This window comes from Miscanthus floridulus, chromosome 1 (genome assembly GCF_019320115.1).
Source record: "Miscanthus floridulus cultivar M001 chromosome 1, ASM1932011v1, whole genome shotgun sequence".
Lineage (NCBI taxonomy): Eukaryota > Viridiplantae > Streptophyta > Magnoliopsida > Poales > Poaceae > Miscanthus > Miscanthus floridulus.
In genome coordinates this window covers 41,190,754-41,327,634 of record NC_089580.1, presented here as the reverse complement: position 1 = coordinate 41,327,634, position 136,881 = coordinate 41,190,754, and the positions used below count along the sequence as shown (strand labels likewise).

General features: G+C 46.1%; 12 protein-coding genes and 2 pseudogenes across 19 annotated transcripts in view; 11 read left to right on the top strand and 3 right to left on the bottom strand.

Annotated features, from left to right (window-relative positions):
- Positions 1 to 32,578: 32,578 nt before the first annotated feature.
- LOC136497002 (uncharacterized) lies at positions 32,579 to 37,360 on the top strand. Of its 2 annotated transcripts, none has more exons than XM_066492869.1 (6): positions 32,579 to 33,277; positions 34,605 to 34,819; positions 35,501 to 35,684; positions 35,770 to 35,855; positions 36,428 to 36,519; positions 36,652 to 37,360. In XM_066492869.1, the coding sequence occupies exons 1-6, from the start codon at positions 32,873 to 32,875 to the stop codon at positions 36,903 to 36,905; spliced, it is 1,236 nt and encodes a 411-aa protein (XP_066348966.1). In that variant the 5' UTR covers positions 32,579 to 32,872; the 3' UTR covers positions 36,906 to 37,360. The 2 variants fall into 2 exon arrangements, with proteins under 2 accessions (XP_066348966.1, XP_066348916.1); XM_066492819.1 differs by having other exon boundaries at positions 32,583 to 33,277; positions 35,456 to 35,684.
- A 99-nt stretch (positions 37,361 to 37,459) lies between these two features.
- Positions 37,460 to 38,408, top strand: LOC136497140 (uncharacterized). The gene has a single exon (XM_066492959.1). The coding sequence runs from the start codon at positions 37,460 to 37,462 to the stop codon at positions 38,048 to 38,050; it is 591 nt and encodes a 196-aa protein (XP_066349056.1). The 3' UTR covers positions 38,051 to 38,408.
- Positions 38,409 to 38,881: 473 nt separating this feature from the next.
- LOC136480600 (uncharacterized) lies at positions 38,882 to 42,184 on the top strand. 2 transcript variants are annotated; one of them, XR_010764621.1, is made up of 6 exons: positions 38,882 to 39,008; positions 40,439 to 40,614; positions 40,701 to 40,799; positions 40,900 to 41,051; positions 41,161 to 41,614; positions 42,021 to 42,184. XR_010764621.1 is itself a non-coding variant. In XM_066478098.1 (5 exons), exons 2-5 carry the CDS (start codon positions 40,453 to 40,455, stop codon positions 41,540 to 41,542), a joined length of 795 nt encoding a protein of 264 aa, XP_066334195.1. In that variant the 5' UTR covers positions 38,882 to 39,008; positions 40,439 to 40,452; the 3' UTR covers positions 41,543 to 41,880. The 2 variants fall into 2 exon arrangements, 1 of the variants encoding a protein (XP_066334195.1); XM_066478098.1 differs by lacking the exon at positions 42,021 to 42,184 and having other exon boundaries at positions 41,161 to 41,880.
- Positions 42,185 to 66,571: 24,387 nt separating this feature from the next.
- Positions 66,572 to 71,354, top strand: LOC136480584 (uncharacterized). Of its 2 annotated transcripts, none has more exons than XM_066478092.1 (6): positions 66,572 to 66,896; positions 67,271 to 67,408; positions 67,507 to 67,565; positions 67,660 to 69,297; positions 70,228 to 70,369; positions 70,448 to 71,354. In XM_066478092.1, exons 2-6 carry the CDS (start codon positions 67,294 to 67,296, stop codon positions 71,122 to 71,124), a joined length of 2,631 nt encoding a protein of 876 aa, XP_066334189.1. In that variant the 5' UTR covers positions 66,572 to 66,896; positions 67,271 to 67,293; the 3' UTR covers positions 71,125 to 71,354. The 2 variants fall into 2 exon arrangements, with proteins under 2 accessions (XP_066334189.1, XP_066334183.1); XM_066478086.1 differs by having other exon boundaries at positions 66,572 to 66,958.
- A 772-nt stretch (positions 71,355 to 72,126) lies between these two features.
- Positions 72,127 to 77,858, top strand: LOC136496911 (translocase of chloroplast 101, chloroplastic-like; annotated as a pseudogene).
- Positions 77,859 to 78,392: 534 nt separating this feature from the next.
- On the top strand, positions 78,393 to 79,213 carry LOC136480575 (uncharacterized; annotated as a pseudogene).
- A 7,801-nt stretch (positions 79,214 to 87,014) lies between these two features.
- LOC136480565 (electron transfer flavoprotein subunit alpha, mitochondrial) lies at positions 87,015 to 90,053 on the top strand. The gene is made up of 8 exons (XM_066478073.1): positions 87,015 to 87,231; positions 87,506 to 87,688; positions 87,869 to 88,080; positions 88,574 to 88,734; positions 89,009 to 89,158; positions 89,288 to 89,340; positions 89,574 to 89,714; positions 89,809 to 90,053. Exons 1-8 carry the CDS (start codon positions 87,145 to 87,147, stop codon positions 89,884 to 89,886), a joined length of 1,065 nt encoding a protein of 354 aa, XP_066334170.1. The 5' UTR covers positions 87,015 to 87,144; the 3' UTR covers positions 89,887 to 90,053.
- A 491-nt stretch (positions 90,054 to 90,544) lies between these two features.
- LOC136496833 (acyl-CoA-binding domain-containing protein 6-like) lies at positions 90,545 to 97,088 on the bottom strand. The gene is made up of 18 exons (XM_066492622.1): positions 96,725 to 97,088; positions 96,458 to 96,528; positions 95,799 to 95,862; positions 95,620 to 95,691; positions 95,260 to 95,460; positions 95,101 to 95,178; positions 94,392 to 94,502; positions 94,237 to 94,303; positions 94,076 to 94,137; positions 93,646 to 93,785; positions 92,738 to 92,864; positions 92,543 to 92,657; positions 92,217 to 92,305; positions 92,057 to 92,140; positions 91,825 to 91,983; positions 91,429 to 91,584; positions 90,976 to 91,035; positions 90,545 to 90,804 (listed from the first exon to the last, which is right to left on the bottom strand). Exons 1-18 carry the CDS (start codon positions 96,869 to 96,871, stop codon positions 90,628 to 90,630), a joined length of 1,980 nt encoding a protein of 659 aa, XP_066348719.1. The 5' UTR covers positions 96,872 to 97,088; the 3' UTR covers positions 90,545 to 90,627.
- Positions 97,089 to 97,899: 811 nt separating this feature from the next.
- LOC136496685 (protein GLUTELIN PRECURSOR ACCUMULATION 3) lies at positions 97,900 to 108,031 on the top strand. Of its 2 annotated transcripts, none has more exons than XM_066492457.1 (18): positions 97,900 to 98,237; positions 98,343 to 98,440; positions 98,666 to 98,804; positions 98,898 to 98,926; positions 99,030 to 99,126; positions 99,205 to 99,260; positions 99,356 to 99,463; positions 99,739 to 99,795; positions 100,272 to 100,363; positions 101,063 to 101,147; positions 102,116 to 102,268; positions 102,889 to 102,983; positions 103,066 to 103,242; positions 103,329 to 103,432; positions 103,971 to 104,040; positions 104,176 to 104,268; positions 104,382 to 104,709; positions 107,894 to 108,031. In XM_066492457.1, the coding sequence occupies exons 1-16, from the start codon at positions 98,155 to 98,157 to the stop codon at positions 104,233 to 104,235; spliced, it is 1,503 nt and encodes a 500-aa protein (XP_066348554.1). In that variant the 5' UTR covers positions 97,900 to 98,154; the 3' UTR covers positions 104,236 to 104,268; positions 104,382 to 104,709; positions 107,894 to 108,031. The 2 variants fall into 2 exon arrangements, with proteins under 2 accessions (XP_066348554.1, XP_066348627.1); XM_066492530.1 differs by having other exon boundaries at positions 98,208 to 98,237; positions 98,343 to 98,436.
- On the top strand, positions 107,903 to 108,358 carry LOC136455322 (ferredoxin-3, chloroplastic-like). Its single transcript, XM_066455402.1, has one exon. The coding sequence runs from the start codon at positions 107,903 to 107,905 to the stop codon at positions 108,356 to 108,358; it is 456 nt and encodes a 151-aa protein (XP_066311499.1).
- An 869-nt stretch (positions 108,359 to 109,227) lies between these two features.
- LOC136496603 (actin-3) lies at positions 109,228 to 112,697 on the bottom strand. Its single transcript, XM_066492361.1, has 5 exons — positions 112,492 to 112,697; positions 111,083 to 111,146; positions 110,594 to 110,987; positions 109,867 to 110,480; positions 109,228 to 109,581 (listed from the first exon to the last, which is right to left on the bottom strand). The coding sequence occupies exons 2-5, from the start codon at positions 111,140 to 111,142 to the stop codon at positions 109,516 to 109,518; spliced, it is 1,134 nt and encodes a 377-aa protein (XP_066348458.1). The 5' UTR covers positions 111,143 to 111,146; positions 112,492 to 112,697; the 3' UTR covers positions 109,228 to 109,515.
- A 15,338-nt stretch (positions 112,698 to 128,035) lies between these two features.
- Positions 128,036 to 130,443, top strand: LOC136496170 (abscisic acid 8'-hydroxylase 3-like). The gene is made up of 7 exons (XM_066491884.1): positions 128,036 to 128,917; positions 129,021 to 129,428; positions 129,517 to 129,603; positions 129,719 to 129,797; positions 129,878 to 129,984; positions 130,067 to 130,185; positions 130,294 to 130,443. Exons 1-7 carry the CDS (start codon positions 128,333 to 128,335, stop codon positions 130,382 to 130,384), a joined length of 1,476 nt encoding a protein of 491 aa, XP_066347981.1. The 5' UTR covers positions 128,036 to 128,332; the 3' UTR covers positions 130,385 to 130,443.
- A 145-nt stretch (positions 130,444 to 130,588) lies between these two features.
- On the bottom strand, positions 130,589 to 133,875 carry LOC136496264 (glycine-rich RNA-binding protein RZ1A-like). 4 transcript variants are annotated; one of them, XM_066492081.1, is made up of 4 exons: positions 133,641 to 133,875; positions 132,790 to 132,902; positions 131,811 to 132,350; positions 130,589 to 131,286 (listed from the first exon to the last, which is right to left on the bottom strand). In XM_066492081.1, exons 1-3 carry the CDS (start codon positions 133,858 to 133,860, stop codon positions 131,844 to 131,846), a joined length of 840 nt encoding a protein of 279 aa, XP_066348178.1. In that variant the 5' UTR covers positions 133,861 to 133,875; the 3' UTR covers positions 130,589 to 131,286; positions 131,811 to 131,843. The 4 variants fall into 4 exon arrangements, with proteins under 4 accessions (XP_066348178.1, XP_066348109.1, XP_066348042.1 ...); XM_066492012.1 differs by lacking the exon at positions 130,589 to 131,286 and adding an exon at positions 131,568 to 131,661; XM_066491945.1 differs by lacking the exon at positions 130,589 to 131,286 and having other exon boundaries at positions 131,568 to 132,350.
- A 109-nt stretch (positions 133,876 to 133,984) lies between these two features.
- The window catches only part of LOC136455312 (lysine--tRNA ligase, chloroplastic/mitochondrial-like), a 10,830-nt gene continuing 7,933 nt past the window's right edge, over positions 133,985 to 136,881 (top strand). Inside the window, exons 1-5 of the mRNA XM_066455398.1 lie at positions 133,985 to 134,172; positions 134,277 to 134,496; positions 134,605 to 134,817; positions 135,060 to 135,171; positions 135,601 to 135,709. Of these exons, the coding sequence (XP_066311495.1) occupies positions 133,985 to 134,172; positions 134,277 to 134,496; positions 134,605 to 134,817; positions 135,060 to 135,171; positions 135,601 to 135,709 (842 nt within the window). The remainder of the gene's footprint in view (positions 134,173 to 134,276; positions 134,497 to 134,604; positions 134,818 to 135,059; positions 135,172 to 135,600; positions 135,710 to 136,881) is intronic.

Sequence of the window (136,881 nt, the reverse complement as noted above, 5' to 3'; positions counted from 1 at the left end):
TGCAAAATCGTCCCCCATTCGTAGGAGATAGCGAAGTCGCCGCGTCGTGAGACGACAGCGAGCGCTCGTGCTCCCAGGCGGACTCGACGGCTGGCTTCGCGTTGTACGGAGCCGTCGTCTTGAGTCGACGCGTGGATCCAACTGCGCGGAAGTGAGGTGAAAAAATCGTGCTAAAAATCAAAGCCGTCTTCTCCGTCCCTTCGTCCTCACCGGCGTGCACACGGAGGGCGAGCAGCGAGCAGGCGGCGCCAACACTGGGGCAGGGCGGGGTGAGCAGGGCGCATGCACTGGGGCGGAGCAGAGCCGCATAGCGAGGACAAGGGCATGGCGGACCACAGCCGCACCGGCGACGAAGAGCGGGCGCGCGCCAGCGAGGAAGAGCTAGGCCGCACGGCGGGGCAAGGCGAGCAGGGCACATCCCGACGATGCAAGCACGTCCAGGGCTAGCGGAGCTGCGCTTCGCAGGCGGCATCCGTGGAAACTGAATGTTTCTATTCGGCTTCTGAAAACTGGTAACTGAATGCACACATTCTGTCAGTTACCTGTATGTTCACTTGATTTTGATTCTGGTCGGTTACCTTTTGGGTGTGAACTAATTAAACATGCCAAGATGTGAAACTATCTGTGCATTCTTGTCCACTGTCTGCGCATGACTGCATGTTTCCTATGTGAAATTGTCCGATAGTGGCACCTGTCTGCATATCTTCTATGTGAATTTGCATTCAGTCTGCATGTCTTCTATGTGAACTTGTATTCAGTCGTATGTTGCAGCTATAAAAAATGTGGCTTTCCTATATTCAGTCGGCATAGGATCTCTTCAGTAGTTATTTTTACCAGTATTATGGAACCACATCCATCAAACGATGATGAAGATGATCTACCAGAAGCCGATGACTTTGATCCTATTGATGATAGTGGAGGATGAGAAGGAATTGGTTAGAGTTTCTTTGGATTTGAATGAAAATGCAAGTGCGACAATAGTGCTCCCGCCTGAAGTGCATACAATTGAATTCATGCTTTGCGGAGGTGCTTAGAAGGAATTCCGCTATCCAAGCACAGACAACATATAGATAACCTAGGAATGATATTGTTGAGCATATATGGCAACGCTACGGAAACAAAAAAAAATAGACATAAATGTTTAAATCATATTTGATTTATGGTGAAGAAGATCGTGTGTTATATTTGAGTTATGAAATCTATTATATTACATTATATATAATATATGATTTACTGTGAATGATTTGTTTTGCATCAATTAGCAATACTATGGTATATAGAAATGTTATTCACGATCGATCATGGCTACATGCAAGCATTAAACGATTTATAGACAGTGTGGGGGTATTAACCCCTATACCCTTACGGCTAGGCTTGGGCCGGCCCGGATCAGGGGGTCTGGTCCACTGGAAGACGACGCGTGGCCCGGCCAACTTGTTTGGAGTCCCGCGCAAGGAGTCAAGGCAGATTTGGAGATCAAGCAAGATCCTGGTCGGTTAGAATAGGAATCATTGTCCGGCCACCTATGGCAATTGTAACTGGCTAGGATTAGTTTCTAGATCTGTAACCTTGCCCCCCGGACTATATAAGGCGGGTAAGGGACCCCTCTAAAAAACATCTCTCATTAACATACAACAATACAATCAGGCACAAGACGTAGGTATTACGCCTTCTTGGCGGTCGAACCTGGATAAAACCTCATGTCTGTCTTGCGTCACCGTCTTGTTTGTGGCTTGCGCATCTGTCTGCCGATAATCTACTACCTTGGGCATACCCCTAGATAGACTACCGACCATATTTCGTCGACAGTGGCGCGCCAGGTAGGGGGTGTGCGTACTGCTCTCCAAGCAAACAAGATGGTCATCATCTTCGGCTCCGTGGCTACGCCAAACGGCCTCACGTTCACCGTCGGCCAGATCACCTGGACCACCGGCTCCGACGACTTCATCGCCATGACCACGAAGGAGGCGTAGATTCAATCTGCGTCGACCGCTGCTTCACCTGCATCGGCTACGGCTCCGACCACGGTGGATACGGCTCCGACCACGGTGGATCTGGCTCCGACCACGGTACATCTGGCTCCGACCACGCCCGCATCATCTTTAGCCACGCCGACAACCCGTCGTCCGCTTCCCCGCTACAAAGGGAAGCAGATCGACAACACCGACCTGCTCGACTCCATCGATCGGGTCAGCACCAAACTCGCTAAAACCCTAGCTCTGGTAAGTTCAATTCAAAGTCAACCTAATGAGCAGATAACCGCTCCCCACAACAGATCTACCCGACCAGCTCGGGTCAGTCGTCCTGCACGACTTGGTACAGATCTCGTGGTCATATCTACTCCTGAAGGGCGCTCCACTCGTCGCCGGCCAGCCTCCGCGACGGGTCTCTAGCTCTCCGAGTACGAAGCCTCAACGGAGAACTACCAGGCCTAGCCCTATGGCCTGCGAAACGCTGCCTCCAACTACGCGTATAATATACAACACCGCTCGGATCTGTGTTTTATACATCGACCTTGGCTGAAGCCACGCAACTTCGTCAATATGATCCGGATTGAGGATTATCAAGAAGGATCCGTCCACACAGTCCAAGAGGGTGACTCTAGCTCCTCGTCTGGCATCGCATCTAATGCCTTTGTCCACACCGAGCTCCAGCATCACGATGATCAAGGCATCGAATACGATCTGGATATCCCAGACCACACCCCGGGGTTTCCACAATTCCCGTCTTTCCCACCAAGGCAAGGGGATTTGATCAATGTTGTCAGTAATGATGAACCACCAGCAGTCGGCGAAACAGAACAAGAAAGGATTGCACGCGAAGCACGCAATATTGACCAGTTTAATCGCCGATAAATCAAAGCCGAAGCAGAAGAGGAGGCACGACGCATAAGGGTCCAGCCACGCGACCTCAACAATGCCTTCGACAGGGTGGGGGACAAACAGGTCTTCAGAACTCCAAGCACCAACGTAGCCGTTGCTATGGCGACAATGCAACGGCTACCCAATACCCCGAAAACCTAGGCAGCTCGCGATGATATACAAGCTTATCTGACGGCTGCTATGGCCCAGACCGTAGAGATTGTAAATCAAGCCCGGGCTCCATCCATCTTAGTCGAGTCAAGCCACAGCCACCCAACCAACGTGGCTCGCGCAACAACGACCCATTAGACAACCGTCAAGGCAGAAACGGTGGCCATGATGGTGGTCGAGATGACAACCGCCGTCGGGAGGACAACCACCGTGATGTTCGGGACGACAACCGCCAAGACCACCGTGATAATCACCGCGATAACCATGGTCGCAGGGCTAATCTAGATGGCAACCAAGATCGCCGCGATGACAATAACGATCTCCGCCATTACCTCGGAGGACGTGATCTGCGCAATCGCATCAACCAGAGAGCCAATGATCGTGCATCCCACGAAAGCTATCGCCATGTGGAATATGATAAATTTCAAGCTATCTGTGGCATTAGTCGAAGGAGATCCAATGGCGTGTCGCAGCATAATACATGGTGCTCGGGGACTAGCTATGGGGGTATTAACCCCTATACCCTTATGGCTAGGCTTGGGCCGGCTCGGATCAGGGGGTCCGGTCCACTGGAAGATGATGCACGGCCCGGCCAACTTGTTTGGAGTCCCACGCAAGGAGTCAAGGCAGATTTGGAGATCAAGCAAGATCCTGGTCGGTTAGAATAGGAATCCTTATCCGGCCACCTATGGCAATTGTAACTGGCTAGGGTTTGTTTCCAGATCTGTAACCCTACCCCCGGACTATATAAGGCGGGCAGGGGACCCCTCTAAAAAACATCTCTCATTGATATACAGCAATACAATCAGGTGTAGGACGTAGGTATTACGCCTTCTTGGTGGCCGAACCTGGATAAAACCTCGTGTCTGTCTTGCGTCACCGTCTTGTTTGTGGCTTGCGCATCTGTCTGCTGACAATCTACTACCTTGGGCATACCCCTAGGTAGACTGCCGACCAGATAGATGCGCAAGCCACAAACAAGACGGTGACGTAAGATAGACACGAGGTTTTATCCAGGTTCGGCCACCAAAAAGGCGTAATACCTACGTCCTGCGCCTGATTATATTGCTGTATGTCAATGAAAGATACGACTGTCTATGGCTTGTACGAGCTATCTGCTTAGCCATCTATATTATAAATTTCAAGAACTTATAGAGAGCAGTTGTCTCTCTGTTGTACAAGACCTTAGTGTTAGCACATTCCAAGCGGCGCGATGACGACGACGATGATAGCGTGGTGCATGATTTGGTGATGCTTTCCTGGTTTCGGGAAGCGAAGCAAGCAACCGAGCTAGACACTGCTGCTTTATTTCGTTCTTTGGGTTGCTGTCACGCCTATACTCATAGAAAGGAGTGAGGTGAGGTTTTTGCCCGACTGCCGGGCTGGGCTGCTGGGCGGCTGGGCTAATAAAAAAAGGGGTACTAGGACTCTGGGAGCGGGAGCTGGGCTAGGCCATGGGGCGGCTGGGCTAATAAAAAAAGGGGTACTGGGACTCTCAAGCTTGATATGATGAAAACCTATGACCGTGTGGAATGGGAATATTTGGAAGCTATCATGGCTAAGTTGGGTTTTGCCCAACAATAGATCTCGGTAGTAATGGGAATGGTCAGATCTGTATCTTTCTCGGTTCTTTTTAATGAAAACAAACTGGAGAGTTTCAAACCTACAAGAGGTATAAGACAAGGTGATCCTATCTCACCCTATCTTTTCTTGTTAGCAGCGGAGGGCCTTTTGTGTCTTTTAAAGGATAATGACGAGTCATCGCACCTCGGAGGAATCAAAGTGGCGCCATCGGCTCCGCTGGTAAACCACTTGTTATTCGCGGATGACAGCCTGCTGTTCTTCAAGGGGAGTAGAGAGGGAGCAGAAGAACTATCTAATCTTTTGGAGGTCTACTGCCAGGCATCTGGGCAGTGGATCAATAGGGAGAAATCTTCTATATTTTTTACCAAGGGTTGTCCTCAAGCTACACGTGACACTGTTAAAGGTATCCTTCATGTTGACAATGAGTCCTTGAATGAGCGTTATTTGGGCATGCCCACGGATGTTGGCAACTCGTTTAATGGAACGTTTAAATTCTTGAGAGACCGTGTGTGGAGCAAGATCAAAGAATGGCTTGAGAAGATCCTTTCAGCTGGTGGTAAAGAGGTACTAATAAAATCAATTGCACAAGCTATACCGGTCTACTCAATGGCATGATTTAGACTTCCACGGGGTTTATGCAACCACATCAACTCTCTAATCAGACAATTCTGGTGGGGTAGCAAACAAGGGCAGCACAAAGTGAGCTGGGTATCTTGGGAAGTGAGGACCAGACCGAAATACCTTGGTGGTCTTGGTTTTTGGGACATTGAGATTTTCAGCTTGTGTTTGTTGGCAAGACAGTTGTGGAGGATCTTGCAAAACCCTGCCTCTTTGAGTGCCTGCCTACTCAAGGTCATATACTTTCCCAACACTTCAATCTTGGAAGCTGAACTAGGGACCCATCCATCTCAAATTTGGCGTTCAATTCTTGTTGGTAGGGATGTCTTGACCTAGGGTCTTATACGCCGCATCGGTGATGGCAGAACAACCAAAATTTGGGATGTTAACTAGCTGCCACGTGATTGTAATATGAAGCCCATAATTTCTCTGAAGGTTAATCCTCCACGGCTTGTTAGTGAGCTTATTGATGAAACTACAGCAACATGGAAAGAGGAGTTGATTCGAGAGTTCTTTCTCCCTATGGATGTTTCGACTATTTTGAGCATACCTTTGTGCACTCGCAGATAGCATGATTTCTGGTCTAGGCATTTTCATCGCAAGGGGCTCTTCATAGTTAATTTAGCCTATAGGATGATGGTGACAACAAAAATTAACCGAGAGAATTATTTTGAAGGAAATGCAGGATCATCAAACACTGAGTCTGATAGTAAAGGGTGGTGTTCATTATGGAAAACGACTGTACCTTCCAAGGTTAGGGTCTTCCTGTGGTGACTTGCTCAGCAGTCGTTGCCCACTGCAGATGTTTTGGAGCACCAAAATATGGCAAACTCCTATGTTTGCTCATTATGTGGAGTTGTGGATTCATGGAAACACTCTCTTGTTGAATGCAACATGGCAGCTAGTGTCTAGGGCACTCTCGGATGAGGTAATGGTGGAGCATATGATGTCGATCGGAGAACCAAATGCCAAGAACTGACTGTTCAGCCTCATTGAATCTCTACCTCATGAGCAGTTCACCTAGCTAACAATAACCTTATGGGCCATATGGACAGCTCGTCGCAAGGCTATCCACGAGGAAATCTTTCAAAGTCCTTTATCCACCCATGGTTTCATTAACTCATATTTGGACGACCTGAAATCTATTGCTAAGCCACCTAGTGGGACACCAGTTCATGCGGTTCCAATACCAAGGCAAGCTCGTTGGATCCCTCCCCCAAGAGCTATACCTAAAATTAATGTTGATGCAGCTATGTCAAAAAATGAGAATCAAGGGGCAACAACAGCCTTCTACCGAGACCATTGAAAGCTCTAGTTTGGTTTTGGTGAATTGATGAAATCCTAAGTGCTAACCTAGTTTATCAAGTGATCATGATATAGGTAGTACATTCCAAGTGGTGAAGCAAATCAAGATCATGACATGATGATGATCAAGTGCTTGGACTTGAAAAGAAGAAAGAAAAAAACAAAAGGCTCAAGGCAAAGGTATAAATGATAGGAGCCATTTTATTTTGGTGATCGAGACACTTAGTGAGTGTGCTCACATTTAGGATCGATAGTCGTACTATTAAAAGAGGTGAAACTCGTATCGGAATACGGTTATCAAAGTGCCACTAGATGCTCTAACTCATTGCATATGCATTTAGGATCTAGTGGAGTGCTAACACCCTTGAAAATGTTTGTGAAAATATGCTAACATATGTGCACAAGGTGATACACTTGGTGGTTGGCACATTTGATGTAACACCCTCGGTGTTACACCTTAATCAAAACACTAAACTATATCATGAGCATCATGTTTATGTATTATTGCGTGTGGTAAATGAGAAATTAAATTTTATTGCACTAATTCTCAAATTGAGCTCTATTTTATTCCTTGTCCAAATACTCTCCAGCACAGCTCCATTCACTATTGTCATCCTGATCCAACTCCATCTCTCATTATTCATCTTCTTCCTAATCCCCGTAGCACGCATAAGGCATATGCTTTGCTTAGCCCACGCAGCACGCGCACAGCGACGACCGACCATAGCAACAGTATCGCACACGCTACACATTAATCTCACTCACAAGCTCGGCCCACTAAGCACGTCGCTCGCGCACTGCTCTGCAAACGCAGCGCCCTTTCCACACGCAACACTGTAGCGGTGACGAAACACTGTTCACCATTCCTGATATTTTGATCATATCATGGAAGCACGAAGAATCATTGTTCCAGTACAGGAGTGTAAGCACATGCACCATTTTTTTCCAAGTTAAATGATCATATATGACATGAGCCCTGATATTATGATCAAATCCACACCATACCTGTGAATGGTTGAAATCATTGGATCATGTAAAGCTGTTCACGTTCTGAAAAGAACATGGTAGTTCTACGAGTCATAAAGTCTACTAGTCATAAAGCAAGTCAAGTCTTCGGCTAGCCAAGGAGACAAGGACTAGGGCACTAGGCTCTCTTTTTCCACTGCAGGAGAAAGATAACCACTGACTTGAAGAAGGAACCTGCACAGATCACCGCAGAAACACTGTTCACCCATAGAAAACACTGTTCACCCGTGCCACCTTCTGGCTTTTGAAAGTTGCCAGCCACGCACCAGTGACCAGTAATTAGATGCAGGCTCTTGTCAGGTGACAGGCAATGTAATAGATGACCCCTCTCACGTGGCTGGCCGCTTCAACACGGTATGCGACAGACGACCCGAGCAGCTCGCTCCGGCCAGCAGCAGCTGGAGGCCACACCACCGCACACGGCACGGAGCTAGAGGGCAACACGGCCTAGCTCGTCGTGACCACCCATGACCAGTGCTATATATGGCTTTGCTCCACTCCGCGTAGGGCAAGCAATTACTAAGCTCTCCGGTGTCTCTTCTCTTGCATTGCCCCCACACATCGATCACCGTAGGCGGCACTTTGTTCAATTCCGAGGTTGCTAGCCTACAAGAATTCCTTCATCCTCCTTCTCTATTATTTCCTTGACCCATGGTCTCATTCAGTATTTCTAGACTCACAGTCACATGCTGGTCAACAAGTCCAATAGCATGATTAGCCTCCTCCAATAATATCATTTTCTTCATCTCTAGAGCTCATTTGAATTTATTTATTTATTGTGAAATAAATTTTGTTAGATTCCTAAATTCAGGATCTATCTGTTAGTGTAATTAGTTCGTATAGTTCCGTGATACCTTTAGGGCTACTTTATTATTTCAAAATGCGTATTATTATTATGGTTATTTAGAGAATGAATTTTTGTGATGCATGGTAGCTAGTGCACCTTGTTTTATTATATATATAGTAAATTGATATTAACAATAAGGATGCCTTTAGTTGCTAAGATAATACATGAAATGTTTCATACCTGTTTAGTGGGAATAATAGGTAACTTTGTGTATTAGTCATTAGAGTGAGCTTAGTAGCTTGGTAGATATATTCTTATTTTAAGAGTTGATGTTGCCGTATTACTAAGCATTGCATCATCATTTCTTTCATGTAGATAACGAGTTGGTAGAGTTCACGACTGCGGGCGAGCAGGAGTACGACGAAGTCGTCAAAGAGTACGAGGAGGAGATCCTCATGCAGGAGGACGTTCTGGAGCCGCTCGTCACTGACTTTGCTGACACCGCGCCTGCCCAAGGCAAGCCCCGGTGCATAACCCCTATTTTTACTAATCACTGAATATGTGTATGATGTGCATTACGTTACAGGTATTTTATGAAAACTACATGCATAAATATATCTACCCATGAGTCCTACTAGTACAGGTCGAGTAGCTGCTATGCTCAGGATCTCGGTAGTGTGAGTAACCTGCCGTTACTCGCAAATAGGTAATAAAATATGATCACTCATGATAAAATGGTGGAAAGGAAAGTGGTGACCAGGCAGGGATATGGTTTGGGTACTGGTGGGTGTGAGGGGTTGTGTCCTGCGGCCAACAGGGCATAGCTCGGTTACACTTTTTCTCTGTCTGTGTCGATTAAGGACCGGTCGTTGCATATGGCTCTAAACAAGTCACAGATCTATTGCCCCGAGCACATACTTGGGTATGAGCGCAGGGAAGGCTTGTTGCTCACTTGTCGTGGATCTGACTCTTTCCAGACCGATTGATTGGAGGCGGAGATGGTGTAGGTCCTTGCATCGCACTAAGTCCGGGACTCAGGAGTGGGGGCTTAGAGTCCAAGTTTGGACGGGAACCTAGACACCCAGGACAGGAGAGTGATGGGTTGGTCTTGCTTGTGCCTAGGGTACAAGTGGGACATGTGTCTTCGGGGCACCCAGCTGGGCACATTGATTCGGGAATAGCCGGGAAATCTGGTACGGCTTATCTGCGGTTTAGCACCATAGTAAGAACTGAAAGTTCAAAGGAGAAGAAATGAAACTGATTGCTCAACTCTTGCTTATAAGTAGAATAGGTGCTTATATAGACTGGCTAGATTATAACTTAATACGGCTGACAATAATAATACATAAATAAATAAGGACTCACTATTAGTATTGTTTTCTGCTAAAGAAAACCAGCAAACCATAAAGCCTATCATATTCCTTGGAGTCGGGAAATTATTCCCACGAGTCAGGTAAGTCTTGCGAGTACATTATGTACTCAGGGTTTATTTACCCCTATTGCAGGTGATGCTTGAAGAGTACTTTTGTGTGGAGGATCCTTCTAGTGGGCTCAGACAGAATCCTCGCCCCTTACCGCTAGATGTTATTTTTAAATTCCGCTGTTATCATTCCGCACTCTGGTATTTGGTATTATAACAACGTACTTTTTAAGAAACTCTAATGTATAAAATGGACTTGTGTTGTAACTCATTCTCATTATTGGATCCTTGAGAAAAATATGAATCTTTCGGGTTCTCCCTCGGGGTGTGCTCAATGGATACCACCCGCTGTAGCCTGCTTCTGGGGTGCTTAGTGTCTGGTGGAAGATGAGCGCCTCTGTAAGTGTGCTATTTTGGGTGGTTCTGCCACATTTGAGTAAGGGTTAGAAACTTCACCTGTGCCCTAGACAGAAAAGATGGAGGTCACTATAAGTGACCAGACGTTGGCCTCAGTTGGACCGACGCATCCGGTCTATAGAAGCTGCAAAGACGCTGGCGTCGGTCTCTGACCGGACGCTGAGTCACTTAGTGACTGGACGCTGAAGGGCTACGTCCGGTCCTGCTGATGTGGCAGTGCACAGAAGAGTCACCGTGTAACCAGACGCTGGGTGTGTCTGGTCAAGCTTGATCGGACACGTCTGGTCGTGAAAAGTCATCTCTGGATGCTTATTGCGAACAACCAGACGCTGAGGTCCAGCATCCGATCACTTCACAGCAACGCGTCCGATCATCACTTGACCGTTGAGATTGGGCGATCAACATTTGAAGAGAGGGGACACGTGGCACGCATTGCGTGATCGGACGCTGAGGTCCAGCGTTCGGTCAATATGACCGGAGCGTCCGGTCACCCTACGTTGTGCCCAATGAAGGGGTACAACGGCTCTATTTCGTGGGGGCTTCTATTTAAGCCCCATAGCTGGCTCTAGCTCACTCTCTTGGCCATTTACATTGACATAGCAACCTTGTGAGCTTAGCCAAAGCCCTCCCACTCATCTCTCTCATTGATTTATCATCTTTGTGGGATTGGGAGAGAATCCAAGTGCATTGCTTGAATATTTACATCTAGAGGCACTTGGTGTTTGTGTTTCGCTGCGGGACTCACTTTGTTACTCTTGATGGTTGCCACCACCTAGATGGCTTGGAGCAGCAAGGATCGTCGAGCGGAGGTTGGTGATTGTCTCTGGCTCCGATCATGGTGATTGTGAGGGATTCTTGACATTTTCTCGGTGGAGAGTCAAAAGTTACTCTAGTGGATTGCTCGTGGCTTGTGTGATCCTCATATTATGTTGGTTGTGCGGCACCCTATTGAGGGTTTAGCGTGTGATGCCAATTAGCGCGTGAACCTCCAAGTGAGTGAATCGTCACAACGAGGAGTAGCTTGCCGGCAAGCAAGTGAACCTCGGTAAAAGCTCCTTGTGTTCATCATTTGATTCTGAGGTGATTGGTCTTCATTGGTATTCATTCTTGTAATTGATTGGCTCCTTCCTCGACACGGCGGTATAAACAAATTGCTCGCTCTCTTTACATTACCATAAACTAGTTGTCAAACTCTTTATTGTAGCTAGTTGTAAGAGCTAGTTAGTTTTGTTAGTATGGCTCTTTAGTTAGCCTTTGAGAGCACACAAACTTAGCATAGTGACATAGCTATTATATGGATAGAAACATTATCAACTAGAATTGTGGTAGGTGGCTTGCATTTTTTGTAGGCTAGCGCAACACTTGCTTCACCTCATAATTGTCTAACCGGTTTGCTAAGTGTTGCTGTAGAAATTTTATTAGGCTATTCACCCCCCTCTAGCCATTAGGACCTTTCAACCATGATAGTACTTATCTTGGAGCTTCTGTGGTGGTCTTTGTTGGCATCACAGATACTGCAACTTTGGAAGCCTTCCGTATTGTGAAGCTCTTGCTCTTGCTGAAGATCTTGCTTTGGAGAGATTATTTGTTGTTTCAGACTACAGACAGTTGTCTCGGAGATTGGTGAAGGAACTCTAGGTAGCTATGGCTCGATCATTGCTGAGATAAATTCCCATACTGCACTCTTCAAGGAGTGTAGTTTTGCCCAAGAAGGAAGAGCTTCAAATTTTGAAGCACACAATCTAGCTAGGCATACAATTTTATATGGGACTTGCCGCCATCTGTGGCTTGGTGTACCATATTATGATATTATTCCTATAAACATTGTTATTGAGTAATAAAGCCTAGTTGATTGTCTAAAAAAAGGGAGCCAGGAGGCAAGGACAGGGCAGGTGGCCACGTGGCAGGAGGGTGCCGCTACGTGGCCACACACCGTGAGCACGACAGGGGCAGTCATGGCTCATGGCATGGGTGAACTCAGCAATGCAGCCTCCCCATGCTCCATCCGTGATCCAGCAGTCTCGGTTTTGCTTCTGCCTATGCCTCCGTGGGCCCCCAAAAGGCCACAGATCATGGACATGATAGCCATGGGTTGATGAGAAAGAGAGAAACAAAGCTCATGTTACTTCTTCTACCCAAACATTTATAGCCCACTGTGATGGTGAACTCAGCATGGTCCACCCAGCCTAAATCTCAGCATGTGTCTCCTGGACTGGCTCCCTCTCTAGCTGGGCCATAGCTTGTGTTAAGGGCATGTTTGGGACTACTCTACTCCACCTTTTCTAGCTCTTCTCCACCAACTCCACCACAGAGCAGCTCCACTATGGAGTTTCTGGAGCAAGTGGACATGTTTGGCACGCAGTTTAGCTCTAGCTCTATGTCGACAAAATATGGTCGGTAGTCTACCTAGGGGTATACCCAAGGTAGTAGATTGTCGGCAGACAGATGCACAAGCCATAAACAAGACGGTGACGCAAGACAGACACAAGGTTTTATCTAGGTTTGGCCGCCAAGAAGGCGTAATACCTACGTCCTGCGTCTGATTTGTATTGCTGTATGTCAATGAGAGATGATTTTTAGAGGGATCCCCTGCCCACCTTATATAGTCCAGGGGGAAGGGTTATAGATCTGAAAACCAATCTTAGTCAGTTACAATTGCCATATGTGGTCAGATAAGGATTCTTATTCTAACCGACCAGGATCCTGCTTGATCGCCAAATCCGCCTTGACTCCTTGTGCGGGACTCCGATCAGGTTGGCTAGGCCGCACGTCGTCTTTCGGGTGGACCGGACCCGTCGATCCGGGCTGGTCCAAGCTTAGTCGTAAGGGTATAGGGGTTAATACCCCCACAGCTAGTCCCCGAGCACCATGTATTATGCTGAGACACGTCATTTTAACCTTCTCCGACAAGTAAGGCTTGAGTTCTTGACATTTCTGACCACCGTCATCGCCGGAGAAGTAAGTTGTCCGAAGAATGTATGGTGCTCTTAAGAAAAAAGAAAAAGATTTCCGTCCTTAGAAGTGTGCCCACTTGTATTTCTGGAAAGAAATGTAAGTGGTCTTGAAGCATAGCGTCCTTGAATCGTCAGAGGTGTAGGGGTCGAAAAAAACAACACATTCACCGCAAGGTGAAGTGTGCCCACTTAGTCCCCGAGCCTGGTAGTAGGTAACGTAGGCACGTGGTGCCAGGGTCCAAAAAGAATTCCCAGTTAAGTTGAGAACCCAATTGTCGTACAAACAAAAACGAGATGCACCGGCAGGTGCATTATACCGACGTAGTCCCCGAGCTTGCTTGAAGGCGATGTATGAACCTTGTAGCAAGGTCTAAATAAATGTCTCTCAATTGTATGTGAGTACAACTCACATGTAGCCAAGGAGAACCATTCTCCGAGCAGTGGTCAGGACAGTCCCCGAGCACATTGATAATCCTTACAATCATTCAAAGCATAGGGGTCAGTTAAAACACATTCACCGCAAGGTAAAGTGTGCCCACTTAGTCCCCGAGCCTGGTAGTAGGTGACGCAGGCACGTGGTGCTAGGGTCTAAAAAAGAATTACCATCAAAGTTAAAAATCCAATCGTTGTACAAGCGATACAAGATGCACCGGCAGGTGCATCATATCGACGTAGTCCCCGAGCTTGCTGAAAGGCGTAATATCAGCCTTGTAGCAAGGTCTAAATAAATGTCTCTCAACTGTATGTGAGTACAAATCACATGTAGCCGAGGAGAACCATTCTTCGAGTAGTGGTCGGGACAGTCCCCGAGCACATCAGTTATCGGAGTAGTCCCCGAGCATGGCAGTGGTCGGAGCAATCCCCGAGCACGGTAGTGGTCGGAGAAGTCCTCGAGCACGTCAGTGGTCGGAGCGACCCCCGAGCATGGTAGTGGTCTTAGCAATCCACGAGCACGGCAGTGGTCTGAGCAGTCCCCGAGCACGGCAGTGGTCTAGGCGGTCTCCGAGCATTGTAGGAGTCTGATCTATCCTTGAGCACAAAACAAGCATCGAAAATACGAACGCCATTGATGTATTTATTTGGTGTATTTATTTATCTCCCTTCTCTGCCAAGTCCAGTCTGACACGCCTGGTCAAAAAAGCAGATGGGTATAGTGCGTCATTCTATCTTCTTACTCTTTTTTGGTAAATAGTCGCTTGGCACTTGTATGGAGGTGCATCAGCGTGGGCCCTCTTACACTATCCACGAAAAGGCACGTACATTGGTAACGAAGGGGCGCATTTATTGGCGTAAATCTCGAGGTTGTGTGAACAACCGTCTGCGGCGCGTGCACACGTCTCCCAATAAGCTCGGGTGGATGAAACGACGGAGCTCTTTGTTATTTATAATGTAGATCTGGTAAGTTACTCATACCATTCCCCATTGTCATTCGCCGCTGTGACCTTCTTCTTCCTCTTGCCGAACCCTATTCCTCCGAAAATCATCGCCAACCCCCTCACCACCGCATCCACCCCCTTAGTAAAGACAGACTAATGGTGAAGAGAGACGCCCAGAAGAAAGGCGGAGTCATGGCGAAAGAGTGGTGGAAATCGCAGAGCAATGAGCAGACCATCGAAGACCTCGTTGCCATGGGAGTGCTCCACAACAAGGCACTTGTGGGATGGCGTGTGTCGGAAGGAGAAAGCTTCCCTGATCCACAACCAGGTGAGATTGTGGTGTTCAAGGATTTCTTCAAACGGGGTTTCGGGGTTCCAGTGCACCCTTTCCTTCAGGGTCTCTGCTTATACTACGAGATTGGGATTTGCAATCTACATCCCAACTCGATTCTTCTTGTCTCCACCTTCATCCATCTCTGCGAGGCTTATGGTGGCTTCTAGCCCCATTTCGACCTCTTTCGCCACCTATTTTGTCTGCGAAAGAAAGGGAGCGGCGGCTCGAAGATAGTCGGGGGCGTCTACCTCAATCTTCATGACGGCATGAAGACCCAGTACCTGCACTGCCCCTGGAACACCTCGCTAGACGAATAGTACAAGAAGTGGTTCTACATCCATGAAGAGCCGAACACAATCACCCTCTGCGACGTGGGGTTGATTCCGGAGAGGAAGAACAACTGGTCGGAGAAGCCCGAGAACTTGGAGCAGATTGCAGAACTGCTCGGGATGATCCCGTGGAGAAAACTGGATGGTCCAAGCATGGTCGGGAACTTTGTCAGCCGAAGGATCCAACCCTGCCAGAAGAGGGTACATCCTAACTTTGAGTACCAGGGAAGCACAAACCCACCAAGGACCAGGAAAGAGGCGCTCGATAAGATAGAAGTCAAGGCCAGGATTGGGGAGCTATTCAACCTGGCCGATCCCAATTACGTCAGGTTGAACGACATCGAGCACGCCTTCAAGCTGGCCCGACCTCCCCCAAAGGTAAATGATGCTTCCTTTTAACTGTAGAATCATGTTGTAACAAGAAATTGACTATTGTCTCCGTTATGTGTCTCAGAGTAATGGTCGTGACCGGGCAGCGGTGTTTGTGTCTCCACCCCCCGATGTGGATTGGCCACAAGTTGCCGGCCTAGCTGCCCCGACCAGCGCCAGGACCGACGACGTCCACTAGGCGGCACTCGAGGCTATGGAGGATGCGTCGACTAGAGCCGCTGGCAAGCGTCCGGCTACCAACAAACGATGCCAAGCCATCTTCCTCCTTTCGGACAATGAAGCAGAGGATGCGGACATCTTCCGGCTCGTCCCTCGAAAGAGAAGGAGACAAATGGGGTCGACGGAGCAGGGTACCTCCTCTGTGCCAGCAGTGATCGCATCACCGACCATTGCAACACAGAGGACAAGTGAAGGAAATGTCGAGCATCAAGCCCCGACGCCTATACCGGTGGTGGAAAGAGTTCCGGTGGAACCTACCGAGCATGCGGAGCAGGGGCGGTCGAGGAGACGCTCCTTCGCCACATCATTCCACACTTCGAAGCTGTAAGTATCTATAACTTTGATGTAAGCTTGTAATTTGTATTGAATACTATTATCTTCTAAACTTTTCTCTGATAAATTAGGTCGGCGTCCACCGAGAACCCCGACCAGCTAGCCGGGTGCGGCACAACTTCGCCAGCAATAGCGAAAAAAACTGCTCGGCAGCCAGCCGTGGAGGAGCCTGTAGAAGGAACTCCACCAAGACCTTAGCAGGCGGACGACCAGACATTAGTCCCCGAGCGGTTGGTCGAGAAGACAGCCAAGTAGAGTACAAATACTCCGAGCACAAAACCTACTGAGGCGGATACCTTGGCGCCAAGGGAGCCGGATCAAGCCAAGGAGCAGCAGCCAGAAGTGGCACAGAGCACTCTTGCAGATGCAACGGCTCGTGGAAAAGCCCTAGTGGTCACGGAGACTACAGACTCCAGACCGGCGCCGCCCCCTGAACAGAAGGCTGAAGAGGACAAAGTAGAAGAGGTCCTGGGCCGTCCCCAAGATAAGTGACAACATGTATATGTGTCGCGCTGGCGGAATGACGAATGGGTTATGCATGAAGAAATCCCAGAGGTCAAGGAGACCCTAAGAGTTGAACGGGCGGCAAAGCGTCTGGTGACAGAAGTCCAGGTATGTTTGGCTTGACCACTTGACCCTGTTATGTAGTCGATCTGTCTTATTTATGTGCAGGACTTGATGAAGACTACGAAGTACCGAAAGAGGTGCTTCGACCAGATTGAGGGGATCACGGCGAATAATAAAGAACTAGTGGCCGAGGTGGAACACTTGCGCCGCCAACTTGAAGCTGCCGACCAGAAGAGGGCAGAGCTAGAGGCACAAAACGAGAACCTGGTCGGCCAGCTTAATAACAAAGAGCGGGAAAGAATAAGTAAGTTGTCACTTTATCACAGCAAGTGTGTAACACGTATTGTTGTGTTGTTGGTAGTGACTGCTGTAATGCAGGCTTAGAAGCTGAAGTAACCCGCCTCCAAGAGGGGAATAGCCACGTGACCGCAGAGTGTGGTCGTCTGAAGGAAGACAATGAGAAACTAGCACGCAGCCAGTCTCAACTCTAGGACCACACCACCAAAATGAAGGAGGAACTAAAAAGTAAGTATTCCATACCACCTTTCTCATCTTGTTGCCCGCCTTGTCTTGTCGTGCAATAACATTTTGATATATCATATGGTGTTCAGTTTTAAAAGTCAATGCCAAGAGGCATTTGGAGGCCGTGATCAAAGAGCGTGATGGCTAGAAAGCATGATGCCTCGAGGCCATCGAGGAGTGGGACACGTGGAAGAACCGGTGCTAAGAAGTGGCAACTAGCATTGTCCCCGTCCTCGAGCTTATCGACCCGGCGCTCGCAGAGGAAGAGCCAAAGATGCCCTAGCTCGGACTGGTCGAGAGATGCCGACAAGCGTGGGGATAGTTCCAAGAGTTCGTGAAGGAGGCAGGTGAGTACACAGGTGCCCATGTACTAAGCATGGTACGTGCTCACTACCCCCTGATCGGTCTCAAGCACCTGGAGGCTGGGTACCCAAAGGAGGTAGACCCAGATAAGGCGGAGGAGCTTCGGACGGCCTAGCTAGACTTGTCGTCAAAGATAATTGGCGACATTAACCAATGTGGAGGTGGGACGGCACCTGTACAGGGTACGCCATTGACAAGTCAGCTAGAAATGCCATCAGTTGCAAACCAACCAACGAAGCCTGCGGTCTCGACCAGCTAGGCATCGGCAGGGCCATCCCCTTCAGCTCGACCAGCACAAGAGTCCCCGAGACTCGAGTAGGATGTCGGAATCGGTGAGCAGTAAGTGCCACGCGCCCCGATCAGCTAATGTAATAGGCTTAGAGCTATAGAAGGAGGACATAGTTGACTTGAGCCTCTTTAGGCAAGCTTGTAATAACGTAACTGGATATCATTATAAGCTTGTTTGCTTTGTATAAAACGTATTTAAGCTTGAAACTTTATGTTGGTGTAACTAAGTGAGAACATGTTAACGTTCTGTTTAGTTGTACCATTTTGCTCGACACATCATCCTGGAAGGTTTGTGCGGCCTTAATTTGCCATGTGGTCGGAGTGTGAGCTACGATGACCTGTGCACACGTAGACGTGGACAAGTCAAACCAAGGGGGACTTGCCGATCACCCGTAACGTAGAGAGCGGATCCTATGCACGTGTTGGGAGAAACCGAAGACAAGGCCTGCTCCAAAAACCGTAGAAGGAGTGGTGGTCGGCTTGTATTGGCTAAGTTAGAATAACCATAAAATTTAGAGTGACACATTAGAGTGGTCGGAGAAATCATAATTGCTTTATTGAAGTAAATCGAAAGTACAAGAGGAGTACATATATCAGTAGTTAAGCATAGAAACGTCTAAGCTTGTCGATGTGCCACGAGTTTGGTACGTCCATACCGTCCAGGTGAGCTAACCTGTAAGACGTTGGTCGTGTGACTTTCTTGATCATGAAGGGTCCCTCCCATGGGGTTGCGAGTTTGTGGACACCAGCCTAGTTCGTCTTCCACTTCAGGACTAAGTCCCCGACCACGAAGGACCGCTCTTTAACATTCTTGTTGTAGTACCTGCGCAAAACAGCAAGGTATTTGGCCGTGCGTACACAAGAATCGAGCCTTTTCTCTTCTGCGTTGTTCACTTCTAGCTCCCATACTTCATTGACCTTGCCTTTGTCAAAGTTCTCTACTCGTGCTGATCGGAAAGCTATATCTAGTGGGAGGACTGCCTCAGCACCGTAAATCATAAAGTATGGTGAGACGCCGGTGTTACGACTGGGCAGCGTCCTAAGGCCCCAGACCATAGCTGGTAACTCTTTGAGCCATCTTCTAGGAGCTTTGTCATTTTTTTGTACATCCTCTTCGCTCGCTTGACTTGTCCATTAGCACTAGGGTGCGCCACCGAGACGTATTTTACTACTATGCTTCTTTCGTCGCAGAAGTCCCAAAAAGCGTTCCCGATGAACTGAGTACCTAGATTGGTGATGATGCTGTTGGGTACGCCAAAACGGTGGATGACCTGGTCGAGGAACGTGACAGCCTTCTCTGAGGATGCCTGTACCAGAGGCATGTATTCTATCCACTTAGAAAATTTGTCAATCAGCACGAAGACGCATGTAAATTTCCTAGGAGCCGGTTTGAAAGGCCCGATCATATCCAGTCCCTAGCATGCAAAGGGCTAAGAGGCTGGAATTGTCTATATCTCATGTGCTAGTATGTGGATTCTCTTGGTGAAGAACTGACAACCCTCACAGTGGCGGACTAGCTTCTCTGCGTCGGGTACTGCTGACGGCCAATAGAACCCCGCTCGGAAAGCCTTACCGACCAGTGTTCTTGAGGCCATGTGGTTGCCGCAGGAGCCAGAGTGGATTTGGTCTAGGAGATGTTCGCCTTCCTCCTGGGTTATACACTTCATCAAGATTTCCTCCTTTGCGTTTTTGCGCCATAACTTACCATCGACAAGCAGATACTACTTACTACGATGCATCAGGCGCTCGTTTTCTGTCCGATCAATATAACCGCTGCCATCTATTAAGTACTTGATGAAAGGTGTTCTCCAGTTTGGCTCATGAGTGGTCGGAGGCGGCTCGGTTGTGCTCGGCGCCGGAACCGTAGCCACCAATTGCTGGTCTAGAGCTTTGTCGACCGTGGAATCTTCCTCTTTGATAGAAGGCGTGAGCAGGTCTTGGACGAATACGCCATGTGGGATTTTGGCTCGGGATGATCCTAACTTTGACAGCGCATCCGCTGCTTGGTTCTTGTCCCGGATCACGTGTATGTACTCAATGCCATAGAACCTGCCTTCCAACTTTCTTATCGATTTGTAGTATGCGTCCATCTTTTCACTGGTCGTATCCCAGTCCTTGTTGAGTTGGTTGATGACCAGAGCCAAGTCTCCATAGACATAGAGATGTTTAACACTAAGCTCAACCGCAATGCATAAACCATGCAGGCATGCTTCATATTCAGCGGCGTTATTAGATGCCCGGAAATAAATCCTGAGGACGTACCGGAGCTACTCCTTGGATGGTGATACGAAAAGAACCCCTGCTCCCGCACCATCAATGTTGAGAGAGCCGTCGAAGTACATCGTCCAATATTCGTTGGATCCCGGAGAGGTAGGCGTGCTTAAGTCTGTCCACTCGACGATGAAATCGACGAGTGCCTGAGACTTGATTGTAGTACGGCTTGCAAATTCCAAGGAGAAGGGGCATAGCTCCATTGCCCATTTGACAATGCGCCCGTTCGCATCCTTATTGCGAATGATGTCTCCCAAAGGGTACTCTATCATGACCACCACACGATATTCATCGAAGTAATGTCTCAACTTTCAAGATGTTGTCAGTATGGCGTAGAGCAATTTCTGAATCTATAGGTACCTGGTCTTGGATTCGTTGAGTACCTCACTGATGAAATAAATTGGCTGCTGTACCTTATAGGCGTGGCCTGGCTCGTCGCGCTCGACCACCATGGTAGTGGAGACCACCTGATTGGTTGCTGCAATGTAAAGTAGGAGAGTTTCGTCTTCTCTAGGAGCATTGAGGACCGGAGGTGATGTAAGGTATTGTTTTAGCTGCATGAAGGCAGCGTCTGCTTCCTTCGACCACTCAAACTTCTTAGATGCTTTGAGCAGTTTGAAAAACGGTAGCCCTTTTTCTCCTAATCTTGATATGAAACAGCTGAGAGCAGCCATGCATCCGGTAAGCTTCTGGACATCCTTCATCTTTTTGGGGGGCTTCATGTCTAAGACAGCTTTGACTTTCTCTGGATTAGGGCGTATGCCGTCGTAACTGACGACGTTGCCTAGCAATGTACCAGAAGGAACACCAAAGATGCACTTCTTTGGGTTTAACTTCCATTGGAATGTATTGAGGGCCGCAAAGGTGCGTTTTAGGTTGTCAACAAGGGTATGTGCTTCCTTGGTTTTGACAACTACATCATCCACATAGGCCTCTACCAGGTCGTCTTTTATCTCGTCTGCGAGGCAGGCCTGAATGGCGCGTTGGTATGTAGCCCCGGTGTTTTTGAGCCCGAACGACATAGTCGTGTAGCAGTAGGCACCGAAAGGCGTGATGAAAGATGTCTTGATCTGGTCGTCCTTTTTGAGAGCGATCTGATGATAACCAGAGTAGCAATCGAGAAAGGAAAGGAGCTCACAACCGGTGGTTGAATCTACGACCTCGTCTATGCGAGGTAAGCCGAAGGGGTCCTTAGGGCAGTGTTTGTTAAGATCAGTGTAATCAACGCACATTCTCCATTCATTATTCTTTTTGCGTACAAGAACTGGGTTGGCTAACCACTCCGGATGATACACTTCTTTGATAAATCCGGCTGCCAAAAGCCGTGTCACTTCTACCCTAATCGCCTCCTTTTTGTTGCGAGCGAACCGTCGTAGCTTCTGCTTGATAGGTTTGGCCTTGCTGTTGACATTCAAGGAGTGCTCGATCAAATTCCGAGGTACACCGGGCATGTCGGTAGGTTTCCATGCGAACACATCCACGTTGCTCCTCAGGAACCTGACGAGCACGTCTTCCTATTTAGGATCCAGGTTGGCCCCGATAAGGGCCGTTTTGCTGGAGTCACCGTCGACCAGCTGGATCACCTTGTGCTCCTTTGACTTGATGTTCTTGCATGGAGTCTCGAGGTCTGGGATCTCTAGGTGGTCAGCTGAGGTCTTCTTAGCGTCGAGCATGGTCTCGGCCATGCGAATAGAGAGGTCGTGGGCCTCTGCTATTTTGAAACTGTTGTCTTCATAGGTGTAAGCGGCGTACACGTTACCTCAGAGGGTTAGGACTCCTTTCTCGGTAGGCATCTTGAACACCAGATACCTGTAATGAGGTATGGCCATAAACTTGGTGAGCGATGGTCGACCAAGAATAGCATGGTAGGTGTCATCGAAGTCAGCGACCACAAAGTTGACGTAGTCGGTGCGGAAGTGGTCCGGGGTCCCAAACTGCACAGGTAACGTGATCTGCCCAAGAGGTGTAGAGCTCTGTCCAGGGAGAACACCCTAGAACTGTGCCTCGTATGGCTTAAGATCCGCCTGAGCTATCTTCAGGGCGGGCAGACTGTTCTTGAACAGTATATCGATGGAGCTACCGCCGTCGATTAGTACTCTGTCGAACTAGACCTTGTTGATACAAGGATCGAGGACCAAGGGAAAACGTCCTGGCTCTGGTATTGCGTCCCATTGGTCCTTCCTGCTGAAAGAGATTTCACGGTGAGACCACGGAGGGAGCCGTGGATCGGCGAGGAGGTTATCGGCGTTGGCCACGTTCAAGCAAGCACGGGCGAGCAGCTTGCGTTCCCGCTTAGTCTCGATGGACACTTTGCCTTCGATGATGGTGTGCATGCGATCGGTTGGCTTGACGTACTTGTGACGAGGGTCTGCATTGTCGTCGTCGTTATCCTCGTTGCGCTGTTCCCCTGCATCGTTAGGCTTATCGGATGTGTCCGGAGCCTATTGACGCGTATAGATAGACTTGAGAATGCGACAATTTTCCATGGTATGGTTTGACTTAGGATGGAGCTGGCAGGGCCCTTTCAATGCTTTGGCGTAGTTGTCTTCGTAATTACGACGTCCGCCACCCTTTTTAATGGTATTGACCTCGCTGTCGTCTTCCCAAGCACGCTTGCTCCTGTAATCATCATGGCGGTTACGCCGCTGATTACGTTGGTCGCGGTGGTCGTGGGAGTCGTTGCGCTGGTTGCGGCGGTCAAAATTGTCGTTCCGACCATGGTTGTCGCGGTAGTCATCGCGGTGTGGAGGGTGGTCGGAGCGTGGAACCCTTGCTGCTTCTTCAATAATTATCTTCTTAGCGTCGTCGGCGTCCGCATATTTCTTAGTGGTGGCTAGGAGCGCTGTGACCGATTTAGGTCTCTTCCAGAGGAGCTTGTCTCTTAGGGTGTCGTCGAAGTGGAGGCCAGTGATGAAAGCCTCGATTGCCTCATTGTCGGAGATTGATGGGACCTTGATGCGCATCTCTGAGAAACGCCGGACGTACTCGCGTAGTGGCTCATCTTTCTGATCTCGGATCCGTTGTAGATCGTACTTGTTGCCCGGTTGTTCACAAGTAGCAATGAAATTGTCGATGAAGGCTTGCTTAAGCTCCTGCCAAGAATCAAAGTAGTTTGCCAGCAAGCTGACCAACCATTGGTGACCTGCATGGCCAACAACGACTGGGAAGTAGTTAGACATGACGTGCTCATCAGCCATGGCTGATCTGCACGCAGTTTTGTAGAGCATGACCCATAATTTGGGGTTTTCCTTGCCGTCGTACTTCTGAAATTTCTTGAGCTTGAAATTCTTAGGCCATATGACTTGGCGAAGGTGTGGAGTAAACTGCTTCAAACCCGGTGGGCCGTGGGCAGTGTCATACTCCATACGGCGATAGCTTTCATAGGATGCTCGATCATCGGCTCTCTGGTTAATGCGAGCGCGCAGATCGTGTCCACCGAGGTAATGGCGAAGATCGTTATTGCCATCGCGGCGATCTCGATTGCCATTCGGATTAGCCCTGTGACCGTAGTTATCGCAACGATTGTCGCGGTTGTCTCGGTGATTATCGTCCCGAACGTCGCGACGATTGTCCTCCCGATGGCGGTTGTCATCCCGACCATTGTCATGGCCACCGTTTCTGCCTTGATGGTTGTCTGGTGGGTCGTTGTTGCGCAAGCCACGTGGGTTGAGTGGCTGTGAGCGACTTGGAAGCTGGCGGCTATGGCTTGACTCGACTGAGACGGATGGAGCCCAGACTTGATTTACAATCTCTGCGGTCTGGGCCATGGCAGCCGTCAGATAGGCTTGTATTTCATCGTGAACCGCTTAGGTTTCTGGGGTGTTAGGTAGCCATTGCATTGTCGCCATGGCGACAACTACATTGGCACTTGGAGTCCTGAAGACCTATTTGTCCCCCACCCTATCAAAAGCATCATTGAGGTCACGTGGCTGGACCCTTATGCGTCGCACCTCCTGGTCTGCTTCAGCTTTGATTTGTCGATGATTGAATCAGTCAATATTGCGTGCTTTGCGCGTGGTCCTTTCTTGTTTTGTTTCACCGACCGCTGGTGGTTCGTCATTGCTGACAACATGGATCAAATCCCCTCGTCTTGGCGGGAAAGGCGGAAATTGTGAAAACCCCGGGGCGTGGTCTGGCAGATCCAGATCGTACTTGGTGCCATCGTCTTCGTGATGCTGAAGCTCGGTGTGTATAAATGCTTTAGATGCGATGCTAGACGAGGAGCTGAAGTCGCCCTCTTGGACTATGTGGACAGATCCTTCTTGATAATCTTCACTCCGGATCATGTTGACGAAGTCGCGCGGCTTCGGCCGAGGTCGGTGCATAAAACACAGATCCAAGCGGCATTGTAGGTTATACATGTAGCTGGAGGTAGCGTTTCGCAGGCCGTAGGGCTGGACCTAGTGGTTCTCCATCAAGGCTTCGTACTCGGAGAGCCGGAGACCCATTGCGGGGGCTAGCTGGCGACGAGCGGAGCGCCCTTTGGGAGTAGATATGACCACAAGATCTGTACCGAGTCGTGCAGGACGACTGGTCCGAGCTGGTCGGGTAGATCTATTGTGGGGAGCAGTTACCTGCTCGTTAGGTTGACTTTGAATCGTACTTACCAGAGCTACGGTTTCAGCGAGTTTGGCGCCGACCCGATCGATGGAGTTGAGCAGGTCGGTGTTGTCGATCTGCTTCCCTTTGTAGCGGGGAAGCGGACGACGAGTCGTTGGCGTGGCTGAAGATGATGTAGGCATGGTTGGAGCTAGATGTACCATGGTCGGAGCCAGATCCATCGTGGTCGGAGCCATACCCGTTGTGGTCGGAGCCGTAGCCGATGTAGGCGAAGCAGTGGTCAGCGCAGATTGAATCCACGCCTCCTCCGTGGTCATGGCGATGAAGTCGTCGGAGCCAGTGGTCCAGGTAATCTGGCCGACAGTGAACGTGAGGCCGTTCGGTGTAGCCATGGAGGCGGAGACAATGACCATCTTGTTTGCTTGGAGAGCAGTACTGAAAGCTCTAGTTTGGTTTTGGTGAATTGATGAAACCCTAAGTGCTAACCTAGTTTATCAAGTGATCATGACATAGGTAGCACACTTCAAGTAGAAGAAGCTAATGAAGATCATAGCATGACAATGGTGATGGCATGGCGATGATCAAGGGCTTAAACTTGAAATGAAGAAAGAGAAAAACAAAAAGCTCAAGGCAAAGGTATAAACCATAGGAGCTATTTTGTTTTGGTGATCAAGACACTTAGAGAGTGTGATCACATTTAGGTTTGATAGCCGTACTATTAAGAGGGGTGAAACTCATATCTGAATGCGATTATCAAAGTGCCACTAGATGCTCTAACTCATTGCATATGCATTTAGGATCTAGTGGAGTGCTAACACCCTTGAAAATATTTGTGAAAATATGCTAACACATGTGCACAAGGTGTTTGTAGGGTTGAGATGGGTTTGGCGCTTTCGGGAAAATGAAATGTCTATTTTCTATTGCGCCGGATGCAAAATTCTTGGTGGTTGGCACATTGGAGCAAGGGTGAAGAAGTTAGAGTTGAAATGGAGTTGATCGAATTGATGTTGGCGTCGGTCTACTGATCGGACGCTGGGTCACTCAGCGACCGGACGCTGAAGGGCTGTGTCCGGTCAAGCTGTCAGATGGCACAGTGGGTAGGGTTGAGCACCGGACGCTGGTCTATATCCGGTCAAGGTGGACCGGACGCGTCCAGTCGAAAAAACATGCCTCGGGGAGCTTACTGGAAACAACCAGACGCTGGGGCTTCAGCGTCCGGTCAGTTTTGACCGGAGCGTCAGGTCAGCTTCGTAGCCGTTGGAATCTGACGAACAGCGTTTGAAGCTGGTGACGCGTGGCGTCCATCGGGTGACCGGAGCGTCCGGTCAGAGCGCGTTTTGCCCAGTGAAGGGGTATAACGGCTCTATTTGATTGGGGCTCTATTTATAGCCCCATGGCCGGCTCAAGGGAGCACTCTTGCACATTTTCATTGACATAGCAACCTTGTGAGCCTAGCCAAAGGACTCCCACTCATCTACATCATTGATTCATCATCATAGTGAGATTGGGAGTGATCCAAGTGCATTGCTTGAGTGATTGCATCTAGAGGCACTTAGTGATCGTGGTTCGCTGCGGATTTCGCTTGTTACTCTTGGTGGCTGCCGCCACCTAGACGGCTTGGAGCAGCGAGGATCGTCGAGCGGAGGTGGTGATTGTCTCTGGCTCCAATCGTGGTGATTGTGAGGGGTTCTTGACCTTTCCCCGGCGGAGCGCCAAAAGGTACTCTAGTGGATTGCTCGTGGCTTGTGTGATCCTCATCTTGTGTTGGTTGTGCGGCACCCTATTGAGGGTTTGGCGTGTGAAGCTAATTAGCGCGTGAACCTCCAAGTGAGTGAATCGCCACAACGAGGACTAGCTTGCCGGCAAGCAAGTGAACCTCGGTAAAAATCATTGTGTTCATCATTGATTCCGAGGTGATTGGTCATCATTGTTATTCATCTTCGTGATTGATTGGTTCATTCATCTACACGGCGGTATAACCCTCTTGATCACTCTCTTTACTTTACCGCAAACTAGTTGACAAGCTCTTTAGTATAGCTAGTTGTGAGAGCTTGCATGCTTGGTTGGTGTGGCTCTTTAGTTAGCCTTTGAGAGCACACTAACATAAGGTAGTGTCATTGCTCTTGTGTGAATTGACACTATCTAAACTAGAATTATGGTAGGTGGCTTGCATTTTGAGTAGGCTAACGCAACACTCGCTTCGCCTCTTAATTGACTAACCATTTGGTTAAGTGTTGTTGTAGAAATTTTTGTTAGGCTATTCACCCACCCTCTAGCCATTAGGACCTTTCAAGTACGCACACCCCCTACCTGGCGCGCCACTATCGATGAAATATGGTCGGCAGTCTACCTAGGGGTATGCCCAAGGTAGTAGATTATCGGCAGACAGATGCGCAAGCCACAAACAAGACGGTGACGCAAGACAGACACGAGGTTTTATCCAGGTTCGGCCATCAAGAAGGCGTAATACCTACGTCCTGCGTCTGATTTGTATTGCTGTATGTCAATGAGAGATGATTTTTAGAGGGATCCGTTGCCCGCCTTATATAGTCTGGGGGGCAGGGTTACAGATCTGGAAACCAATCCTAGTCAGTTACAATTGCCATATGTGGCCAGATAAGGATTCTTATTCTAACCGACCAGGATCCTGCTTGATCGCCAAATCCGCCTTGACTCCTTGTGCGGGACTCTGATCAGGTTGGCTGGGCCGCACGTCGTCTTTCGGGTGGACCGGACCCGTCAATCCGGGCCGGCCCAAGCTTAGCCGTAAGGGTATAGGGGTTAATACCCCCACACTCTAGAAACATGAGGTTTCTATAGAAAAGGTCTACTATGCCCCTGATCGATGTTTGGTGTATGTTCTGTTGTATGCAGAGCATGTGTAATTGAATATTTTTTTACCAATTCAAATATGGTGTAAATATTATAATCTCATTTAATTTATTGGAGAAAAGTAAAAACAAATATTTCGGCCAAATAATTCCATACTTTTGTCACGTAAATTTCAAAGCGCTTGATGGATAATTGACAAAGTTCATATTTTGGATACAAATAATTGTCCATACATGACTAATGATAAATAAGATAACAAAGTCCATCATTCTAATAGAAATAGTTGTCCATAGATAACTAGAGAATAGTGACTAATACATAATTCTAGTTCCAAGCTAGAGAAAGAGCGGTGGCCAAGTCATCACAGAATTTGTCCATAGTAGGAGCATTCGGTGCATCAGTAGAGCCATTTGATCTAGCCACATATTTTAGGTACCTTTCTGGAATCTCTGAAACATAATTTGGATCACGGTCGCACCGAGCGAAGTCCAAGTCTTCACTTGCCATGCTCACGAATGAAGTTGTGAAGGACCTTAGTAGCCACAACAATCATTTTTTGCTTGAACATCGGGTAGGACGCCATTTTATATAGAATCTGCCATTTCATTTTTAGCACTCCAAATGATCGCTCAATAACATTGCGGATGGATAAGTGAACACGATTGAACCTTTCTTTAGGAGTCTTTGGTTCCATTCCTCTATGCCACTCTAGCATATGATACCTCTCACCTTTATAAGGACAAAGGTATCCCGGATGATTAGGATATCCCGCATCGAACAACATAATATTTGCCTATAATTATTAGACACAAAATATCAGATCACATTTGTAAGCATTTGATCAAACAATAAAGTGCATGGTCATATTTTTAATACCTTTTGGAGGGTGTGGAAAAAAGCTCTCGTCCACTCTAATTGCATTGTACAGGACACTAGTATCATGCATAGAGCCCGGCTGTCCCAGTCGACACATAAGTGAACCTCAGTATCAAAGTCACAACTTGCTAGAACAGTTTTGAGTAGGTATACCAGACTTTCCAATATATCTTACTTGATCGTCAGGTGGCAACGAAACTCGGATATGAGTACCATCTAGAGCACCAATGCAATCTTTGAAATGTGGATATGCTCTACGGTCATCTCTTATCCTCCTATGAATAGTTCAGAAGTTGGGGTCCTTTGGTCCAATAAAATCTCTAGACATATCCATGAAAGCATTCAGTACCTTATCAAATTTCCTATGAATAGTTTCACCCGAGTGCTTGAACCGGTTTTGTGCTTTTCTATTAGATTCATTTCTAGATAACACAAATAAGAACACTGCCAACATCTTCTGAGTGTTTATATGTAGGGATGGTTTCAGACCATACCTTCCAACCAATAAATCATGAAGGTCGTAGAACATCTGTGTGCTCATCCGAAGCTGCGAATGACATTCTCCCGGTGTGTTTAGCGTCGCTAGCAACCAGCCCATACCACTAAGGAGTGATGTCCTGAGTGGATTTTTGTCAAAATATAATTCAACATAAGCTGCAGCAAGTTTAGCACAAGCCAATACAAGATTCCAAAATGTCATGCTCTCATTGTCAGAGGTATCAGTTTCATCATCACTCTGCATAGAGGTAAAAAAAGGCCATGCAGGATGCCAATTAGAGACAAAACAACAACACAGAGAGGAAAAAAGGACATACACAGAGAAAAAAGGATGTACATGCACCAATACATAGCTAAATACTATCTATTCAAGGCATCATGAAGCTCATTTTAAAGTTTTACAGCAAGGAGCAATACCTGTTCATCTTTCTTCTTCGCTGGTAGTGGCCGTTTGCGTGAAGCACATGCCAGAGGGCGTTGGTCGGCCGTGGCTTGTGGGGCGGCTTGCCCTGATCGGCCAGCAGCTGGTCCTGGACGGCCACACCCGTCCCGGCCTAGAGGGAGGCCACCAGCGGCGCCGCCGGAGGAGGCCGCGCCAGCCCCACCCTAGGCGCCGGCGAGCTTCCTCGACCCACGGACACGCCGGCAGCAGCTTCATGCGAAGTTGGGGGAGGGAAGATGGAGGGGATTTGGGGGTAAGAAAAGAGAGGATCCAGTTCAGGATCAACGGATCTATCTTCTCCGTCCATCACCTGGCCGGATGTCTTGCCGTGGCGGCTGGAATGAGCGGCGGCGTTGCTAGGGTTTGGGGAGGACGGGCTGGAGCCTAGAGGAGAGAGGCGACGGGAGTAGAGGATGAGGGCATCGGGTGGGGGGCAACGGGAGGAAACAGGAATAGAATGAAACGGTATTTGCGTACCAAGTGGCAATTGTGGGTAATTACCTCCAACTCCACGAGGACATACGAAACGCTGGTTCGTGGAGTACCCTTTGAGGAGCTCCGGGAAAAATATGGAGTTGGACCAAAACTCCATCTTTTTTGGGAGCAGAGTTTATGGAGTTGGACCTGTTTGACAGAAAAGTTTAGAAGCAGAGCTACAAAAGGTAGAGCAGTGTTCGTGTAGGAGAGCTGTGCTACACAAACACAGCTCCTGGCTGCTGCTTGCGTCAACTACTACTAGATTGCTGCTGCTGTGCCCGAAAAAAGAAGCTTTTTTCAGGAGTTAAAGCTCGACAAAATAAGTGATGCAACATGTGTGTTTGGCCTTGTTTCTTTTCCCCCCTTTTGTATGTGTAGAGGTACAACAGTAGAAGAAGAAACTGAGACATTATTGCCTTTGCTTCGATGCGTGCTCAGAAGCATTACGCATTGATATGAAAAAAAAGGTTTGCTTTCCGGAGGAGTTGCTCGTTTCGCAGCGTGACGTTCTTTTTCTGCTGGGCTGTGTTGGCGATTCTAGATTGTTATTAGCATCTGACGTGGCCCATGTACTAAATTGAGCCCCGTACCAGATTGTTCACGTCTTGATTAAATTGGGGGTAAATGCTAGGTACACTTGGCCACCTCCCACGTCCCACCAGACATAAAAAAACAGCAGCCATGGACAGTGGACACACACATGAGGAGGATGAAGGTGGATGAATGTGGAATCAAAGCCATCATGTACGCAAGTCGGGGAAGATGAGATGCAAATGCTGAGTACGGTAAGCATTAATTCCTTTCAATATAAGCTCTTGTTTAGTTGCATTAACTTTGCACCTCCAAAGTTTACACAGTGCAAGATTCTATCACATCACATCACATCAAATCTTTAGACACATGCATAAAGTATTAAATATAGGTAAAAAATAACTAATTACACAGTTTGGTTGTACTTTGCGAGACGAACGTTTTAAGTCTAATTAGTCAACGGTTGGACAATTATTATAAAATACAAACAAAATACTACAGTACCGCTCGCTACAGTACGCGATGCTTTTTAGATGTGCAAAGTTTGAGCAACTAAACGCACCCTAAGATAAGATGTTGGACTCAAAACTTCAAAAGCTGCCGTGTCACGTAACTCCGGAGCAGGAAAAAAGCATAAAAAACGACATGCTAGGTCAACTCAATCCATTCGTTTTGAAGCTACAAGACATACGTACCACGGTCTACTTGATCCCGTCTTAGAACATCAGCAAAACCGATGCATCAATAGCAAAAGAGAAGAAATGAAGCATCGATTTTGCCACCGTGATTACCCATGTTTGGACAAGACTCCTGTCGTTGATGCTCCTACGAGCTTCGGTGTTTATTGGGTAAACAACTGTAAAAAAAATGACGCGCCAACTAATGGGTGCGTTCGCTGGTCTCACTAGCCAGTTTCAGCCGGCTGCTGCTTCTTACAACAATCAGCTAGTTTCAACCACTATATAGTTTTTCTCTCACAACAACTAGCCAATTTTAACTAAGTTTCAGACCAGCGAATGGGGTCAATGAATAGAAGGACACGGCCTAAGCAGGTGAGAAAGGACATGACATTGTTGTTCGTTCGCTAATGCATCGTAGATGTTCCTATCGGAATGCTAGAACATCAATACCGATTTGACACTCCAAGTAATAGGATCGGATTGAGGATAAACGCTGCGACCCCTCTTCTTGCAAAAATGCTTATATTATTTTAATATACACGTCTTCTTGTTTCTTTAGGTATTCCTCTATGACCTAATAGCCTTTTCCACTGTATCAATCATGACAGGTGTTGTTCTCAATTACACACAAACATTACATATATTTTCTCTCTTTTTTGTTTACAAAAATGAGTAATGATTATATATTTTTGTAGTGTATCATGTTGACATCTTATACACATTCATCGAATCATGCACTATTGCATATACACGTATCTTCTTTTGATTGTACGTTGCTAACACGATCAACAAAAAAGTGCTCGTGAACCGACAATCGGCGTTTCCCAACTTCCCCATTGGCCCATAGAAAATGCGCCTGTTGCTTCTATTCAAGCTAAACTTTGGGATGAGGCTTATCTCACCTGACTTAGTAGGAAGTTAAGCACCATTTGGTAGGGCTCCTATTTAGTTTTGGCTCTTGCTCTTACTTCTGCAGAGAAGCTCTACGAAATGATTTAGTAGGATGATCTGTTTTTTTAGTGAAAAAGGGAGCTAGAGTTGTTTTTGGAGGAGTCACATGACTCCTCCAAAACGGCTTCTCCTTGAGAAGAAGCCTTACAAACAAGCCCTTAGAGAAATATGTATTATTTTGGTTGCACGATCCCATTTGATTGCGTGCACTTAAGGTTGTTATGCTCTCAAGTTTAATTTCACAAGGCCAGCTTGGTACTTATGCTTTCAGTATAATTTTATATATATGGCCTAGATGCATTAGCACAATGTTGTACCCACGACGTTAAGTAGATGCACGCAATAGCATGTGCATATGTTCGTGCGACGTGCACCCACACGACGTACGATAACGTTTTCTCAAGCTCTTGCGTTCCACACAACCATGTTGGCACATTATGCTTGCGATACGAATGTAGATGCATATTAGCCTAATAATGTTGCGAGAGCCAAATCTGCTCATCCACGTTGGCATGGATAATCTTGCTTGGTCAGGCTAGGCAAAACAAACCAAGCTGATGGCCCGAAAGTCGCAAAAAATGTGCGTGCCGCGTGCCGACGCGAAGAAAATCCAGCCGGAGGAGGTTTTCCACACGCTCCCGTCGTGCCGACGGAATTGAGTTTGAGCCACGGGAGGCGCGAGCGCGGAGAACAACCAGCGCGACGCGACGTCCCACCAAGCTCTCGCTCTGCCAGCTGCCTGCCTGTGCTTCTCCTCTCCTCGTCCTCGCCCCGCTCGCGCAGTCGCTTCGCCGCCTCAGATCCAAACCCCGTGTATTAAAAAGCGCTCAACGAAGCGGCCAAAACCCTAGCCCAGCCCCACCTGCCCGTCCCCTCTCGCCGCCGCCGCCATGGCAGGCTCATCCGGCGGCGCAGCCTCCTCCTCCTCGTCCCGTGGCGTGCCGGAGAACAGGTTCTACAACCCTCCCCACGTACGGCGCCAGCAGCAGCAGCAGGAGCAACAGCGGTTGCGGTCCGCGTCCCCGTCGCTGTCCCCGTCGCCGTCGCCGCGGTCGGCGAGGCAGAAGCCTCCGCCGCCGCCTGGGGCCGGGGCCGCGTCGGTGGATGTGGACAGCCGGTCCGACGACTCCTCGTCGACGACCTCGTCCAAGCCGTCGGTGGCGTCCACGGCGACCACGGCGGCCACTGCGGCGGCGGGTGATGTGAATGTGGCCGCGGCGGCGGAGGAGGCTGGGAATTTGGAGAGGTTTCTCACCTCCACGACGCCCTCCGTGACCGCGCAGTACTTGCCCAAGGTATTCTCGGGATTGTTCTTTGCTGCTTTCAGTAGTCTGCTGTGTAACCTGTGTTGTTGTTTTACTTCTTAGATGTATCTGCTGTGGTTGATAGGAAGGGGATCCGATGGATAGAATTGTAGTCTCTGTGCCATTTTGTACTGCATTTGCATAGTCAAAGATGAGTCTGTAGAAACGCTACAGTTAACGATTAGAGAATGAATCGTGACTTGGAATTTAGTCTGAAGCAATCATTTAGCTCTGGTTGATAGTCATGTATTCAAAGCCACAATCATTCTTGATATCAAAAGAAGACAACAAAGCCTTTAAGTCCCAAACAAGTTGGGGTAGGCTAGAGTTGAAACCCAGCAGAAGCAATCAAGGTTCAGGCACGTGAATAGCTGTTTTCCACGCACTCCTATCTAAGGCTAAGTCTTTGGGTATATTCCATCCTTTCAAGTCTCCTTTTATTGCCTCTACCCAAGTCAACTTCGGTCTTCCTCTGCCTCTCTTCACGTTACTATCCTGGCTTAGGATTCCACTACGCACCGGTGCCTCTGCAGGTCTCCGTTGGACATGTCCAAACCATCTCAACCGGTGTTGGACAAGCTTTTCTTCAATTGGTGCTACCCCTAATCTATCACGTATATCATCGTTCCGAACTCGATCCCTTCTTGTATGACCGCAAAACCAACGCAACATACGCATTTCCGCGACACTTATCTGTTGAACATGTCGTCTTTTCGTAGGCCAACATTCTGCACCATACAACATAGCAGGTCTAATCTCCGTCCTATAAAACTTGCCTTTTAACTTCTGTGGTACCCTTTTGTCACAGAAGATGACCATAAGTGCCGATGAAAACTTGAAATGGGCTGATATTTGCAAAAATGTTCACCACTGCTTGGTTCGTATGAAACTTGAGGTCTATGTTTTGTACTTCACATGTTGTTAGTCACCATAATGGTGGAATGGGATAGGCACGCCTTGTTATAAGATCACTGCAGTTCCATGTAATGCACTTGACTGCTTAGGTCTATGTTTCTGAATTGTTGCACTTGACCGCTTGTTATAACTTCACTGCAGTTCCATGTAATACGTTTATGAGTATGCATATCTGTTGCTATATCTGGATTTTGCAGTTGTGTGAAGTGAACTCTGACAAGTAAATACACTGCAATTTGGATGACGCTGTTTATTTCTATATCATGTATGTAGTAATAATGTTTGTACTATATTCTTGATCCATGACAAATTTCAGTTCTTTGGTTGAATTACCACTCCCCATTTAAGAATCGTCTCACTTTTCTGCTGCTGACTAGCTCCAAAATTTTTTTTTCCACTGCAGACAAGCCTAAGGATGCGGCGAGGTGGTGATGCTATGGATTCACGGCCTTATTTCCTCCTGGGAGATCTTTGGGAATCTTTTAGGGAATGGAGTGCTTATGGGGCTGGTGTTCCACTGGTGTTAAATGGCAGTGACTCGGTGATTCAGTATTATGTGCCATATCTTTCTGCTATCCAACTATTTGCGGATCCATCTAGACCAGCTTCAAGAAACAGGTACAACCTATTCTGTCACAAAGAGTCGTGATGTCTAGAAAATTTCCATTGAACTTAAACCTTAAGAGGGCCAATGTGTGTACCAAAACGGGTTCCTTGTTTGTCTCTGTTATGCTTAGTTAATTTGACCTTTGGTATTAAGTTGAATACTGATGGGATTGTGCTCCATGCTTTTCAAATTTTTGTACATCTATGTCAATCTGTATGAAAGTAAATAACTATGCTTGAATGCTATTGAACTAGAGCTTAAGGCAGATTAAGCATTCCCAACTTTTCTTTTTAGTTATATTCCCTTTCGAGGAAAATTATGTTATGCGTTGCTGAGATTTACTAACATGATTTTATCAAGAAATTCTATATGTGACAACGTTTTGTAGATTTGTTCTCTGTTAACTTGCAAGAACACTGAGATGAGAGTTGATATCTTTTGCATTCACCTGATGTTCACTAGGCATTGCTACATGTGACTTTAATTTGGTGGACATATATGGAAATAAATTAAATGAAGTAACAAATGGGAGAGAGAAGTTATGAGTAGATAGCTACAACCAGCACGCTGTTCAGTATTGTTGCTTTTATCACCTTGGTGATGTATTTGATAGTGTATAACTTTTCTAGTTAATTTTCTCGCTTAAGGCGTCCTGGGGATGAAAGTGATGGGGAATCTATGGATACTAGCAGTGAGAGCAGCATTGAGAATGATGTTGAGCGGCTAAGAGTCTCATCATCACTGGAAGGTACACATCGACTGGAAAATGGTGGCGTACGAAGTGATGATGGTGAGGGCGATGCATCTCCAAGTTTTCCAATATTCGAGTATATGGAGAGGGATCCTCCATATGGTAGAGAGCCTCTGACAGACAAGGCAAGTTTTTTTCTTTTTTCTTTTTTTGAACTAATGCTTATTGAAGATGGCCTGTTTATAGAATCTAACTATGCATGGGTTTCAGGTATCAACTCTTGCACATAGATTTCCAGCTCTGAAGACATTCAAAAGTTGTGATCTACTGCCATCGAGCTGGATGTCTGTTGCATGGTATGTTTCAATTACTATTGGTTTTTGTTCACTCAATTTTTACTTCCATTTTCTCAATGGCATGGCCGTGATGAAATATGGTCCTCTATTGCTGGACTCACTATGATGTATGATATGTTTTGTGCGATTGCTCTAGTTCTAAGGTCAATGTTGTCTTCTAACTTCCACTTAAAATGTGTCGACTAATTTGTTAAGGTCAGTGTTTTCTTGGTATTTAGCTGTGGTCTGAGCTGCTTGATGTTTCTATAAGATATCTGCATTAAGTTGATCTCATGTATTTATAATCAGCCAACATGTAGTTTCATTGCCTTAATGCTGTGCCTTTTTTTTGTGTACTACATTTTGATTTGTAGAATCTAGAATGATGCTGTTGCACTGGTCAGAGTTATGACATTTGCCAACTGTGCTGGCCCATGCAGAGGATGCCTACCAGTTGCAATGCCTAACAATGGCTTGCCTACTGTGCTGAATTTCAGCATAAGATACAACCTGTGTAGAAGAGCAATGCTGCTAGCCTGGTGTTGCTATGATTCTATACGTTACTGGTTTCATCCTCATGCTTCCGATTGCAGGTACCCCATATATAGAATTCCAACAGGGCCAACATTGAAGGATCTTGATGCCTGTTTTTTGACATTCCATTGTCTAGCAACACCTTGCAAGGGTAAATACTAGTGACTTGTAGTGCCATAGGGATTTTACTTTGCCACGGACAGATGGCAATGGCACCTGTGTGACATTTTGCCCCTGATTGCATCTGTTGCATATAGAGTTCTTACTCCATTTGTTCTTGCAGATTGTGACCCTCCTACGTCAGCATGCCCTGGCTTTGGGGGAATCAACCGCTGCACAACTGCAACTGGGAAACTATCGTTGCCAATCTTTGGGCTGGTACCTTACAAATTCCGTGCCTCCATTTGGACATCTGACGGAACCCAAGAGCGGGTCACCTCACTGATGCAGGAGGCCGACAGCTGGCTCCGCAGAATACAAGTAGACCACCCAGATTTCCGGTTCTTCGTCTCCCATTTCAGTACAACGTGGAGATGACTCATGGCTGTAAATGGTTTTATAGTATGATTACTGCCTCGCCGTCCAAACTGAACCGCCTTCAGCACATCACTGGCAGAGACCGAGTGCCCTCTTGTAACGGGGGTTGTATGAGTTATAAGCCTGCGCGCTAACATTTTTCCTGTCTCCAATAAGTTATATCTGTTGTAGGTTGGTTTGTTTTGTGGGAAAGTAAAGCTGGATGCTGGAAAAAGCAGAATTGGAGACAATGTAGAACTGAAAGAAACAAAAGAGGAAAAAAAATAAAGAATTTCAATTAGAGTTTAGGAGCACCGGTGTATGCTGATTATCTGATTTGCTGTTCATTCACCAGAGGTGGCACAATGTTTATTTATTCATAATAGGATGCTGTTACCAGATGTATCTTCTCTCATATTAAATGTGCACAAGTCCGTCACTCACCTGTTCATCAATGAGAAGTACAGATGTTTCAATAGAGGGTTTCTTCTGCTATATGCTTATTTTATAAATGGAGGGTTTGTTAAAGTATATGCTGCGAAAACAACAAGAGGCAAATCTGTATTCTGCAGGAGATGGATGGTTTCTCCAGCCCGCGACTGGTTCCACTTGCAGGCAGCCCGGCCACGGGCAGCCCAGCTGTGAACGAGTCGCAGCTGCGGGACGGACGGGGCGTCCACCGCTCCTCCACTCCCGCTACCGCTAAAACAATTCGCGAGAGAGACACAGGCGTCGCTCGGCCTCAGTGCAGCGTGCCGCCCTCACCTGCTCGATTTCCTTTTCATTTCTGCAGCCCCAGCGGCATGCCATGCCAAGCACAAACGACGGAGCAGCTTTCACGTCTCTCCGCTACATATACATACGTGCAGGCGCCGCGGGGCCTCCCACCCACGTCCGTCCAGAGCCAACCACTTACGCTTGGCGTGATGAGGGGCCTGCAGGAGGAGTTCCGGGGCGGCGTGCAGGTGCAGCCGTCGGCGTCGGCGTCGCACGGCGGCAGCGACGGGCGCGCGCTGTCGTGGTGGTCGGGCGACCCCGAGGCGAAGCGCCGGCGGAGGGTGGCCGGGTACAAGTCCTACGCCATGGAGGCCAGGGTCAAGGCGTCGATCCGCAAGGGCTTCCGCTGGATCAAGGACCGCTGCACCGGCCTCGTGCGCCGCTACTGACCCGAAGACGGAGACGCCTGACGACGTCCTCGATCCGGCGAGCTGCTGTGTCGTCGTGTTGTTAACCTTTTCGTGACCGTCCGTTGTCTTTGTACTATAAATTTAAAGGCCCGTGCTTCGTCTCTTTCGTTCTCCCCTCCCTTGTTTTCCTCGCATGTTACCTGACATTTTTTTGGGTGCACGTGTAACTCTGTTGTTGTTCTTATTATTGCGGATGCAAGTAATACATACACAAACGGGAATGAATCCTCCCAATCGTTTTGACGCATCCATGTGTGTAGTGTAAGAAGGGGTGTGTATAGCAACTTACAACTTAATAGTAGAATCTAGGTGAGATTGAGAAGAAAATCGCGCAAGGAATAATTATAGATATATACACTTCAAAAGAATTCATCGATTCATCAGTGAACTTCAGTTTTCACATCTTCTCTCTAAGCAACCCATATGCTCCTCAAATCAAAGGTGAAAACGTGCGGTTTAAATGTGGAACAAATTACGGAGAACTTGTAGCACAAAAAAAAACTGTATACAACAACAACGAAACTGTATACATGGAACAAAATCTTTGTATAGCCAGAACAAACCTTATACAATGTAAATAACACAACTATATATCATACATACTGGTGGAACACGATTAAGCCAATACCCTATTCAATCTGAGCTCAAATCAAAATGAAGAAAAAAAAAACTGAAAAAAAAGAAACAAAATAACAACAAGAAATGGAGCCAACACAAGAAGCGGGACAACCAGTTGTTGGGCCGTGGGCTGTGGGCCTGTGGCCGTGGAGGTGGCAAGTGGGTGACTCGCTTTCCGACTGGTCGGAACGAAGATTGTCGCAGCGTTCAGGCAGGCCTCGCAGGCAACCTTGTAGGTGTTCGATCCGCCGTCGCCGTCGCGGCCGCGCTACGCCAGGTGCCCAGGTCTTCGTCGGTGCCTTCGCCGGCGGCAAGCCAGGTATGCGCCCCCCTTCTCATCATCCTTCCCGCTGTGCGAAACCGAGCAGACGAACCCCAACTTAGGCTATTTGTTCCTGGATCTGATCTGATCTAATTACTGGTGTGTACGTGTATTATGCCTACTAAGTACTAACTTCGACTTTTTTGGGGAAAAAAAAACTTATCGGGTGTACATTTAGTTGGGGTACATTTACAGGATTCAGTCTCTTTATCACTCAATATTCATAAATCGACTAAGGTTTAGGAATATGATTTATCAGAGAGAAGCTAATTTAGTGGTAGCACAACGAGAAAATATAGCAAACGCATACGGAGTATTGGTTATTAGGAGTCCACAAGCCTAAAGCATCAAAGGAAAGGATCAGTCCGAGCAGTATTTGATGGTGGTCGGGCTAAGAAAGGAGCAAGTTAGAGAGGCAGAGATGCAGGATTAGAAATTTTCTCTCGATGTGACTGGGACTGGAAAACAATGCCAGATTCTAGTTCTGGTTCTTGTGTCGATGAATCTTGAAGTGTGTGCTGTCACCAAAAGGCTGCAAAGTGGCCTACTGGCTACTCTGGTCACAACAGAACTTTGTGATTTCTGCAAATCTGGCTAGGCTCTAGATTTTTATTGTTTTAATTGCATCTCTAGTTACAATGCGTTCCTCGGTATATTTTCATAATGTGCCAGTAATAATTCACACTTGCATTAAACAATGTTTAATTTGTTATTCGTATAGACCATTCCGGATTACGCAATCTCAAAAGCAAGGCTCTTGTAGTTTGATGTTGGTCCAGATTATCCTCTTTGGCCAACAGAAGTCTGATTGTCACAGAACCACAGATAATGCTATTTCAGCAGCACTTCTATCACAATATGGTTGTGTTCCTGGAGACAGTAGGTTACATGATTTCAGATGAGATGCAATGATGTGGAGCGTACTTTAGGCCTTGTTTGGATCTCAAGTTTTATAAAAGCTAGATTTCTTAAAATAAGTTTTTGTTTGTTATTTAGAAAACCTTGTCTGTTTCCTACAGCTAACTTTGAGATAAGCAAATCTGGTTTCTAGTAAACTCAAGATTCCGTGTTTTTAGTAAAATCTACTCTGAGTCATTTTTAACAAAACCAGTTTACCCTATTCCTGTGTCTGTGGCTGGAAATCTTTCATTCACATAACTAACTCAGCTTTGATGATGAGGATAGTTTGCATGGTGACTAACAACGTGCCATTCATCTAACACGAAACACATTGAGCACTTGCAAGACAAATACAGAAATTTATAAACCAAAAATGGCAGAATAACTACTTAAACCTTGTTTTTTTTGTCTAAATGTTCCTAATAAAAGCCTTCTCTAAGAACTGATTTCTAATCTTGAGATCCAGACAACTACTTATTGTGCATGTATCCTTCAATTACTTGTTGTCTGACTCCAATTTTATTCAGTTACTGTGGCAGTGATGAATAGTGATTTGGGAGGCTTAGGTGGCAGGCCTACAAATCCACAAGCAAATCCTTTTGGAAGTGCCTTGCATGGTGCTGGACCAGGATTGATCCGTACTGGACTAGAAGCATATGGGGGGAGGTTCTTAGATTCAAGTTCTGAGTTTATGCAGAGCAATGTAAATTTGTACACAGGTTCCTTGTTTAGAGATTAGTATAACTATCCTGAAACTGTAAAGGCTAAACCTCATTCTGTTTTTGCCAGATAACACAATATTTATCCAACCCTCAGTACTACTTTCAAGTCAACAGCCAGTATGTGAGGAACAAACTGAAGGTCATCTTGTTCCCTTTCTTGCACAGGGTAAGAGCTGTCAACCTTCTATCTGCCTCAGCGGGATTTTTCATATTGTCATTTTGTGAAGTCTCATATGACGTGTCTTGCCTTTATTGCCTTCATTAAGGGTCACTGGACAAGAATAACTGAACCAGTAGGAGGAAGGCTGTCCTACAAACCTCCAGTCCAGGATATCAATGCACCAGACTTGTACATCCCTTTGATGGCATTTGGCACCTACATTATAGTTGCTGGGTATGCTTTGGGTGTTCTTGGAAGGTAAACACGCTGTGAACAACCTGTTGTGTTTCATCTAGAATTAGAGAGGAACATTGCACACGAGAAAGGCAAATAAATATATGAACCGCTGCATTGCTTGGCGATGCAGGTTTACCCCTGAGGCGCTGACCCTACAGTTCTCTAAAGGGATACTTGGCTGGTTTCTGCAAGTCATCCTCATCAAGGGTCTGCTGTACTCCCTGGGCAGCGGTGAGGCTCCGTTGCTGGACGTCGTGGCGTACGCTGGATATGGTTTCGCTGGCACTTCCGTTGCGATGCTAGCCCGCATCTTCTGGAGCTACCTGTACTACTTCATCATGCCATGGTTCTGCATCTGCACGGGAGTCTTCCTTGTGAAGACCATGAAGAGGGTTCTTCTGGGCGGGCCAAGGAGCTACGAGAGGCACCCCAGCCGGAACCACTACTTCCTGCTCTTCTTGGCGGTTGTGCAGTTCCCTATGCTGTTCTGGCTCAGCAGCATCAGCGGCTGATCTTTAATCCTATGGACTATGGTCTGGCCGTACGTCATTTCTGAGAGGCTGTTGAGCAGAATAGACCTTGTGGTACTTCTTGCTTGCTGATGAATCCTAGGTTATCGTGGAGTTGGTACAGAACTATCGGTTATAGATATCTGGCAAGAAAATGAAGGGACTTGTGAGTACCTCTTTTTGTTTCTGTTGGAGACGAAAGTAACCATGATCATTTGGGATAGGATGAAGATGAGCTGCTTCGTGTATGCTGTTTGGATCCTACTTACCATGTTATGCCTTGTGTACGCTCAAATCTGAATTGGTTTTTATCTGATCATAATACTACTAGATTTTTATGACCACACTTCTCACCCAACCAGTTGAGTCAGGCTCACTTCATATATTTGTTTCGATATATATGTTTACACCAGGTATGCTTTGTGATGAGATGTGTGAGCTGCGTGTTTTTTGGATGATCTCTAATTGTTTTGCTTTCCAGAGTTGGAACTTGGAGGCAGGCAGGGAGGGAGGGAGTTCAAACTTCGTGGATGATCTCTAATTGTGATCAATAGAAGTGGGTTCACATACTTGAAGAGCATATGTACCAAGATTTTTGTTCCTTTACTGTAACTCCAAAGAAATATATTTTTTAAAAATTTCCCGTGTCGAAAATGCACATTCCTCAAGAATACATACATGATCATATGATCTGCTCGAGATCCTTTTGTTACTTTTGTTTAATAAGCCTTCTTTTTTTACCAGAACGACAGGATCATAGTTTTTCTTCAGAATTTCTTTTGTACGCGTAAATAGCATGCAACGTTACGGCATCTACGAAGCTGCTAAGAATTTTTTTTTTTTGAATCACGTTGCTAAGAATTTGTTTGAAGTAGTAGTATTCAAAAGCAAAGCTGCGGCAGACTGCACCGGGTGGCTGCAGCCTTTAGCGGATCGACAGGTGAACAGAGTGTGTGCATCGAGATACTTTAACGTCGTCGTCGTCGTGGCCCCCTCAGACCTGGGCCCTTCTTCCCCGTACACCAACCATCCATTCCAATTTCCAAGTGCTTGCAATTCCAAGCACCAATTCGGCAACAACTCTTGAAGCGACTGCGACAGCTTGTGCACATGAGGCTGGACAGGACACAGGATGGGTGGCAGATTGGCAACGCCTTTCACCACCTTTGGGCTTTGGAAACGTCCGTGGCCCGTCCGTTCGTTCTCGACCTGAAAACTCCTGGCGCTGGCAGTGGCACGCAACACACACCACAATCCACAAGTCCGGCACGCGGCCGCGGCGGCGCCATTACCATCCCACCCCGAGATGGAAATGTGGAGCAAGAGAAAGAGGAAGAAGAAGGAGGCAGGCAGGCAGGGCACCTGCGACTCACCCGCCGCTGATCCGGAGGATGCTCGCCCCATGCTGCGCTGTCGGTCCCTGTGCTGCGTCGTGCTCGACTGCTCGTGCGTACCATACCAAACTTATCAAGTGTGGTTGCCTGACATCATCACACCATCGACACCGTTGTCCGTCTCTGTGTTTCGTACTCGTGTCGAGGTGGGGCGGGCAGGTTCGTGCGTGCGTGCGAAACCGCATGGTGTACCTGAGGTCCTGAACCCAGGAATGGCAGCAGGAGTGAGTGACACAGTGCCATATAGGGATCCCTAGTGCCATACTGCCATTGCCCACTGGACAGATCTCACAGCACAGCATTGGCTCCTCAACTTCAGTAGAGACTGTAGTTGCACTTGCACACCTTCACTTCAGCCACAAACACATACTGCATTGGCTCAGGAAAATAAATGGCGCGAAAGGGTGAAGCACTCTCCACCACCACCACCCTCCCCCCCCCCCCCCCCCCCCCCCCCCAAAAAAAAAATCTCACTTTTCAATAAGTTAAACAGTTTTATTTAACCTGATCAAAGCTATACAAAAAAATAACCATCATTATGTTTATCATGAAATATTTTTTTTCATACGATCGCTATTGAGAGTTTTTTTTAAAAAAATTGAGAGCTATACATGCTAATAGTATTTTCTATAAACTTAGTCAAATTCGAGAAAGTTTGATTCCGATATAAGTAAACCTAGAATTGCATCTTTTGATGGAGTTAGTATACTGTTAGAAGATAGTGCAGGGTCAAAAGCTAATCGGGGATAGAATAGATGTCCCTGATTTGAAACTTTAACAACAACAGTAAAAACCACATCGTCATCGCATTGCGCGCTCTGTGATCTCCCGGCGTTTCTGTTCCCCCACATCACATTACAGTATAGTAGTAGTGTATTGCACTTTGCGCGTCTCTCTATAATATCTGCGCCGCGCATGCATGCATGGTGTCATCTTTTTTCCAGAGTGCCGCGCACGCATTGCCCCCCTGCACTGCACTGCATGCGTTGGCATGAAAAAGGCGGTAATTTTGCAGGATCATTCATCGACGTACATAGAAAGCAAACAAAGGTTCTGCCGTGCCTTTGTTCCATGGACACGGTCACGGAGGAGGGAAAAGTAGGTTTGGGGAAGGGTGAAAACTTGAAAAACACAACTCTCATCGTCACCGTTGTAAACTAATCTGCTGCTCTCCCTTGTGTGGACGCGCGGCAGTGACATGCGTTGCGCTGTGGCCGTGGCAGAGACAGGTGCTGAAAGCCTCTCCTGCCGCGCTATAGCCACAACAAGGACAGTCGTCAAAGTCAGTCCTCTGTCACATTTAGTCATTGTAGCAGCATGGCAGCCTGATATGTCTGTGTAATAGAATTAGATGGATAGAGTTGTATATATAGTTTCCCACTGCAACTCAGTAAAGAGAGCGAATTCAGTTTTGCCATCCCCTCTGCAGAGCTCCGGCCAACGCTCGTGCTTGTGCTGCGTGTGTGCTCTGTTCTTTCTCTCTTCTTCTACCTCTATCCATAGTGTGTGGTCGGTAATGTCGATGAGCGGTCGGCTCACCCGTGTGGAAGATCCAGGAGCCAACAACCGTCACCGTCCCTTCTTCTCCGCGGACCAATTACGCCAGCCACAAACGGTGGTCGGCGGTACTTTCTCCTGCTCGTGGATGATTGCAGTCGCTATATGTGGCTGTAACTCCTAACGAGTAAGGACGAGGCGGCGGAGGCGATCAAGAAGTTCAATATGCGCGCAGAGGTGGAGAGCGGCAAGAAGTTGCGCATGATGCGGACTGATCGCGGCGGCGAATTCACTTCGGTGCAGTTCGCTGCGTACTGTGCGGATCAGGGTGTGGTGCGACACCACACCGCGCCGTACTCGCCACAACAGAATGTCGTGGTGGAGCGGCGGAACCAGACGGTGGTCGGCATGGCTCGATCCATAATGAAGGCCAAGAGCATGCCGGCAAGGTTCTGAGGTAAGGCGGTGACCACGGCGGTGTTCATCCTCAACTGCGCGTCCACCAAGGCCTCGAAGGGCAAGACGCCGTTCGAAGCTTGGTATGGGCACAAGCCGAGCGTGTCCTTCCTCCGGACATTCAGCTGCATCGGCCACGTCAGGAAGACAAAAGTCAGTCCTCACCAAGTTGGAGGACAGGAGCACACCGATGGTGCTCCTGGGCTACGAGGAAGGTACCAAGGCGTACCGGCTCAACGACCCACGCGAAGGCAAGGTGGTTGTCTTGTGCGACGTCGTGTTCGACGAGAAGGCGGCCTAGGACTAGGACAGTCCGGGCATAGGGGAAGCTAGCGGCTTCACCAGCACCTTCGTTGTTGAGCACTTAGTCATCCACGGTGGTGGAGACGCTGCAGAGGAGGTGCCGACCACTCCAGCAAAAAGAGCCGAGCATGCCATCCCCTCTGCAGAGCTCCGGCCAACGCTCGTGCTTGTGCTGCGTGTGTGCTCTGTTCTTTCTCTCTTCTTCTACCTCTATCCATAGTGTGTGGTCGGTAATGTCGATGAGCGGTCGGCTCACCCGTGTGGAAGATCCAGGAGCCAACAACCGTCACCGTCCCTTCTTCTCCGCGGACCAATTACGCCAGCCACAAACGGTGGTCGGCGGTACTTTCTCCTGCTCGTGGATGATTGCAGTCGCTATATGTGGCTGTAACTCCTAACGAGTAAGGACGAGGCGGCGGAGGCGATCAAGAAGTTCAATATGCGCGCAGAGGTGGAGAGCGGCAAGAAGTTGCGCATGATGCGGACTGATCGCGGCGGCGAATTCACTTCGGTGCAGTTCGCTGCGTACTGTGCGGATCAGGGTGTGGTGCGACACCACACCGCGCCGTACTCGCCACAACAGAATGTCGTGGTGGAGCGGCGGAACCAGACGGTGGTCGGCATGGCTCGATCCATAATGAAGGCCAAGAGCATGCCGGCAAGGTTCTGAGGTAAGGCGGTGACCACGGCGGTGTTCATCCTCAACTGCGCGTCCACCAAGGCCTCGAAGGGCAAGACGCCGTTCGAAGCTTGGTATGGGCACAAGCCGAGCGTGTCCTTCCTCCGGACATTCAGCTGCATCGGCCACGTCAGGAAGACAAAAGTCAGTCCTCACCAAGTTGGAGGACAGGAGCACACCGATGGTGCTCCTGGGCTACGAGGAAGGTACCAAGGCGTACCGGCTCAACGACCCACGCGAAGGCAAGGTGGTTGTCTTGTGCGACGTCGTGTTCGACGAGAAGGCGGCCTAGGACTAGGACAGTCCGGGCATAGGGGAAGCTAGCGGCTTCACCAGCACCTTCGTTGTTGAGCACTTAGTCATCCACGGTGGTGGAGACGCTGCAGAGGAGGTGCCGACCACTCCAGCAAAAAGAGCCGAGCACTCCTGGGGCGGTACCGAGCACTCCGGGGGTGCCGAGCACTCCAAGAGTGGTGCCGAGCGATCCTATAGTAGTGCCGACCACTCCAGGACAGATGCTGAACGCTCTCATAGCGGAGCCGAGAGGTCTTGCAGTGGTGCCGACCACTCCAATACTGGTGACGAGCACTCTGGGAGGTGTGCCGACCATTCCAGGAGTGGTGGCGAGGGGTTCATGAGTAGTACCGAGCACTGCAGCCAGGGTGCTGAGCACTCTAGGTGCTGTGCCGACCACTCCTACGGAACAGGGGACTCCATCAACGTGATCGAGTTCACCTCACCTCCAAGCGACATCACTGAGTTCATGGATGCCTTCCACGACGATGAGGAGGTGCGGTTCCACAGGCTGAACGACATCGTTGGCGGCACAGGGTCCTTAGGCCTAGCGGGTCAGCTGCTCAATGACCCAGAGCTGCTTCTCAGCAGTGTAGAGGAACCACCCACATTTGCACTAGGCAAGGGCGATGCAAATTGGCGACGGGCGATGCTGGAGGAGATGAAGGCGATCGAGGAAAACGAGACTTGGGAGCTCGTCGATCCACCTCTAGGATGTCGTCCGATTGGCCTGAAGTGGGTGTATAAGGTAAAGCAGGACGAGCGTAGCGCCATTGTGAAGCACAAGGCGTGTCTCATCGCCTGAGGCTTTGTCCAACGTGAGGGCATCGACTTCGAGAAAGTCTTTGCACCGGTAGCGCGCATGGAGTCTATCCGACTGCTGTTGGCTTTGGTAGCAGCGAAGGACTGGCGTGTCCATCGCCTGGACGTAAAATGGGCTTTCCTCAACGACGAGCAGGCAGAGACGGTCTTCGTCGGGCAACCTTCGGGTTTCGCCGTAAAGGGAGCAGAGCATAGGGTGCTTCGACTGCACAAAGGCGCTCTACGGGCTGCGGTAGGCCCCGTGAGCGTGGAACGCCAAGCTGGACGCCGCGCTAGGTGAGCTTGGGTTCATGCGGTGCACAACCGAGCACACGCTCTACACGTGGCGATGGGAGAGGGAGGAGCTCGTCGTCGACGTGTATGTGGACGACTTGATCGTCACCGGCGCGCGTGCGGAGGACATCGATAGTTCCAAGCATGAGATGGTGGCTTGTTTTTGAATAAGCGATCTCAACGTGCTCTCCTACTACCTTGACATCGAGGTGAGACAAGGGAAGGAGGCGCTCACGCTCGGTCAGAGCACGTACGTCTCAAAGCTGTTGGAGCAGAGTGGCATGGCTGAGTGCAAGCTGTGTGTGACTCCGATAGAGGAGCGGCTGAAGCTAACGAAGGCCAGTACCGCGGCAAAGGTAGATGCAACACTCTACCAGAGCATTGTTAGCGGTTTGCGCTACCTAGTCCACACGAGGCCAGACATTGCATTCGTCATGGGCTACGTCAGCCACTTCATGGAGGATCCCCGAGAGGATCACTGGGCCACGGTGAAGCGGCTGCTGCGCTATGTCAAGGGGACGATAGATCAGGGGATCGTCTTCCCCAAGATCGGCAAAAGTAGGTTGCAGCTCATTGTGTTTAGCGATGCAGATATGGTGAGGGATATCGACGGACGGCAGAGCACCTCTGGCGTGCTCGTCTTTCTCGGGTCGGCTCCAATCTCATGGCTGTCGCTGAAACAGAAGGTGGTGATGCTGTCCACATGCGAGATAGAGTATGTGGCGACGACCACAACATCGTGCCAAGCTGTGTGGCTGCGCCGGCTGCTAGGTGAGCTAACCGGTGTGGAAGCTCACCCACCAGCACTGATGGTGGACAACCAGCCCGCCATCATCCTCGCAAAAAATTCGGTTCTCCACAACCAGAGCAAGTACATCGACATTAAGTTCTACTTCCTCAGGGACTGTGTTGATGGAGGGTAGATTGTCATTGAGTTTTTCAAAACTAGTCGGCAACTCGCGAACGTCCTCACCAAGCCACTCGTCCGTCTTCATTTCACGGAGCTGAAGAAGATGATCGGTATGGTAAAGGTTCTAGTGTTAGCAGCAGGATTAGGGGAAGAATTATAAAGTAATATGCTACACTCCCCTGTTTGAACGCGCGACAGGGGCGGGCGCCAAAAGGGCTCCCTGCTGCTGTAGTGTAGCCGCGGCAGGGGCAGGCGCCGAAAGGTTCTCCTGCCACGCTGTAGCCACAGCAGGGGCAGACGCCAAAGTCAACCCTGCTATCACATCTAGTCACTGTAGCAGTGAAAGGATCAAGATGCCCAAGAGAGGGGGTGAATTAGGCTAATTCTAAATTTTCTTGCAATAATCAAATCCTACGGATAGCCCAATTAACCCCTTGTGCCTAGAAAAGTGTTTCTATCAAATTAACGCATAAAAGACTTGCAACCTATGTTCCAAACTTATTCTAGCATGACAATTCTATGAATGTAAAGACAAGTATTGAATTACTCAAAGTAAATACTTAAAGTAAATGCTCAAAGTAAATGGAGAAAGGAACACGACGATGTTTTGCCGAGGTATCGGAGAGTCGCCACTCCCCACTAGTCCTCGTTGGAGCACCCGCGCAAGGGTGTAGCTCCCCCTTGATCCGTGCAAGGATCAAGTGCTCTCTACGGGTTGATTCTTCGACACTTCGTCGCGGCGAATCACCCAAAGCCGCTCACAACTTGAGTTGGGTCACCCACAAGCTCCGCCGGGTGAACACCAAGCTCCCAATCACCACCAAGCCATCTAGGTGATGGCGATCACTAAGAGTAACAAGCACGAACTCTTACTTGACCACGTGAAGCCTAATGAGAAGATGGATGCACACTTGTCTACTCTTGATTCACTAATGAGGTTTCACTCTTAGATTCTCAAATCACAAACACCTCACTAGGACCTTGCTCTTCTTGGCACTCACAAACGTGTTTCTCAGCTATTGAAATGAGCAAAAGTAACTCCACACACGAGTGGAGCTTCTATTTATAAGACAACCTAAAAAATGAACCGTTATGAGCTTCTGCGGGGTGACCGGACGCTCCAGTCAGTTCAACCCATGCAACAGTTTTTAAGTGATGACCGGACGCTGTCAGGGTCCGGTCAGTAATGACCGGACGTGTCCGGTCGCTCTTGGATGCTTACTATACTCGACCGGACACTAGATACTTAGGGTCCGATCAGTATTGACCGGACGCGTCTGGTCACACTTTCTCAAGTCTGGACTCTTACTGGAGTCGACCGGACGCTAGCCCTCAACGTCCGGTCACATTGACCTTCTAGCGTCCGGTCACACCAGACTTGTTCTCCTTGGTCAAATGAACTGACCGGACCCTGCGGCCAGCGTCCGGTCGCACCGGAGTGAGCGTCCGGTCAGTATTTGACCGTCCATTCACTTCCAACTCTTGATCATTTGTGAATGAAGTTTGCTCTATGGAATCAAAGGGCTTCGTAGGAGCTACCTAGAGCTAGTTTTAACAAGTGTGAACCACACCTAACTCACTAGACTCAACTAGGTCAAGCTACCCGTCCATACCCCCCTTAATAGTACGGCCAATGGAAAAATAAAGTCCTAAACTACTCTAAGTGTCTCTCTAACTCCAATCGACACTTAGAACTAGTCATCCTTAACCTTGTCGTCCATTCTTTAAAAACTGAAACGATTTCCATCGAGGGGGCATGACAACTTTGATTGCCCAATCGATCTTCATTACCATGACCTAACTTAATTGCCTCTGCAAAACACATGTTAGTCATAGTAATCTTGTATTGTCATTAATCACCAAAACCCAACTAGGGGCCTAGATGCTTTCAATCTCCCCCTTTTTGGTGATTGATGACAATACCACCTCGAGTATGTGAAAGAGTGAGGTTTTTGACGGGCTTGGTTCATATAAGCTTTTGTCGATAAGAACAAAAGTGTTAGTCAAGCTTATATGACCCAAGCCAACACAATGTACTCAAAGGATGTGAATTAAGCATGAGTACGATTAACAAAGCTCATTTGCATCGGAGTATAAACGCAGAAGCAAAGGCAAATGAGCAATAACACAAGTGATATGACATATAAATAATGTAAAGTAGAGAGCACACATGTCATATATCACAATCACGAAAATATCACTATCACATAGATATAATAATATGCATGAAAGTTAAACACACGAATGCATAAAAGTAATAGTGTATCACACAAAAGAAACTCCAAATGTATATAATAAGCTAATACTAGATAACTAGCTCCCTCTAAATGTCGCTCCCCCTGAGTCTACATACTCGAACCCTCTCCCCCTTTGGCATAAAACACCAAAACCTAGGGGTCGATCGGTGAGGCTACAGCGGACGAGCCGGGCACTAAGGTGCGAGGACCAAGCTGGAACTGGGTGCCATCATCATCTGACCCTGAGCTCTGAACTGACTGACCCTCTATGGTAGGAAGTATTGCTGAAGCGGTCTGGGTCTGAGCTAGGACAGGTGCTGCCTGTGAAGCTGCTGGTACATCTGTAGGATCTGATGATGCGATTGAGCTAGGAAGCCTCTGAGTAGTCACTACAACTAGGGCTGCTGTAGAAGGACCAGCGGCATGCATATGAGGTGGTGTGGGTATGCCAGTCAGCTCGCTGAAAGATGCTCCAAGACTCCTAAAGACTGACGTGTCAGGCACAAATAGCGAGGGTGACTGCTCCGGTGTGAAGCCCATCTAAAGTGGAGTGAACTGTGGGGCTACCACGGGTGAGGCTAACCACTGGGACACCTATACAAGAGGTGAAACAAACTGAGCTAGAGGCTATCCCTAACTCTGGAGCCCACTGGGCTATACTACTGGAGTTCTCGAAGTGGTAGTAGGCTGAGCAAGCTGGGGCAAAGGCTATGGCTATGGGGCCCCAAGAGCTATCACTACATGCTGCATGAAAACCACAAGCTGCTGCTGCAAGAGTATCTACTGCTGATGCATCTGCTGCTGCATGACCTACTGCTGCCTCTAGAACTCATCCTATCGAGCCTAAAACTGGGCAAAAGTAGCAGCTGTCTCCTGTGCCTGTCTATCCTATGTCCGCTGCATCCGCTCAAGAATAGCAATGAGAGCGGGGTCTATTTGCGGAGCAGGTGGAGCAGAACTAGAGCTACCGGCCTCTGCATCGTGTCTACGTAGAGGCATTTGAGGAATAGGCTGGTAGTCATCATCAAAATTGTCACTATACTCGCTCACCTCCTGCTGTGCCTCTAGCTCCTCCTCCTCAGTGGCTGCAATCCCTCTAATAATCTCATCCTGCTGAGCTGTGGACTCTGACACGTCGGGACGACGGCTAGGCTATCTGGATGCCTAAGGAGTGCTGTGTCTGATCCTCTATGACAAGTTGTAAGTTGGGAACTTTGTGGTGGCACCTGTATACTCATCCATCATACCTGGGGGCTTATCAAGCACTACTCTGCAGATGAGAAACGTGATCCAGTGAGCATAGGGAAGCTACCTGCGACCCTTGAATCCCTCAGCTATTGTATCCTCTATCTCTGAAAGAAGGAGGTCCCAGATATCAAATACTGTCTGCTGCATTAGGGCATTGAGAAGCTAGAGCTGTAAGCGAGTCAGGCCCTCCCTATATCCCAACCTGGGAAGCAGTGTCCTCCTGATAATGGCCTCTAGCACTCTCGCTATAGGAGTCAAGTCACTGGGGTTCCTCCTCGACCCCTCACCAAAGGGCTCCTTGAAGCAATGTCGCACTAAATCTGTAGGGGCATCAACCCTCCATGAGGACGCCTAGGAGGCTCCTGCTATCCATAACAAACCTCATGCATCCTGACAGGCTGATCCTATAGCCTCAGTATCTCTTTGGCCCTCCCACTCGTCACTCTGTAGTCTCTGCCTCTGAAAACAAAGTGAATAAATCTGTGATGTGGATCGATGAAGAGTGAAGCATAAAACTTACGAACCCAAGATGGTACATATATTCCCATCCATCCAATCAAATCTATCAACCCTGGCAAATATGATAAGTAAGGCCGAATGTGCTCTCCGGCTGCTGCCACAATAGACTCTATGCGGCAGACTCTCTGAGATCTGAACACTGCCCTACTGTTGAGATAAGCATTGTAGAAATCTTCCTGCAGTGGGGTGTAGAAACCCTCAGCTGCTCTCTCATCCCTCCTCGGAGGAAACCAAACCTCAAACTCTACAAATCGCAGCTGCTGAACCTGTCTGGCCGTGGCAGCCCTCAAGTCGAGATGCACCACTGGAGGTGGACCCTGTGGTCTAGGTGGTGGACATGATCCCCTCCACTATGTCGGCGGCCTCAGCAAGACTAGTACACGGGTCCGTCCAGAGCGGCGAAGCTGGGGTGCCAGCTCTGTCCCCTTGGCCTCCTGGGTCTGCTATACCTGCTCGCCCTCCTGAGTCTGCTGAACTGGCTCCTGCTCTGCTGATTGACCCTCCTCAATGGCAACCCATCATCCTGCAAACATGGTAGTCCTAGCTGGACTACCGTGATGACGCTCAACCTCCTCAAGCACAGCTCTTAGTGCTGGTGAAACCGGCTGATCTGCAATGACAACTCCGCTGCAGGCACCACCTCTCTCGGCATGGTCTGCTGCCTCTGCAACTGCTGCTGCTCTAGCTATCTCTCTATCTGGGTACTTCCTCTTCTTGGATGCAGTCTTCTTTGTTGCCTTACCTTTTGGATCTATAGGCTAGCAAGGCAGGGGCCTCCGATCATCATCGCCTGGACCATCTCTGACATTCTTGGTGCAAGCCATTTGATCTGATAAGATGATGAGCTGTCACTGACCAAGATTAACTGTCAAACTGCCGCTTTTGAGGCTTGGCCTCGGTCCATACTCATGAGCTTGGCCCCAAGTTATCTGACAACTATCACATGAAACTCAGCGACACGACACGCTGCACGATAGAATAGATGGATATACAAATAAATACAATATATCTAATAGATGCGAAACCCTAATAGAGAAAGCAATGTAGATACGAACTTAAATCGAATGGCTTTCTACCTGATGAACGGTGATCTGAGAAAAGATGAGACGTCACGCGGGGGATCCTCGGAACCGAGCTAGGGTAAGGGTAAGCAGTGAATCAATGGCCCTGACATAATGTGAAATCAATGCTTGATGAACTCAATCTAGGTCACGGGCAACTTAATGCGGGTTCAAAGGCACATCCTTACCAAAGAAAACGACGGCGAGGAAGGCACTGCCTGGTGGTGACCTGGAGAGGTGGCGCTCTACGTGGGCTAGGGCATGATGACTCCGGCAAAAGGTGGAGCAGGGGCGCGGATAGGACAGTGTGACGGCACGACGAGCTCGGGCGAGGGAGCGGCGGCGCTGGCACGGCACGGCAGGATTCGGCGACAGGAAGGCATGGCGACGCGGCGAGCTATGGTGGCGTGCGGCTGGCGAGGGCACAATGGTGCTTGGCGGCGCGCGACGGCAGGGGCAGGCGGCATCTAGGGTTAGGCGACGAAACGAGTATGGCCGAGTTGATTATAAGGTACCCCCAACGTAACTAATAAGGAAACAGAAAAAGAGTCCCGATGCTGCGCGAGATCCACTGACCGGACGCTCCGGTGGTAGCGACCGGACGCTACCACCCAGCGTCCGGTCGATTCTAGAGAGGTCCAATTCCTCTAAAATCGGGACCGGACGTGTCCGGTGGTCCATGACCGGACACATGCAGGGTCCGGTTAGTACAGCTTATTCTTCCTTCGATCGACCGGACGCTGGATCCCCTCCTGACCAGACGCATAGACACAGCGTCCGGTCACTCCTTCGGCAGTAGTTCACCACCTGTGAACTGACCGGACGCTGGACAGCAGCGGCCGGTGCAACGTCCGGTGCACCTTTTCCAGCAAATCTTCAAGGTTCCTTTGCGCTGCCTATTCTCAATCAAGTCCCAACTTGAATAAGATCTAAATAAGCACCAATTGAGACTGATGTGAGTGACCTCTCTCAAACCCTTATATTTTTCAAAATATTTTGCCTTAGGCTATAATTCTTTTTAAGAAAATAGGCAACAAGAGGGCAAATGGAACAAAACGACAGAACAACATTCATGCATATGCAATACTTGTAAGTAAATCTAGTTGCTTATCAAGTTTGATCCAAGGTTAAGCTTCTTCACACGCTTTTCAGCGGTTATCTTAACTATGTTAGACAAGCCCTATATGCATTGCGACAAATTTAAAAATGTTGTATATTACAATGAATGCAAGGGACAATACAAGCTCAATTTTTAGTGAAGTTGCTAAAATCAAGTACATTGAGCTCATTCTATAATCTACAAAAAGTAGCCTCATCTAGCGATTTAGTAAAGATATCTGCTAATTGATCTTCGGATCTTACACCTTCTAGTGATATATCATTTTTAGCAACATGATCTCTTAGAAAGTGATGGCGGATATCTATGTGCTTGGTGCGAGAGTGTTGAACCGGATTATTTGCAAGTTTTATCGCACTTTCATTATCGCACAAAAGAGGTACTTTCTCTAGTACTACTCCATAGTCTAGCAAAGTTTGTTTTATATATAATATTTGTGCACAACAAGCACTCGTGGCAATGTATTCCGCTTTGGCGGTGGACAAAGCCACACTATTTTGTTTCTTGGAGGACCAAGACACAAGTGATCTACCAAGCAAATGGCACCCTCCGGATGTGCTCTTTCTATCAACTTTGCATCCGGCGTAATCCGAATCAGAATAGCCAATCAATTCAAATAAAGCTCCTTTGGGATACCAAAGGCCAATGCTTGGTGTGTGCTTAAGATACCTAAGGATTCTTTCTATGGTAATTAAATGTATTTCCTTAGGACTAGCTTGAAATCTAGCACACATACACACACTAAACATGATGTTGGGCCTAGATGCGGTTAAATATAACAAGCTACCAATCATAAAATAGTAGATAGTTTGATCAACCGGGTTACCTCCCTCATCTAGGTTGAGATGTCCATTTATAGGCATTGGTGTCTTGATTGGTTTACATTCATCCATCTTGAATCTCTTCAGAAGATCTTTTGTATATTTCTCTTGAGAGATGAAGATACCTTCTTTCATTTGCTTGACTTGAAAACCAAGAAAGAATGTAAGCTCACCAATAATTGGCATCTCGAACTCCTTCGATATCAATTCACCAAATTCTTTGCATGAGTCTTCATTTGATGATCCAAAGATAATATCGTCAATATATACTTGACAAATGAAGATATGCCCATCAAGCTTCTTGGTGAATAGTGTGGTGTCGACCTTTCTAATGGTAAAGCCCTTCTCAATAAGAAAGTCCCAAAGGCGCTCATATCAAGCTCTTGGGGCTTGCATAAGCCCATATAGTGCCTTACAACCTATAAACATGATTAGGGTATCTAGGGTCTTCAAACCCGGGATGTTGATCAACATAGACTAGTTCATTAATAAAGCCATTTAAAAAAGCACTTTTCATATCCATTTGATATAGTTTCATTTCATGATGTGATGCATATGTAAGAAGGATACGGATAGCTTCTAATCTTGCAACCAGTGCAAAAGTCTCTCCAAAATCCAAATCTTCAACTTGAGAGAACCCCTTTGCAACTAGTCTTGCCTTGTTTCTCACAACAACACCTTGATCATCTTGCTTGTTGTGGAACACCCACTTCATTCCAATGACTCTTGCACCTTTTGGTCGCTCTTCAAGAGTCCAAACTTCATTGCGAGTGAAGTTGTTCAACTCTTCATGCATGGCATTGATCCAATTTGGATCTTTAAGAGCTTCTTCTACCTTGGTAGGCTCATAGCAAGAGACAAAAAAGTGATGAGCAATAAATGAAGTAAGTTTTTGAGATCGATTCATTACATCCTTTGATGGACTCCCTATGATGAGATCTTGTAGATGATCTTATAGGAGAGGTGTGTTTCTTCTATTGACCACTCGAGGAGGAGGTTGTGGAGCATCAACATCTTGTGCTTATACCACCATTTGCTCATAGGAGATATGAGTATCTTCATTTTCTACTCTCCTATCTTTTTCACCATCTTGTGGCACACTTGATGAAGAAGATTGGTTGATAACTTATACATCATCTTAATCATCTTTTGGCTTGATGTCTCCTACTAGAATATTCTTCATAGCCTCCCTCAATGGTTCATCACCTACATCATCAAGATTCTCATGTGCTCCTTGGGAGCCATTAGATTCATCAAATTACATATCATATGTTTCTTCAACCAAGCCGGTGGCATGATTAAATACTCTATATGCTTTGGACTTCAATGAGTAACCAATAAGAAAACCTATATCACAACATCTTTGAAACTTCCCTAGGTGTTGCCGCTTCTTGTAGATGTAGCACTTGCAACCAAACACCCTAAAGAAGGAGACGTCCGGCTTCTTCCCATTGAGCAACTCATACGGTGTCTTGACAAGGAACTTTTGAAGAAATAGGTGGTTGGATGCATAACATGCGGTGTTGATTGCTTCCACCCATAGAGCTTCGGAGGTGTTGTACTCATCTAGCATTGTCTTTGCAAGAGTGATCAAAGTCCGGTTCTTCCTCTCAACTACACCATTTTGTTGAGGAGTATAGGTAGCGGAGACTTCATGTTTGATTCCAACTTCATCACAATAGGATTTAATATTTGTGTTGTCAAATTCTTTTCTATTGTTACTTCTAATCTTCTTGAGCTTCACTTCAAATTCATTTTGAGCTCTCTTGGCAAACTTCTTGAAGCAAGATGCAACTTCGGATTTGTCATGAAGAAAGAACACACATGTATACCTTGAATAGTCATCCACAATCACAAGACAATAGAGATTTCTTCTCAAACTCTTGTATGTTGTTGGTCTAAATAAATCCATATGTAGGAGTTCTAGTACTCTTGTGGTTGACATGAAAGCTTTGATTGGATGAGTGTTTGCAACTTGCTTGCCGGCTTGACATGCACTACAAAGCTTGTCCTTCTCAAACTTCACATCCTTCAACCCTCTCACCAAATCATTCTTCATAAGATTCTTGAGTGAGCTCATCCCAACATAAGCAAGTCTTCTATGCTATAGCCACCCAAGTGTTGTTTTGGTGAATAGGCAAGTTTTCAAGTTTGCATCTTCGGAGGTGAAGTCAACTAGATATAAGTTGTTATATCTAAATCCATTGAATATCACTTAATTGTCATCTACCTTGGATACAACAACCTTCTTCTTGGTGAATAAGCATTGAAAGCCAAGATCACACAACTGCCCAACAGATAGCAAGTTAAAGCTTAATGAAGCAACATAAAGCACATTAGAGATGGAATGATCATTTGATATTGCCACTTTACCCAATCCTTTAACATTGCCCTTTGAATTATCTCCAAATGTTATTTTTCTCTTGTCCATCTACCTCTTCATCTAGTGAGGTGAACATACGAGGATCACCGGTCATATGTTGAGTGCAACCACTATTAATAACCCAATGACTTCCATCGGTCTTGTAGTTCACCTACACACATGAGATTCAAACTTTAGGAATCCAAACTTGTTGAGGGCCCTTCACCTTCTCAACAAGTGACTTAGCCATCCAAATCTTCTTAGGCCTACTTTTGTTGGGGGTCCTAAGAACATGACTTTCATCTTTCCACTAGAATCTTTTCTAAGCATGTAGTGAGCATTGAAAGCAAAGGGTCTAGCATGCTTGGACAAGGGTTGTGGTGATGGAGTTTGACACTCATGAGCAAAGTGGCCTTCTTGTCCACACTCAAAACATCTCTTTGGCTTTGATTGTTGGTGTTGAGCTTGGGCCTTCTTCTTCTCTACACTTGCCATATATCCAATGCCACTTCTATCCATCTTCATGACGGTATTCATGAGTAGCTCACTTTGAAGATGCTTGCCTCTAGCAAACTTGCTCAATCCCACTTTGAGATGCTCTTTCTCCATCTTGAGCTTCTTGTTCTCTTCCTTAAGAATATCATTGTTCTTCTCTTTCTTGAGTTTCTTGTTTTCTTCTTTGAGCTTCTTATTCTCAAGGATCAACTCTTTGTCATGATCAAGAATTTCTAGCACAATGGTGTTGTGACTTTTCATCTCTTCAAGATCTTTTATGAGCTTCTCATTGTCACTCTTGAGCTTGACATACTCATCATAGTCATTGCACTCAACCACTTGCTTGCCTTTGCTACTAGATCCATGCTCAATGCTTTCATCAATTAAATCATCATATGAAGTAGCTATATCAATCTTGACAACATGGTTAGTAGCATCATGTGGCCTATTTGGTAAAAATTCTTGAACAATAACAAGAGTATCATGATTAATCTTAAGAGTAGTATATTCATCTTTTAGCTTGTTGTGGCTAGTGATGAGTTCATTGTGCACCCACTCAAGTTTATCATGTTTATCTTTAAGCTCTTTCTTGGAGGATTTGAGCTCTTTGAGTTTGGATGATATAGCATCATTAGTTTCTCGAAGCTCATCATTAGCCTTTTCTAATGTATCACACTTAGCTAAGAGTAAATCATTTTTAGCATTAAGCTTTTCATTTGTAGCTCTACTCTTTCTAATGATCTTAGTGTATTTTTTTAATATTTTAACAAGATCATCGTATGTAGGTGAGTCATCATCATCGCTATCACTATCATCATCACTAGCATGTTCATCATCACTACTATCATCACTCTTAGTTACCTTGCGTTCACCTTTGGCCATAAGACATAGGTGTGTAGAGGATGATGGCAATGATGGCGGTGAAGATGCAAGATCAATAGCAATGGCGGTCACCTTTTCATCGTCACTATCATTATGGGATGATCCATTTGATGAATCAATGTCCGTGAGCCAATCACCGACAATGTAGACCTTTCCACCTTTCTTCTTCTTGTAGAAGTCTCTCTTTTTGCCATCTCTCTTCTTGTATGGCTTGTTCTTTTTCTTCTCATCTTCATCTTCATTGCTTGAGTCATCTTTCTTGCCCTTGTTCTTGTTCTTGAACTTGTCTTTCTTGGGCTTTGTACATTGATGAGCTAGATGGCCAAGTTCGCCACAATTGTAGCAATCCATCTCGGAGATTGGCTTTCTTCTTGAGCCAGTGAAGAACTTCTTCTTCTTGCCGTCAAACTTGATGCCACTCTTGTTTAGCCTTTTTAGCATCTTGGCAGTCTTCTTCACCATGAGAGCAAGGCTTTCTTCATCATCTTCATCACTTGAGCTCTCATACTCAAGTCTTGTTTTGCCCTTATCTTGGCTAGCTTTGAATGCTAAGTCCTTTTCTTTCTTCTTTGTAGAGGATGAGCCATCTTGTGGGGTGATGTGCATGTACATCTCATGAGCATTGATCTTTCCCAAGATTTGTGTCGATGTAGCGGTGGAGAGATCACCTTGGTGTAGCACGGTCATAATATGGCCATATTTGTCAATGGGAAGGACACTCAAGATCTTTCTCACAACGTCGGATGGCGACATTTGAGTAAGTCCAAGCCCATTGACTTTCTCTACAAGAACATTCAAACGTGAATACATCTCATTAGCACATTCTTTGGGAAGCATCTCAAATGAATTTAGCTTTTTAATCACAAGATGATAGCGTTCCTCACGCTCACTCTTAGTTCCCTTATGGAGTGCACAAACATCTGACCATAGTGCATGGGCGTCTTTGTGGTTCCTTACGCGGTTGAACATATCTTTGCAAAGACCTCTAAAGATGGTGTTGCGAGCCTTTGCATTCCATTTTTCATAGTTCACTTTATTGCCTTGAAGTTGTGCAGGATTCTTAGGTGTTGGGAACCCTTGAGAGGCGGCTCTAAGTATTCCAACGTCTAGAGCTTCTAGGTATGCCTCCATGCGAATTTTCCAATATGGAAAATCATCCCCCTCGAAGATAGGAGGAGGTCTATCCCCGTGAGACATCTTACTCTAAGCGGTTAAGCTTAAAAACATGAGCACAAGGCTCTGATACCAATTGAAAGGATCAAGATGCCCAAGAGGGGGGTGAATTGGGCTAATTCTAAATTTTCTTGCAATAATCAAATCCTACGGATAGCCCAATTAACCCCTTGTGCCTAGAAAAGTGTTTCTATCAAATTAACGCATAAAAGACTTGCAACCTATGTTCCAAACTTACTCTAGCATGACAATTCTATGAATGTAAAGACAAGTATTGAATTGCTCAAAGTAAATACTTAAATTAAATGCTCAAAGTAAATGGAGAGAGGAATACGGCGATGTTTTGCCGAGGTATCAGAGAGTCGCCACTCCCCACTAGTCCTCGTTGGAGCACCCGCGCAAGGGTGTAGCTCCCCCTTGATCCACACAAGGATCAAGTGCTCTCTACGGGTTGATTCTTCGACACTCCGTCGCGGTGAATCACCCAAAGCCGCTCACAACTTGAGTTGGGTCACCCACAAGCTCCGCCGGGTGAACACCAAGCTCCCAATCACCACCAAGCCGTCTAGGTGATGGTGATCACCAAGAGTAACAAGCATGAACTCTCACTTGACCACGCGAAGCCTAATGAGAAGATAGATGCACACTTGTCTACTCTTGATTCACTAATGAGGTTTTACTCTTGGATTCTCAAATCACAAACACCTCACTAGGACCTTGCTCTTCTTGGCACTCACAAACATGTTTCTCAGCTGTTGAAATGAGCAAAAGTAACTCCACATACGAGTGGAGCTTCTATTTATAAGACAGCCTGAAAAATGAACCGTTATGAGCTTCTGCGGGGTGACCGGACGCTCTGGTCATGCTGACCGAACGCTCCGGTCAGTTCAACCCGCGCAACAGTTTTTAAGTGATGACCGGACGCTGTCAGGGTCCGGTCAGTAATGACCGGACGTGTCTGGTCGCTCTTGGATGCTTACTGTACTCGACTGGACGCTGGATACTCAGGGTTCGGTCAGTATTGACCGGACGCGTCCGGTCACACTTTCTCAAGTCTGGACCCTTACTAGAGTCGACCGGACGCTGGCTCTCAGTGTTTGGTCACATTGACCTTCCAGCGTTCGGTCACACCAGACTTGTTCTCCTTGGTCAAATGAACTGACCGGACCCTGCGGCCAGCGTTCGGTCGCACCGGAGCCAGCGTCCGGTCAGTATTTGACCCTCCATTCACTTCCAACTCTCGATCATTTATGAATGAAGTTTGCTCCATGGGATCAAAGGGCTTCGTAGGAGCTACCTAGAGCTAGTTTTAACAAGTGTGCACCACACCTAACTTACTAGACTCAACTAGGTCAAGCTACCCGTCCATACCCCCTTTAATAGTACGGTCAATGGAAAACAAAGTCCTAAACTACTCTAAGTGTCTCTCCAACTACAATCGACACTTAGAACTAGTCATCCTTAACCTTGTCGTCCATCCTTTGAAAATCGAAACGATTTCCATCGAGGGGGCATGACAACTTTGATTGCCCAATCAATCTTCATTACCATGACCTAACTTAATTGCCTCTGCAAAACACACGTTAGTTATAGTAATTTTGTATTGTCATTAATCACCGAAACCCAACTAGGGGCCTAGATGCTTTCAAGCAGCATGGCAGCCTAACATATCTGTGTACTAGGATTAGATGGGTAGAGTTGTATATATAGTTTCCCACTACAACTCAGTAAAAAGAGCGAGTTCAGTTTTACCATCTCCTCTGCAGAGCTCCGACCAACACTGGCGCTGGTGCTATATGTGTGCGCTCTGTTCTTTCTCTCTTCTTCTACCTCTAGCCATAGTATGTGGTCGATAACACCGATGAACGATTGGCTCACCCGTGTGGAAGATCCAGGGGCCAACAACCGTCACCGTCCCTTCTGGCCTTCTCTACGCCACCAGCTCTCGCACTACTGCTCCGATCGAACGTGCATGGCACCACCTCGAGCAAGCATAAACCTTTGCTTTGCTTAATTACCACGGGCAGAAGGAACGAGCTGTTGCAGCATCTCTAGATGGACTACACATCTTCTGCCATGGCGACAGTGTACCAACAAAATGACACCTCTTAGACGGTCTCCAACAAGGAGTACCCAAACACAGCACCCATTCGCTTGTTTGGGTCCTGCACAGTAAAAATGATCCGCACCCAAAGTTCAGCTTCCCCAACAGACGACCTAAATCATTGTACACCGGTAAAATATCCCGTCTCCTCTCTCCCTCCCCTCGTCACTTCTCTTCCCCTCCCTCCCTCTTCCTCCTGATCTCCCCTTGCCTTCTCTCTCTCTTCCTCGCTCCTCGCCGTCGCTGGATCTCGCCGTGGGAGGGGGAGGGTGCCTGCCATCGCCGGATCTCGCCATGGGAGGGGGAGGGAGCCCGCCGCTGCCGGATCTCACCATGGGAGGGGGGAGGGAGCCTGCTGCCGTCGGATCTCGCCGTAGGAGAGGGGAGGGAGCTCGCCGCCGCTGGATCTCGCGCTGGGAGAGGGGAGGGAGCTCGCCGCCGTCGGATCTCGCCGTGGGAGCGCTGCCGGAGGAGGGAGGAGGGAGGAGGAGGGACCGCCGGATGCTCGGTCAGAGGGGGGGGGGGGGGGAGGGGCCGCGCCTCGCCATGGGAGGGGGAGGGAGCCCGCCGCTGCCGGATCTCGCCGTGGGAGGGGGGAGGGAGCCCGCCGCCACCGGTTCTCGCCGCACGAGAGGGGAGGGAGCCCGCCGCTGCCGGATCTCGCGCTGGGAGAGGGGAGGGATCTCGCCGTGGGACCGCCAGATGCTGCTGCGGCTGGAGGGGAGGGAGCTCACGTGCTGTTGCGCGGCCGAGGCAAAGGGACAGAGAGGAGACGCAAAGGGACGGAGAGAGGATGCAAGTTTGCCTACCGTGTTGCCTCCGACGCAAAATGCCTCCCGTGTTTGGATACTCCGTTGGAGGATGGTTTTTTGCCGAAAATCACTGTGCACTATGCATTTTGGAGATGGGTCACGGTTTGTCAACACTGTTGAAGACAATCTTACCTCTACATACATGTGCCCTAGCTAGCTTGTTCCTTACTGTATCTTCTAGGCTTCCAGGCGCCAGCAGCGACAAGAGCAAGGAACGAATCAGCTAGCTTTTTCGGTCCCAGATGGCCAGATGGACGACATGTGTATGGATCCTCCACCGCACTCGTGCTGCTGCGCGTGCCTGAGAAAACCCAACCCAACCCAACCCAACCAGCACCAGCAGAATATATTCGATCCTCCGGCAGTGGAATGGAACCAGGGTAGGCGTAGGCTCGTTCGACGCCTCCGTCCGATGAGCCTGACGGTGGATGACGTACGACAGTGAACCTTCCGTCGGCGAGAGCAAGACGACGCCATTGTACCTGTGGGATGGGTACGTCAGCACTGAGTAATGAGCAGATGAATTCGACCAGCTCAAGATTAGTCCATCAGTTCATGCATAGCGTACGCTAATCCTAATAATTAACAATCCGGCCCGTGGTTGTTGAGACATCGGTGGCGCGCTGATGGAGCTAGTATTACTACTTTTCCTTTTGTATTTGCATTGGATGGAAGGAAGGAAGAAAACGATGATGGAGTATCACTGGTTACTGAACGAGACGAGAGATCTCTGTGTCCCTGACCGTGTGTCTTGTGTCTATCTATATCCTTAGCAGAGAAGGCAGGGAGCAGGTGCGGTGTGCCCTGGGCGCGAGGAAACCTGCTGACACTGATCTGCTGTCTCTACTCTAAGCGCGTGATTCACCTCGTCGTGTAAACGAGTTGCGATGATGGCCACTGGATCGAATTGCAGATGCAGGTGGCTTGTAGACAAGAGAAAGAGGAGACCTCTGCATCCCGCCTCCGCTGAAATGTAAAGCAACAGCTAGCTACGGGCTACGGTAGGTGAGACGTTCAGTCAGGTTCAAGCATACGATATACTGACCGTCGTGCAGGGTCCAATCCGAGTGGGCATGATCATCTAGTCCATGGCAACACGGCATTGTTGGCATGGCATCATCCCAGCCGCGAGCGCGGCTTTGGCGTCATTAGGAGGATGAGTGCGTCGTGAGTGATGATGCTTATTCCCGTTCGCCGTGGTATGATGGCGCACCGCCACCAACCATGCGCGGCGCCGTCCGTCCGTGTCTGTGTCCGTGTGTGCGCTCTGCGTCGTCCGCGGCCCGCTCGGCAGCTAGCTTATTCGTCCTCCTTCACCCCTTGCCCTGGCCCCTCAGTCCCTCGCCGTCGCCGGCGCTTCGGCTACCGCGACCGCACGGGGCCGGCAGCCCGGCACGGCAGGGTACTCAATCGCAAACAACCGTCCTCCACGCAGAGCCTTGGTAGTCGACGGCTAGTGAGGTTGTTGCCCACTATATAATAAGGAAAATACATGCTGTTTGGTTCTCTAAAATGTAACATAACCTCCCCACCCACACACACACACACAAAATTAGCTTTACACAGGTTTAATCGGTGTTATTTGCTCCGATTTTCAGTTCCATGCACAGAGCGTTATCTGATTCCATTTCCACTTACATTACTGCTCCTTAAACCAAACGGTACCTTAATATTTTCTTTGGCCTTGTTTAGATTGCAAGTTTTTTAACCCTCTCTCCATCACATCAAATCTTTGGATACATGCATGGAGTATTAAATATAGATAAAAAAATAACTAATTACACAGTTTGATTGTAAATTACGAGACGAATCTTTTGAGCCTAGTTAGGCTATGATTGGACAATAATTGTCAAATACAAACGAAAACGCTACAGTGCCAAATACTGATTCCTAACATCAATCTAAACAAGGCATATGTTCAAAATTATAAGTCAATTTGACTTCTCCAAGTATTGTTTTTGCTAAACACCTAAATATACCTTATATCTAGATACATAATAAAAGCTATGCATCTTGGTTACCATAACAACTTACATTTGGAACAGAGGGTGTACAACTAAAAATTACATTTGGCCAAATTTTTTGGACAAGTAGTCAAATTCTAGCTTGCCAAGTTCGATGTAACAAACACAATAAGCATACTGTTATATTGGGGTGGTACCATATCATAATAACATAGGTATAGTAGTAGATTACACTGCAGTTTTCTTCTTTAGAATTTGGCAAATGACAAGCAATAGTTTTCTTCTTTAGAATTTGGCAAATGACAAGCAAATAATATTGCCAAACGTACTACTATTCATAGACTGCCAAAAACAGCGCGCTTTCTTTGTCAGAGAAATGCTCCTCTACTAAACAAGTTCTGAATGAAATCCCAAAAACTGAAAAAAAAAATCCAACCAAACCTATTGCAAAATGCTACAATAACCTCACAAAGGTAATAAAATCCAGCCATCTCAAGACACTTCCGGGGGATTGCCAATTCGCCATGCATGGTTCACAGCAGCCAAAATGCTGGCTCTGGCCAGTAGCCACCGCTTCATCCGACATCGTGGACGGCACAGCTAACTAACGCGGTACGCCATTGCACTGTGCACCAGTTAATGCCTGGAGGCTGGAGAAGAAGATGCAGTAGACCGAAGCAGCCATTAATCTCTCTCCTTTTGTTATTTTATTTAAAAAGAAATTCTCTCTCCTTTTCCTTTCTACTAAATCCGTTCTAAATTATAGTTCATTTTACTTTTTTTTTACTCTAAGTTTGACCACTTGTCTTATTCAAAAATTTATGCAAAATATTATTATTTTTATTATGGCTTGTTTTATTAACAAAAGTTCTTCAAGAATGACTTAAATTTAACTATGCTTGTATATTTTTTAAATAAGACGAGTGGTCAAATTTAGAGTTAAAAAAGTCAAACGAATTGTAAATTAGAACGGAGGGTATCTGCAAATCCAGTGTGCTCCCCACATGAGCACACACAAAAAAAAACATTCTTTTGCCCCGGACTTAGTAATAACAGCTAACCGCCCCAGAAAACTCCAAAAATCTGGCGCCAAATCATCCAGCCCCAAACGCCCAAATCTCGTTACTTTACATTACATCACGAAAACGACCAAAATTGTTCTTTTTTTTTATAAGAGCAAAAACAACCACGAGCAGAGCAGCAGAAGTACTACGAGTGAGAGAGAGAGAGATTGAGGGAGAAAGCGAGGCTCTGTTCGGCATAAGCCGGCTGATAAAGTCAGCTGAAACTATCTTAGGTCAGGTTTAGTTTACAAAAATTTTGGCGCAATATCCATCACATCAAATCTTGCGGCACATGCATAGAGTACTAAATATAGACGAAAAAAAACTAATTACACAGTTGGGTGAGAGATCACGAGACGAAACTTTCGAACCTAATTAGTCCATAATTAAACACTAATTGCAAAATACAAACAAAACTGCTACAGTAGCCAAAAACTCAAAAAAAAATTTTGCATCTAAACGCGCCAAAAAATTTGCATCTAAACGCGTCCGAGAGAAAAAACACTGTACATTGATAAGCCGGCTGATAAGCGTCATCCTCTCTCCCCTCCCTCCAATCCGGCAACCCCGTCTCCTCTCTCTCTCTCTCCCACCCCACCTCACGCAGGCGGCATTAATGGATTCCGCAGCCGCGGCCACCTCCCTCCACCCCCGCATCCTCCCGGCCGCAGCGAGAACCCTAACGTGACGCGCTCCCCCCGCACGGATCCTCCTCTTTCCACGGCGCCGTTCGCTCCGGGTGCTCGTCGGGGGAGAAAAGAAAAGGTCGCTGCTTGGGGAGCTTCCACGGCGAGGGTGGCGCGGCGGCCCAATGCGGCTCGATCCAGATTGCTCTGCGCCGCGATTTGCCTCGGGTTGGGCTCCGGCTCCGTGAGTCCCCGCGCCGTTGACCCCGCTGCTGCTGGTGCCGTTGCCGCCGCAGCCTCGGAAAGGTTGCTTCTTTATGGCGTTCTGTGTCTTTTGTGTGGGCGGCCTGTGGATTCTTGGAGTGGTTTGTGCTTGGGACTACCTACATTCTGGTTAAATTCGTACAAGGTCGCTGGTAGGATAGGACGCGGGAGTCAGCTCTTGGTCGGAATCTTTTGGTTTTCTGCGGGTTTTCCTGGGTCAAATTCGGGATGAAGATTTGGTTCTGGGAGCAGAGCTGTCTTGATTAGCTACCTTTACCTGCATTTGGGCGAAATGGTTTAGTTCTCTTGTATTCTGTTGATTCTTTGTGTTTACACGAGGTGTTGTATTCGCAGGTTTGTTTAGGTGGTGAGGAGAAATGGATGTGGAGAAACCTGCTTCCAAGGGGCATGGTTTCTTTTCCCTCTTCGATTGGGGAAATAAGTCTAAGAAGCGCATGTTCGTCGGGAGCACGAGCAGTTCTCCAATTCTGAGTAAGAATTTTTGCAATAGGAGTCCAGTGATTGCTGTGCACAAGGTACATTTTTTACAAGGGGTCGGGCTAAATTTGTATCCTGATTTTTCTTTGCAGAGAATGCTGGAGATGGGAAGGATATTGATGATAGTACACCAAGTACACGGTCAAATTCAGTGCGTTCTTTTGCCCCTATTTATTTCCCTGTGCCGTCCAGTGTGTTGCTTATCTCAGAGTCCTGAATATACTATGATTTTGTGTATTCCACAGATCCTTGAAGACGCCCCAAGCTTGAAGGAAAGCAGTGAACATAGCTGCTCATCTTCAGTAATTGATGAAGAAGCTCAGTCAAGAAGGAGTCCGACGGTCGTTGCTAGGCTTATGGGTTTGGATTCTATGCCTGCGGCAAGCTCACCTGAATCCAATCACGTGCCATTAACCGTGCAACCACCTTTGCAAACCAACATCCATGAGGATTTGATTGGCAGAAGTTATGCTGGTAGTCCCCTTAAGATGCCGGGTAGTCCTATTGATCGGTATAAAATGGAAGCACTGCCTCCAAGACTTGCCAAGAGGACACTATCTGTTGCACAGTATAAGTTGTTGTCTCCCATGAAAAACCCTAACCATATATCCAGCAGGAATGCTGCTGATATAATGGAAGCAGCATCGAGGATCATCAGGCCTGGAGTAGAAAATATCAGTTCTTTCAGAGTTCATGATGTTGGGAGTCCAAATGCTGCACGTGCCTACAATCCAGGAGAGATCATAGGAATCCAACAAAGGTCACAGAAGCTTAATGAAGCAATGAGGAAACATGATGGTCCTGCATCTTTTAGGCCGCCAAGTGGAAAACCTTCAGATGGAAGATTAAGAGGTTCAGAGGGTGCCTTGTCTTCCAGGATCTCACAGTCAAATGGATGTGCTCCAGTTGGTCCAAAGGTCAAACCCGGTAATAGATTAGACACTGCTCGAGCTATGCATCTCCAAGAAAAAGGGGGCATGAGAAAAGGTGGTAGAAAGCTTGAAACTCGCAAGAACCCTGAAAATAGCATGGCTGAAAGAACTAGGTTGAACCGGCAAAAGGATAGTAACCAAATGGGCACAAGTTCGTCCAGTGTGCCTGTGCCAAACAACAGAAAACAGAATGCTACGGGCACCAAACATAAGGTGAATTCAAACCCAGCAACCCCTAGCAGACAACGGAGCAATATTCACCAAATAAATGCCAATCCCAGAAAGGTGAGGGCGGCCAGCACATTTGCTGAAAACAGTAGTCAAGGTAGCAGAAAGGTGGACTTGCAGCCAAATGCTCATGCAAATGTAAGAAATAGTTCTATACCCAAAGCAATACCGAAGCCAAGAAGATTACAAGACAGGAGAGTGTACTCTGATACAAGCCAGTCAAGTGATAGTATTCATTCTGACAGAAGCCAGAGGCGGGTTCGACACAATATTGTGATTGATGAGCAATCATCTTTTTCAACAAACAAAAAGAAAATCAGCACTGAGATTGTTTCATTCACATTTACCTCACCAGTTGATAAGTCACTACATGGCATCCACTTCCCCAATCATTCATTGGAAAAACAATTTATGTGGAATCTGAGCGCTGTGTCAACTTCAAGCAATACATCAAACACTAAACTTGATGTCATTGATGGTGATTTTTTGGGACTCCTATTGGAGCAGAAATTGAGAGAGTTGACGTCTGGTGTAAGATCGCCCTACACTAAGCCAGCCAAAGGTGTCCAAGTGCACCACACTTCAACAGCTTTGGAAGATATGGCATCAGCATGTGAAACATCTAGCATTGCTTCTACTGATTATGATAGGGAGTCATTACAGTCTTTCAGTGATGGAAAAGCTACTCTCCCCCAGACAGATCTTTCTACTAGAAGTGTCCAGGTATGGCATGACAGAGACTCTGGTGCACGTCTTTCAGTCAGATCCTTTTGTCAGCACCATCTCTTGCATATTAAGTTGCTAGTTCTGAGCATATGATGTTTGCTAGTTGTTACTATATCAGATCAGAGTAAACTTGAAAGGGAATTACTTTATGTTAGTTTAGGCATGGGAATTTCTCTCCATATAAGGTACACATTTTATAACACACGTGTTTAGTTTTCTTGTATTGGAAGTTTGGAAAGACTTTTTTTTTGTGTGAACGAAGTTTGGAAAGGTTTTGACTATACAGTAGGCAGTTGCTCATAATACATCAAAATATACATATATTTTATTCCTGCACTAAAGAGAGGCCCATCCCCCGTATTGCTCATCAGAAAGAAGAGATATGGAGTGATAGTTTGTTCCTGACTTGTGCGCCAGATAATGGCAAATGACTTTTGCTCATAGTCATAAGCAGTTCACATGGTAAATCCTTCATTTTTCACTAAAATTAGGTGCATACTCCATATATTCTATTTTCAGTATAATCAGGTGCATGTCTTACTTTTTCTTATAATTAGATCCCTTTTTCCATCTATTCTAACTGAGGATGCAAATAATGAGATCAGAGTGAAGTTAGAAGCAGTGACTTAATGCCATAGATCCTTATATTTGAAGGGAACTCCTTTATCAGTCTGTTCGGGAGGCCGTATCGTATCGTGGATTATTTACTATTGGCTGGTTTGGTGTGAGAGAAAAACACTGTTCCCGGCTGGAAATTTACGATCGTTTACGAGCAAGCGAACAGGCTTGGATTAAGAGTTGAACAGTCTTATTTTGTTGCTAAAAAACTGTAGATTGACACCGATATAAAGAGGACTTTGTCGGTATTAATGTATACATAACAGGTTAAACATTAATCTTTATGCTAACATATCTACCTTTGATCAGTCATCTCAGCCTGTGAAGTATGATCATGATGTCACGGATCGAGCAGAGGTTGAGCATCTTGGCCGAAGTCCCCTTTTCGCATGGGAGGCTTCTATTTCAACGGAAACCTGCAGCTCATCAGAGAGCTGGAGGAGTGCAAATGGTAAATAGAGTAGCTTGGAATTTGCCATAACAGTAGACATGGACCTTTCTCAAAATCTTTCCTGTTTTACTCTTGCAGGAACAAGATTGTTTAGTTCAACTGAAGGAGCAACAACTTCTGACTCGACACACTTCAACAAATTCCTAGAAGCGGATGCCTCTTCAGAATATTCTGACACAGCCTCATCAATCACAGTGGCTACAGCAGAAATCCCTCGATCAGAAAGTAGCAGCTCATGTCATATGGATAATAGACAAGAGGTGGAGTTTATAAGAGAGATACTGAATGCTAGCTCTCCTGCCCGGCACATTTTCTCTTATTGGGAGTGGTTTGGAAATTCAGGTATTCTGGATCCACATCTGTTGGAGGAATTAAATGGCAATATTAGGTTGTTGGCTGGTGAAGAGGGCAAAGGTTATAGACTGAGGCGGAGGCTGCTCTTTGATTGTGTCAATGAATTATTGAGTGTGAAATGCGCTTACTACTTCAACGCTGGCTACAGCTTATGGTTTATGGGGATGGCAGTTCTGCAGAACTTGTCAGCGGAAGAAATCCATCGAGAGATGACCAGCCTGAAGGTTGCCGAGGAGTGGATGGTGGATGAGCTTGTGTACAGGGAAATGAGTAGTCCTCTGGGGAGCTGGGTTGATTTCAAGATGGAATCATACCAAGCTGGCGGAGACATAGCGGCGGAGTTGTTAGGTTCCTTGATCGATGAAGTGGTTGCTGATCTTCTGACTGGCTCGTCTTCCTAGCAGATGTTGGATCCCCTCACTAACGATACCAGTTGACAGCCACAAGGTTTTTGTTCCATGTGTTGTCCTATATCTGTATATCGGTAGCTCGCTCGAGAAATTGTGTAGTATTCCTAAGATGAAATGTCACTAACGAAACATTCTATGTTTGTGTCCTCAGTTAGAATAGAAGGAAGAATGGATTTAATTCTACAGAGGAGGAAAATATTAAATATGCACCTAATTTAAGTGAAAAATGGAAGGAAAGACTTACTTATCATTAAAACTGGTCCCTGCTGTCCATGTAAACGTTGCGGTTGAAACGTGAGTACTAAGCCTGGGCGTTCGGGTTACTCGATTTTTTCGGGTCGGGTAATTTGGGTAATTTAAAATTCGGGTAATAAAAATTGCTACCCGATATTACCCCGAAAAAACACTACCCGCAAATTCGGGTACCCGATAATTCGGGTTCGGGTATTACCCGATATACCCAAATTTACAGAAAACAACAAACTGCACTAAATTTCAGTAGCGATCTATACATAATTTCAGCAGCAATTTCTATAGAATTTCAATAGCAATTTGTAGTGAATAATATATTACAGTCACTTATTCAAATAGAGAGAATTATATTCTAATAAAGTGATAAGTTAAATGGTTCAGCTAACAACACATGATAAATACAAAGACAAAAATAAATCTTTGGGTAGTTTGGGTATCGGGGGATATTACCCGAATTACCCAAACTAATTTCGGGTAATCAAAATCGCAATCCGAATTTGGTATCGGGTACCTCGGGTTCGGGTAATTCGGGTCCGGATTCGGGTAATTCGGGTACAGGTAATGGGTATCGGGTATTTTGCCCAGAGCAGTAGAGTCCAGTCCAATCCAAACCCTAACTCCGTCGCCCGCTGCTTTGACCCTCCACCTCACCCACCCCCAACCCAACCGAATCGGAATCCAACCCTCCTCAAGCCTCGCTACTTCGGGACCCTTCCAGCTCCCGCAAAAAATAAACAAAAAAAAATTGGTTAACCAGAAACCAGAGGGCGGAGCCGACGCCTTCGAATCCAAATTTTACTGGGACTCTCCTCGGCGAGCTCGCCTACCGCGCCGCCATGGCGCTGCTGGTGCGCGCGCGGCTCTCCTCGCTAGACGACGACGACGACGCGTCGTCGCTCTCCTCGGCCTCCTCCTCCCCGCCGCCGCCTCCTCCACGCCGCCGACGCCGCGCGCGCGCGCAGCGGTGCTCGCCGCCCCGCGGGTCGCGGCGCAGCTCTCGTCCACGGAGGAGGACGTCAGCGAGTCCTTCGACGACACCACCGCCAGCTCCGGCGACGACGCCGACCTGGCTGAGGAGGTGTCCAACGGCTTCTTCTTCATCGTGGCCAGGGTGCCGCCGACGTCCGAGGACCCCAGCCCGGTCCCCGGCAGCGAGGCGGCGGCGGGGGTTGCCGCTGCGGCGGCGCCCGAGGGCGGGGACAGCTTGGGCGACGCGGAGGAGCCGCTGGAGGACAGCTCCGAGAGCGTCTTCGAAGTGCTCGATGCTGGCGCGAGGAACGGGTTGGATGGCGGCGTCATTGCGGATGGCGACGGTACGGACGCCGAGGGTTCGCTGGGTGGTAGCTTGCAAACTTCCGGGAGCTTCATTGGCGCACAGGATGGCGGGGAGCCCGCCGCATCAGCTGATTTCGTGACCGTTTCAGATGGTACCGTGCTGAAGGATGATGATAAGCAGGGGGAGCAGGCTGTCAATGGCGCGGAGCCTGAGCCTTTACTGATGCCTGTTGCTGGGGTCAATGACCTGGGCACCGTGGATGCTTTGGAAGGGAAGGGCGTGCCTGATCGTGAGGTTGCTGAATCACTTCCTATTCCGGGTGCTACAGAAGGAGAGGATGCTGGTGCTGAACTTTGCAGCGGCGAGTCCGATGCAAAAGGTAGTACAGCCAAGCTTGATACTAGTCCTGAATATGCTGCCACAGGAGAGGTCACATCCGACGGCGCACAAGTTCGTGATAATGTTGATAACCCAGACTCCATTGCAGATGGTGGCCATAATAAGGTAGATGAGGAAGGTGACGGTTACCACGATGCTTCTGATGATCTTACATCCATCCCAATCTCTTCAAGCGACGATGCTGTGGAACTTCTTGCAAAAGAATTGGAGGACAATGTGCCTACTTCCAAAGGCACACTCTTTGGTTTGGATGATTCGGATGATGCAGAGATCAATGGCGATGATGACTATGAAGAGGAGATGAATGGAAAGGAGGTTGAGCTTATAGCTTTGATCGAGCTTCTAAGGGCTGCAAGCAGCTCACCTGAACAAGGCAAGGCTAAGGTTTTCCCAGTTGAATCTTCTGAACCCAGGCAGCTGCCTCCTACTGTAGCCAGCAATGCTAGGACGAGCATGGCTTCTGCTCCTGTGCCAGAAGTAACTGCTGACCCTGAGAAAGAGATGACCGACGAGGAAAAGAAGATATACAGAAAGGTGGACATGGCACGAATCAAGTACATGCGTCTTGTTCATAGATTGGGGTATGATACTAACCATCAGGTACCAGTACAAGTGTTGTATCGGCTTAGTCTTGTTGAAGGTTTCAGGCGCGTAAGGATGACAAACCATTCCTCAGAGATCGAGAATGCCTGGAAGAGGGCTTTGCAGCATGAGGCAGAGGGAACTGAGGACCTTGAATTCTCCTGCAATGTATTAGTCCTTGGGAAGACTGGAGTCGGGAAGAGCGCAACAATAAATTCCATCTTCGGGGAAGATAAATCCAAAACAAATGCTTTTCTACCGGCAACATCATCTGTGAAGGAGATTACTGGAGTTGTTGATGGTGTTAAGTTTCGTGTCATTGACACCCCTGGGCTTGGGACTTCGGCCAAAGATGACAAATCAAATAGGAAAGTGCTCAAAGCTGTTAAGAAGTATATGAAGAGATGCCCTCCAGATATTATTCTGTATGTTGATAGGCTTGATACACAGCGAGAGGAGGCAAATAGCCTATCTCTCTTGCGAGGCATTACCAGTGTGCTAGGCCTGTCAATATGGCCCAGAACAATTATTACTCTCACTCACTCAGGAGCAGATCCCCCTGAAGGCCCTAATGGTTCCGCGGTGAACTATGATATGATTGTGACCCATCGAACTCGTGCAATTCAGCAAAGCATCCGGCAGATAACTAATGATCCTCGAATTCAAAATCCAGTGGCCCTTGTGGAGAACCATCATGAATGTCAGAGGAACGCAGAAGGTGAAAAGGTGCTTCCTGATGGCCTTATCTGGAGGCGGCTCCTCCTTCTCCTATGCTACTCACTGAAGATGATTGCTGAGATTGACAGTCTCTCAAACCGTCGTGCGTCTTCTACAAGTTTTTTAGGTCGCTTTTTCCAGGTGCCTCCAATTCCTTACTTCTTATCATCTTTGTTGCAATCTAGAGAGCACCCTAGGCGTTCCAATGAACATAATGTTGGGAGTGTGGACTCAGATTTTGACCTAGATGAATTGTTGAACGGGGACCAAGAGGATGAAGAAGATGACTATGATCAGCTTCCTCCCTTCAAGCCACTAAGTAAATCCCAGGTTGCAAAGCTCTCTAAGGAGCAACAAAAGTTGTATTTTGATGAATATGATTACCGAACTAAGCTTCTTCAGAAGAAGCAGTTGAAGGAACAGCTCGAAAGATTTAAGGAAATGAAGAAGAAAGAGGGCGATGATAATGATGTACCTTCTGATGATGATCATCCCGATGATGGATATGATACAGATAGATATCCTATGCCAGAATGGACCTTGCCATCTTCATTTGATTCTGATGATCCTGTGTACCGCTATCGGAGCCTTGTGTCTACACCAAACCTCCTGGTGCGCGCTGTTAACAATCCTGATGGATGGGATCATGATTATGGATTTGACGGTGTGAGTGTCCAACATAGCCATGATGTTGCTAACAAATATCCAGCTTCTCTGTGGGTTCAAGTTAACAAGGACAAGAGAGAGTTCACCATCCATTTGGATTCCTTGATGTCAGTTAAGCATGGAGACTATGCCTCAAGCCTGGCTGGCTTTGACATCCAAACAATGATGAACCAGCTTGCTTACACCCTCAGAGGGGAGACCAAATTCAAAAACTTCAAGAAAAACGTCACTACCGGTGGTTTATCCATGACTTTTTTGGGAAATACCATGGTGGCTGGAGCAAAGTTTGAAGACAAGCTTTTAGTTGGTAACAGGTTAACACTATCAGGCAACACTGGTGCTGTGTCCATGAGAGGTGATGCTGCATATGGAGTGAATATGGAGGCAACTCTTCGTGAAAAAAGCTATCCTGTAGGTCAAGGCCTTGCCACTTTGGGTGCATCCTTAGTGAAATGGCGTAAAGAGTGGACCATGGCTGCAAATTTGGATTCCCAAGTCTCTGTTGGAAGGTCTTCAAACATGGCAGTTCATGTTGATGTAAACAACAAACTAACTGGACGGGTCAGCATCAAGGCCAACACTTCAGAACAGCTGAACATTGCCCTTTTAGGTACCTGTTCAGTGATAATGTATTTGTGGAACAAGATGCACCCTGGTGCAGATCCTAATGCTGAGTAGCACTGGTTAGTGTGACAATTTTGAACCCTAATATTTTGTATCCTCTCCTTGTTCCTTCTGTTTTTCTACTTGTTGGTTATAACTACTGTTGAAGCTTGTTAGTCATTCCTCCATTCAGTCTCTTCCCTGTGCCTTCCACACTAATGTTTGGCTATTGCAAATTGCAATTCATGTATACTTTGTTATAGTATGTAGACTTGTTTACTTGTTGGATATCAGTCATATGGTCGTCCTTGTTCTTTAAATCTGTTTGTATTTATTTACAAAAAAAATGCATTATACATTGCAAAGATCCAGAGGCACTAGTGCATTGTTGAGGTGGTTTGGCCATGTTCAAAGGAGACCTTCAGAGGCACCAGTGCATTGTGGAGTCCTAAGCCAAGCTAATAATGTGAGGAGAGGTAGAGGTAGACTAAAATTGACATGGGGGGAGGCAATAAAAAGAGATTTGAATGCTTGGGATATACCTAGAGATCTATGTTTGAATAGGAGTGCTTGGAAAGCAGCTATTGATATGCTTGAACCGTGACTTGGGGCTCTTGGTGGGTTTCAACTCTAGCCTACCCCAACTTGTTTGGGACTGACAGGCTTTGTTGTTGTTGTTGTTGTTGTTGTTGTATACATTGCAAACATCCAAGAACAAATATTAGATCTCTCATATATGAGCCTGAATTGCTTCCAGTGAAGTGGCTAAGGATCTTTGTTTGGCTAAGTGACTAAGGAACTGTGTTGGGCTTAATGGATAAAGAACTGTGTTGGGCTTATAATGGATAAAGAACTCTGTTGGGCTCAGCTGGCTAAGGAAATGTGTTGGGCTAAATATCTACTTAAGAAACAAATACTAAGTATATTGGGCAAATGGCTTCCAGAGTACCAGACTAATAAATGATCTAGGTTCTTTTTTTGGTCACGACTCATGGCACATACAACTCTTTTCTGAATCCACTTTGTTCTCTTCAGACTTCAGACTGTATTGTATTTCTGTTAATAGATTGCAGTTGTATCTGGTATCTTTATCTTTTCTGTTTGAGAACTGTTACAATTAGTGTTGCATGAGTCCTTGTTCTACAGTAAGCAAAGCCATATAAAGAAATGTTACATCCTTGTCAGTATGCTTATAGTATTAGTAGCAATCGCCAGTGATATGTATTTTGACCTTTGAAAACTTTCAGTAAAGACTGGGTAAAAAATGTCAAACTTGATTAGAATTGAAAACTTTAAGTAAAGACTGGGTAAAAAATGTCAAACTTGATTAGAATTGCCTTGGCATTTACGCCATGGAAATTTTGACTGGGGTGTCTGCTTATCGAACAAACCACTGGAATAGTTTGCTCAGTTCAATAGTTTTATCCATATTTCATTGAATTGTTGTTCAAAGGAGTTCTCAAAGCTTTTACTTTGATCTGTCTTAAGAAATCCTTTGAATTTTCTGACATACTTAATGTTGCTGTATTCAGAACTCCCAAGATCCAAGCAGTCACAGGTTGGCAAGCACATCATTTGTGCACCCAGCTGAAAACTGCACACTCTGGCAACTTGCTAGGAATGGAAGTTGAACCATCGCTTTCTGTCAAGATTCGAGATAAGTGTAGCTGTGCTGGCATTTCTTTTTTTTTTCCATCCAGTGCGCAGTTGGTGGCCAACTTCATGACTGTGATGAGTGACTCAACTTATTATGTCAAAAATTGTAATTAGTAACACGTTTGATGAATCATAATGCCCCAAAAAAAATTGCTGTCTTTTTTGGCCTCCCTTTCATTAAGCAGTTTCATCCCTTCTAATCAGAAGACACAAAAAGTGTGGCCCCTGAAAATTTAGTTTCTGATAGCTTGTCTTTAGGCAGGCAATACAAAAAGTGTGGTCCCTGAAAATTTAGTTTCTGATAGCTTGTCTAATTGTCTTTAGGTGGCAACATATTGTCATGATTTACACGCTAAATTTGCAGCATATCATATTGGTGAAGTCCTTTGTTTCTGCTAATATCCTTGGCAATTTCTTTGTGGATATCTGGAGATAAGATAAGGTGCTCGAGAAAGCAAGCAAGAGGATTGGCCCACTGGGTTTGGCTTGCCCTTGCAAGTGGGAGGCAGTCTTTTTCATTATTGTTTAGAATAGGATTCGTATTCCATTAATCCATAGGAAAAGTGGAGTCCAATTCAAAGGTGCTTTCTTTTAGCTATATAAAAAAGGGCCTCCTTTTATTCTTCTTTTTCTGGGTGACTTCTGTGTGTTCTGTCCAAGTTATAATAATGATATGATATTGCACATATAACAAACGATATGATACTGCAAAAATATATCCCGAAAAAGAAGCTTTCAGCTTCCTTGCAAGATGCAGCTTTGTTGAATAGGTAGTCTTTGATCTCTCATTGAACTCCTAGATCTGTTGAGGTTCGTTGCTTGAAATTTGCAAGTGTTCAAATCATTAGTCTTTCATGGGCACGTAGCTGGATCCATGGTTCCTAAAAAAATCCCAGCAGCGCTCCCCAGATCATAAGGAAGGAAATGAATGGCCTTTCCTCACAACCAAATGAATCACCTTGACATGCAAAGGGGGAAGCCTTCTGTCAACCATATCAGTTTCTAGACGCTTCTTTGCAAGAAAACAATGAATTCAACATTTCAACTCATGAACATGGTCGCCTCTCGGCTAGGATTAAAGCATCCAACAACTGAACAGATCAATAAGGCAGTGAAGAAGTGATAGTTTCAGACAAGAGCATATAGATAATAAAAAGATCACCACTAGAAGAAGAATTTTCTGAACCAAACCAGATGAGATGGAAGCAAAGGTGGACACGCAAAGCAGGAAGATTATTGTTTTCTCATAGCTATTCACAGGTTCCCCTTATTACAAGATTTCTGGAAAACAAGTTCATGGCTACAAAAGTTTCAGATCTCCCTCTTGAACCCACACCCATGACCCATGCCATGCATGAACTTCCTAAGATCTCAGACTCTCCAAAGACCAGAGACATGGACTACACGTACCTCGTTTTTTTTCCATTCACACCATCATACCCATATCTACCTAGCTAACCAGCCCTCCATGCGTTCATGTTCATGGTGCAAGCAGCAAGCTCCATAATTTACAAGACAAGCTCCAGTTCTTTTTATGGTTCAGTTCTTTGCAGATCTGACCAAGACATGGCCACACAAGCGGCCATGCTCTTGCAAACCCAGATCTCGGTTTGTGTTTTATGTGTGACCCCAGGGAGCCAAGAACATGACTCTCCTTATGGGGTCCTCGGCAGCCGAGCCACGGCAGTCAGCGCCACGGCTCGGTTCGCTGGCCGGCCTGGGCACCGGTGTGGCGGCGGCGGCGCCGTAGGAGCGCCGGAGTTTCTCACGGAGGGCCTGCTTGACCTCGTGAGCCCAGGAGCCTTCCCCGGCCGGCAGTTGAGGGGGTTTCATGGCTGGCTGGCTGCCTTGCCAAAAGACCAAAAAATCCTACAGCAGTGGTATGGCCGAGGCTGAGCAAGCAGAGTGTGTGTGCAGAGAAATGGGAGTAGATTCATCAGACGCTTCGTGGTGTGGGGTTATTTATAGGCGGGGGGAGGGGCAAAAAGGGTATTCCACCTGCGTGCTGGTGTGCGCCCGGTATCGGGTTCCAAAGGGCAAAGGGGTCCCCTTTTTTCCAAAAAAAAAAAAAAAGGCAAAGGGGATGCGAAGTGGAACCCGGCTAGCTGGCCGGGTAGTGTTGTTTAGTTGGGGTTCCTTGATGGCTTTGCATTGTCATTATCATGGCGTTGATTAAAATTTTAAAACAGTGGTGATCAAATGGCCTTTGGTAACAGGCTGCTCAACAAAGTCTAGAAAAATCTTGCAAGAGTTCAAGTCAGACTGGTCGAATCTGATTTAGTAAGGAGTGGTTTTGTTTTGGCCCTGTTCGCTGGGAGAAATTTGGAGGAATCTGGATGAATCAGGAGGATTTTGTAAGAGAGTGAAATCCGGCTGTTTTTTCAACCAGCCGAACGAGCCCTTTGGATGATTGGATGATTTGGTTTCAAATGTCGCTAGCAGAATCTCAAACTAGTTGCTCCGTTGATCTATTATTCCTAAGTTTTTGGAGTTGAAGAAGGATCCGAGACTGGATGGGACACACATAAGGCTTGTTTAGTACTCACCCTGTTCTAAATTATAAGTTGCTCTATCTTTTTAAAAAATATTGTCTCGTACATAATATATATCTTGGTCACTTAGCAAAAAGCTGCTATTGCTCTTATAAAAAGACAGAAGTGACCAATGGCGGAGGCCGGGCTCGTCGCAGACGTTCAAAAGGAAAATTTCTTTATATTAAAGTAGAACCCTGTAATTTTCTAGCTAAATATTTTGCATAATAAGAATTGCCCGGGTTCCTAAAAGTTTCTGACTCCTCTAATGGAACTGACTTATAAAAGGAGTACAAATTAATTATAAGTTGAAAAACCAAACGATGCGTTTTTCATCTTTTTTCCGACCGTATTTCTCCCCATAGCCACTCTGCACTAAAACGTATAAACCTGGTTAGACTAGCTTTTCTGATCATGTTTTTCTCCATTTATATAGCTTCTCAGAAAAGCTATACCACACACCTTATCATTATCAATCTTCTTGAACGACACTACTATTATATATCGATTCTCTTTTTACTCTGAATCGTAGTACAGGTACAGACGCTCACATACATTCATACACACGCTCAACCCCTATTAACAAGCACACATCCTATCTCACTATAAACACCTCCAAAATACTAAGCTGGTAGGTTTCAAGATTCATGAGTCGCCACATACGCTTGTCTGTCGACAAACACGATCACCTACCACATGATGAATAATATTGTTAAATCACCAAATACTAAAATAAATCCAGAAAAATAGGAGTACCTCCATTAATGACTAACTCGGGTGGTCAAATTCCACTACAGAACTTAAATAGATGAACTACACTTAGTATATATTAAAACATTTTGACCCACCGCCCCTGTGTATAATTTCTAGCTGCACCACTAGATGACCGGGTAGAGGTGTGCCGGCAGCACCAGCGAGGTGCCATGAAGGTGTCGTTCTTGGACTCACTGAGGTCCACAGCCTCCACCCCCTGGTCAAATTGCTCTAGGGGAACCCCTGCAGCTGCAGGAGCCTGCCGAAGAGCATGACGCTTATGGCGGTGCCGAGCGATGTCATGATGCAGGCGCGACAGCCGATGCTTAAGGAAATGAATCGTAGGTCGTTCTCAGTGAGCACAATGTCGAACCAAGGGCAAAGCCAAGGGGAGGGGGGAGGGGCCATGCCCCCCCTGCCCTCTAACATCACAACATTTTTTACTTAGTATATAATTTAATAATCTATATTTATATTGGAAAAACATAATAAAAACTTCTTATCATATATATTTTTATATCTTCTGGACAACAAAATAACATAAAATACAATTAGAATAGAATATTTAGATTTATCTAAACTTATTTGCCTACCATATTAGGACACATTTAATAAAATTTTAGGTTTTATGCTAAATGTATACTTACACTCTATTATATCTACATTTTACTGAACGTGTACTTAACTATTAATGACAATTCGATCGGTGGCTATCAATACTTTATCATTATCAAGCGGCACTATTATTATATGTCGACTCTCTTTTTACTCTAAATCACAGTGCAGAAACAAACATGGTGTTCGGATGGTGAGTTGAACAGTACATTTTGGATTGTTTTGGATGATTGAATAGTATTCTATGAGAGAGAATAAGCTGAAACAAACTGAAACAAGCCGGGACCTTACCAGCCGAACGCCTTGAAACTCTCACATACATGCACACACATGCTCACCCCTATATTAACAAGCACACATTCTATCCTACTGTAAATACCTCCAAAATACTATGCTAGTATGTTTCGAGATTCATGAGTCACCACATGAGCCTCGCTGTCGACACAGACACAATCAAACTATGCTCGGTTCATATATATCGAAACTTTTTGACTGACCCTCCAATATATAATTTCTGGCTCCGCCATTGCTCAGAACATAGACAAGCATGCTTGGTCATTACCTTCCATAATTGTTTTTAAGCAAAACTTAATACATAGTTGATGAGGTGAAGGACAAATCCCGTAGGCTGTACTATTTTCCATGCGCAACAATGTCTTCATATAATTTTGTGTGTGATAGTAATCAAAGTTTTCAATGTCTAACCGTACAAACACATCTTGTGAACCACAACTTTCTGCTAGTAGTTTTCCTGTAAAAAGAACTGCATGCATGCGGCTAGAATTATTTTCCTATTTAGACGATTTAGAGAAAATGTAATAAACTAAAGTAGGCGAAAGTGTAATAAAGTAAAAGAGACATAAGGGTTGGCATCAGATTTTCGCTGAGCTATAGAAAAAGAGAGAGAAAAGAGAAGAATAGTAGGCTGCACACTTGTAGGCAGCTAATGCACATGCTCTAAGAAAATTTGTGAGTGATCAAGATGGATTAGATGTTAATGATCTAATATGTGGTTCACAAGCTACTATATGAAAAGGCTATTAGTTGGTTGTATATGCCCTTACTTGAGTGAACCTATATCCTGATGATATTCCACCGCTCATTTCTGGGTGAAATGAAGTCCAAGATTATGGATTCCATTCGAGTAAAATAAAGATGCAGGTTGTAACATCCCACCCTAGGCCTGACACACGACACAAGCCCACTCACCTGAGGGGTGGGCCCACCTACATAGCAACCCGCTTGCGCTTTCGTCCTCGCTTCGTACAAACGGTTAACCGAAGGTTACTACGCGTTATTGGCCTGGCTATTTAAGCTGGTCTGGCCGTCCCTCAGTTCCCAGTACGGCACTAAACCTTGGGCGAACAATGCCCACGATGCTACAATACCCACATGTACATTATCTGAGCTACAGTACCCCCGATGGTGACCCGACCCAACTCGGCGCCACAGTGCTCACGACTACAGTACCCCCGCAGCTACAGCCACACGGCCCAGCACTATTTTATTCGCCCCATGAGCTGGGTCTCGCACAGGTCGAGCGACCTCGGTTGGCTAGGTTCCTCAACCTAACACGAGTGTTCATTTTTTTTTTCAAATTTATTGTATGATTTAATGGCATTGGTTTTTTTTCTCTTGGTAACGAGTTGACAACGATACACTTACAGTGAATTGATCAATCTCGATATTTGTTAGCTCAGTCTCAATTTTTGGAGAGTACTTAGGCGTAGAGTGTGTTCCGGAGTGAGTGCGTGTTGTACGAGTGTTTATGCATCTCTACTAACATTAGAGCAAGACTACTAATAGAACATGTTGTTTGCTGTATGAAAATTTACAACTCACCTACCAGTAGTACTTAACTTACTAGTAGTATGCCCGTGCTAACGCTATGGTGACTTTTCAGTTGCGGTAACGCATCAGGGGCGATACAACAAAAACAAGCATAATAAGAAACTAAAGATAAGAAGATAACAAGTGCAAACTATGGAGTCTAACTGGGATAAAGCATGAGGCAATCATTTAGCGACAAAAATAGATAACCTGAAATAATGAAAGTGTATGACAATGAAAGTCATTGATCTTTGATAGATTAATTTGCATACCAATCACCAAAAAATGGGTACGTTTCCTCCATGATGACTGCATGATTATTTGCGCATTTCGCTTTCCCTATCCTTAAATATTCACACAATATATAAATATAGGAATAGTGCTAAAGATCTAACTGGCAGCTGAATATGCTAAATTGGATCCACGCATGCTCAGTAGCATGCTAATTTGCGGTCATGGTACAATCTTGATGAGTTCCTCATTTTTCCTCACTTATAGCTTCTCTATATGGCCATGTTCTTTTCTCAGAGTGGCTATCTGTATTGATACACAAATAGATATATGCTGCATTGGAGTTGTCCTGGATGAGAATTTTAGATATCATTGTGACTATGAAAGAAGTTACTCATAAAACATGAATAGAATATACTTAGATATGTGTACATGATTTCCTATTTTGCTTCCATCAGAACTGTGAAAGGAGATGGCTCCTCCTTAGGACATTTCCTAAGATCTTTCGTTGGTATTTTACAACCACATTTTATTTTCCACCTGACTAGGCCAACTAATACAAGCTGGAATTCTATAAAGCCTTCTTCTTAGTGTGTGCTTTCTACAAAATTTACAGCTAAAATAACTGCAGCATGGTTACCATATATCACTATAAAGACTTCATTTAACCATTAGAAATATCTTCCATGACCTGCACTATAACCTTTGTCCTCAAGGTTGAAACTATATATCACTAAATTAAACTTTTATAGAAAGAGGACGCTCAACACAACCATTAGCACCAGGCCGCCTTCGCAACCAGCCTGGTGCACATCATCAAGCATACTTTTCCTTTTACTCATTCTTTTTATTGTTGTATTTTTGGAGATAGAGCAGTTATTTTGTAGGCTATGTTGTACCGCTCTTTGCTTATGAAAACTACCGCAAGAGCGCATGTAATATATACTTATGTACTGCTCTTTTCCTTTTCCAATGTAAAACAACATATGTAATATATATACACCTATGTATGTATATATTTGCGTACTATTCTTAATTATTTTTGAACCCATAAATTTAACATATATTTCATATATATATACATCGTCTACCCTCTGCTAACCCACGCGCACGAGGGCGCGTGCCATGTACTTCTAAGCTGAAAATTGTAGCCTTTGCTGCTTTACAAGTTATCTGTCGGGGTGCAGCCAGCACGCACAATACATGGGCAGTTATCAAGCATGAGGTAAGTTGCTCATACATGCACATTCCATATCCTTATCTTACACTTAACATACCAGATAGAGATAGACCTAACAAAATCAAATCCATAACCATATATGCAGCTTGATCTCCATGGACAATGGCCTTTCTGACTATGAACCAAAATACTAAGAAGCTCATCAGCGCCATCTCAATCCAGATGTTTAGTTACTCCTGCAACCACTTTGTGTAGAAAATATGTATAATTATGTCCAACCCAGCATTGCTACTAATCAAGTCGCCTAGTATACGAGGCCACTTTGTGCTATACACTGTCATGCAATGTATAAAGTACCATGAGATCAGAATATTGCTAGAATTATGTATTATGTAATATATATAGCTATCATGCTTGTAATACGCTATCAAATATGTGTCATGTATGTGCTCTAGGTAAAAAAAAAAACGAATATTTCAGGCTCCCTATATGACATACTTACATTTAACTCATTGCATGTATTTCTGCCTAACTTACGTCGCGCGCAAAGGCGCGCGCAACGTACTAGTGTGCCTTCAAGCGAGTTTGAAGCCCGCGTGCGTGGGATGGAGGGCGCGGGGGGTGAGAAGCCTAGCATCACACATCAAACATCCGCCGTCGGATACATTATGATGTTTTATTAGCTCTTGATTTCAATAGAGACAAATTCATGTGTGTATTTTTCTATGTGCACAATAGTTGGAGGCTAAAGAGAAGGTGATGTTTTCTGGAAAAACTTAGTATAATTTTGATTGGTCCATTATAGTAGAGATCTGTAACCTATTATTTTCTATTATTTTTATTTCTTTTTATGATAGAAATTTATTTTTTTTTGTTTCTTGTGCATAAGATATCTGTAAATATACCTTCCGTTTCTCTTTTCTCTTTTTTTTTCTTCGCCTCTATATAAAATCTATCTATAACCCTTTACTGTACTCGTATTTTAAAAAAAAGATTCAGGCACTGATGCTGTGGTGCACTGCTGGCCTGCTGCCCCCTCCTGTTTTTGTCTTGTACCATAGCGGCAGGAATCATAGGAGTACTCGGTCGCAGCCATGTTCCCTTGTCGAGGCGAATTATTGGAGGCCCCGGCCCGCGTGCCGTGGCGGTGGTGTCCACCATGCAGGTGGCCAGCTGGCGAGTGACGTCCTCACAGTCCAGCGCAGGCGCGGTTGTGCACGTCGCCGTCGTGGGCCCCGCACCCTGACTCGGCCACGCACTCACTCCCTTGCGCCTTGTGGGCCCCGCCAATCACTCTCGCACGGTCGCTGCTAGCCCGCCACTGCTAGACCGTATCGACTACTCGTATCAACAAACAAAACAAGTGCTTCTTAGAGAGAATATATGTATATAAATACACTTATTATTAGTAAATAAAAATATTTTTGTATAAAGAAATGTTTCTAGATAGTGGCTTTGTTTTTTCTAAACAAATATTGCAGACATAATGCCAGATGCATACTGATATCTATTACTTGAGATATGAGAAAGCTAAAAGGATTTGGAATTAACAGATTCCTTGTAGAGAATGTTTCTGTTCCTGCTGAGCTAAGGTTGCGTTCCTGTGGCAATGTTTTGTTTGGTGTAGCCGTCGCATGCAGGTAACCGGTGAGCGAGCGATCACCTTCATCATAAACTGTAGGCTAAGCTGCTGAGGGTACGACACGGAAACGGATTCACGGTGGGATAAACCTCCTCCAATCATAAACACGATCATATATTCTCCCTGTTTCAAAATATAAAATGCATTCATTATACCATCATTAATCTTCTCTGACTTTAACCAGTTCTTTTTTTTATATAGAAAAGTACCTTAGCTGTTGGAGTATATAAGAGCAACTCTAACCAACACCCTGTTCGTTTGGGCTTGTTTGGCTGATAAGTCATGGTTGAAAGTACTGTTGGCTGATTCGGTGTGAGAGAAAAATATTATTTGTTGGCTGATAAGCCATGGCTTATAAGCCAAATACGATCAAACGAACATACTAGAAGACCTTATTTGAGCCCTCACACATTTTGAGGATTTAAACACATAAAAAAGCTCTTCATCCGAGCTTCTATTTAGCCCCCAATAAATGAGGGGTTCTCATCGTCTCTCATGAATATAGCCATGTAGGAGCCCTCGTCCTTCCATCTACTTCTCTTTGCTCTCTTCACACGAAGCGCACAACTGGAGCCGATTAGTAGAGCCTATGATAAAATAGTGTAAAGTAAAAAAGATTAGGAGATTGGTTAGAATGCTGAGAAGTGGAGGCTGAAACATGGATGATGAGCTCCCATTTAAGAGAACGGGGAGGTGGGCAAAATTTTAGGGTTTAGTTTCGAGCAACCGAGATGGAACAGTAGTGGGCCTAGATTAGAGTATTTTTGTCCTTGGATTAACCAATTTGATCCACGAGGCCCACTAACCAATCCGGCCCATAGGGAGCGGAAGTAGGCCATCCGAGTCATCGTTCCTCGCCTCGAGGGCCTAGGCAAACTGCTGGGCTTTGTGATAAGCACAAGGACGTGGGCACACGTGCAGCTGCCTCTCCCAACCGGCCAACCCAACGACCCATCCCAGTTCCGTGACGTCTCTTCCCTTCACATCCATCTCCGCAGGCGCAGAGCCGAGAGCCCTCCCGTTCTACTTCACTTCACTCCGCCGCCCGGATTCAGAGCAAGAGGAGGCAGAGGCAGGCATGGCGGCGATGCTTGTGGGCGCGCTGCGGAGGGGCAGTGGATGCCGCGGCGGCTCGCGCCTCCTCGCTCAGTCGCTTCGCAGATTCGTGAGTTCCCTCCCTCTCCTCGCATTCGGTTCAGTTCTCGCCCCACTCAGCCGGGAGGATGGTATGCGCTCGCGCCGCGCTAATCTATCGCACGAGCCTGCTTCTCATCGCGGTGTCGGAATCGGTTCCCCGGTGGTAGTTCCGGATCAAGCGACTTGAGGGCGGGCAGACCGCGAGGGCGAGTTCACAATTCACATCGGTTCAGGGCTTCGAGTTTGCTCTCTGTAGGTGGTTTTGTGCTTATCTATCAGCTGTGTCTGTGTCCGTCGTCTAGGTGAGCACGCTGGTCGTAGCGGAGCACGAAGGTGGGTTCGTCAATCCGTCGTCGCTGAGCGCATTGGCCGCCGCGGAGGCCATTGCCAAGGACAATAAAGTTTCTGTCCTGTTGGGTGGTTCCGGGCCGGCGCTTCACAAGGCTGCCGACCATGCCGCGTCCAGCCATCCACTGGTGTCTGAGGTACTGTGCTGCCGTTTGCCCCCCCTGTTCACTCCACTGATCACGTGTTTGTGGCTTTGTGCCACAGTGCCAGTTTCCTGCCTTTCAGCTCAACCCGAAGGAGGAGGTGAACCAAACTAGAAGACAGATCGTTCTTCGGGACGATTCTCTGCTTATCAAGTTGGTTTTGTATCACTGCAGGTGCTCGTGGCGGATTCGGAAGCCTTGGCGCATCCTCTGGCTGAACCGTGGGCTGAGCTGCTCCGTTCCGTTCAGCAGAAAGGAGGTTATTCTCATGTTATAGCTTCATCCACGTCGTTCGGGAAGAATTTGCTTCCACGTGCTGCGGCCCTCCTTGATGTCTCCCCTGTTACTGATGTCACTGCTGTAAAGGAGCCACACGTCTTTGTGAGGTCTGGTATTCTGCTGTTTGCTGCGATCTTTAGCATTTTATTTAGTATATATGGGCCCATTTTTTGTAACTTGGAAAACAGTCAACGCACCTCAATTTATAAGTTCCTATTTGTTCTGATCATCTGTTGTCACCTGAACAACTGCTAATATTAGGGATCTCCAGATCTCCCAGTATCTGTTGTCACCTGAACAACTGCTATTTGCTAGTTTATGCTTGACCTGAAGTGATAGCTTACTCTTACTGAGATCTGTTGCACTGTTTGTTGGTTTTATTAATTATCATCCTCCTTGCTCACTTCCCCGCCTAATGTGTATTAGTTTATGGGTGTTAAAATGCATGAGCCTAAAGACTGCATTCCATAGAATGGTCACATTTGGCCATTCACATAAGTCCATCACTGCCTTTTGTGATGTTTCCTTTTGTTGGGGATTCATGCTTTAGCGTAGAATTCAATGTTAAATGGCATCCAATTGATGTATGTATGACTTCAGGCCCATTTATGCTGGGAATGCACTTTGTACTGTGAAATATACCGGAGAGGAACCTTGCATGATGAGTATTAGATCAACTTCATTTTCCCCAACTACTGAGGCTCTGTCTGAAACAAAGGTTGCACCTATCACCCAGGTTGATCTCTCTTTCCTCAATGAAGGTTTGTTTGGTTCCTTCACCATATTCTTCTGTTAAGAATCAGCAATCTTTCTGAATTACTCTTATTTGTTTTGTGTTGCTCTAATAATGTTCTGACTTATACAAGTCTCGTACTAATTGAGGATCACTAGATTGATTTTCCTCTCCACATAACTTTTATAAAGTTGAAACAGGCTGCAGGAAAAAAAATACCCCGCTTTTGATAACTTAGTCCTGTATACTTGATTTAATATTTTTTTTTCACATCTGAATAGTACCTTTTCTTTGAATCTTAGGGAAATCTTCATGGGTGAATCTGACATCCCAAGACACAGAGCGGCCTGATCTTGCAAATGCACATGTAGTAGTCACCGGAGGCAGAGGTTTAAAAAGTGCTGAAAATTTTAAATTGTTGGAGCAGCTTGCTGAGAAACTTGGTGCAGCAGGTTTGACCTTCTATCTGTTTTTTTTTTCTTCCGTGTCCATACAATTATTTTTATCTTGGTGCCCTGAAATCTTGCAAAATTCATTCCCTGCAGACTGTTTTTCTGATTGATTATTTCTCTTTTCTGTAGTGGGTGCGACTAGGGCTGCTGTTGATGCAGGTTATGTTCCAAATGACCTTCAGGTAAGACTGCTAGTCTACTGTGAGTTCTGTTTGATCCGGCTAATCTATAGTTGTAATGCCTTGTACTGCTATTAAGCTAGCCTTATTACCACCATGCTCAACATTTTTTCGCGATCGGGCCATTGCTCAACATCATGTCAGCTTCTCCAGTTCATTGCTGTTTTCTTCTTCTGAACAACTATAAAGTTCATTGCCGGCTCATTTTATTCATGCAATGTGTTTTCTGTCCGCAGGTTGGTCAGACAGGGAAAATTGTCGCACCAGAGCTTTATATGGCTTTTGGAGTATCTGGAGCAATACAACACTTGGCAGGAATGAGAGATTCGAAGGTTATTGTGGCTGTTAATAAAGATGCTGATGCCCCCATATTTCAGGTTCCTCCTCGCATTTAATAAGTTACGTATTGTCCACCAGTATTAGCTAGAAGTCCTCAAAATTCTAAGCCAACCGGCCATTGGTATTCTCCAGGTTGCAGATTACGGACTGGTTGCTGATCTGTTCGAGGTTCTGGATGAGTTATTGAAGAAGATCCCAGAGAAGAAATAAGGGGCCGTTATAGTTTAACTCTTACGTTTATTTGCCCATGTGGCGCTAATAAGATGAAGTCATCTCACGATGTCAATCCCACAATATTAGGGATGTTCTATGTTCTGGCCAAGGCCTGAAGGGATACACTCGCTGCCCTATTTCGAAGTAAAATGGCTGCTTACCAACTACTCCCTCTTCTATTTTAAATTATAGAACTTTTTGTTTTTTCTAGATACATAATTTTTTATATGTGCTTAAATATATACTATGTCTAGATACATAATAAAAGCAATGTAAAAAAGAACACCTTATAATTTAAAACAGAGAAAATAGGTTGGTATCACACCATCAAAACATCCTGATCTGCAGATACGAGCGAGAAATTTAGAAGCCGACGCAGTATGTTCTCGATATTTGCAGTTCGTACGTCAACAACAGTTTGACGAAAACAAGCCAACCATTATCATGAACAGCCCCTTCTGAAGCGAACAATCTATATTGACAACCATCACAACGTCAAATTGATGTCCATACATGATGTGTACACAGTAAATTGTTAAAACCTAATGATACATTTTGTGTGATTGTGAGGGGACAAGCTAACGAATTTCTATGAGAACACCATATAACGATCGCCAGAGCACCTTATTCTTTGTGTGGTCAAATTGAACACGAATACCATAAGTGACAAAAAATTGTAGAGAATGTCAATGATATATAATGTTACAAGTAAAATATATGAATCACGGCCTGTACGAACTAAACTGCTGGCGGTGGGCTTCCAGCGAGCCAACCCCACATGCCACCAGAACTTTGCCTCTGATTTGCGTCCAGTGCTGCTTGCTCTGAAGCGGCTTTCTGTCGCCGAAGCAGCTCGACCTCCTTTTCCAACGCATCCATACTCTGAAGCTTTTGTCGAAGTTCCGCAACATCAACCTGAGGAGGCGTTTTGGAAATTAAGTATGATCAGAAGTATAAGACAATGATGGCCAGGGCATAAGATATTTGTTGACGATCCACTGGAGAAATGTTGGGCTAATTTTGTGTTTGGAATAATGTACAACGTGTTATTTGTAATGACCGGTGAAATAAAATGCCAGCATGTACCTCAAGTTTGAAACATCTTGACTGCTCAGAAGCAAGTTGACCACGGACAGCTTGAAGTTCCTATACAAGGTAAATGGAAAAGGTATATAGATCAAATATCTGCTGAGAAATAATATTTGAATTTGAACAGTGCACAACAGTTTAGCTTCCAGATAACTTTGGTCAGATTGTGTTCAATATGCCAGTATGTCACAGTAAAATGGTATCGCACATGATGCTAACATCATTTAGCAATGAATAATCCATATAAACATTCAACAAAGCGAACGCTTGATCTAAACATTAGCAGAATGTAGTTTAAAAGTAGCATCAGACCTCAGTATAGTTCTAAAGATATATAGCGGGTGTAGTATTTTAAAGAGAAGGTTAATTAGAAGCTTAAATGAATGTGCATGATAAAAGAAAATAAGAAAAAAAAAATAGTAAAAACAAGGTAAGCGAAAGATGACTCACCTTTGTCACCTCTGCATTTCTGGTCTCTGCTTGAGCAATGTCTTCTTTAAGTTGCACAGTTTGCAGCTGTTCCCTGCTAAGTGTTGCTTCTAGTTCCTCTTTCTGAGCTTTAAGATCTGCTAAAAGCTGTTCACTTGCTTCATCATTTCTGTTATTCTGGAATTCAGCACAGCACAAGGCAAAAGAAAGATCTTGTGAGTATCCTGCAACTTGGATCATCATCATTGGTAACAGCAACCACCATCATGAACTTTGTAACAGGCAAATTCTATTTGTTAATACTTGTAGCACCATTAGCTGCATTGCCTTCCTTGCAGAATTTCGATTGGTAACAAATATGGACACATGTCATATACTTCTAGTCAACAAGGAAAATTATCCTGGGTAGGAAATTACCAGGTCTGAATCGGCACTGTCCATGGCAATCTCCCGTATCTTCCCATCTTGAGAAATTTCAGCCTCAGGTTCTATGACCCTAGATGTAGTATCTGAGACAGTTTCTTCTTTTATGGTTGATTGCGAATCTGATTTGAGGCTGAGTTTAAGAGTGTAAACCTGTTCATTGTAGAGAAAAGATGTTGGTAGAAGTTAATTCCATGAATGAAAATAAGATTTGAATGCCAATTACCTCGTTGCTGTATCGCCCATTGTATCCTCCAAAAGAGATGAGATAATCATAACCATTGTAATTGCTATGCACTAAAGTCATGCCCTAGAAATGCAAAATTTCAAATATTAGCAGCCAAGGAAAATCATCTTAGCCACTGAATGCCGCTCAAGAGATATACCTCACTGGCAAGGGGAACACGTCCTTCCACGGTGCTAACAACTGACCATGTCAGAGTTGACATGTTAAGCACAAGTGTTTCAGAAACACCTGTACAGGCAAGTGTATGAGTTATGCTCGACATAAAAATGCAACGAAAAAGATCATGGGCCACTGTTTGGGTATGTTGAGATTGGGTGGAATCCCAAGACATCATACAAGGTCTCCATGGTACAAGCTCTCAGGTGGCAAAATGTACTAATAACATGTTCACACAAATTGAACTCCAGAATGACCACACAGTAGTTATCAGCAAGCATGTTAACATAATAAGTTAAGACATCTTACCACTTTTATTATTGCCACCCCCAACTATGTACCAGTTCTCACCAACAGTTGCACTTGCATGGCCAGCTCTTGGGCTTGGAGTCAGGCCTTGTTGTTTGGGTCTTGACCATTCCATCTGTAATTTCCAACAATAAAATTTAGTAGTCAAAGATAGCACAAAAAAACTTGGAGTTCCAGGAAGGAAAAAGTTTGTACCGTCTGCAAATCAAGGACATGTAGGTCATTGAAACATGTTGCATGAGACCCCCCACCAAAAATTAAAAGATAGCGGTCAGCATGGCAAGCAGCAGCATGATCTGACCTTGGAGAAGGAGGGGTGCCTCTAAAACACAAAACCAACATTGCGATGAGTTAAATTCAAAATATAAAGGGGCAGACCCAGTGCCGGTGGCTCCCACGTGAGTGGGGTCTGGGGAAGGGAAAAACCGAGGCAAGCCTTCCTCCCGCAAAATCTACGGAGAGGCTGCTTCGAACCTATGACCTGGTGACTCAGTGAGACAGCTCTCACCACTACACTAGGCCTGCCCTTCAGTTAAATTCAAAATATAGTAATACAATGTTCAGCTTAAAAAACAATCACACCATGATTTCAGAACATGTGCATGAACTGATCTAATGAGATTATCCCACAATCCATGTATACATGTTACTCCAATAGAGTTCGATCAAATTTTTTACATGGGGAACACACATTACACCTCCGTAATGGAAGTTTAGAAACATTATGCTAGTAAAAGCTAGTTAATACTTCCATCGGTCAGGAATCGATTGAGTCAAACTGCAAAACTCTATAGCAGCATAGTGGTGGAAACTATGTTGAAGAGAAATTAATGAGAAGTGTTAACCTAAGATTTCCTAGTCCTAGATGGTCAGAAAAGCATCTCATTAACCAACGAAAGCCTCTTAACTCTACCATATATGTGTGACAGTTAACATGCATCCCAATTATGTTGGGGACCAGTGTGCCAATCAAATCCAGAAACTTTTGGAAGTCATATTTTAAGCACACATAGCAAAGATACATGAAGCTAACAGCGTTTTTCTTTTTCTTCTCACTAGGTGAACAACTGTGCATTAAGGGCCATCAAGGTTGCTGTACTTACATTGCATCTACATCATCCCATGTCATGGTTTCAAGATCAAGGATGTGCAAGTCATTCAAGAGACACCGTTTTGCATCTTCACCACCAAACAAAACTAGAGTTGTTCCAACAAGAGTCACTGTTTGACCTCCACGAGAAAACTGCAGCAGATGAAACTTACATAAGCCAATGCACTTTCCTGCATATAACTGGGTAACTAATACCAAAGCAATTGAGCAATGTGGTACAATTTCTTTATTAGTCATTTCAAAATACAGACTCTAAGCTAAAATCAAGTACAGATAAAACTATAGAAGAAACCATCTGAACAAGTGCACCAAAACAAAGATGTACATGCTCAAACATAAGAATAGCGGAACAAAAGAAATCATAACTAGAACTGACCCTGTTGGTTCAGAGTTACAATAACCGATTGAAGAAAAATGATTACCGGTGGTTTCCCGTAAGTCTTGACAACCGACCAGGTACAAGTATGCGGATCAAATTCCTTCACTAGAATGAAACCACCAGAAACACCAGCAGAACAAATTAATGTATGACATAATAAATAGAAAAGGTACCAAAATAGATTAAAACTGATTTTTATCAAACCTGTAATGCCTTCAGATGGGTCTTTTGTATGCCCAGCAATAGATAAAAACTTGTTGCCCCATGAAATCTACAAATTGGTACAGAATAAAAAGGCAACTGTCATTAACTACTGGCTTCAAGATAAATGACTGTACAACAGTTGTGCGGAAGTTTACCAAAGAATGACCAGCACATGGAGCAATTTGTGTGGTTTTAGTGGAATCAGCAGATTCTGCTTGCAATTTGGCATCAACCTTGGACCAGGTCAAACTCTTCAGATCCAAAGCCTATTTTGGTATAAATTATGAAAAAGAAAATTCATTCATTAGATCAACAATACTTAATGCTGACCTGCTTTCAGATGATATTTGAATTGCCAGTGCATTTAAACGAATTTGTTTTCCCTCCCCTTGAAACTTCTCTTTCTCACTCCTAATATTATCTTAACAATTTTGGATAAGAAAATGTTACCCTATTAGCTTGATAATTAAAATGCAGGAAATATCCAAAAATATATAGATTTGTTTGCAATATTATGGGGAAATAGCAGTTATCTCTTTGCATAGTGACAATACTCAGTTTCATAAGAGTCCAATAGCCCAAGTTTGGCATAAGGAAGCACATTGAAGACTCAAATTGTGGCAAGAAACACACTTTGACACCACACCAATATCAGGAAAAGGTCAAGGTTAGGGATCATGAACACAAATGGACGATTAACCCATACAGTGTATGCAATAAGGCAGTCTGTTTAAAGATGGTTTGATCAAAAGCAGTACAACAGCATATGCTTACAGAGTCACATGCTTCCAAGTCATAGCTAACACTAACAACTTAGGATGCATACATATGGTGTTAGGGATTGTTTTATTCAACTTCACGTACCTGAAGGTCACTAAGGTAACGTCCATTATGGTTTCCACCAAATATATACATCTTATTTTGCAACACAGTTGCTCCATGCTACAGAAACCAAAATTCTCATTAGTACTACAAAAGTAAATAGAGAAAAATGATGGAAGACGAATGAAGTATCTGGTGCACCTCATAACGAGGCTTCGGAGAGAGACCACTGACAGATAATGGAGTCCACTCATCATGAGAACTAACAGTACTAAGGCCTTCCAGAATAACATCTTTGTCCTGAGTCTCCACAGAACTTCCATTTTCAGAAATGATTTTTGGTTCTGGAATTGATGTTCCATTTGTTGAAGTCGGTACACTCTGTGGCTCGTCTTTTGGTTTCTAACAAAAAGAAACACAGATGGATAATTTGATAAACCTGCTAAGACAAAAACCTAGAGAACTAGAAATTGGGATGTTGCACTAAATGATAAGACCAATAGTATCAAGTTCTCTAGGTTTTTGTCCACAGAAAAAAGAAGGAAGAATAGCGTGACTTACATGCATCTGAATATCTACAACAGGCTCAGGGTTGAACTCAGGGACCCTAGAGTACCATCCAGGATCTTCTTCCTGCCAGAATACCAATACATCTATCAAATCCATTTGCACAGCCCCAACTTGCTTAGGACTAAAAGTTTTTATTGTTATTGCACACAATATCATGTAATCTTTCATACCTCTAAAATTTTGACAAAAAGACGCATCGCCTCCGCTGAAGGCATGCTTCCAAGCCCATGCCAGCTAAAAACACAAAATGATATAATCGATAAGTATCGTTTTCAGAACACGCACTTCAATGTACAGTATCTTCTGGGTATTTCCCACTATCAACTCTCCAGGCTGACTCTAAAAAAAAAGGGTGTACCCAGTGCAGAGAGCTCCCGCTCTGTGCGGGGTCTGGGGAAGGGTGTTAGTGGCAAGCCTTACCCTCGCCTGTGCAATGCGAGGAGACCGCGACTCGAACCCGGGACCTTCCGGTCATAAGCGGTAAGACTCTACCGCTTGCACCAGGCCCGCCCTTCAACTCTCCAGGCTGACTCTCCATAATCTAAATTACATGAGTATCGTGGTTATTGTAGCATAAGCATCTCATTTTCTAACTTCTGGCTGGGGACGAAATCACATTTCAAATTTGGGCTAATCAATAAAATAAGCCAACAGTACATGAGAATGAACTACTCAACTCTCTGGTAACATGTAGACACAATTCAAGTTTTAAGAGGATCACTGAGGTTTCACTTTTTCATCATTGATAAAGAAGAAACTGCACATAAGTTGGATTTGTACTGTCACTGTGGCAACGTGAAGTTCGAGTGCAGTTTCCAGTGGTACTAACCTCGTCCATTTGCTCTGCTCCACGGGGTTCCACGCTCTTGGCTTGGGCACATTGCATGGCCCAACCGTGGCCTGCATCAAAACGAAACCCAAAATCACCAACCGAATGATCGTCAACCAAAGCAACTCTCTCCCAGGGATGAAGAAGAGCAACCCAATTTAATCACAAATATCACAAATTCAGCCTATCTCACGCTAGATCCACGCAATTTCACCCCCACACCCGAATTAATCGCCAAAATGATCAAAACAACGTCCGACGCGTCACCTGCTGGTGCAGGCCGTAGAGGAGGAGGGCGACGTCGTTCTGGAAGCGAGAAATAGCTGCGGAGGAGGTGGCCCCGCCGGCTCCGAACCCAGCGTAGGCCGCGGCGGCGTAGAAGCGGTCGGGGTAGGCGAGTCCGGAGCTCGCCATGGCCGGCGCCGCGCCCTAGATCTCCGCCCGGATCTCGCCTGCGCACCGGCCAACCGGCGCGAGACGGCGGGTAGGGTTTACTCCTCCGGACCGCAGCTCTTCTTCGCCGTCGTGTCGGAAATGGAAATCTGCAGGGTGAACTCGCGCCGAGATCTGGAGGGAGGGACAGGGACTCAGGGAGACGGCGAGCCGACGCTGGCTCGTCCCTTCGCGGGCGACGCTTTTAACTCCCCCGCCGAGGTGGCCGTAGAATGGAAGGGAGACACGGAGGCAGATGCTGACGGGAGCCGCCACGTGTCAGTGACAGGTGGGCCTGAGTGGGGCCTAGTGACGTGGTAATGGAGTCGCGCGTGTGTCTCCGGCCCGGTCGTGGTCGTTTTCTTTGCTCAAGAGGAATAAAAGATTGTAATTTTTTTTTAGTTAGTGAAAAAGTTTGACTTCAGGGTCACCGTTGTAATATTTTGTTTCCTCCGTGTTAGTCGTGAGACTGTGCTCTAACGGTGTCAAACTAAATATGTGAAAAGTTAAAAATATTCTTAGATCTAAATATATCATTAATTTTGTTTTAAGCATTTTAACGACTTTAAATAAAAAACTCAAAAATAGAAAGTTATAGATCTCGTCGAAATCTACAATTTTTATATAAAAATATCTTCAATTAATTTTTAAAAAAAGATATGATTTTGATATAATTAAAATAACTTAAAAAAATCATATCTTTTTTAATATTAAATGACGATAATTTTTATATGAAAATTATACATCTCGTCGGATCTACAACTTTCTAGTTTTGAGTTTTTTCATTTGAAGTTGTTAAGATACTTAAAAAAAATTAATGACATTTCTAGATCTAAAAGTATTTTTGTTTTTTCATATCTATTGGTTTTTTTTACACTGTTAGAGTCCGATCTAACGTCGCTGACACGGAGGAGAAAAAAATTATAGCAATAGCATTTAAGTCCACCGAACTTTTTTCTGGGCCGAAACTGTGATGTTTTTTAACGGCTCACAGTAAATTCTCTGTTTGGGCAAGGCCGTGGCCGTGGCCGTGGGTGTTTCCGTCGTCCTGCTCTGACTTCTCTGCTTCGTCCGATCCCCTCCCCCACCTGCCAGACTCCCCGCCGTCCGTGCACCGCTCGCCGCCCCCGGCCGCCCATCCAGTCGTCGCCTCGTCGGTGCAGCCGTGCAGCACCCATCCTCCCGGTTGGAGCCGTGTCCAGTTCCTTTGCGAAACGAGGCGCGTATACTGGGAGCTGGAGCGAGGAGAGGAGACGAGGGAAAGGATGCAGCAGCTGCAACCGAAGCAGATGCACTGGGTGAGGGCCGACTCCGACGACTTCGGGGGCGACCGCCCCGCCCCCCGCAGGTATCCATCCAACACCTCCTCCTCCTCGCCGCCGCCGTCTCGATTCGCCCCCTGGAGTCTCACCCTACCCCTCTAACAACCTCACGATTTTGCGATTTCGTGCAGCGGGCACACTGCGGTGAGCATTGGCAAGTCCAAGGTGGTCGTCTTCGGCGGTTTCGCCGACAAGCGCTTCCTCGCTGACGTATCCGTCTACGACGTCGGTAATCGAATCCCTCTCCAATTCTCCGACCGTTCGCTTGTTGTGCCAATTTACCTGCCCCACCTCTGTGGGCAATTTTGCACACGCTGCAACTCATCTTAAGGGTTATTAGATTGAGCGACGTAGATTGCATTTACATGCTTGCGATTTTTATGGATGGAGCATGTGCATTGGAAGGAAGGAAGAGCTTGGCCTTACAAACTTCTGAATGCAATTTATGTTGCAGAAAATAAGCTATGGTACACACCTGAGTGCACTGGTAATGGGTCGGATGGGCAGGCCGGCCCAAGCCCAAGGGCTTTTCACATAGCTGTTGTCATTGACTGCAACATGTTCATCATCGGTGGCCGTTCTGGGGGCAAGCGGTATGCAGTCCACATAGCTTGCCCAGCAGAATTTGGAAGCTTAGCATAAATAATTTCCTATATGTTACTAACGATGTGGTCTTTATCTTACAGTTTAGGTGATTTCTGGATGCTAGACACCGGTAAGCCTCTATGTTTCATCAATTGTCAAGATCCCCTTCTCTGGTTCTGTCTGCACTTATTCTAGAGGTTGCTGCTACATTCATGATACTGTTGTACATTTAGATTTATGGCAATGGTCGGAAATGACTGGCTTTGGTGATTTGCCGTCACCACGAGAGTTTGCTGCTGCTTCAGCCATAGGAAACAGAAAGATTGTTATGTAAGCATTATTTGATATGCACACCCCTGTCATACTTTCTGTACCATTACTTTTGAAGAACATTCTATTTTTATTCAGGTATGGTGGATGGGATGGCAAAAAGTGGCTTTCAGATGTATACATCATGGACACAAGTAGCAAGCTGCTTCTTTATCCAATCACTGAATTTTTTCTTGAAGATGGCAAGGAAAACGTAGAGCGCTGATTTCTTGCATTCTCTATTGTATAGTGTCACTTGAGTGGACAGAATTAGCTGTTACCGGATCTGTGCCACCTCCAAGATGTGGGCATTCCGCAACCATGATTGAGAAGAGGCTGCTTATATTTGGTGGCAGAGGTGATTGTTATTTCTTGATTTTATTTGTGGGTTCCTCAAAGAATGTGTTTTTTGATTCATTTTGTGAAAGTAAATTTTGTTGATCATTTTATTTTTTTTGGAAATCTAAAAGCACTAACTAATTATTTTCATGACAATTGTCTTGTGGAAACCAAGCTATTTTCCTTATGAGAATATGTAGTGTGAATTACTTTCTAATGACTAGTCAGTTAATTTGTAATCTTTTGGCCATCAACAACCGCATTTCCAATTACTTCAAATCTTCTTTGCCACAGGTGGAGCAGGGCCAATAATGGGTGATTTATGGGCTTTAAAGGGTATTACTGAAGAAGGTATCTCCTATTTATTCATATAAAATCTGTTTGAGTTTAAGAAAGATACATCCTAAGCCCCATAGTGTTATGTGCAACATATGCTTGGTCAGTTGATAATGGCGCCAGTCGAACTAACAGTGCACGTTGAAATAGCCTGTTTGAATGATTGTGGATCATGAATTCATGATTAGATGTGGTTTGATGCCTTCTTTTTTAAAAAAAATATCGTAATACTTAGGAACAAATCCATGGTGCATACCCTGCATCTTTCTTGTCCTGTTTGATTGTTCATGCCTTATTGGAAGTCATGTAGTTTAAGATGGCCCATCAGTATTATTTAACCTCTGAGGACAGCTAAAATCACCCATTCTATTTGATATATGTTAATACTAGTTGAAAAGTATTATTGTCAACTTTCTTCTGATTTAACTATCTAATCATTCATTTGTATTTTAGTTCAGTTAGTCAGAACCTAATTTTGTCTACTTTGGAAGACAATGAGACGCCAGGTTGGACACAGTTGAAACTTCCAGGGCAATCTCCCTCACCACGATGCGGTCATTCAGTAACTTCTGGTGGACCTTATGTATGTAATTTGATCCCGCCATACTTGCATTTCCTTTTTTGGTCTCTCAGTGCACTAGTATGAAGTATTCAGTAGCTGGTATCTCATATAACATAGTATTTGTAAACTTGGGCCCCGTTGGATGTCCATACTAGATATTAATTAATTATCATTGCTATATTGTACAAATCATATATTGCTATATTGATGTATATTTAGAACTCATTTATGCATTTTGATCTACTATGGACCAGTAGGAACTTTGTTTGAGTCCCAACCCTCTTTCTGATGAGGCCAGGGGTCTATTTCCTGCTATGATTAAATATTAATGCAATAACAGATAGGCTCCTGGGTATGCCTTCGATGACTATGCTAAAAATATTTGTATTCTGCAGAGTTTCATCCTTAGTTTTAAGATCTGAGGTATCAGTATGTGCAACACATCATTTATTAACTTAGGTTGGTGATGGAAGTAAATTTTAGGCACAGCTTTAGCAGAGTTTCTTTGTCATTAACTACATAAATGAAAGGGTGTAATCATTTATTTAAAAAATAATTGTGTTTATTGTGTACTGGGAGTCTTTGCAACCTCAAATTGTTCACGATTCAGGTCTCGAGTTAATCAGCTAGATTATGTTGGACTTCTTCTAAAATTTTTCCATGTAAAGGGTCTTGATTGCATGATCGGTTAACTGAAGATGTATAGATCTTTCTTGTCAGCTCTTGCTGTTTGGAGGACATGGAACTGGCGGTTGGCTAAGTAGATATGATGTGTACTACAATGAATGCACTATTTTAGACAGGGGTAAGATGTGATTGTAATTCCCTTTTTTATTTGCATAGGGATTTACTGAACTGGAACGAGTGTCTTTCTTGTGGGTGTAACACTGCATCTTTTAAAAGGTTTTTGTTTAAGTCCAACAGTTTTTATTTCTTCAGTACAAAAAATGTTTCCCTGCTAACATAAGATGTGGTTCCACAAGTAAACTTGTATGACTAACCTTAAGAAGGAAATTGTGATGCTGGCTGATTCTGTGCTGCTTGGGGCATGTTTGTAGTTGCTTTACACTGAGTAGTGCAATATAATTAGTTGATAGAGTCTTTAGTGAACCAGTAAGATTCTTCCAAAAGTAACTGCTATATCCTATAAATTTAATCGCTTTTGAAAAGCCATGTCAGGCCTATGCAAACCCATTTTTCTCGTGATTAAGATAATGTAGTGTCAACTATGGATCACATACTAACATCAATCAAGAACACTACCAAAGTTACTGTGGTTAGGGTCTTAGCTTAATGCATCTTAAGTAAGTTTGATTACATCCTAACACTAACCAAGAAGACTAGAAAAGCTAGTCCTGTAAATATGGCTTAAGCAGTCATCATTGATCAAGATATAAAATCAATGTCAGATAAGTCTGTGCATTCATTGCTTGGGTTATTTTTTGTAGGTAGTTGGAAGGTGTTAAATATGATTGTCAGCCACATCCATTATAACCAGCGTTGGAATTAGTTGATGATGCAGCTAGTAGGTGTTGATATTATACTTGCTGCACATAATATAGCCTCAGAAAGCCAATCTTGTAACTCCGACTGATCTTACCACTGTCAACTCAATGGCGACTAACTAGGTTATCGTGGATATACTGAACACAATGCTGACAGCTAGTACCATCTCCATGATTCATTGCTTTGTTTTAATGCTGACCTACCTTTCATGCCACTTGCTCAATCAGCACATGTATCTTTGTTGGCTGATACTTCAATCCTTCTCAGTGTCTGTTCAATGGAAGCACCTACCAACAAGCAATGAACCACCTCCTCCTCGGGCATATCATTCCATGACTTCCATAGGGTCTCGATTTCTTTTATTTGGTGGCTTTGATGGAAAGAATACATTTGGTGATTTGTGGTGGCTTGTTCCTGAAGGTACAGTCATCTCATGCTTATCTGAAAAGGAACACTTCATTCCTATATGCTTGGTATCTTGAGGGCTGTGTAGAGTGTACTGGGATATAAAACTCTGCACATAAATTCTTCAATTCATAGTCCTGCAGTCATACCCTTTAAACTTCCATGCATGGTTCAGTAGTAACAAGTGAGGAGTTTTGTCGATTTCCAAGATCACAAGAAAAAGGAACTCATTTGACTAATTGCTTCTATAATTTGCTGCTTAACTGGATGTATATTAGGAAGGGCGGGCCTGGTGCAAGCGGTAGAGTCTTACCGCCTGTGACCGGAAGGTCCCGGGTTCGAGTCGCGGTCTCCTCACATTGCACAGGCGAGGGTAAGGCTTGCCACTGACACCCTTCCCCAGACCCCGCACAGATCGGGAGCTCTCTGCACTGGGTACGCCCTTTTAACTGGATGTATATTAGAAAACTGTACCACTGATGCAGGTTCATTTACCAAATAGTATGAAATGAGTTGTTGTTTTTTTTTAAAGTAAACTTTCCCCTAATGCTCTTGATTTTTTTTTCTTTCTCTGTGATGCTTGACGAAGAAAGATCATTTTTCCTTTTTTAAATTGCACCGTATTTTATGTACAGATGATCCTATTGCGAAACGAGACTTAGCTCCTAACATCGATTCAAACAGCAAACCTAGCGCTGTGACTGGTGATAACCAGCAATCCAACCTAAAGGTACATGCTTGCATGTGTGAGAGTTCACTTTGAAAATTTCAGGTGATAGAAAATTCTATAATTTATAAAATATGTTTTGCAGGAGTCACAAGCTCTGGAGAATCCAATAACAGAATTGGCCAAACGACTGGGAATTCCACTTTCTGAGGATGTTTCAGCAAGTTTTGTTGACGAAGTCAATGATAAAGAACTTGTGGAATTGTCATCTAGGCTTGCTGGTCAATCGCTTCCAGCTAGTGACCAGGTTGCATCAATTCAGGTGTTTACGCAGTAATGCCTCACTATTAATATAACTCACCTGTATTTGCTTCTGAGAGAATTTTGGAATTTTTGTATGATGTCAAGGTACTTCGTGATCATTGGAAAAGTTCTCCAGCAAGCTCACTACAACTGCAGGAACTAGGACCTTTGCTGAGGGACTATCAACGCCTCATCCTGCGACGCTATTCGTATGGTTTCACTCTTCAGTCTTCCCTCTGCATCTGTTATTTGCATACTTAATCATCCACTCTTTCTCAAATCTAGAAGTCGCCTGTTAAAAATCGAATGATTTGTAACAGTTTCTCTTCTGGTCCATGGATTATTCTCTTTTGCAATGGCCTCAATTGCTCGAAATGAATGCATATTTGATGTTTCGGAGGAATAGGAGTAATTGTGAATTTTTACACTACAAAATCTTGTGAGTTTGTCATGTCAATTATACTTTATCATGGCCATGGAACTTACATATCCATGGTTTTGGCCTGTTTGATATCAATAGGCACAGGACAGTTCAAAAATAAACTGTGGTATCTTCTGTCAGGTTCTTTGTGGTCGTTAGTTAGAAATTGAGCATGTGCAGATAACTTGGTCATGGCCAGAGGTTGATATGCCTAAAAATGACCATTCTTCATTATCCAATCATCAACTTCTCCATTAAAGCAAAGTATTTGTAAGCAATATTTCTGCGTCGATTGTGATTTCATTTTCTTTTTGCAACAAGTGCAGGGGAAATCCATTGCCAGCTTTTCATGAAATGGAAGCTCTCCGTTTTTTCCATTTGAAAAGTGCTTCACAGGTATGCATAGTAGCGCATACAATCTAGTGATCCACCACAAACGACCAGCAGTCGATTGACTACACAATACAATCTCTTCTTTTTCATTCTCCTACTTATCAGTTATCGCTATGTTGTATCTGTGATATACCGCAGTTGCGCATGGATGACATTCCCATCTTGTTGAGCGAGTATGGAAGGCTGCTTTCCACATGAGATGGCATCTTGCAAGTTGTGCCCTTTTGCTTGGTAGGTGCTTTTGAACATAACCGTTGTGTTAGACTGTTAGGACATCATTTTCTGTTTGCAGTGCCAAACTGTTTCAGCTTTTGGTCTCACATCAACTTTACTCTTTGCTTCAGGTTCTAACAGAACATTTGCTTCATGCAATTTGTGGAGAACTTGCGTGCCTGACAAAAGCACACCCGTGGAGCCATTCCTTTCCATCAATTAGTCTGTTAGTGCAAGTCATAGTCGCATCAGTGATAGCGCACTGAACTGAATTCCTTTTTCTTTCGAGGACGAGGACTGGGATGCGCACATATTTCGTGCAGCCTGGCTGGGCGCTGAATGGCCATCAACACGTGGTTAGGCCTAGGCGAGGAGCTGAGGCGGCGTGGCAAGCCGCCCATGTCGCGTGGAATTCCAAGAAAACGGGGTTTGTGTGAAGCTGGAGTGTGGAGTCTGGAGGTCAGCTGCACATGTTTTCAGTTTTCATTCTCCTGCGCTCCATCTGACCAAAAGGACGCTGCATTGCATGTTACTATACTACCTTTGTTTAAAAATAATGCACATCTCGCTCTTCAGATGTCAATCAATTTCAACTTTAATTAGATTTATAAAAAAAGTATGGTATCACTAAAATAGTTTTATTATAAAAATATATATTGTATGATTAATCTAATGATATTTTTAGTATCATAATAAATATTAATACTTCTTTGTATATATTTGATCACATTTAAGATTAGTTGACTTTTAAAAGAAAACGAGATGCATATATTTTTTTAATAAAGAAAGAAAGAAACGAAGGGCGGCCACTGGCCGCTCCTGCTCAGCAAGTACAAGTAGAGCCGCCGGTCGCACATTTGAACGCATGTGCTCGTAGCCTTTGTCCTTGGCGTGTACAGAAAAAAAACGGCGGAAAACGCCGTCTTCAGCTTTCCAAACGACACTACTGGACTTTCGTACAAGAACAGCTAGATTCATGCAAGAATCCCGTAAGAAAGAAAGAAAGCATCATAGGGTGTCGCACGATCACGCGTTCCGGCTCTCCCCGTGCGTGCCTGGCATTTCTTATGCCTTTGGTAACATAATAAAAAATTCAGTTGAACTACCATAAATTACGTTCTTCCTAATATAGGTGGTGAAAATAAATTCAGTTGAACTAGCTCGGCCGGACCACGGACACGGAGTACTGTTTTGCAGGTGACGGTTGGTCAGGCCCAAGTGAGCGTGGCCCAGTCTTCCCTGCCCCAGGCCCAAGTGGAGCCGGAGTCCGTCCGGGCAGTTCCAGAACCTTCCTCCTCCTCCTCAGGGTCAGATGGGATCGTGAGTCGCGAGCCGAAACTGGAAACCACCACCAACCCCACCCGGCGGCGGCAGCCGGGCGGGGCGCGCACCCGGGATTTCCATTCCACTCCAACCCGAGCCCGACCGCGCCGCGCAGCCTGCCACCCAGCGGAGCGGCCCCCGTTAAAAACGAGGGCCTGGCCGCCCACTCCCACGACGCCTCTCCTCTCCTCTCCCCAGTCTCCACGCCGCGAGGGTGACGGAAAGCGACGCGGCGCGAGCGCGAGCGAGGGAGGAGGGTCAAGGGGAAGAGGGGAGGCACCGCACCACGACCCTCGCTAGCCGCCGTCTCCGATCTCCGCGAGGTACCTGCCTCTACCTCCTCGCTCTCCCCCGAACGCCTCGGGGGGTTTTGTAGGGTGGTAGGGTCTCTCTCCGCTCTCCGGCGTCCCCCGTACGCCTCGGGGGTTTTGTAGGGTGGTAGGATCTCTCTCCGCTCTCCGGCGTCCCACCCTAGGTTGATGGGATCTCGCGTTCTGTTCTCCAACTTTTGGGTTTCGTTAATTCCTAAGAAGAAGAAAAATTACTGCTACGGGGGGCTGTTCCGTCGGTCGCTTGAACCGCATCAGATTTCGGTTATTTTCGCATGTAATTCCTTCGCATCTTGAGAAGAAAGTAGATACTAGAGAACTTTGAGACTTTCTATCCTGGGGTGGATTTGGGGGGTTTATGGGAGGGGGCCGTTAAGGGGCTGTGCATGTCCAGTGAACCTCTCCTGGTTTGGCAGTACTTGTCAGGGGAACTTTTTTTTTACAATAAAATCATCGAGCGGATTGTTCTGTGAAGTTTCGGCAGAAGAAATAAATTTAAAATAACCGATGTGTGGTTTACTGATTCCCCTGGAGCTTCAAGTGAAGGGCGGGGAGCATTAGCGATGCCTGCCTTTTTCATACCGCTCCGTAGATCAACCTACCCCTTCTCATGGAGGGGGTGGATTGCATGTGCCCATTCTCCTCCTTGGTAGCGATACCACTGGGATACATCAGCAGGTGCCTGTTTGTGTGTCTATGTGTTAGTAGTATTATTACCTATGCATATTGAACAAAGGGAAGAGTCGGCTTATGACGTGTTTGAGATTTTGTACCAGGAGATGGATTTCGTATTTATGAGTGCACGTTAATCTGTGCGCGTGTTCAGTGAACCTCTGGTAGTTCTTGTCCAGGGGATTTTTTACAATAAATCATCTATTGGATTGTTCTGTGAAGTTTGGCAGAAATAAATTACAAGAACCTATGTGTGGCTTACTGATTTCCATGGAGCTTCAAGTGAAGGGCGGGGAGCACTAGCAATGCCTGCCTTTTTCATTCCGCTCTACAGATTAAAGTTACCCCTTCTCATGGAGGGATGGATGGCATGTGCCCATTCTCCTCCTTGGTAAAGATACCATTCGGATATATCAGTATCCCCTGTGTGTGTCCATGAATTGTGTTAGTAGTATTACCTGTGCATAGTGAAACAAAGGGAGCCGGCTTATGAGGTGTTGAGATTTTTTACCAAGAGCTAGATTTGGGATTTATGGGAGCCTTTCAATGTACCTATTCTACTTTTGTACTTCTTGCCCAGGGAATTTTTACAATAAATCATCAAGCAAATTGTTCTATAAAGTTCCACAGAAAAATATAAAATAAAAAGAACCTATGTGTGGTTTACTGATTTCCCTGGAGCTTCAAGTGAAGGGCATGGAGCATTAGCTATGCCTGCCGTTTTCATACCGCTCCACAGATTAACCCTGCCCCTTTAAATGGAGGGAATGGATGGCATGTGCCCGTTCTCCTCCTTGGTAAAGATACCATTGGGATACATCAGCAGCCCCTGTGTGCCTCTATGAACTGGATTAGTAGTATTACTATGTGTAGTGAACAAAGGGATTGGCTTATGAAGCATGGCAGAGGAAGCATGACTTTATCTCATATCTTTGTGTGGATAATTAAACAGAGATTGGTCGTTGCTCTGTAAATCCAACCAACAACAACAAAGCCTTTAATCGTTGCTCTGTAAATCTAGGTAATTTTTGTGTCAATGTCTGAAATTTGTTTTAAAAAATGGTGTTTTGGTTCTGATTATCTTGATTCAAGCATGGCCCTGTGTGACTTTCAGTGTCAATGATTTGTTACACCGCTGCAAGCTTTTCCTGTTAGTGTCTGGCAAGATACTTTTTTATATGTAGATGCCTGAGAATAGCTTCCTGGTCTCAATTGTTGCTTTGTGTTTGATAAGGAAAGTGTGCGATAGTTCCGTAGTTGCTTAAGTTAGGCCAAGGTGGCTTTGTTAACTGACTATGTTCCTCCCCTTGAATTTGAAGGCTGCCAAGATGTCGACCTGCACATTTGCTACTTCCTGCACGCTGTTGGGCAATGTTAGAACACAGGCCTCCCAAACAGCGGTGAAGAGCCCTTCATCTCTAAGCTTCTTCAGCCAAGTTATGAAGGTTCCAAGCCTGAAGACCTCCAAGAAACTCGATGTCTCTGCGATGGCTGTCTACAAGGTGAAGCTTGTCACGCCTGAAGGTCAAGAGCACGAGTTTGATGCTCCAGACGACACATACATCCTTGATGCGGCCGAGACTGCCGGTGTGGAGTTGCCATACTCATGCCGTGCTGGGGCTTGCTCCACCTGTGCTGGCAAAATCGAGTCTGGTGCGGTTGACCAGTCAGATGGATCCTTCCTTGATGACGGGCAGCAGGAGGAGGGCTATGTGCTGACATGTGTCTCCTACCCAAAGTCCGACTGTGTCATCCACACCCACAAGGAAGGTGACCTGTACTAGGGCTAGGGCTTTTCAATTTGGCAAGGGACCAATTGCTCTCAAGTGTGTTGTCAAGCAAGCTCCATCTGCCCAACCAGTTGTGCGAACTGTTTGGCATCAAACTTTTGTGGTTGCTGTCTTCTATGTTCTGCTAGTTTATGTTCGGGGTTGGTGCATTAAGATTGGGAACCCATGGGAATACTAGCTAATCAATAAAAAACTGATGTGATGCCATAATAGTATAATTTAATGGCCTTTTGTTATGTTTGGAAAAGTGTTGAAGTTATTGATTCTGAATGTCACTGCGGCATGCTGGCACCCGTTTAGTTCCAAACACTTGTGTCATGTGATACCTGTTTGCCAAATTGTAGTGTGTTGTTGCTTGGTCCGGATGCACGCGCAGCTGCGTACGGATGAGAACAAAAATGCATGACATGCTGAACCACAACGACCGACTTGCTTTCTGTGCCAAGAATCTTGAATTTCTCATTGATCGGGGGATGCTGAAGGCAACAGCTCGCTCGTGTCATCTCTGATAGCGAATGCTTTGGTAGGTGGCTGATAGCAGTGGCAGATTTGAACTGGTGGACTGCTTGCGTCTGGCTCTTGTCCTGTTTAGCCCAGTTGAGGAGGACTTGAGGGCTCCTGTTGTCCTGCTTTGGAGTTGCACTAACGACGACAATTCACATACCTAATTTTCCTTAACTCTCAAATTTGATTCATTTCATGTGCCGTTATATTTTCCCAGATTTGATTCATTTTCTGTGCTGTTATATTTGAAGATATCATAGTTATACGGCCACAAATAGGTAACTAGAATTTAAGAGAACATAAAAAACTGTGAACTTAATACCATATCGAGTCTTTTGCCCACAGGGAAAACAACCAAATAGCCAATAGTGTACGCAGATATTGATAGATACATAGGTAATGTTACGCACAGATGACAGAACAGCTGTAGCCAAAACCAATACATTGCTCGCACACTAGTATCGACATATCACTGGAAGCAGCACCATCTGGATCACTAAAGCAGGGCATCTGAAAGGCAAATGCTTAGTTGGATGTACTCTTTCCCTCATGCAATCATGCTCGCAGAAACTATATGTACTTCACAAAGACACTCAATAATGCAGATCTCGACAGCTTGACACACTACGAAAGGCGCGGCTGAAAGCTCAGAAGCATTTTCGGTGGACGATAGCAGGGCCAGATTCATCATACTCTTCCTTGGATATCCACATCTGCAACAGGAAAATGATTGGAGTAAGAAGCCTATACTGTGAGAAACAATACTTCAAAATTGAACGGAAATTAGTTCGTATTCATAACTATGGCGACAATCAAAATCACTGGAACATTGACATTCACAATTTACTGATTTAGATCTGTTCACATGCACTTGTCAATTTGGTTGATTGTTGGTTTCACTTAAAAAAGGAAGATGATCAAAAGGCACCTAAGAAACCATCTCCATGATAAGATCATAAATGCTATGACAGCAAGGAAAGGGCCATGTTAGTAAGTACCTGCTGGAATGTGCTGAGCGAGGCAAGGATTGAACCACCAATCCAAACACTGTATTTTCTCTCTGGAGGCGCCACTACCTTGATTTTCATACTGCTCGGTGCAAGGGCAGTAATCTCCTTGCTCATCCTGTCAGCAATGCCAGGGAACATGGTTGTTCCTCCACTGAGAACGATGTTGCCATACAGATCCTTCCTGATATCAACATCACATTTCATGATAGAGTTGTAGGTGGTCTCATGGATGCCAGGAGCTTCCATCCCAATCAGCGACGGCTGGAAAAGCACTTCTGGGCATCTGAACCTTTCCGCACCAATTGTGATGACCTGCCCATCAGGCAACTCGTAGCTCTTCTCGACAGAGGAGCTGCTCTTAGCAGTCTCGAGCTCCTGCTCATAATCAAGGGCAACAAAGGCCAGCTTCTCCTTTATATCTCTTACAATTTCCCGTTCGGCTGTTGTAGTGAAGGAATAACCCCTTTCCGTGAGGATCTTCATTAGGCAGTCAGTCAGATCACGACCAGCAAGATCCAACCTAAGAATAGCATGAGGCAGCGCGTATCCCTCATAGATTGGCACAGTGTGGGTCACACCATCACCAGAATCAAGCACAATACCTGCACAAGAGTACAAGACATAGGTAGTAGAATGGGGTCAGATCGCCAATGACGAGAATCAAAGATGAAGTCCTAGAAAAACTCATCAGTTAAAGGTGAAAATGAACACGTGCCTGTTGTGCGACCACTGGCATATAGGGAAAGAACAGCTTGGATAGCAACATACATTGCTGGTGCATTGAATGTCTCAAACATAATTTGGGTCATCTTCTCTCTGTTTGCCTTTGGGTTTAGTGGTGCTTCTGTCAGCAGAACTGGATGCTCTTCAGGAGCAACACGCAGTTCATTGTAGAAGGTGTGGTGCCAGATTTTCTCCATATCATCCCAGTTGTTCACAATACCATGCTCAATGGGGTACTTCAAGGTCAAGATACCTCTTTTTGACTGTGCCTCATCACCAACATAGGCATCCTTTTGGCCCATTCCAACCATCACACCCGTGTGGCGAGGGCGGCCAACTATACTAGGGAACACTGCTCTGGGCGCATCATCGCCAGCAAAACCAGCCTGCAGAGAGGAGAAACATAGGCTGGTCATTCTGCAACAGCTCCTTTTACAGGTTTCAGAGATTAATGAATGAACAGATAGAATGAGCATCGAACCTTGACCATTCCAGTGCCATTGTCACACACAAGTGGCTGGATATCCTCACCGTCAGCCATTGATCTGCACAGACAATCTGAATTCAGAGACCATCTCAAATATTCACTTGTGAAAGCACAAGACCTAGTTCATGCTAGATGGCTTGGAAATTTAAGTTAAGATTGATAAGGGAAAGACCATATAATTTTCCGGTACATGATGATAATTAAGAGCAATTTGTGATAGCCAAGTAAAAGGAATGCAAGGTTGTATTTAGCAGGCCTTAGGTCAAGTTGCAGCAAGATTATTACCATTAATGAATCTTTGAACAAGGACCAGCTGGTAAATAGGACTAACGACTTTGAAGGAAAAACATATCACACTGCGATCAATCATAAAGTGGATTAATTATGCTCAGTATACTAAAGAGAGCTATATAAGCTGGCATAAGCTGTCCTGTCAGGCAGAGACATGGTCACTTGCTCACCCATGTGCTACTGAGCCTAACAAAAATGAATAAAACTGCAGCTGTACTGGATCAGAACAGAATTATTGCTGTTGCTGCACATCCAGCCTATAGCTGGATAATTCATTTAGCCGTAGACGATGGGAGTCTAAAGTCCGTGTGCCAGCAAGAAGTCAGTAGTGGCGCCCATCATTCCGATTCCAGCTAGCAAAAAGTTATCAACTTGGATTGTTTATGCCAAAATGAAAGGGGGAAAAACAATAGCAAGGCTGTTTGACAGAATGAGCTGTTTAGACCAAGATAACCTGACAAAGATTCAGGTCAGGGTCAGCAGTATTTGACATGAAGATACATATTTTTATTAGTTAGGATTAGGAAAAGCTAAGTAAGGTTTGCCCAATAAAAGCTCAGTCAAAACCCAGTTAGGCCGCCAAGAAGATCACAAGTATGAAGCACTGGGTGGGATCTAAACCAACCCGGCCTCAAGATTTACAGAAACTATTGTAGGCTAACGGGGCCATCCACACGATTAGCAAAAACATCCAACTGAAAACATTTAAGTCAATTCATTTCCCACGAGTATCCTCCAAGTAACCGACTTGGCACACCAAAACCAGCACCATGATATGAGATCTAGGAGCATGCACCTCCACCGCATATCAAATCCATTTCTGTTCCCGAGGATCCGGGTATGACTTTTTTCCCTCTTAATCGAAGGGGGCGGAAAACACTAGCTAACACGCACTGCTTATTACAGGATCCGATCAAGCAAGCAAGATCACTGCTGCATATTCGGACATATACTGCATAAACTCTTCAAGAATTGTAGTTGCGCTGGCGCTAATAACGAAGACGGATCCATATACAGATGCAATCGCACGCTAGGACTGAGAAGCAACCAACTCTAATCTAATCTAAGACTAAGAGCAAAGGCACCTCTCAGGGCATGGTAGGATCGCTTACCAACAGAAGGATGGAACCGAACCAGACAACCAGTCGACGCACAAATCGACAGCACTTAGAGAGGAGCAGCGACTGTGGACGGCAGGAGCGAGCAGAGGTGCGCTCGGTCGGTGGTGGATCCCGACGGGGAGAGCCGGAGAGGAGACGAGGGCGCTGCGGTGAGGTGTGCGGTGTGCCTGCTCTGCTCTGGAAGGGGAGAACGCCAGAACGGCGTCCGTTTCATTTATATGCGCGGCGACAGTTAGCAGAAAAGGGAGACTTTGCCATTTCACTCATCCTCAAAAACTGGTTTCGCACTTTTATCATCCCGCAAAGTGATTTCGCTCGTTTACCATTATAAGACTAGTGTAACCTGTTGAAATATATTTTGGATAGTTTTAATTCGTGAAAAAAGAAGAAAACACACCCTTCCACTTCTACCCCTGCCTGTTACTCTTGAGATCGATGTTCATCATCTCGATCTCCCCAGTGCGTCGCGGCACCCGGCCCCTCCCTCGACCTCTCACGCACGGGAGGCAGGTGGCGGTGCCCTCCCCTCCCTCCGGTAATGGCACCGACGAGGGCCCCCCTGCATTCGGTGGCGGCGGCAGCGGTGGGCCTTTAACTCCAGAGGCGGAGGCGCCCCTCCTTCTGGGCGAAGATTCCGGCGCGGCACCCTCCCCGTCCAGTGATGGCGTCGACGGGATCGGGGGGCCTGCATCCGGCGGCGGCCCCTTCTCCCTCCCCACCGGCGGCGCCCCATGGGGGGCATGGAGGCCGCAGTAACCCTTCTTCCTCACCAGCGTCTGGATCTGGTGCCCCCTCCCCCCTGGTGGCGCTCCCTCTCCGCCGGCGGTGTCTCCGTCGACCCCTCCGGTGGCATCCTCGCACTCCCCTTCCGTGGATGTGGCTGAGATGCCCCTCCCTTTCCCCACTGGCTGCAGTAGCGGCGGGACTCCCCCTCCCGGTGGTAGCGGCTGCTTCTCCGTCCAACAACAGACAGGGGTAGAAGTGGAAGGATGTGTCTTTTTTCCACGAATAAAAACTATCCAAAATGTATTTCAGCGGGTTACACCAGTCTCATAATGACAAACGAGCGAAACCACTTTGCGGGATGATAAAAGTGCGAAACCAGTTTTTGATGATGGGTGAAATGCCAAAGTCTCCAGAAAAGGAATAGGCACGGGGGCAAAGCCAAAATTCAGGCGAAAACCATCCAATTTGACCGCCGTTTTTGGCTTCAATAACTGCTTTCAAACAAATTGAGGCCGAATTTTCTACTCGTGTGGCCGTGGAGATAACCCGTGTGGGCAAGATATAAGTTCCTGCTGTAGATTTGTGAAGCAAACACCTCACAAAGGCCTTTTTTCCATTATTATTCTACGTTCGCATCACGGACTTTTGACACTTTGTTAACAGGCTGATCACCACGATTTTACCCCTGTGTACGAGTTACCTTGCGTGATCTCCTTTCCTGTGTACGAGTTACCTTGCCGTCCTTGCGTGATTTCTTTTTTCACTAGGGGGTGCTCGTCCACCTCACACTCTTTCTCTCCCTCTTTCCCTTATTTTTTCTCTAGGAGCTCCATAGGTTTTACGCTAGTAGAAGGGGCTCTATGAGTTTTTCTAGTGCCTGGAGATTCACACATGCTTCAAGTTATGTTGATTTGTAGTTTTTTTTTTTTGCTTGTACTATTGTATATTTGGTTTACCGTCCTACCATCACATACAATTAGGCCTTGTTTGGATGTTATCGTATTCTCTTCAATCCACATGTGTTGGGGTGGATTGAGGGATTGAGATGGAATTTAGTTTAAATTCTACTCCGACACATGTGAATTGATACGAATCTGACAACATCAAAACACAAGGCCTTAGTGTTTCATTGTCCTGTAGAACTACCTATTGCCAATCAGTATAGCACCTAAACTGGTGCATGAAACTTTTTAACAAAATTACAGATGGAGAATGCAATCATTTATGTCCAAGTAGTCTAAGCTCGAACAAAAACTTGTACAAGGAGAAATGATAAAGAGAAAAATTGCATCTTTTTTAATAAGAAATTAACACTTGAATAGCTGCGAGTGCTTGTGTTTGATCCACAGCAAACAACTACCCATATAGTATACTTTGTTCTTCTTTCTTGCACAAGTTTCTTGTTATTCAAATTTAAATTTTGCATGCACACATAGATAGTTGCACCTTTCATGGCTCTATCCATCCTCTTTTTCTGTTGCAATTTTTCATAAACCAAATTAGATGCTACCATGTTTGATAATACGGTAACACACATCTCAATCTACAACAAAAAGCAAGCTTTTGCGTACGCTTCAAATAAGTACTTCCCACGAAGAAATAACCACCACGACTATCTATCGGCAATCACTTGCCGATATAGGTGATGATCATTATATTTCTTGTGCTAAGTATTTTAAACACTCACTATTTTATTAGAAAATATAAACGCCTAGATCGACCAGATCGATGTTCAGAACTAGAAGGATTTCATGGAGGCGAGCCGAGACGCGAGGTCCACTTCGTACGGGATGCCCGTCTCTCTTGTCAAACTCGTCTGAGACGTTGCCCCCGTCTCCATGTTGAGCACAAAGAAGACACCATCAATCTGCAAGAACACCGCGCCGCTCCTCTGATCGCCGAAGCTCTCCAGCTCGAGCCGATGATCCATCCATGGCTTCAGCCCAGCGGCCCCCACTCTGCCATCATGTCGATCTCCACGTGACGCGCCCAGGAGCCTCCTGACTACAGAATCCAGACGGACACCGTGCACTGGTCATCCGTGGCAACGAAGCTCAGCTTCCCGTCCGGCGACGACGCCAGCTGGGACGACGTCATCAGCGGGTTGGCGCGCTGGCGGTCCTTGGGGATGTCGACTGAGCCCACAGCGGCCGCGTCCACGTCGTAGGTCAGGATGTACTCGCCGACGTCGTCCTCGCTCGGCAAGCAGGCGCCGGGGGCGTGTATGAGCCAGTGGACGACGACGCCGACGACGACCGCGGCGTCTTCGTGGCTGTCCCAGCTCATGCACCACCAAGGGCATGGGTGTGTAACGACTGTAGAATCATAGATCTAGACTTTGACTGTTCTATTCGGTATAACATGTAAAACGGTAGATCCTAGGACATGTAAAACGGTCTACAGAGAGACAGGGAGAGAAAGGGAAGGGTACCGAACCTGAGACCGCAGGGGTGGAGGATCCAGTAGCCTCCATCAGGTTCGTCGATGTAGGCTGCGCACGGGCAGCGACGGTCGGTGAAGAGGGGCGACGCAGTGGAGACGGTGATGCAGTGCAGTGACGATGGGATGACGGTGATGACGGTGACGGCTTCCCGTCGCTGGCTGCGCGTCCTCTTCGAGATCGGAATTAGGGTTTGTCGGTGGGGTTTGCGGCTCACGACGAACCTCGTGCTTTGAGCCGCCGGCCCCCACCTCTTTATATAGCGCAGTGCGACGGGGGTCCACCAACCATGTAGGGTTGGACGCCCCCGATCAGGGCGCGAGACCAAGGCCCAATAGACCGTTGGGCTTATTGGTCAGGAGATCAATCTAACATTCTCCCCCTTGATTTCACTATTACTTTTATCTTTAAACTTTAAACTTCAATCCTTTTATCCTTACTCATTTCTTCACAGATGATGCATAGAGTATGTCTCATCATCACGGTCAATCGCCGATAGATTTAACAGCTACAATGCACGTCTCTGATCTAAAATAGTTACTTTAACTTTTGGGCCCTTTATAGTCCAGGAATCATAGGCTTTCCCTTAAACCCATGCCGGCTACATATTCTCTGAACACGTTAGGTGGTAAGCCTTTTGTAAGCGGATCCGCGAGCATCTTTTCGGTACTTATATGCTCAAGACTTATCATTTGATCTCGGACTTTATCCTTCACAACATAATACTTTATGTCAATTTGTTTGGCAGCACCACTTGACCTATTGTTGTGAGCATACTGTACTGCTGGATTATTATCGCAGTATAACTTCAGTGGTCTATTGATGTCGTCAACCACCTTTAAACCGGGTATGAATTTCTTTAGCCAGTTCACCTGCCTCGTTGCCTCATAACATGCTACAAACTCGGCATACATTGTGGACGATGTAGTGACGGTTTGCTTTGAGCTTTTCCATGAAATAGCTCCCCCTGCGAGAGTAAACACATATCCAGACGTGGATTTTCTATTATCTCTCGCATAATCAGAATCTGAATATCCCACTATATGGAGTGAATCAGATCTTCTATACGTCATCATGAGGCCTTTCGTTCCTTGTAAATAACGCAAGACTTTCTTTACCAATTTCCAGTGTTCTATTCCAGGATTGCTCTGAAATCTGCCAAGTAACCCGATAACAAATGTCAAGTCAGGGCGCGTACACACTTGAGCATATTGCAAGCTTCCGACAGCTGAAGCATATGGAACCACTTTATTTGATCGATCTCATATTGGTTCCTAGGGCATTGAAAATCTCTATATCTGTCGCCCTTGACTATAGGAGCAGGTGAGGGACTATATTTGTGCATACTAAATTTCTTTAAGACTTTTTCTATGTATGCCTTTTGTGACAGTCCTAATACCCCTTTACTTCTATCTCGGTGAATCTCGATCCCTAGAACAAACGAAGCTTCACCAAGATCTTTCATATCAAATTTTGAGGACAAAAACTTCTTTGTCTCTAGTAGTAGACTGACATCACTACTAGCAAATAAGATATCATCCATATACAGGACAAGGAAGATAAACTTCTCATTCTTGAATTTTACGTAGACACAATTGTCCTCAACATTATCTTTAAACCCAAAATTCTTTATTGTCTGATCAAACTTCAAGTACCATTGTCTTGAAGCTTGTTTTAATCCATAAATAGATTTCTTTAGGCGGCATCCCAAACGTTCTTTTCCTTCTATGACAAAACCTTTCGGTTGTGCCATGTAAACATTTTTCTCTAAGTCTCCGTTGAGAAATGCCGTCTTTATATCCATCTGGTGTAATTCCAAATCGTAATGTGCCACTAATACCATTATAATTCTGAAGGAATCCTTACATGAGACTGGAGAAAAGGTCTCATTGTAATCAATCTCTTCTCTTTGTGTAAAGCCTTTTGCCACAAGTCGGGCTTTATATCTCTCTATATTCCCTTGAGAGTCAAGTTTTGTTTTGTAGACCCATTTACAGCCTACTGTTTTGGTTCCTTTAGGAATTATCTCCAAATCCCAAACTTTATTTACATTCATTGATCTCATCTCATCTTCCATGGCCTCAAGCCACTTTGATGAATGATCACTTTTCATGGCTTCTTCAAATGAGGTAGGATCATCCTCCATTTGAAATTCTTCAATGTTGTACACTTCATAATCAGCAGGAATAGCTGATTTTCTAACTCTTTAAGACTTTCTAGGGGCCTCCTCAATTGGCACATTTTCTGTTTGAGGCTGTTGCTGCTCCCCCTCATGTGTGGCAATAGGTTCTATAGGATCCTGAGGGACAGGTTCCTCATCATCATTTATTGTTGCCACAGGCGGGATAACAACAGGTGTTGATACCACAGTGTCTTGTATTGTTGGTGCAGCAACAGCGGGTAGTGAGAAAAATGACTCATGAATGATCGGAGTGGATGCATACACCCGCTTCTCTTCAAGGTCAATTTCTCGAGCTACCATGCTCCCCCTAATCATTTCATCCTCTAGGAAGACAGCGTGTCTCGTTTCCACAAACTTTGTATGTCTGTTAGGACAGTAGAAACGAAAACCTTTTGACTTTTCTGGGTAGCCAATGAAATGACAACTTATTGTTTTGGGATCTAGCTTCCCAATGTTTTGGTTAAAAACTTTAGCCTCAGCAGGACTCCCCCACACACGCAAGTGGTTAAGTGAGGGCACTCTTCCTGTCCACAACTCATACGGTGTTTTGGGCATCGACTTACTTGGTACTCTATTGAGAATATGAATGGCGATTTTTAACGCCTCCATCCACAGACTCGTGGGTAAAGTAGAGTAACTTATCATACTACGCACCATATCCATCAGGGTACGGTTACGTCTTTCAGCTACTCCATTCTGCTGAGGTTCGCCCGGTGTTGAATACTGGGCGACTATACCATTCTCCTGTAAGAACCTTGCAAAAGGTCCAGGAACTTGTTTATATGGGGTATGTCGACCGTAGTACTCTCCTCCACGGTCTGACCTGACTATCTTAATCTTTAAATCATGCTGATTTTCAACTTCTGCTTTAAATATTTTAAATTTATCCAACGCTTCTGTTCTTTCTTTAATTGGATAAATGTAGCCAAACCGAAAGTAATCGTCTGTGAATGTTATGAATGAATCATAACCATCCACACTTTTCATAGGAAAAGAACCACATATGTCTGTGTGAATAATCTGTAGGATTCCTGTGCTTCGTTTGGCATCTTTCTTAATTTTCTTTACATACTTTCCTTTTATGCAATCTCTACATTGTTCTAACTCTGAGAGCTCTAATGGAGGAAGAATATCATTCTTAACTAGTATTTCTATTCTCTTCCTCGAAATATGGCCTAAACGACAGTGCCATAATTTCGACAACGCATCGTGAGCTCTCTTTCGTTTTCTGTTTCCATTGTTCGATGAGGATACATTTTCATTCACATCACATACGGAATTCATATTTTCTCGAAGTGATAACAAATAAAGCTCGTCTTATCGGAAGGCAAGACCAACACATTTATTATTAAATAATATCTGACATTTGCCATTTCCAAAATGGCAATCGTAACCATCATGGTCCAACTTTGATACACTAATAAGGTTTCTTTGCAAAGAAGGTACATAAAGAACATCTCTAAGAAAAAGTATGAAGCCATCTGGAAGCTCTAGAGAAAGATCTCCAACGGCCTCAACATCTGCTTGTACTCCATTTGCGACTTTAATGAAACTTTTGCTTCTTTGCAAAGTTCTCATCGAACGGAATCCATGTAATGAATTAGCAACATGAATAGTTGCACCTGAATCAATCCACCAAGTAGATTTTGAAAACTTTACATACAAGGATTCATTTACGAACGTAATAATGTTCTCACCTTTATTCTTCATAATCATCTTTAAGAAATCAGGACAATTCCTTTTATAATGTCCCGTCTTCTTGCACTGGAGACACTGGTCTTTAGCCACTGGAATTGCTGTTTCTGAGACTATTGCATGGGACCTTTTCCAGATGACTTGGAGGAAGAGCTGTTATTATAGTTCTTTTTCTTATCTTTTAGGTAGTTGACTGAACCACCTTGGGAAACTTTTATTCTTTCCTCCTCCTGCACACACATGGCTATGAGCTTTTCTAAATCCTATTTTTCAGGTTGTATGTTGTAATTAACAACAAAGGTGTCAAATTCTTTGGACAAGGAAGCAAAAATCAAATGAATAAGAAACTCATCCTTGAGTGCCAAATCCATTGGTTTGAGCTTAGATGCCAGATTGCTCATTCTCAGTATGTGCTCTCTAATGCCACTGCCGCCACCAGAGTACCTTTCTGTAACCAGCTGCTTGATCAGCTAGGTTGCATATGTCTTTGAAGAGCTAGTGAACTGACTCTTTATTCTATCTAGGTACTCTGTGACCGTGTCACAGTCTGAAATTGAGCCCACAATAGCAGGCTCAATGGTGTTCTTTATCACTGCCAAATACTTTTTGTTGGCAGTGACCTATTTCCTATGCTCAAGGTCATAGGACATCTTTACGGGAGCAAAATCCCGCTCTCTATTCTGCCATGCAGCATCAGTCTCATCTGTCTCCCTCACCGGTGCCATAGGTTCTTTGGGACACGGTGTGGTGACAACCCAGTCCACCTCAGCGAGGATAAAGGCCAGGTCTATCTTTTTCTTCCACTTAATATAGTTATCACCTTTTAGAGTGGGGATCTCTTTGATACAACTCATTAAGTTGTATCCTCCTAAAAACACAATTTAAATAGTGTGAGAACAGAAATAACAACAATAATTGCATGCCTTAGTTTAACGTTGGTCAAAATTAAAACATACAATTATTTTATACATTAAATCTATATCACCGTTGGGCAGAAATAGAAATAATGCATAATCATTTAAAATTATAATATTGCTATTAACAACGTTGGTCAGAAAATAACAATATCATAATCAACTCATTTTTAATCTCTTGGCTCTTAAAATCAAATTCTCCCGTTGGTTCAAATTTAATTAAAAGTCCATAATTACTTTAAATACGCAGCGGAAAATTTAAATATGTCCATAATTATTTTTTCAGAAACTCTTAAATATTGCACTGTTCTCTGAACAAAATTGTCGTTGGATAAAATTTGCACAAAGATTTGCATCAACTTCCAATTGAAATTTATCAATATATATATTTTTGGAAAAATAAAAGAAAACTTTGAGCTATTTCTATTCATTAGGCCATTTCGGCCCAGCCAGCACACGCGCGGCGCACAGCCTGCTCACGCGCGCGCGCGCGCCAGCGCACCCGGCCCAGCTGCCATGGCCCATCCGCGCGCTCCAGCGCACCCCCGCGCCCAGCCGCGCGCGCTCTCTCCCCCACGCCCAGGCCGCAACCTAGGCCTAGGCCGGGATTTCGGCCTTGCGCCCTTTCCCGCCTGGGCTGCGGCGCTGGCCCAGTCGCTCGTGGCCGTCCGTCTCGATCGAGCGGTGGAGCGCACAGCTCGGGGCATCAAAAGCCCGGCCGGCCGCCCCCCCCCGAAAACCCAAGACCATTTCTCTTTCTCCTCTCCTCTCCCACGGCGACGGTAGCGAAGACGAAGGGAGCGTGCGGCCACCTCGTCACCGGAGAAGAAGGGAGGACGACACCGGTGCCAAGCCCCTCGCCGGTGCGCGCGCTCGCCCATGGCAGAGCGCGCCGCCGTCGAGCGGCTTTGGACCGCTGTCCTGAGCCACGGCCGAGCTGGGCCTCTATCCGCTCGCCAACCATGGCGGCGGTGATCACCGCCCGCACGGTGGTGGCTTTCCACGCGACGGCGGTGTCGGGAGGGCCGGGTAGGTTCCCCTCTTCATCTTTTTCTTCCCCAAAACCCGATCTAGGGTTAGGGTTTTTTCTGATCCGATCCGAGATCGGGATCCTTTTCATCCTCTTCCGGTTTCTTTGATTCGGATTTTGCATAATTTCCCGATTAGGGTTAGGGTTAGGGTTGGGGATGAAACTGTTTTCTTTTTCCCCAAATCGCCTTCGGGTTCTTCTTTAACCTCATTAGGGTTAGGGTTCATCCGAACCCACTGCTTTTCTCAGATCCGAAAGGACCGAGTTTTTTAGGGTTCAACCGAACCCTTTGTCGGCCGAAGCCCCTTCTACTTTCTAGATCCGCACTGGATCTCTTCATCTTTTCCTTTTCTAATCGATTTATCCGTTCTAGATGAAAACCCTAGCCATATCAATACCTAAACTGTGGCTCTGGTACCATTGTAACGACTGTAGGATCATAGATCTAGACTTTGACTGTTCTATTCGGTATAACATGTAAAACGGTAGATCCTAGGACATGTAAAACGGTCTACAGAGAGACAGGGAGAGAAAGGGAAGGGTACCGAACCTGAGACCGCAGGGGTGGAGGATCCAGTAGCCTCCATCAGGTTCGTCGATGTAGGCTGCGCACGGGCAGTGACGGTCGGTGAAGAGGGGCGACGCAGTGGAGACGGTGATGCAGTGCAGTGACGATGGGATGACGGTGATGACGGTGGCGGCTTCCTGTCGCTGGCTGCGCGCCCTCTTCGAGATCGGAATTAGGGTTTGTCGGTGGGGTTTGCGGCTCACGGCGAATCTCGTGCTTTGAGCCGCCGGCCCCCACCTCTTTATATAGCGCAGTGCGACGGGGGCCCACCAACCATGTAGGGTTGGGCGCCCCCGATCAGGGCGCGAGACCAAGGCCCAATAGGCCGTTGGGCTTATTGGTCAGGAGATCAATCTAACAGGGTGGTCGTCGGTGGTCTTGACGAGGCTCCATTGGGCGCCGCCGCCGGTGTCCGAGTCCGACGAGGACACGGTCTGCACCCTGACGCGCGCTGACGACCTGCAGTCCAGGCTCCTGGCCATGTCCGCGGCGACCAGCATGAAGGAGCAGCCGATGCCGTCGGCGGCGGTGAGCAGGGCGCAGTGGTCAACACTGCCACCGTGGGGGTCCCGCTCGATGTCCGGCGCGAAGGGGAGGAAGGCGCGGCTGTTGGTCATGGGGTCGTACACGCACAGGTCAGACCGCCGCTCCGACCTCCGGCGCCTGTTGATCTCGCGGCGGCTCAGGACGACGAGCCCGTTCCGCGATGTCTGGGGCTTGTACCGCTCCAGGAGACCCGCGGCGGCGATGCTGCCACTGCGTGACATGAATGGCGAGAGGTAATACCTGAAGCCCACTCTCAGGATCTCGCGCCGGAGCAACTTGCATGTGGCGGTGCACCGGAAGATGGTGGCGGCATCGGTGCGCGCCGCGATCTCGAGCAGGACGCACACCGGGAACTTTGGAACTGGTGGTGCGCACGTCCAGCGACACTTGCGTGCCGGCGTTGTTCGCTTGTGTCCCGGCAATGTTCGCTTGCCTGCCGCCGGCAATGTTCGCTTGCTGGCGTAGATGTGCGACTCACCTTGGTTTGCTACCCCTTCTGCGTGTATATATGTGCAGTGGCCAACACTCTCACGGTGCAACTGGTCAGCACAACACGCCAAAGAAGCGGTTGGCTGAGGCAGCCCGGGTTCGAGTTACGGCACCAGCTTCTTAAGATGAAAATCAGGGGACATCTCTCCCCCTGGTCAAATCTGTATATATGTGCAGTGCATGCTATCTTTGCAACCCCGAGTAGAATACCGATTCGTGACCGATACCAGAAGTTCTTACTACGGGTTTACACATTATACAAGGGAATTGATGTAGCTTAGGCATCTATCTTTCTTTCAAGGAAACAAAAAAGACTATTAGTTTTCTACCTTGGACTGTTCTTCAACATCTGTCTCACGCAGTTCACATTTGCCTACCCCGCCTACCGTTAATTTGTTGCAATATCTATTGGGGCAATCTATAATTTTCGGTTCCAAGAATAAAAACCATATGTTGGCACAAAGATAATTAACAATGTATAATTATTGCTATAGTCAGACAAATATCAAACCATAAAAAATAACAATTTATACTAGTTGGTGGTACAAAATATTGTCTGAAATAATCTTAAAATTCAGATGTCCGAAATATAGAAGAGGATAAGTGTAAAATTAATACTTCGCATGAAGAAACGAGCAGCCACTGGAAGGGCCGCAGCCCCTACAGAAATTTATTAAATAATAAAAAACAGTTACAATGAAGCAAGAAAGCTACTGAAGTTTACAGAGAAGAGGAGAAGAGAGGAGGGTTACATTCAGGAGACAAAAAGAAAGAAACAAAGAACTCTGATCAATTACAGATTCTGAATCCATTGACTGAAAAGAGTGGAAAGACTTGATTTCACCCTTAAGGCAACAAGTCGAACTTCTTTGAAGAAGAAAGCTCTACAGTCATGTAGACTCATCTGATTGTTGATAACAATTGCTTCATTCCTTGCTGTCCAGATTGTCCAACACACCAAAATTATAGCCACCATGAAGAATTGAGAGCTCAACTGTGCCTTAAAAGCTGTCACGTCATCAAAAGAACCACCATTCTGAACAATATCCAAGTTTAGAAGGCCCCAGCATTCATTGGCAAAGGGGCAATGCCATGCTCATTATATTTCTTCGTGCGAACTATTTTATAAGAGCACGTACGCAGCATCTTATTAACCATAGATTATTAACCATAGATAATACGACGATTGACACGTAGAAACAAAAAGTTCAATGAAACATCTTTAGCATGCCAGAGGAGCAGCTACCTGAAGTGAGCAGCAAGCTGCAAGCGTAGGCAAACGATGTTCGTTCCATCTTCCCGAGCTTGAGAACGACGAAGCAGCTAGCTAGAAGGATTTCATGGAGGCTAGCCGAGATGCGAGGTCCACCTCGTACGGCATTCCCGTCTCTCCTCCTAAGCACGTCGAACGCGTTGCCCCCGTCTCCATGTCGAGCACAAAAGCGGACACCACCAAACCGTAACAGCACCGCGCCGCCGCCGCTCCTCCGATCGCCAAAGAAGCTCTCCAGCTCGACCCGACGATCCATCCATATCCATGGCTGCAACATCGGTCCCCCGCGCTCCGCCCTCATGTCTGTCTGCACGTGCCGCGCCCAGGAGCCTCGTCCTGACAGAACCCAGACCAACACCACGCAGTGGTCCGCGACGACGAAGCTCAGCTTCCCGTCCGGCGACGACGCCAGCAGGGACGGCAACGCAGGCTCTCTCTGCAGGTCGGGGTGCCGGCGGTCCTTGGGAACGTCGACTGAACCCACGGAGGCCGCGTTCACTAGCCAATGCACGACGCCGCCGACGACGACCGCGGCGTCGTTGTGGGTGTCCCGGTTCGTGCACCACCAAGGGCATGGGTGGAGGTCGCTGGTCTTGACGGGGCCCCAGCCCCAGCCACACACGGCGCCGCCGGCGTCCGAGTCCGACGAGGACACGATCTGCACCCAGACGCGCGCTGACGATGCGCAGTCCAGGTTCCTGGTCCTGGCCATGTCCGCGGCGACCGGCATGAAGGAGCAGCCGATTCCGTCGGCGGCGGTGAGCAGGGCGCACTGGTCGATCAAGTGGACGCCGCCGAGTAGCCCGCGGTCGATGTCCGGCGTGAAGGGGAGGAAGGCGCGGCTGTTGGCCATGGGGTCGTACACCGTACATGCGCACAGGTCGACGGACCGGCGCTCCGACCCCAGGGGGCGCTGGCACAGGACGACGAGCCCGTTGCGCGACTTCAGGGGCTCGTACCGCTCCAGGAGCCCCGCGGCGGCCTGTGCGAGGTGCCTCTCCTGGGTCTTGGTGGCCGCGGTGGCCGGGTGCAAGACGGAGAAGGTATCGGCGAGGACGCCCAGGGTCCTGGAGGGCACGGCGGCATCGGGCCCTTGGCAGACGTGGCGGACGAAGTCCGCGCTCAGGATCTCGCGCCGGAACAGCTTGCATGTGGCGGCGCACCGGAAGATGGTGGCGGCATCGGTGCGCGCCGCGATATCGAGCAGGAGGCACACCGGGAGCTCTGGAACCGGTGGTGCGCGCACGTCCGGCGACACTTGCGTGCCGGCGGCATTGTTCGCTTGCTGCCGTACGTAGATGTGACTCACCTTGGTTTGGTACCTCATGTGCGTACGTATATATAGCGTATCGTGTGCACTGCAGGCTATCTTTGCAATTTCGAGTAGGATACGATTGCCATTGGTGAACGATACGAGAAGTTCTGCGGCAGTTTACAAGGGAATCGCTTTCTTTTTTCAAGTGACACACAAGACCGTTCGATTTAGGGCTCCTTTGCAACGGAAGATTATATTTCCAAATAAAAAGCTCAGGAATCAGCAATCCATAGGAATTGCAACTGTACAACCTTTTGGTTTGCAGGATTGATGCATAGTAATGGTAAAGGAAAATTTTCCTTCGTTAACGATTTTGTACATATTCTGTAGGAATGGAAGCATCCACTCCAGCCCCATGTTTTCCTCTCCCTTGTGTAGGATCAAGGGCTCAAGGCACATGGTCATGTAGTATATACTGATGGACTTGAGAATGAGTGGATAAAACAATCAGCTTGGAAAGGGGTAAAGTATGAGCTCTGCCAAGCCATTAATTAAAACAACGAGGCCTTGTTTGTATGTTATCGGATTCATCTCAATCCACACGTGTTGGGGTGGATTGCGGTGGAATTTAGTTCAAGCTTCACTCCAATCCACCCCAACACATGTGGATTGATGCGAATCTGACTATGTCCGAATAAGGCCTGAATGGGACGTTCACTTCCTAATTTCCTATTCCTACCGCTTTCCTATGAGTATCCAAACATCTATCTTCTATAGTTTTTTGGTACTTTTTAATCTTTTATTTTGCAATTGCATTCCTACAAAATTCCTATGATTTTTCTATTTATGTGGTTTTTGCAACCTGTGTTCCAAAGGGGGCCTTAGATTGGGTGACTCATGTTCATTTTCTACCTTGGGCTGTTCTTCAACATGTGTCTCATGCAGTTCACATTTGCCCTCGCATGCCGCCAGGTGCTGACCAACCTCTTGGCCACCGTGACCGGTCCCGCTCCCACTGTCCCGCTAACCCGACCTCGCCAGACTGTCTCCGTGCCTCCTTCCTCTGCCCCTCCATGGTCCAACCACTATCCTCCTCTGCCCCGTAGCGGCCCTACCATCTCATCGCTCAGCCCACGTGCACATCTCTTCTGCTAGGTTGGCCTCCCTCCCTCAAGCCCCTTTCTAAGCAGAGCACAACCGACCTTAACCTCGAATGCTTTGTTGGCGCGAGGAGAGTGGTGCATGACCCGATCTCGATTTTCAGGCGCTCGTAGGAGATGTGAGTTTATAATTACTCATATTCAATGAAGAAAAATAACTCAAGAGATAAACAACAAAAACAATGTTTGAAACAAATATCCTGTTTTATTGAGATGCATAGTTGAGATTGAGAACCCCATCTGGTAAGCTATCCATGAACGATGGTGCTATTACCCTCTAAAAAATGACGGTGCTGTCGCAAATTGCAGCTTCAGGAGCATAAGTATACTATGATATACAGGCAACATCTATCCTTGTCGTGGGTGAATGAAATTCCTTGTCTTAAAAGAATACCATTCTAAGTTTCAAAGTTTCAGATAAGTTAAACTCACTTAAGTTTAACTAAGTTTTTAAAATAGCATCAACACATTTACGTCTAGAAATAGGTTTACTATCATACTATGGAAATATATTTCATAACTAATCTTATGATAAATGTTAAGTATTGTAAGTTCTAAAATATATTATATATATAAATTTAGTTAAATTTGATATAGTTTGAATCATATTGTTTTGGGAACGGAGGGAGTAGATCCAGTTGCCAAATTCTATAAGCCGTGGACTATCCTTGGAAATCAAAGGCTTTGCCACTGCAGCAGTGCAGTTGCGCAAGACAAATGGCAGGCATTTAACATCTTATATTCGGGTGAACAAGGCAGACAATAATACATGTTTATTCCTAGGATAACAGCTTAGTGCCCAAAGCTCCTTTCTCTTGTACTCATAATTTTTTTTTCAAGAAGAGACAACAATTAGCACCAGGTCCTTATCAAGGCCGGTCTCAGCGTCTCTGCTGTACAGTGGATCTGTCGCACAAAACAAAGCTTGCGTATTGCGTTGCGTCACTGCAAATGGCAGTGCTCTCTACCTTTCATCAACTTGCAAAACAAGTACCACCTCTTCCGAAAAGAATGCAATTATGGGTTGCGTATCACGAAAAGTGGTTCACGTTTAACCAAGTTTTTAGTGAGTAATATTCACAGTTATATCTTTAAATTAATTTATTATGAAAATATATTTCGTAATTAATCTGATGGTATTTATTTGGTATCATAAACATAAATATTTTTTTTTATCTATAATTAGTCAAACTTAAGATACTAAAATATGATACTGTGCTAGAATTGTATTCTTTCGGGGACGGAGGTATAACAAATTTTTAGAGCCATCGGCAGCAATGACGCAGTCTTTGATCCAAAGTACATCTAGGCATCGGAGTACCTGTGTCCACGACAAGTACATAGGCAAAAAACAAGCAGATTGGAACAAGTTTTTAACGATGACAAAACAGGACAGAAGGGATACCAAAGAACCTCCAAATGGTTCCCCTCGCATGCAACGATGTCAAGAAAAGATAATAACAAAGATAAAGATGATCCCGAGGAATCAGAGATGTCGATGCATCGTCGCGAAGCACATATATATATGAGCACCTGACAACTGACACTGACGGTATGCATTGCATTGCAGTGCAGGTCTGTGAAGACACCGTCAGTATCTGCCAATCTGCCATGGCCGTCTTTGGAGCTCCCGTGCTTGTCGCCGTCGCCCTGGCACTCGCGGGCCTCCTGTGGCTTCGGTCACGGAGCTCCTCCAAGGAGATGAGGGACATCCCGGGCACGATGGGGTGGCCGGTGATCGGCGAGACGTTCTCCTTCATCTCCGACTTCTCGAGCCCCGCGGGGATCCTGAGCTTCATGCGCGACCGGCAGCGGCGGTTCGGCAAGGTGTTCAAGACGTACGTGCTGGGGCGGATCACGGTGTTCATGACGGGGAGGGACGCCGCCAAGATCCTGCTCTCCGGCAAGGACGGCGTCGTGAGCCTCAACCTCTTCTACACGGGCAAGCAGGTGCTGGGCCCCACCAGCCTGCTCACCACCAACGGCGACGAGCACAAGAAGCTGCGCCGGCTCATCGGCGAGCCGCTCTCCGTCGACGCGCTCAAGAAGTATCTGGGGTTCATCAACGACCTCGCCGTGGAGACGCTGGACACGTGGCACGGACGCAGCAGGGTGCTCGTGCTGGAGGAGGCCTCGTCGGTAAGCATCTCCTCCACTTGTTCAAGCCGCCGCCGCCGTGGTCGTGGTCGTGCTCTTCAGATTTTGACTGGAATTTGTTTGTCCGATGGATCTCGCCGTGCAGTTCACGCTGAAGGTGATCGCAAACATGCTGGTGAGCTTGGAGCCGGAGGGGGAGGAGCAGGAGAAGTTCCGGGCAAACTTCAAGGTGATCTCGTCGTCGTTCGCGTCGCTACCGCTCAAGGTCCCCGGCACGGCCTTCCACCGGGGCCTCAAGGCCAGGAACCGGATGTACGCGATGCTGGACTCGGTGATCGCGAGGCGGCGGAGGGAGGGCGGCGAGGCCCCGAGCGACTTCCTGCAGACGCTGCTGCGGAAGCACGCCGGCGACGAGGCGGACAAGCTGACGGACGCGCAGCTCAAGGACAACATCCTCACCCTGCTGGTCGCCGGCCACGACACCACCACGGCGGGCCTCACGTGGCTCGTCAAGTTCCTCGGGGAGAACCCCGACGTCCTGGAAAAGCTACGGGTGAGCCGGAGAGCCTCTGTTCCTGCTCGTGAGTTCAGCCGTTCGTCCGTCAGGCTTCTTGTCACTGAGTTCAGTGGTGTGGTTGCAGGAGGAGCACCTGGAGATCAAGGAGAGGCTCAACGGCTCGTCGCGTCTCAGGTGGTCTGATGTCAACAACATGCCGTACACAAACAAGGTGAGACAATTATGGTCTCAAACCTAGCAGCGCCATGCCGTTTCCATGCGTCTTCGTTAGTCCTTGTCTCTCATAAACAGATAGGCCTCATCACTAGGCAACTGAACTGCTGCAGGTGATGAACGAGACCCTGAGGAGGGCAACCATCCTGCCATGGTTCTCCAGGAAAGCCGCGCAGGACTTCAGCATCGACGGTCAGTGGCAGTGACATCAACCTGCCTACGACACTGGATAGAGCAGCATGGACTGATGCAGTAGAATGTATGACACGCAGGTTACGAGATCAAGAAGGGCACGTCGGTGAACCTGGACGTGGTGTCCATCCACCACGACCCGTCCATCTTCGCCGACCCCGAGCGCTTCAACCCCAACAGATTCGACGTAAGTTTCCGGCGAGCTCTACACCTGTCGCCGGAAGCGAGCTGACTGACAGAGTGTGTTGATGCCATGTTCTTTCACGCAGGAAACGTTCAAGCCTTACAGTTTCCTGGGGTTCGGGAGCGGGCCACGGATGTGCCCCGGGATGAGCCTGGCAAAGCTGGAGATCTGCGTCTTCGTCCACCACCTCGTCTGCCGATACAGGTAGGCTGTAAGCTGCACCAGCAAGGAGCAGCCACGGCTGGCCACTGCTTTCCCATCCATCCATCCGTCAGCAGCAGCTGAGCTCGCTTGGCTTCGATTTGGTTGCAGCTGGAAACCGCTGGAGAACGACGACACGGTGCAGCCGACGCTGGTGCGGATGCCCAAGAACAAGTACCCCATCGTCGCAACCGCACTCTAAGATAGATCCGAGAAACGAATGTGCAGTGCAAGACGAACGAACAGGACTACAGATATATATTATAGTATATAAATAGATAAAAAGATGCACGTTGCTACCACAGCATCAACGGTACATATGATGCCGATTGTATGTCTGTCTGTCTGTCTACGCTGCTGCTGCTGCAAATGACTTAATGTTTTGCCAGATCCAGCGCCATTAAGATTTTGAAGCCAAAAAATGTCTCAAATCAATCACTACGAATGTTTTGCATATGCACAAAACAGACAACACTGAGAACACAAGCAAGCTGGATCCACTGGATCATGGTAAAATGATGCTACTGTTGTTGATGACAGCTCAGGCGCCAATAGACTCAATAGTCTGAAAGGAAATGGCTCTAATTGCAACACATAAAAACTAAGAAAAGGCTATTCTAAATCAAAGACAAGACACATGTAGATGCCAAAGGACAATTAGTATGCTGCTGATGAATCATAACATCCCCGTAACTCCTCTCAAAACCAGTAACTACTCTGGAACCAGCGTTATAAGCTGCAATAGGCCAGTGGTGCAGTGTCAAAGGAACAGCAACCAGATAGCATCACATCCACTCAGGCTGATTAAGCATAATCTCTGGTCTCACAAGGAACAGGAACAGGAACAGGGGGCAGCTCAAGGAACACCCCAGCATGGCGAAGCAACCATAACCAGTTTGTCAAGACACCCGATGGTGAGTGTAACAGTGGTCCTCCGATGCTAAAGGCACATAGAATGGAACCAAAGAATAATCTCTTTGCACTCATGGATATCAACTGGCATGACTAAAATGAGACGACTGAAATGATCTTAGGACGTAAGTAACCAATCCAGAACGACGGTAGCAACCAATCCAGAACAAGAACAAATAACCAAAAAGAAGCCTGCCAAAACAAAAGTCATTTGAGAATGACGTTGTAAGACAATACTGAAGATGCAAGATTGAAAACATTACCAGTTAATTTTCCCTAATGGATGATTCGTCACTTGCTTTCAGAAGAGGTGACAAGAACATAGATTTTTCTTGTAGTTGTAGGTGTGTTCAAGCAGATTATAGTCAACCCCTTGCTTCCCCGAAAAGAACACAAATGCGGACACTAACTTGCCATCCAATCCCCCATATCACAGGCATATCCACACAAGCTTAATTAGGACCAGGATCATCGACACAGCGACAAAATCCATCTTTTAATAGCCAAATAGCATATCAAGCAAACATGCAGGATCCAAACGCCAAGCACTATGACCAAGTCATATGCCTGGCAAGCAGGAAACGATAATAAACCGGTCAGTAATATGGTCTATAACAAAACAACTGATATCTCACGGTACATGGCGACTCCAACTACAGGATAACAAAGTTCCAGACACAATAACAAGCCTTATAATAGTAGATAGGCTTTCATACCTGGATGGCACATACTTCTCAAGAACTAGGCCATCAGTAAGGACCTGATCGGTCACGGCTGTAGCGGTCGCCCCCATAGCTGCCACCATCTCGGCTACGGCCAGAGTATCGGTCACCACCACGGTCAGATCCATAACGCCCGCCACCGCCACCGCCACCACCACCACCACCATACCTGTCATCTCTGCCACCATATCTGTCCCCTCTCCCACCATCCCCAGATGGGCACTCTCTAGCAAAATGACCAGGTTTCCCACACTTGAAGCAGTCCCCACCACCACCACCACCACCACCTCGCGGTGCACGCCCACCACCATAGTCACGACCACGATCATAACGAGATCCACGCTCACGGTCATAATCACGGTCACCATTACGGTCTCTACCAGGTCCTTGTGGCTGAGCTTTATCAACAGTGATGTTCCTCCCGTCCAAGTCCAGTCCATTCATTCCCTCAATAGCATCCTCCATGGCTTGCTTCTCATCAAAAGTTACAAAGCCGAAACCACGAGAACGGCCAGAAAATTTGTCAAGAACCACCTGCATATTACCAGCAAAACAAAATTAAATAAACTATAAATAAGAGACCATGCTAGATAACAAATAAAGCACAAAGCAACATTGTACACACAATGGATGTACGCTTTACGTGAGTTAAAAATTATTTGACCATTCAGAGGCAAAAATATTTCCTAGAGCTTTGTAGGAACAAAAACAGCGTACATAACTATATGGCGAATTTTTTTTGGATATAGTCCGAGAAAAAAAGATGTGTTTGCGCAAATCAGTTGGATTTAAGATTCTTTAGAGACAAACTAGTATACCAATGTTTACCGCAGTTCAAAAGAAAATTATTGACTAGTTAAAAGAGAGAAAAAAACTATCCTAAGCAACAGTTACCAACACAACCTTCGGAATTATCATGCTTGTAAAAAGGATTACTCAGGCAAAACTAAAGACGAGAGGTTATTCACGTCACCTTTGCCTCAGTGAGGTTGCCGAATTTGCGGAATGCATCCTTGAGGCTTTCATCAGTTGTCGACCAGGACAGATTCCCGATGAAGCAACGGTACTCATCAACATCAGCCATTACTAGAACAGATAAACAAATAAGTACACATATAAGTAGGAAGCTAGAGCTACCAAGAGAGATCACTGCAGATTCTGTGAAGGTTACAGGTACCCTGTACAGTAAATTTTTTAAGTCATCCTTACTGATTATACTAAGGCAAAAGAGAAAAAAATCAACCAACAAAAGCTTTCACTTGTGATATTTATTTTAGAAGAAAAGGTTTCCACCGCTTTTTTTTTCCACAAGAAACAAAGCTCACAAAGCGTATTTTATAAGCAGGAGAACTTCCTCTTAATGAAATATATGCTCGGGCATGTTAGCAGAAGAATAAAAGCAGGCTCACGAAAATTGACTTTACAGTTTATAACCTTTACTAATAATTTGCAGAAATCAGTACATAATGTGCTCAGGAAGCGTACCTAACGACAACACAGCAAGGTTGAACTTCAATCATGTGTGCGTGCAACTTATCGATTGGTAGATACAAATACAAAATCCATGTGTGCGTGTAACTTAACGATGCAACACATGGAGATTGTTTGTTTACAAAACAACAAAAGGAGAGATAATCACGCTCCAGAATCCAGATCGGGGGTCGATGCATACGCTGGTCAAACTTAGCAAATCCCGACCAAATCTTACTAGAGCCGCATCACAGATGTGAATCTTACGAAGAACAGACAAACCGAAAGCAGATCGACCAAAGAGAGATCTACGTACCCGGAAAGAGATACGTAGGTGAGGGAGGGAGGACGTACTAGTTACCTGCGACTGGGAGCGAGCGAGGAAGAGGAAGCGCACGTCGAATCGAAGTTGCCTCTGCCTCGTTATTTTTAGCGAAGGGAGGAAAGGCGACCTATTATAGGGACACAAGATGGGGAATAATCGAGGCAAGGAGGCAGTCGCCCGCCCGGAGTGGACTCGGCCTAGAACCCTAAAATCCCGGCGGCGGCGCAGAGGAGAGATAGATATTTCCATGGTTGGCACGACAGGTGGGGCCCGCCTGGGGACATGTGGGTCCGGCCGCAACGCGCACGGCATATGCCGTTGCCCGTTGGCGGCTGGTTGCAGCTGCCGCGACTGACGAGTCAACCCAGCTAGAATGGGCCGCGGGGAGGGCTGGGTTGGTCCAGGGCAGCCGACGCTTCCCCGTGGGCCGTGGCTGCCGTGGGTGGGTTTCGTTCGGGCCCATCTCAGCAGCCAGCAGCCAGCAGCCAGACCCTATCCTCGCTCCCGCGACCGGCCCCCGTCCGTCGCGTTGCTCCCTCACTCCCTCTCCCGGCGCGGCTGGTCAGTCGCACGCTCGGGACGGCCGCGGCGGCGAGCACGTGCCGGGCTGCGGGCACCTCCGACAAACCCGCTCATTCGTTGAGCCCTGCCTGGAGCAATGTGAGGCGCTGCGGGTCGTGGAGGGCCTCCTCCAATCTCATCGGCTTCGCGGCCTCCCGCGCCGCCGCTTCAAGGCCCCTCGGGCTCCGCATCCGCTGCTGCTCCGCGGCCGCCGCCACCACGAACCCGCCGCCGTCGCAGCCTCAGGACCGCCGACGCCGTAGCGCATCCTCATCCGCCTCCACCTCCGACCGGGACTCCATCCGCGCCATCCGCCTCAAAAAAGTCAGTTCTTAGTGCTACATTGTTTGGTGCTGGATTCTGTTTTTCTCCCAATTTTCGGTCCGTGCTGCTACTGACGGGCCTTCGGATCGTTGGTTTTCTGGGTGCAAGGTTGAGGAGCTCAGAGCGAAGGGGCATGAGCCGTACGCGTACAAGTGGGACAGGACTCACACGACCAAGGAGCTTCAGGAACGGTACGCTCATCTTGTGAATGGTGAAGTCTGCGAGGACGTGTCGGTGTCCGTTGCTGGCAGGATTGTTGCCCGAAGAGCATTTGGGAAGCTTGTTTTTATGACTGTAAGAGACGATGCGGGGACCATGCAGGTCTGATCTTTCAACCGACTCGCCTTTTTTTGTTCTCTCCTAGTCTCCTTAGAATTTGATTTGATGTGGATATGTTGCTTGATAATGTTGTGCTTGTAAAGCCATCCTCACATAGCAGCTGAGCTATCTGCAGTTTGCAGTTGCATTTGTTGTTTTTAGTAGCTACGAGCTACAGAAGTATGATAATTTGTTTGGAACTGATTATGTGTTTCTGGAACTTTCTTTCTTTTGGCTATGGGTAGCTTTATTGTGAGAAAGACAGCCTTACGGAGGACCAATTTGAGCAACTGAAGGCATTTATTGATATTGGTGATATATTAGGTGCAAGTGGATCCATTAAAAAGACAGAGAAAGGTTCATTATAACTTCTATTCTATCAGTCAGTAGTTTCACTTGTCTGTACTCAGTTAAAATTTGAAGCACGAGATAACAATTTCCAGAAGAATATTTGTACAGTGATTTCCTTAGAATCAGTATGCTATTGAGATTCTCATTCTTTTCACCATTTGTTGATTAGATTCTAAGGAATTCGTTTTCGTATGTATCTAAGTGAGTCCCTAGTACTAGCTATCTGATTATAAATTATTTTGAATAGCGAAAGTCAGAGCTAAGCAACCTACTTCCATTATGCAAACAAATAAATAAGAAAATTAGCTAAACAACAGCCTGCTCCAAAGTTTAAAAAACCTGAACTGCTTGAGTGTCTCGGGCTATATCTTACTATACTGTCAATTTGTTATTTGCCAAATGTCTATATTCTTGACATGGTGGGTTTCATTGCAGGGGAGCTATCTGTTTATGTGAAATTTTTTGAAATTCTCACAAAATCCTTACTCCCACTACCAGACAAGTATCATGGATTAACTGATGTGGACAAACGTTATCGTCAAAGGTTGGCTTTCATCTTGCTTCTTGCACCTTCTAAGTCATATCTCAGCTGTTCAAAATCAGTACCCATTTAATACCTTAATATATGGTTTCGATGTACAAACCATTAATTGTACATTTGTACTACCAATGCGTTTTTTTTTTGGATAAAATGCAAACTTTATTAGCAGCATTTCGCTACAATGATGGTGAAAGAGTCACATATTACAGATTGCAAGGCTATCCTTGTAGGACAGCTATTAACATGACTAGTGTTGGTACAACTGATCTGCATTTGAGTACTAGGTAAGCTCAATGAGCTAAAAGCCTGAGTAGCTAGAACATGAGCAGTTGTGTTTAGTTTTCGATGAATCTTGAAGATTTTCCCATTGTTCCTTGAAGACTGGTTGATGAAGCTCTGCGTGAAGCGCTTAATGTCCCAATGTGATGGATGGGTGTGGTCGCTTCCATTGAGGAAGGCAACAAGCTGTTGATTGTCCGACAAAAATATCGGACAATTGATATCCAGTGTCAAGGCAATCTGAGCTGCCAGTGCCAGAGCAGCAGCTTCAGCCATTAACACTGAGGTGGAGTCTTTGAGTGTAGCTTTGATGTAGATAGCTGATGACGTGTTTGAATGAGTGTCTAGAAAAAACACTCCCAAGCCTGCTTTCCTGGGAACCTGCATTTAAGAATCAGGCAAAATGGATGCATCCATGTAACACCTTGTACCAGGTAAAAATGCCAGCTGTGTCACAATAAAATGAGGCAGGGATGGTAGCCTTAATGTAGGCGATTGACAGTGCTCCGCAGTTGCATTTACACTCCTTTGAAGTGTTATACCTGCAGTTGGAAAATTGTTACCTTCATCAAGTAGCTGTAGGCTCCCTTGCCTCTGTTGCATGCCATCTGCCTGGTTCACCTGTCTGAGAGCTTGATGGCCATGCTCTTGATGATGCCTTTCCTGTACTTCTGTTGGATAGAGGGCTTGCTGATCACACAGCCCTTCACTGTCACTGTGATTCCATTGATTCATAGTGCTTGCAAGAGAAAAATTATTACCTTCTCCGCGTGAGTGATCAGGCATGCTTGGGCATCTGTTTGCGCCCATCTGCTGCATCACATTGTGGCTTGCTGCCACTTCTGTCGTAGAGGAGCATTGCTGCGTCCTTGCAGCTGCGGATGACACCCCTGCCA

Coding starts and splice junctions, on each gene's coding strand:
- LOC136497002 (XM_066492819.1), top strand. CDS start 32,873: ATGGCAGGCTCATCCGGCGGCGCAGCCTCCTCCTCCTCGTCCCGTGGC. Junction 33,278..34,604: donor CCGCGCAGTACTTGCCCAAG/GTATTCTCGGGA, acceptor TTTCCACTGCAG/ACAAGCCTAAGGATGCGGCG. Junction 34,820..35,455: donor AGACCAGCTTCAAGAAACAG/GTACAACCTATT, acceptor TTCTCGCTTAAG/GCGTCCTGGGGATGAAAGTG.
- LOC136497140 (XM_066492959.1), top strand. CDS start 37,460: ATGGATGGTTTCTCCAGCCCGCGACTGGTTCCACTTGCAGGCAGCCCG.
- LOC136480600 (XM_066478098.1), top strand. CDS start 40,453: ATGAATAGTGATTTGGGAGGCTTAGGTGGCAGGCCTACAAATCCACAA. Junction 40,800..40,899: donor TGTTCCCTTTCTTGCACAGG/GTAAGAGCTGTC, acceptor GCCTTCATTAAG/GGTCACTGGACAAGAATAAC. Junction 41,052..41,160: donor GCTTTGGGTGTTCTTGGAAG/GTAAACACGCTG, acceptor TTGGCGATGCAG/GTTTACCCCTGAGGCGCTGA.
- LOC136480584 (XM_066478092.1), top strand. CDS start 67,294: ATGGATGTGGAGAAACCTGCTTCCAAGGGGCATGGTTTCTTTTCCCTC. Junction 67,409..67,506: donor GAGCAGTTCTCCAATTCTGA/GTAAGAATTTTT, acceptor TTTTCTTTGCAG/AGAATGCTGGAGATGGGAAG. Junction 67,566..67,659: donor CAAGTACACGGTCAAATTCA/GTGCGTTCTTTT, acceptor TGTATTCCACAG/ATCCTTGAAGACGCCCCAAG.
- LOC136480565 (XM_066478073.1), top strand. CDS start 87,145: ATGGCGGCGATGCTTGTGGGCGCGCTGCGGAGGGGCAGTGGATGCCGC. Junction 87,232..87,505: donor CTCAGTCGCTTCGCAGATTC/GTGAGTTCCCTC, acceptor TCCGTCGTCTAG/GTGAGCACGCTGGTCGTAGC. Junction 87,689..87,868: donor GCCATCCACTGGTGTCTGAG/GTACTGTGCTGC, acceptor GTATCACTGCAG/GTGCTCGTGGCGGATTCGGA.
- LOC136496833 (XM_066492622.1), bottom strand. CDS start 96,871: ATGGCGAGCTCCGGACTCGCCTACCCCGACCGCTTCTACGCCGCCGCG. Junction 91,585..91,824: donor ACAGTGCCGATTCAGACCTG/GTAATTTCCTAC, acceptor GCTGAATTCCAG/AATAACAGAAATGATGAAGC. Junction 90,805..90,975: donor CAAGATGTTTCAAACTTGAG/GTACATGCTGGC, acceptor ACGCCTCCTCAG/GTTGATGTTGCGGAACTTCG.
- LOC136496685 (XM_066492457.1), top strand. CDS start 98,155: ATGCAGCAGCTGCAACCGAAGCAGATGCACTGGGTGAGGGCCGACTCC. Junction 98,927..99,029: donor TTTCTGGATGCTAGACACCG/GTAAGCCTCTAT, acceptor TTGTACATTTAG/ATTTATGGCAATGGTCGGAA. Junction 99,261..99,355: donor TGTATACATCATGGACACAA/GTAGCAAGCTGC, acceptor TCTATTGTATAG/TGTCACTTGAGTGGACAGAA.
- LOC136455322 (XM_066455402.1), top strand. CDS start 107,903: ATGTCGACCTGCACATTTGCTACTTCCTGCACGCTGTTGGGCAATGTT.
- LOC136496603 (XM_066492361.1), bottom strand. CDS start 111,142: ATGGCTGACGGTGAGGATATCCAGCCACTTGTGTGTGACAATGGCACT. Junction 110,988..111,082: donor ATGGCACTGGAATGGTCAAG/GTTCGATGCTCA, acceptor TCCTCTCTGCAG/GCTGGTTTTGCTGGCGATGA. Junction 110,481..110,593: donor TGCCAGTGGTCGCACAACAG/GCACGTGTTCAT, acceptor ACTCTTGTGCAG/GTATTGTGCTTGATTCTGGT.
- LOC136496170 (XM_066491884.1), top strand. CDS start 128,333: ATGCATTGCATTGCAGTGCAGGTCTGTGAAGACACCGTCAGTATCTGC. Junction 128,918..129,020: donor TGCTGGAGGAGGCCTCGTCG/GTAAGCATCTCC, acceptor CTCGCCGTGCAG/TTCACGCTGAAGGTGATCGC. Junction 129,429..129,516: donor ACGTCCTGGAAAAGCTACGG/GTGAGCCGGAGA, acceptor GTGTGGTTGCAG/GAGGAGCACCTGGAGATCAA.
- LOC136496264 (XM_066492081.1), bottom strand. CDS start 133,860: ATGGAAATATCTATCTCTCCTCTGCGCCGCCGCCGGGATTTTAGGGTT. Junction 132,903..133,640: donor CTCCCAGTCGCAGGTAACTA/GTACGTCCTCCC, acceptor TATCTGTTCTAG/TAATGGCTGATGTTGATGAG. Junction 132,351..132,789: donor GCAACCTCACTGAGGCAAAG/GTGACGTGAATA, acceptor GGTAATATGCAG/GTGGTTCTTGACAAATTTTC.